The 121,650-nt window shown below is 36.9% G+C and overlaps 3 protein-coding genes across 4 annotated transcripts; 2 read left to right on the plus strand and 1 right to left on the minus strand.

Annotated features, from left to right (window-relative positions):
- The first annotated feature begins 9,820 nt into the window (after positions 1-9,820).
- EDEM2 (ER degradation enhancing alpha-mannosidase like protein 2) lies at positions 9,821-20,540 on the plus strand. The gene is made up of 11 exons (XM_026683998.2): positions 9,821-9,990; positions 13,463-13,573; positions 14,533-14,572; positions 15,003-15,108; positions 15,734-15,859; positions 16,775-16,986; positions 17,217-17,358; positions 18,091-18,215; positions 18,626-18,770; positions 19,600-19,721; positions 19,991-20,540. The coding sequence occupies exons 1-11, from the start codon at positions 9,884-9,886 to the stop codon at positions 20,486-20,488; spliced, it is 1,734 nt and encodes a 577-aa protein (XP_026539783.1). The 5' UTR covers positions 9,821-9,883; the 3' UTR covers positions 20,489-20,540.
- A 3,022-nt stretch (positions 20,541-23,562) lies between these two features.
- On the plus strand, positions 23,563-58,541 carry TRPC4AP (transient receptor potential cation channel subfamily C member 4 associated protein). Its single transcript, XM_026684004.2, has 19 exons — positions 23,563-23,829; positions 33,397-33,525; positions 34,639-34,755; positions 37,067-37,124; positions 37,948-38,003; positions 39,026-39,154; positions 41,063-41,264; positions 42,039-42,227; positions 44,483-44,625; positions 46,047-46,178; positions 47,718-47,776; positions 48,926-49,027; positions 49,431-49,514; positions 50,875-50,965; positions 51,499-51,639; positions 51,742-51,850; positions 52,826-52,938; positions 53,063-53,269; positions 55,367-58,541. The coding sequence occupies exons 1-19, from the start codon at positions 23,659-23,661 to the stop codon at positions 55,502-55,504; spliced, it is 2,370 nt and encodes a 789-aa protein (XP_026539789.1). The 5' UTR covers positions 23,563-23,658; the 3' UTR covers positions 55,505-58,541.
- Positions 58,542-58,923: 382 nt separating this feature from the next.
- On the minus strand, positions 58,924-108,311 carry MYH7B (myosin heavy chain 7B). 2 transcript variants are annotated; one of them, XM_087959452.1, is made up of 42 exons: positions 108,079-108,311; positions 105,620-105,723; positions 101,201-101,344; positions 100,441-100,597; positions 98,084-98,111; positions 95,191-95,287; positions 94,423-94,446; positions 94,095-94,187; positions 93,070-93,133; positions 92,585-92,683; positions 91,821-91,924; positions 90,264-90,402; positions 88,894-89,012; positions 88,264-88,413; positions 85,693-85,863; positions 84,531-84,710; positions 84,307-84,439; positions 82,538-82,614; positions 79,856-79,943; positions 79,314-79,431; positions 76,939-77,062; positions 76,331-76,467; positions 75,726-75,981; positions 74,918-75,160; positions 74,323-74,499; positions 73,964-74,109; positions 72,603-72,693; positions 70,127-70,516; positions 68,940-69,066; positions 67,930-68,048; positions 66,442-66,638; positions 65,844-66,193; positions 64,551-64,675; positions 63,515-63,630; positions 62,868-63,060; positions 62,144-62,347; positions 61,911-62,036; positions 61,403-61,573; positions 60,979-61,083; positions 59,907-60,002; positions 59,527-59,661; positions 58,924-59,058 (listed from the first exon to the last, which is right to left on the minus strand). In XM_087959452.1, exons 1-42 carry the CDS (start codon positions 108,173-108,175, stop codon positions 59,047-59,049), a joined length of 5,826 nt encoding a protein of 1,941 aa, XP_087815578.1. In that variant the 5' UTR covers positions 108,176-108,311; the 3' UTR covers positions 58,924-59,046. The 2 variants fall into 2 exon arrangements, with proteins under 2 accessions (XP_087815578.1, XP_087815579.1); XM_087959453.1 differs by lacking the exon at positions 95,191-95,287 and having other exon boundaries at positions 108,079-108,151.
- Between the last annotated feature and the right edge of the window lie 13,339 nt (positions 108,312-121,650).

Raw genomic sequence — 121,650 nt, forward strand, 5'->3', positions numbered from 1 at the left:
GGCTTTGTGGTTGTTACTTCTTACAGGGAGGGATAATGAAATACCCACGCTGGGAGAAAGCGGAAAGGATGTCTATTTTCCTGCTCACTAACTTTCCAGAAAGCGTCGAGTTCCTACCCCGAGACTTGCCAAAAGTCCAGTTCATTCATTTGCTACCTTTCTCCAATGAGATCCAGATCTGTTTCCACAACGCGCTTAGGATCTTATCTTATTATCTTATTATTATCTTATTAGCCTTGCTCGGTCCGTCCAAGAGAGAAGAAGGCAGACGGTTTTGCGCTCAGGGAGAAAGGAAAAGAGCCTCTCGCTCACGCTGCACACTGCCCCCCCCTCCACCCCAGCAACGCTTAGGAAAAGAGTTACACAAGCATCCTTTCCAGAAGTGAATGGGGGGAGGATTCGAGCAAAGGCTGAAACCGGGAAGAGAAAAATTCCCAAAGAAAATCGCACGAGCAGCATCCCATTCCTGGGAGAAAAACAAAAAAACAAAAAACATGAACTCTTCCCGAAGCACAAAAGCAAGGATGGCGCTTTCTCAGCTTTGAGCTGCGTCGCTGCTCTCCCACCCCCTCCACTCGTCCCCACGTGCGGCGAAGTTTCTGCCACTGGGTGGGGGGGGGGTGGAGGGGGATGGAAGGAGGTGAGGGATGGGGGCAAAGCCTGGAGCCTGCCTGTCCGCTCGCACGAGCGGGAGTGGGTGGGTGGGGGGGAGGAGGAGGAAGAGAGACTCCGGCTGGGCTTGAAGGGGCTTCGCAAGTTGCGGAGCTCCGCCCCTGTCGCTCTTGCACCGAGTGACAACAACATATTTGCCGGCGTATAAGACGACCTTTGTTATATACTCGCCGTATAAGACGACCCCCCCACTTGGAGGCATGTTTTTCAGGGCAAAAAAGTCGTCTTATACGCCGGCAAATACGGTATATTTTACATTTTCATTCAAAATAATATATCATCAATCTGCTATACTGAGTACTATATTATAGTTCTTTTAACTTTGGTCTCTTAACTTTAAAAAGTAGCAAATATAATTTATGTCCATCCTTTATGATTAGACTATGCCTACTCTCCTAATCCATTCAGTGTCTGCCTTCTGGAACAGCACACACACACACACACATACACACACACAAACAAACCCACTAGCTCCCAGAGAATCAAATGGACTATACCAGACCTCATTCAATCAAGCCTTGAAGATATGGCTTCCCCTCCCATCACCATTTTCTCTCATCGGCCTGTCCTCAGAGAATGCTGTGGACCACTTTGGGGGATATGGAGAATTGACGATTATGCCTTCATTGCTCTCTCAGGACATCTGTATTTTTTATTGGTCATAATGTTTTTTAAAATTGTTTTAATAATGTATGCCACTGAACATCATTACAGAATTGAGTAGCATTCACCATTTGACAAATAAATAAAATAAATTATTTAATAAAGAAACACTCACATAATGTTGTTTCTTGCATGGCTGATTGGATTGCTCAGATCAGTTTGCTTTGCTCTTTTTAAACAACTGGACAGATTAAACTTTATGGAAAACTAAAGTAAAAATGAGGATGTTTTAACAGTTTGCTATCGCATAGGTCAGGATTATGCATCTACAAATACCCACACAATGTATATTTGCTCTTCATACAACCAGTTGTGACCATATCTATTCGAGACTGAATGTGGAGTCTAGAATGGGGTCACCAACCTTTTGGACTTCAGGGACCACTAAACTCATCATTTTAAATCCCGGGGACCACTAATGTGAATTTTGATTGATGGTAGCTTGCTGACATTGGGGGGGAGAGAGAGAGAGAGAGAGAGAGAGATCTGATCTAACCTCTCTCCCTCCCTCCCTCCCTCTCTCTCTCTCACACACACACACACACAAACACAGAGGCAGGGGTGGGATTCAAATTTCTTAACTGGTTCTGTGGGCATGGCCTAATTTATGGGTGTGGCTTGGTGGTCATGTGACTGGCTGGGCATGGCTTATATGTAAATATTATAAATATTTATATGTTGATTTTTTTTATAAAAAAGAGCAACTTTTACCCAAAATCAGGCAGAGCAGGCAGGCAGATTGAGTTGCTCACAGAATCACAAATTCACTTAGAGATCTGTGTTTCTGCCATCGGCTAGCTGAGTCTGCACTGATTCAGTCCTAAGGAACTTAAAAGCAGAGCCGAAGATCTAAAGATTAGCTAGAAATCAAGAAATCCAATGATTTCCTGCTTTCTAGCTAATCTAATCTCCCAGCATAACAGAACAGCTGATGGCTGGAAAAAGAAAAAATAGCAACTTAGCAGGCAAGTTTGCCAGGTAAGGAGTGAGTGGGCAGGGAGGGAGGGTCATGTGGGCGGCGCAGCCTTATGTTCCTGCGCAGCCTGGATTAATTGCTTTGGGAGGTGCTCTGGGGGTGACATTTCTCTGTGGACCACCAAAATGGACCGCTGGTCTAGAAAGCAACACCTCTAAAATAGCCTTTCCTAGGGTGATATGTTAGGTGTCTTAGAATTATCAGCAAAATTGGAATGAAATGAAATGAAAATTCTATCTGGAAAATGTGAGGAAACATTAATTGGGGAAGAAAATTCTGTAGTCATATACACCCAGAAATTGTGCAGATATATCTCTAATAAGTTACAGTTGGATAGAAGAGTGGTCTGTGCTTAAGTCCTGGCTAAATTTGTGATAAACTGTTCAATGCAGTTTGTAACTTGAATAATATTGAACCATATTGGGATTCATTTCTAATTTCTTAAACCAAATATATATATATATATCTTTTTTAAATTTTATATATATATTTTCTTAGATTTTCACGGGTACAGGTATGTAGGTCTAGGTGTGTTCAGGTCTTTTCCCATGTAAGATTAAGAGTATTTTGGTGACGTTTCAGCGAGGTCCCACTTGCCATCCTCAGGCTGGTGCTTTCGGCTTTGTGCTGCTTGCACTGGCACGAAGCCGAAAGCACCAGCCTGAGGATGACGAGTGGCACCTCGCCGAAACGTCACCAAAATATTCTTAATCTTACACAGGAAAAGACTCGAACACACCTAGACCTACATATATACATATATGTATGTATGGTATTCAGCTTTGTTCGGGTATTTTCCCACGTCATTATAATTGTGCTTTTAAAGTTGTAGCAGCGTTTGGCAGAATCTCATCTGCCATCATCAGGCTTCTGTATTGTGACTCACAGACGAACACAATACAAAAGCCTGATGATGGCAGATGAGATTCTGCCGAAACGTTGCTACAACGTTGCTACAACTTTAAAAGCACAACTATAATGACGTGGGAAAATACCCAAACAAAGCTGAATACCATATATAGATATAGAGATATAGAGATATAGAGATAGAGAGATAGAGAGATATAGAGATATATAGATATAGATATATAGATATAGATATAGATATAGATATCAACCTATGGAGTGTTACCTTGGGAAATCTAGTCAATAATGAACTGATCATATGTTATACAAAAATCTTTCTGAAACGTTTTTTCATGGTACCAAAAACTACAATCTATACAAACACCAGTCCTTTCTGGGAAGACTCATTTCAAATTCACCTCCAGTGTTAATCCAGTATAAAAAATCAGAGTATGCTGTGTTTCAAATCTTTCTTTCCTTGCTCTCTTTTAATTTTTGCATAAAAATATAAGGTTAGAAGGGGTGTACTTTTTGCTGGCTGAGGAATTCTGGAAATTGAAGTCTACACATTTTAATGTTGCCAAGTTTGAAAAACACTGACTTAATCTATGTTTTGCCAAGTGTCAGAGCAGTGACCAGGTATCTGGGCAATTGGTTATATTACATTCCGAGACAATTAGCACACCAGTGAATAAAGAAACATTACAGTTTATTTTTAAACTCAAGCAAACATAAATACATACCGGTATGTACCAAGCAAGCTGACTCCCAGATCTCTGACAAACTGTCAGGATATCTTTAATAATAAACAGCAGAGATAGTCCAAGGTCAGCCAATTGCTAGGTTCTTACAGAAGTTCAAACAACAAACAACAAGCACCCCACGATTTGTATCAGAACCTGGCACCATGACTTCATTCTCCTGCTTCTGTGATCCCGGGACTGCAAGACTTGGCCTTGATCCTGACCAGGTGGCATATCACTCTGGGATGAGAACCGAAAGTCTGAGACTTTCACAGATAAGAAAGGCTTTGCAGTTATGTGAAGATTACACACACACACGCGTACACACAAACACACCCCTTTCTCTTGTATTCAGCAAGCAAATTTAGTTCAGAATGAGCTCTAAATCTTTAGATTGTTCTTAATGTGAAGGAGAAATCAAAATATATCACTAAACTTCTCAAAATACAGTGGTCTTCTGCATTGCTACAACAGACAATATCCAGTCAAGATATCTAACCGGATCTATATGAGGCTCCAATGTTAAAGCCTTCTTTTTAGGCACAGAAAAATAAAATAACATATGGCCTTAACCCCCTGACAGGTGGCATGAAGTTTCTGGATTGGCAATGACATAAATACGTAGAGAATGGCCCTTCCTTAAAGTGACAAAGTAGTACTTTACGTCTGCTACACCACAAGATCCAGAAACTTTGACTGCAGGAACCAGTTTTATGTCATATATTCTAGCTCTGGATATGTCCACAATAGCCCCATATTAGTGTTAATGATCTCAAAACTATTTCTTCATATTGCAGGTAGTCCTCAACTTACAGCAGTTCATTTAGTAACCATTCAAAGTTACAACAGCATTGAAAAAAGTGACTTATGACCATTTTTCATGCTTATGACTTTTGTAGCAGCCCCACAATCATGTCATCAAAATTCAGATGGCTGGCAATTGGTTCTTACTTATGACCATTCCTGTGTCCCAAGGTCATGTAATTTACTTTCTGAAACCTGTTGACAAGCAAAATCACTTAACAACCAGGTTACTAACTTATCAACTGCAGTGGTTCACTTAATAACTGTAGCAAGAAAGATCATAGAATAGGGCAAAATATTTTAACAAATGTCTCACTTAACAGAAATGTTGGGCTCAATTTTGGGCGTAAGTCAAGGACTACTTGTATAACAGATTGTGATTTTTGCAGAAACTCAGAACTCTTTTAACAGTGGTCTGCAGCCAAAATGGTCCATACATTACATTAAGCTATACTGGGTGGGTTCACACATCTTGTTAAGCTAAATAAACAAATACATTATGGCTTAGTTTTTGCTTTGAATCAGACTATTTAAATAAGTAACGCTACCGCATACAATACCATATCTACTTCACATTTCTTTCCATACTGATTAAGAATTTCTGTGTATTAAAATTTAATCTTTTTTGTGGCTAGTATTAGAAGTTTAAAAAATGTTGAAAAACACCTTTTGCTTTGAAGATATTTGGTCTTTCCATTTTGTTTTCTGATCACATAATTTGTGTTTCAAAACTACTTAGGTCAACTTTTAAAATTCAATAACTTGACTGATAGAAAAATTACTGTTCCAGTGTATGGCAAATGATAATGGTCTAGAACACTGTTAAATTTAAGTCTTGAAAATGAACTTTAATAAAATGTGCTCCAATAATGCACTGAGACAGCTTTTAGAGAAATCAGCTTCAATTCTTTGATCCTCCCAGAAATGCAGTGAGATATAGTCAAGCAGCCTTGAACCACAGAATAAGCAAGCAGACAGCTTTATGATAAATGGTCCTAGAAACCTAAATTACAACTGCACCAAATGAACAATATGTCCAAATTATTTTGGTGGCTTTTTGTTGTTGTTGTTGTAACGACAGCTGGCAGGAATGATGTGTTGCTAGTTTTCTCTATAAAGCGACAGTGACACCTAGTGGACATAGCACCCTAAAGAAGAAATTTGATTTTAGCTTCAAGGTTGCTGCAGGCAAAATGTCTCTCACCTAAACAACAGAATGGATACATCAAAGAACAATAAAATATCATGAGGTTTCCTCTAAGAAATAGATCAGCATGATTAAATCCATATATGAAGAGCAATAGTAACACTAAAGAGTCAGCGGAAAACAAAGGTTGATCCCTCCATTCCTTTTTCAATTCAAATTCTCCTGGAGCTAAAAAATGCTATTATTACTATTATCATTTAAATTATGAGTGTCATAAATTCACACAATGTTTTAAATGTTGGACAACTTAAGTTCATGCTGCATTTGATGCCATGCTCAATTTAAACATAAACTAAATAAACCACAGTTTAGATCTCACAAAATTTGGCTTTTATAATGTTATGCAGGGTTGCTGTTGTTTTTTTGCAGGTATTGTAATCTATGAGGGAGATCTCTTAGAGAAACCAAGGCAATCAAATGTTAAATAAGTAATCAGTAAATACATTCATTTGAAAATAATTTGTATTTTTCACTTTAAATGCCTTGCTATTAAATAATTAAAAGACATGTGTATGTTTTGTGGCTATTTAAGACCCTGTTTTTTAAACACCTTAGTCCATTCTTTTTTCAGCCTTGGAGACTTTAAAATATGTGGACTTCAACTTTAAGAATGCTGGATGGAGAATGATCAAGGGAGGCCAACTAGATTGACTATCTCTAATCACTTTTGTCTCCACCTGCCAAGACCCCAGCAGATTATTCATCATGAACTGCTGCCCTCAAAATTAAAACAGAGTAATAGTAATTATTATTTATTACAGCTACCCCATCTTAAAAGATTCTGGGCAACTGATAGTATTCTACAAAGTAATTTAAACAATTAAAAATCCATAAGAGGCAACTCAAACAAAAACAACCATACCGATGAAAATAATAAAGGCTCCAGTTCCAATAAACACTCCAGCCCTACAATAGAGGCTCCTTGGGCACAGTAATCCCAGGCTTGTGAACAGAGCCTTCTGGAACTCCAGCGAGTGGGTACCATACATATCTCTGGGAGGATGCTGTTCCATTTTCCATCTCCCCCTGCTTACTCCACTCCATTTGTGCCCTCTTGAGAAAACTGCCTACCCTCCACCCAATTGCAATTCAGGAAAAGAGGCCACTTCTCTGCAATTTATTTCCTTGTTTGCACCTGATCTCAGTCTGAATAAAAGGGATGGGGGGGGGTCAACAATGACTAACTTTTTCCAGTGTAAAAATACACCTTGTACATTTTGAACATCCTTACAATAAGTTGCAGCAATTAAACAACAATCAAAAGTATGAAAGACTTTGGCTTGGTGGACAATATATGTTTTCCATGTAGTGCTATCTCTATGCTAGGAACATTTTACCCAGTTTCAAAGCTCTTTCCTATGCAGCCTGCAAAGGAATTGGAGTGTGTGTAATTCATCTAAATCACTGTTTTTCAAAATTGGCACCTTTAAGATATGGGTATTTTTGGCTGGTGAATTCTGGGAGTTGAAGTCCATATATCTTAAAGTTGATGATACAACAAATTTTGAACAATTAGTAATTTCATCACTGTTTGTGGTGCTTTCTTTGGTCAGTATGGAACAGAATGTGAGCTAAATCCTCCTGCAATAGGAAAGTGGTTTGAAGAAAACAAGGACAATATAGAAAATAATAAGAAATAGTTAAGTAGCATAGTAAAAAAATTATTAGTATCAGCTTTTCATCCTACTGAAAATATCAGAAAGAGCAAAAAGAGACAGACAGTGCAATTACTTTACACTTCCTTCCTTCTTAGTGTTCATAGTAAATACCATTTGGATTCAGTTTCACGGCATATAAATAAGATGGAAAATGGTCATAAAAACATCCATGGTATTAATACAAGATCTATGCCTTTGAGATGACCTTTGAAATGGACTTGTCAAGGGCCATGGGTAATGGGAATTGTAACTAAACAATATCTGGATTGTCAAGGCTTTGCAATTCTAAATATTCATCACTTTTTTATGTCTTGATACCTTTGATATAAGAGAAGAGACATCTGAAACATCACCAGCAGTTGTATGCATATAAATCCCACAAAGAAAAATGAGGACAATATACATTACTCCTAATATACCCAATTGTTTAAAATATGGAATGCAGCCCATCTACATAGCCAAATATGAAACAGTACTGTCAAAAGCACCAATCATTTATCCAAAGATTTTATATATATGGTAGCTTTCTCAAACTTGATATATTCCAGATAATTTGGAGTTCAAGAAACCATGCTAAATAGGATTTGTGCTATGAATAGATCCAATACATCTAAACAGCAGTAGTTGTAAAAACTGAAGGACGGTTGTGATCTGCAGCTTATCAGCAGATACAAATTTAAATAATGGTGGAATTTCAGATTCATTATCACCCCAGGACTGATATTCAACTAATATAATCAGTTTGCTTACTTACTTATAGACCCTCAGCTGATTATGGTGATGCTTGTGATCTTTAGTAAGCAAAACTTTAATAGTCAAAATGCAGTCCTTCATACCTACTTGTTACATAAATATTCTTCCCTATGTTGCATAGGGAAGCAGGGACCTATCCTCTTTTGATTTAAAACACTGGAATACAAGCAGTTATTTGCTGCAGTAAAAGCATGGCAGTATTATTTAAGCAACTCATTTTTCCTGATTCACACAACAGAGAACTGTAATTTAACTCCACTGTCTGGGTTTGTCCATTCGAGGTTAAAAATGGGGCAGGCTAGTTTGGGTACAAAACAATCAAAAGTGGATCTTATGCCACTTGTATTGCTTTTTTTTTTTCCCACAGCAAGCTTTAGAAAAGCTCTTACCTGTGCAACCCAACCCTGTTTCTGCTTCTCTTAATACAACATGCATGTCTGGAGGCTTGCCCCATCTGGGAATATCACCTGGTGGATAGCTCTTCAACTTTTTTAGGCCATACCCTTTTTAGATAATTTCCCAGTAGATAAAAAGTCAGGAGTTTGGTAGCAGCTTTTCCAACTGACTAATGGCGTTTAAAAAATACATTTTTCTGAGCTGCAGCTTACTTCATTTGACAACCAGCTCCTGTTTTGTTTTGAACGGTCAGAGTGATACTGCTCCCTTCCAAGAGTAGCCTATAACTTTTAGATGTGCCTCTTTGGAAAACAAATGTTTGGTAAACAAATTTAAATACATCCCAATATTGCCACATTTTATATCTATTTATTCATCCAATTTATATAGCCATTCTCAGAAATGCAGCTCCAGGTGGTATAGAATACAATCATGCTAAACTAACAGATCTAGACCGGTGTCTTTCAAATTTGGTTGGTAACTTCAAAATTGTATGGACTTCAATCCCCAGAATTTGCCAGCCAGTTGGCAAGTTTGAAGAAAACTGGTCCAGGGAGAGCAAGATTATTCTGGTTCCAATCAAATTCCAAACGCCGGCACAGTTACCCCAGCCTCAGTACAGGAACGAACTATGGTACAACTGAAACTAGATGTCTACGCCTCTTGAAAAAGCACCCTTCGGGACAAATGAAACTAAATACCAATAAAGGAGAATATCTGTAGCTCAGAGTTGAAATGAGGGCTCCTTGGTGCTCTCTGAGCTTGCTTGTTTTCTTGCAGATCTTTCATTACTCAAACTAGGTAACAAAATCAGTGATGTTATCAGTTATCAGCACTTGATGATGTTGCCTAGTTTGGGTAATGAAAGATCTGCAAGAAAAGAAGCAAGCTCAGAGAGCGCCAAAGACGTCCGAAACTAAGCAGCGGCACCACACAACGTTTCTCGCGCAGCCGCATTGCCACAGTAACAGAACAACCAATCTTTACATCCTACGTCGTCACTAACGCCAGCACTGACTACGCCAATGCTCCTGATTGGAGCGCGCGAAAAAAAGCTGGGGGTGTGGTCAGGGAGAGAGGCGGAACCCGGAAGTGAGTGCTCGGTCCCTCTCTAGATGGCTGCGGAGCGGTGTATCGGGAAGCCTCGGTAGCGAACGCTTCGTCGATGCTGCGCTCACTCCACTCGCTGGGCTGGTTCTTGTTGTGGGTGCTGCACTTGCTTGGGCAACCCTCCCTTGCCCCCGGAAAAGAGGTCGACGTCAACTATTATAGGTGAGCCGGACGGGGGTCCTGGATTCAGGAGCTCTGCTTCCCCCACCGTCCCGAGGAAGGCGAAGCGCGTAGCGGGTCTCCACGAGTTACCCTTTCCGTCGGCTTTAAGGCAGGCAGGATTTGACTTCGTAAAGCTCTTTGGCCCCTCTGTGGAAGGGCAAAATGGCCCTGCTGAACTTTCACTTGTGCAAATTCCCCGGTTGTTTCTCTTGTTAGTTGGTTAGTTTAGTTAGTTAGTTTACTTTATTGTCATTGCACTTCGTACAACGAAATCAAACACCACCTTCAGTGCACATCATGATCATGAAAATAAACAAACACGCATCCTTCACACTCCACGCATTGAATTGAAAAACTCCAACACCGCATCAACGTTGCACTATACAACAGAATTCAACAGAGCTACTGGGATAGAAGCTATTTGTCCTTGTTTTTATTATCCTGTACCATCTGCCGGATGTTAATAGTTCAAAAAAAGTTGCAAAGAAACATGAGTGGGCACCCTTTCAGAGGGAATGAAATCTGATGCAAAGATGACAACACAAAAGCCTTTTAAAAAAAAACTGGAAGGAAAGCTCTTTTCAGATATTCAACCAGATGGAGATTACCAGAAAAGTATCCCAGTCTGTCATATGGTAGTTTGCAGGAGGCTTACAAGTGCAATGAAAGCAAGCTGGTCATACTGCTGCTATTGAGTTAAAACTGTTTGTTGTTGTTGTTGCCTGAAATCTAATTTTGTCTTGTAAAACTTACTATCTAATCTAGAATACATTGCCTTCTGGCAGGACACTGACCGAGACTTTAAGGCAGGGATCTTCAAACTTGACAGCTTTAAGACTTGTGGACTTCAACTCCCAGAATTCCTCCTCCAGTCATGTTAGCTCAGGAATTCTGGGAGTTGAAGTCCACAAGTCTTAAAGCTGTCAAGTTTGAAGACCTTTGCTTTAAGGTTTACAAATTAAAAATCGGAGTAAAAATTAAGAAAGGAAGAAAAAAATAGAAGAGACAAGATATAATACAGGTAGTCCTCGACTTACAACAGCTCATTTAGTGACTTATGACCGTTTTTCATACTTATGACTGTTGTAGCATCCCCATGGTCGTGATTATTTAGATGCTTGGCAACTGGTTCACGTTTATGACGGTTGCAGTATCTTGGGGTCATGCAATCACTTTTGTGACCTTCTGCAAAGTCAATGAGGAATCCAGATTCACTTAACTAATTTATCAAATGCAATGATTCACTTAACAACTGTGGCAAGAAAAATTGTAAAATGGGGCACAACTCACTCAACAAATATTTCACTTAGCAATATTTTGGGCTCAATTTTGATCAGAACTCAAGGACTACCCGTAATGCTAAGATTCTATTATATTGTAAAGTGTTTTCCTATCTGATGGGCAACGCTAATTTTTCCTTGCTGGTTAAAGCATGTTTTGCTTTAAAATGGGCAAGGAAGTTGCCCCCCAACATGAGTAATTAATGACAGGGTTATTAGATAGGAACTTTAAAAATTCACACAACTAACACATGGCAACTAAGAGATACAAATAATTGTAACTGTTGTTTCTATCCAGCAGTCCATATCTGATATTTCATGATACAGGAAGTAGATCAGATATCTGTGATGAGGGAATCTTAACTGTGGGACTCATTCCCAAGAGAAGCATAGTTATTCCCCTTGTGGAATTTTAAATGACAAAAACATGTTTGTTCCTGCAGGCCTTTGAGAGATAATTTGCCCACAGTATTTTTTTTTTCTGCTTAAAAATGTCCTTAGTATTTTTTTCCAATTCTGTGATTTGATATTGAAATTATGCTAGTAAGTCATACTTTCTTTTTTTTAAAGGTTTTTCTGTAATAAAATTGGGATTTGGGGGAGAAAGACTGATACATAAAATAATTATGTTTACTATATCTTCTTCTATATATATAAAAGCAAAATACCAGTCACGCATCATCACAAAATCACCAGAACCATAAAGCCTACAAACTTGAAATTTGGCACGTATGTTCCTCTTGACTTCTAGGTGCTCACTAAGAAAGGGTTTTTCGAAATGACCATCAGAGCATTAGTATTTCGTATATTATTATTAACATGCTCTGATGCTAAGGAGTTCTACTCCCCCCCCCCCACCTGAAAAGAAATCTGTTCCAAATGCAAAACACAAGCAGAAGAGAGGAGTTTCAGTTTTAGTTTCACAGCAGCAAGCAGCTTTAGTACAGAACAGTTGAGCTAAGCCACGCCCAGGCTCCTTGCTGTCTCCTTCTTGCTCACACAGCAAATACTGATTCAGTTTCCAAACAGCCCTCAATTTTCTCTCACACACACACTGACAGGACGGTAGCCAGACGCTAGTAGGCAGAGGCAGATTTCCCCCCCCCCCCTTATTTTCCTCCCCCAAATCTAATTCTGACCACATAGTTTTGTAGTGAAGCATGGGTATCGAGCTAGTAAACCTATATAACTATCCATCTACTAATAGGTATTCTTATATTAAGGTAATGTTTAGTTCAAGGACAAATGCATTCCTTTTTGCCACCCTATAATCCCAGCTCTTCCTACTGAAACAGAGTTATTTTTGGTTAGGAAGTAGATGTTGGTAACTGCTTGTTTTCTGGCTTCTAAATTGAGTTACGTTATTTTAATTTTTGCTATGAATGGACTTGCCACATCCAAGTGACCACTGTTTTATACATACACCTTGCAACAAATACTATTTTAAAAGTTGAATTCATTCTAGGAGAAACTTAATCAGGGGTACTTACTACACCAACCATGTTGTTTTAAATCAAATTATTCCTACTGAGTCTCTGTTATAATTTGTTGAATAAGCAATGCTGTAAACTCAGCTAAAAGCAATGAAGGTGCATTAAATATAACAATGCTAAAAAGATAATGAAATCGTTAATTTAAAAGATATGTCATATAGCAGAAATACTTCATCCTGATTCCTGTCCAATCCCTTCTATGCATTCCAATACATATATCAATTTGCACGGTGATTGTATTTTTATTGTAATCTATCAAATAAAGCAATATCTTGAGTTTCAAATAAAGCAATATCTATAGTTTCTTATAAAACTATAAAAAGAGTTTGTAATTCCTCTTTAGGCTTCTTTCTCTTACACTTCCAGTAGCAATCCTGTCAATAACCCAATTTGTGTTTCAATTGTGTCTGAATCTCTGATTTTAATGTAGTCCTGAAAAATTCTTCATTACCCTTAGTTTTGTGATATGAAAGCAAGATGATGAAGAATAGCAAAGTTTGAAACACTGTTCATTACATACAATGTAGCTTTTATGCTGTGCATTTAAGGTGGTAGAGTTTTATATTTGAATTGTTCTTTAAGTGTGCAGTTCTTGGAAACGCTGAAAACATGCTAGCATTTTGAGGGAAAATAATGTAATTTTTTTTGTATTAGTCATGTTCAGTAAAGTTATAATTATATCTTTCTTTTCATCCTTAGAGACCGAGTCAAGTCCATGTTTTATCATGCTTATGATAACTATCTGCTAAATGCCTTTCCCTACGATGAGCTGCGTCCTTTGACATGTGATGGGCAGGACACTTGGGGAAGGTACTGGGAAATTAATATCATTGATCACTTATGAAATTTTGAAGTAGCAGCTTGCTACAGAACATCTCAACTTGTTAGGAAAGGGGTCTATAATTTTGTCAAGCCAAAGGGCATATTTACTTTTAAGTTGCATGCATGTTAAATTAAGTAATTTCATTCGTCTGTCTAATCATTTTCCCTTTGTGGGTACCATAGGTAGTTCTCAGGCTATATTCCTATACAAAAGAAATTGGAGGTTGTGGCAGAGAAAACAACATATTCACATCTTCTCAGAGAAAATTTAGACTAGCCTTTCTCAACCTGGACAGATGTATAGATTTCAATTCCAAAGCTTTTTAGCAACAACCATGTTGCCTGCAGAATCATGAAAGTCGAAGTTCCCACACCTAGAAAACATCTAGGTTAGGGGAAGCAGATATTAAGCCAAGAACCACTAGAACTGCAAGGAAAACAAGAGAACATCTCATTAATAGTAGTTGTATAGCTTCAGCTATGAAAAGCTGCTCTGGTGGAATGGATTAGAAAGACCCAGGTTTAAATCCACTCTCAGCCATGGAAGCTTATTGGTTAACCTTGCCATTCACTCTCTCAGGCTAACCTCCCTCACAGGATATTTGGGGGAAAATTGGAGAGGCTATTACATATGCCCTTTCTATAGGATTATACAGGGTTCTAAAAGAAAGATGGTATATAAATCCAATAAAGCAGAAGCAGCCTGGGTGGCTGAGATCATCTGAATATGACACAGAACAACATTCATTTTGTAAAGGCCTTTACATAATGATTTCTTACTTGGAAAGTTGAGCTTATCAAAACAGTTTAAAATTTATTCATGCAACAACATGTGGATTTTTTTCTGGCATAACTAAGTTTAAAATATGTGTTTATCATGTTACTTATGGTTGACATGTCACCTTACCTCATGCCATTGGTTGTTTTTTTCATGGTTTCTTTTTCAGTTTTTCTCTCACATTGATTGATGCCCTGGATACACTGCTAGTAAGTATTAATAATAACTTCATTTTTTATTCATTCATTTTCATTCATTTTCTACACATATCCTTAGATATCTAAAAAAAAAGCTTTTGTCCTCCATGCTTGTTGTTTCTGTTTCTCCATTTGGGAGATTAAGAATGATGCATTTTCCATACATCTTGAAGCCCTGATGAAAGGGCTTTGTTTGATAAGGACAATAACTACTGATAAACCTCTGAATAAAAGGCTGTGCTTTGATTTTGGCTTCTGTCCTGAAGGCTAGAACGTTTTCACAAACAGGGTTTCCATACATCTTGAAAGCATGAAAGAGTTAGATGTCACATTCAATTCCTGAGTATGAAAAGATGGATTATGGCTATGCAGTGTATTGTATCTTGTAATGTTTTCTTATCATCCTTTAATAAGATTATGTCTTACGCATCTTTTTTTTCAGATTTTGGGGAATGTCTCTGAATTCCAGAGAGTTGTTAGTGTGTTGCAGGAGGGCATAAATTTTGATATTGATGTAAATGCTTCTGTCTTTGAAACCAATATCAGAGGTGAGTTGGCAAAGAATCTTGCAAAATAATATGGATTATCTCTGATTTGCAATATAGATTCTAAATGAAGATTCTAAAACTTCCCTAACTAACAAGAGCAAGGAAAGACTAGTTTTCATCACCTACTTTAAACATCCAGCAGCCTTCTCAAACTTGGAGGCTATCAGATATTTTAGATTCAATTTCCATAATAATTAGCCAGCACAGCTATTGGATTACGGGAGAAAAATTCCAGCACATATCAAGTTAGGGAAGGAGGCTTGTTAGAAATCTTTGGTCTAAACTTGTAAATTGCTTTTACCTTTGTCTGACTTTTCAAAATACTTGTTCTTCAATTATGGCTTTGAATAAGCATAATGAAATCTCAATTTTTTCCGTAAAAAAATTCTTGCAATGATCAAAGGAAAAATTGTTTTTGAGTTAAAAGTTTTAGCGTCACCTCAGAAAAGGATAATTGAATGCCTTGCTCTTCTACCTTTATTGAAATGCAAAGGGTATTTGCAGGCCTTACTACCTCTTTGGTTCATTTGAACATGCCATGACAAAACTGAAAATTAGCTGTTTGTATATCCTTTGTCCTTGGCACAATCTACTGCTTGTAAGTAACCTTGATCTGTATTTGTAGTGGTTGGTGGCCTCTTATCTGCTCATTTGCTGTCAAAGAAGGCAGGTGTTAAAGTAGAAGCAGGATGGCCATGTTCTGGCCCCCTCTTAAAGATGGCAGAGGATGCTGCTCGAAAACTTTTGCCAGGTGAGCATTCTTGCTGAAGCTTATCATTTCTTGTCTCCCTGCTCTCCCATAGTAGGCTACATGCTACGTGAATAGAATAGAGTTGTGAGTAACACATATCAGAAACTCCTAAAGTTTCCCAATAGTTCACTGGAAGCCAAATAGAAAGAGATGGTCATCTCATTGTTTGAAAATCAAAAGTTGTGGCCCTCAGGTGGAAAAAGTTGCTAAAAGTTGGCACGGACTGACATATCTGCTACGTTTATAAATGGGTTAAATAGTTGTACAATAGATGTTGCATATCAAGTCTGTTCTTTCAGTCCTGCTCTAGAGTAGCTCTATAATAATGATTAAAGTATCAATCATCTAAAGCAGGATGAGCAACTCATCAGCATCCAACCCCAGACAAAACTAAGATAGTTTTGTTGAATCTTGGTGAAAAGTGGGTCAAGATAATAATATTGTTACTTTGTAGTTAAATAACTTTCCAATAAGGGGATAAAAAATAATCTGCAAATATGTACCTTGCCTCTCTAGTGATCTTTGGCTGCACCATAATAGCACTTAAAGTGATGGATAAGTGTTAATTTTGGAGGAAAATAGTTATCCCCATATACATATCACCACCACATTGTGTGAATATTTTACATTTAATTCATCTGATTTGTTGCAGAAACTAAAACCCGCCTTGGCTTTCTTTTGGTGAAAGCAAGGAAGTAAGTTTTATACCAGAAACAGATTAATTGGCTTCTATATCTGTGAAAACATAGAGTGCATGTTGCCTTGATTAATAGCAGCCTGTATATTTTGTGCCAATGTGTCAGCTTTATAAAACATAATGTGGTGCATTTAATTCTGTCATAGCGTAGGAAGTTGGCCTTGATAATACCTTTTCAGGCCCTGTAAATACTTAATAATCAAATCTTTGTTTTGAAGCCTTTCAGACTCCAACTGGAATGCCATATGGAACAGTGAATTTACTACATGGAGTAAATCCAGGAGAGACACCAGTTACTTGTACGGCTGGGATTGGTACCTTTATAGTGGAATTTGCTACCTTAAGTTATCTTACAGGGGACACAGTATTTGAAGATGTTGCCCGAAGGGCTCTTAAGACTCTCTGGAAAAATCGTTCTGATATTGGCTTGGTGAGTAACTCAAACTGAAGATTCTAAGCCAAGATGTAATTTTTAAGAATTACAATGGTACAATGAAAATGCTGTTTAAAGGGCTACAAATGAATCATTAGTATTGCATATTAGATATCATTTTTTTAAGCTTGTATTGATTAGCAAAACACAACATTTGCTGAATGGAAAGGAAATGCAAGGCCATGTTAATCTTACTCAAATCTTTAGTAATTGAGTTTTTCCTTCAGGTAGGTAATCACATTGATGTGATTACTGCCAAATGGGTAGCCCAAGATGCTGGGATTGGAGCAGGAGTAGATTCCTACTTTGAATACCTTGTTAAAGGGGCCATTCTGCTGCAGGATGAGGAGCTGATGTCCATGTTTCTAGGTGAGTTTGTATGGTTATGTGATACGTACTTCAAGTTATTTTTAGTGCAATACGCTTAATATGGAATAAGAAACCAAAGACAACTTCCAGGAAAAGAATACATCCCTTATATGTTTTTCATTATACTTACTCAGTCATTATTATTTTCCTTCAGTCACTCAAAATCAGATGGCATTTTTTTCATTTTCCGATAAAATGTCTCCAATTATTGGCCATCTAAGCCTTTTAAACATTCAGTGCTAAATGTGTAGTTGCAGCAATTGTGAACCTGTACCTGCCTTAGCCTCCTGCAAGATATCTTAACTAAGATTTATATACATAAACCTCAGTGAGACAAATAGTTAAATTCAATATTCAATTGTACTTAACCCAATTTTGCTTATATATATCAGCTTTAAAAATATTTTACTTTTTGTCCTCTCCTGGAATAACATCTGTCTTGAAAAGTGCTGGTTAGTGAGCAGATTTTATACTAATTTTGGACCCTCTTTATGCTACTGTTCTTTTGTTTAAGCATAAAAGGAAGATTGCACATAAAATATTTAATGTATATTCCATTTTATCAAAAGATACATTGAAAAGATGTACAATAATATCTTTACTTATTAAATGTTTCTAGAAATTCAAATAGAAATTAGAAATTAGAATAGAGAATACGAAAGAGTTTTCACTTCTGAAACTTAATTTCTTACCTAACAGTTGTCATTGGTTTTACCTTTCTTTTCACTCTAGATTATAACAAAGCTATTAAAAACTACACAAAATTTGATGATTGGTACTTGTGGGTTCAGATGTACAAAGGAACTGTCTCGATGCCAGTTTTTCAATCTTTGGAGGCTTACTGGCCTGGCTTACAGGTAACAATTGCTCTAAACTTCATTAGCATAGTTAAAATATATATGTATATTTTTTATCAAAGTGTCTAATGCTGTAGATTGTGTTCTAAATATAAATTGAATAATCTCATCTTAAACATAAATATTAAGTATAATTTTAATTTTACAATTATAATGGCAGATGTCTGCTGGCTCTTTTACCAAAGTGTGCCCTGGTTTTTTCATGAAGAATTCAGTGGAAGTATTCTTGGATAGAAATAAATTATTTTTAAAAAGCTATTAAACCCAAATATCTAAATATGTCTTTTGATAGATTTTAAAAATTCTAATTTGTTTCTAATGCCATTATTCATCATCTCTGGAGATCGTAATGTGTAGTTGTTTTATTTGCTAAAGGAAAAAAAAATATATTACATAATTGTTTTCCCCAGAGCCTTATTGGAGACATAGATAGTGCAATGCGAACATTTCTCAATTATTACACTGTTTGGAAGCAGTTTGGTGGACTGCCTGAGTTCTACAATATCCCTCAGGGCTACACAGTGGAAAAGCGTGAGGGATACCCACTTCGACCTGGTAAATATGAACATATTAAAAACACTTTTCCTATGTGCCTTGCTTATAGGTCCTCTTACAGTAAAAAGGCAAGTCTTCCTCAACCTCTTGGTAACAGCGTGGACATTTTTGGCAGCAGTGTAGAAATCGTGCGTTACTACTTTCTTCCAGAATGTTTTGTTTTTTCAATCTAGTCAATAGCTCTGGGAATTCCTGGGTAAATCCTATAGAGTACCAACCTGACTTGGCCTAGCCCATAACATTGATACTATACTTTACTTTTAAGTGGCTTAAATAATTTTTTCTATCAAATTTATAGAATGCCAAGTGAGCAAAACCCAAATGGCTCTAGATTCATTCTCCAGTTTGGCTTAAGGTAGCTAAACAGCAGCTTTTCACCACCTAATAACAGATGAAATGTGCATAAGTGAAAATGTGCTCCTTTGTATCAAGCTTTAGCTAGTAAGAAAGTACTATATTGAATAGTTTTGTGTTGGACTGTGTTTATAAGATTGAGCAATTAGCATTTGGGGCTTTATATACTATTATTGTTATTTATGAGGTTTTTTTTAATTCTGCTTTTACTATTCTATAAGTAACTCAAAGCAGCAAACATATATAATACTGGTCCTCATCCCATTTTCTCCACAAAAACAATTATGTAAGGTGAGTTGGGCTGCCCCCAAATCATCCAACCAGCTTTCATGCCCCTAAGACAGTACTAGAACTCACAATCTCCTGGTTTCTAGGCCGGCACTTTAACCACTGTACCAAACTGGCTATTATAGTCATTATATTCTGTACATATTCAGGAAAGTAACTGTCATTTCTTTTGTCTGTGGCTTTGCAGAACTAATAGAGAGTGCAATGTATCTGTATCGAGCTACACAAGATCCAACACTTTTAGAGCTGGGCAGAGATGTGGTGGAGTCAATAGAAAAAATCAGCAAAGTTGAATGTGGCTTTGCAACAGTTAAGTATTTCTCCCAAACTTTTTTTGTAGGGTGGGAATATTGAGGGTCAGTTTATTCCTTGCAAGTCTTCCTTGTTAACTGCAAAAGCATCTTCTTGCTTCTTGTATAGTACATAAGCAGTTTGAAATCTCATTCTACTGTAGAAATACCAGAATTGCCCCAGAAATTTGCCATTAATCCACCAATTCGATCAATTGGTAAGATGCTAGTGCTATATGGCAAGTTTTCACATCTCAACATGACCACTTCTTTGCTTTTATTTTTAAGATCAAAGACCTAAGAGATCACAGATTAGATAACCGTATGGAGTCCTTCTTTTTGGCTGAAACAGTGAAATATCTGTATCTGCTGTTTGACCGTGACAACTTCATTCACAACAATGGATCATCCTTTGATGTCTTACTGACACCGTATGGAGAATGTATTCTTGATGCTGGGGGATATATTTTCAACACAGAAGCCCATCCTATAGATCCTGCTGCCCTGCACTGTTGCCGGAACCAAAAAGAAGAACAATGGGAGGTTGAAAACTTAATGAGGGAATTCTACTCTTTGAATAAGAGTAAGAAGGTTACTTTAACAAGAACTTCAGGTAAAATGGGAAGAAGACAAAAAGATTCTACTGATATTTCCTCTGAAGATTACAAGAGACAAGTAAGCTCAGACCAGAAAGAAAAAAGGACGGTCCCATTACTGAGCTGCCCTAGTCAATCATTCAACTCAAAACTAGCTATTATGGGACAGGTGTTCTTTGACAATGCATGATTTCTTTTCTGAAATTCAGATGTGTTGAAATCAGTAAACTTGAATTTTATTTGCATTTTGGTCACTGTTTCTCTGGGAATACACATCATGCCGCAGGAATCTGTAGTTTCTCATAAGCAGAATACATTTTGTTGACATGGATCCACTTTGGAAAACAAAAGTATTTGAAAATGAAAAATTAGTTAGTGTTTTCTGATTTTACTAGGCCCTGGTTCCTCCTGCATTCCTTGTTTTTAATACCGCTATTTTTCTAAACCAAGGGCAATAAAAGGAAGATGTCTGGGTTATTGGTAATGCTGCAACATGTGCAATGTAATGGTGGTGTTTTAAACATTTATCCTAGGCTCTTCGATAACATTTGATGAATGATAGCAAGGGTGTTCTTTCAGTGATGCTCAGTCAATTATGGATCTGTAGAGTTTCTCAGTCATCCAGATCATGGTTGTCCCAAAGGTGCTTTTTCAGGAGGCAACTGGACTTCCTTGCTTTTTTCTTTTGAAGAAATTTTGCTTCTCATCCAAGAAGCTTCTTCAGCTCTGACAGGATAGTGGGGAATGGAAGGATTTATATTCCTTGCAGACAGCTGGTCATTTGCATCCTTTTAGAGGGATGTTGAAGCATTTGGAGGTTTATCCGTGCCCTCGGGGTCACCCGAGTAGTTCAATTTTTTTCTCTGGAAGTAGGAATGGATTTCCAGAGGAAAAAAATGCAGATTACAGGAACCAGGAGCACTACTCTGGTGACCCTGAGGACATAGATAAACCTCCAAGTGCTTCAATGATCTTGCAAACACTGAAATATTCAAAATGTGATGCTTCATATTGGCAGTTCACCTACAATGGTTTTTCTTTGAGAAAAATCATAAGAGCTCCTATGCTATAGGTGTTCTAATTATATAGAATGAATTTGTACTAATATATTTATATTAATATAAAGGACCAATTAAGATATAGCTACAAATCTACCTCTTGCAATTTTTGAACGAATGTTTTGGCACAAATTGAGTTAGATTTAGGATCTCTTCCTTCATGAAATGTCATTAAAGGACCTCATCCATTTGTATAAATTTCAGAAGATTTCAAACTATGCTCAGTAGGGTTGCATAGAGATTCAGATCTGGAAGACAAAACAAGATGTTGAGTGCATGAATAAGCACATATTATCAGTTGTTAAATGCTGCCAGTGAAATGTGCCCTTTCTGAAATCATGTCAGTTGTAAAGGCTACTGTGTGAGCTCAGGAAAAGATACAGGTATTCTGACAATCTACTCATCAAACGTAAATCTGCAGATACAGAGATGCTAAATTCCACCTTTCAAATTAAATGTTAAAATACTATAGTTTCCCAAGCATTGATTTCATTGTTTTTCATTCTTAACTATAGTAAAACTATTAACATAACCTTGGTGAGTTTAAGAAGCTTATAAGTAATTTATACGATCATTGAGCAAAGAAGCTCTAAGACTGGGGCAAAAAAGATGGAAGTGAAATGGGAGGTAATTCAGAAGTAATTGATTTAAAAGCTGGGCGGTGGTTTCTTTTTATGTTACATATAAAATCAGAGTTGGAAGGGACCCTACACCATTTCTGACAAATGGCAGTCCAACCTCTTCTTGAAAGTCTCAAGCGATGGCACTCCCACAACTTCCGAGGGCAAGCTGTTCCATTGGTTGATTGTTCTCACTGTCAGAAAGTTTTTCCTTATTTCCAGGTTAAATCTCTCCTTGTTCAGTTTCCATCCATTATTCCTTGTCTGGCCTACAGGTGCTTTAGAAAATAGCTTGACCCCTTCCTCTCTGTGGCAGCCCCTCAAATATTGGAAGACCTCTATCATGTCTCCCCTGGTCCTTCTCTTTACTAGACTAGCCAAGCCCAGTTCCTGTAACCGTTCTTCATATGTTTTAGTCTCCAGTCTCCCAATCATCCTGGTTGCTCTTCTCTGTACTTTTTCTAAAGTCTCAACATCTTTTTCATAATGTGGTGAACAAAACTGGATGCAGTACTCTAGGTGTTGTCTTACTAAGGCTTTATAGAGTGATATTAGTACTTCCCTTGATCTTGATTGTATCCCTCTGTTAATACAATTAAGGATTGCATTAGCTTTTTTGGCTGCTGCTGCACACTGCTGGCTCATATTTAGCTGGTTGTCCACTAAGACTCACAGTTACTGCTATTGAGCCTAGTTTCACCCAGTCTATATGTGTACTTTTGGTTTTTCCTGCCTAAGTGTAGGACTTTATTTTTCTCTATATTGAATTTCATTTTGTTAGATTCGGCCCAGTATTCTAGTCTGTCAAGATCCATCTGGATCTTGAGCCTATCTTCTTGGATGTTAGCTATTCCTGCCAGCTTAGTATCCATCTGCAAATTTGGTAAATTCCCCTTCTATTCACTCATCTAAGTCATTAACGAAGATATTGAAGAGTACTGGGCCTAAGACAGAACCTTTTTTATTTATTTTATTTGTCAAGCAAGTATTAGGTAACAGGTATAAATATAAACATGGTTATGAATACATGAAATGGATACGAATTTTTTTAAAAAGAAAAACAATAGGACAGGGACAGTAGGCACGTTGGTGCACTTATGCATGCCCCCTACAGACCTCTTAGGAAAGAGGTGAGGTCAATAGTAGACAGTCTAAGGTTCAAGTTTTTGGGGTTTTGGGAAGAAACCACAGAGTTAAGTAGAGTATTCCAGACATTGACCACTCTGTTGCTGAAGTCGTATTTCCTGCAATCAAGTTTGGTGCGGTTTACCTTGGGTTTGTATCTATTGTGTGCTCTTGTATTATTGTGGTTGAAGCCGAAGTATTCATTGACAGGTAGGTAATTTTATGTACAATACTTAGATCAGAAAATAAAACCTTGTGGCATCCCACTTTTTACTTCCCTCCATGTAGACTTAGACCCATGCTGTCTTTCATTGCGGAAGACGATATAATAGCAGCGTTTTTCTCTGCTGACGTTGCTCACAGCGATTGCCTTCTCTTAGTATACAGTACAGTACAATACTGTGACCTAGTTATGCCCGAAGACTTCATTTCCCATCATCCCTTATATGAATAAGAATACTTCCTGTGCCGTCTCATCTCGACCGGAAGGCGTCCCCGAACAAAGCTCCGAGAGGAGAGAAGCTTCCTGTTTGCGTCTGGCCGGGGCAAGACCGATTATGGCATCCACTATAGGGGGTGCGGGAGCTGCATTGCCGGCGCTATCACCAGCAACGGACCCCGTTGCCTGCACGCTCGGCCGGCGTGAACCAAACCGAGGGCCGATCAACATCTTGGCCCAGCTTCGGCATGCACAGCTCAGCGGCCGGGGCCTGACGCGGGGGTCACAGGTATTACAGGCTCGGCTGGACACTGCGGGGTGGCTGGGCCAAGCCGGGGTGTGGGTTTCGGGACGACCGGTCCCAGGCCTTCTGCTTCGGGGGAATTTGCGCTGTCCCTGGCTACGCCCTCCTTATTCGGAGGGAAACAATGAGCAGAAAAAGAAGATGCGCCAGCTAGACTCCGTCTGTTTTCAGATGATGGGTAGGGCGACAGCTTTTGTGTGGAGGTGGGAACCTGGTCGATTTTAGCAATAATAATAATGATAATCATAATCATAATATAAGGATAGATGGAGTTGGGGTTCTGAGAATTGTTAGCATTTCTACTCTGTATGCAAGGTACACAATAGGTGCCTGAATGCTAACTCCCATTCCGGTTGATGATGATATGTTCATCCCACTTTTCATATACATAAAAAACTCAAGCTGGTGAACATACCCAATACTGGGAAATTAAAATAGGATATGTCTCCTATTTTCCCCACAACAATAACCCTGTGAAGTGGGTTGGGCTGAGAGAGTGACTAGCCCAAAGTCACCCATCCAGCTTCCTGAGCTTCCAGGAATTGCTGCTGTGACCTGCTCCTGGTTTGTGTTTGACGTTTATGTACCAGAGCAGAAGGTTAGCAGTGACTGATGTTCAGCATCCTATTACAGGTGTTCAGGTTAATTGGATTTGATGGGTTTAGGCTTGCTCTCCCACATTCAGACATCCCACCAGACTATCTGTATAATTCAAAACTGAGAATGATCTATAGATCAATGGACAGTTCCTATGAAAAGATACATAATTCTGTCACTCAAATAATACATTCAAAATTCAATCTTTTTTTTTTTTAAAAAAAAGCCAAAATAATAGTGATGCTCAGATAATGAAACTGAATTTGCTTTAATTGTATATTACATTGCAGTGGCAATGAACAGTAAGCTCTTTAATATTTCTTTCACTTGTACATTCTTGTTATTTCTTCCTTTTATCTTTCTTGTTTTTGATTACACCCAAAAGGAAATACTGAAATTTAGCAAATGGTAGTATTAATAATAAGGCTACATTTCCTTCCTTTTTTTTAATGATATGCAACCACTTCTGAGGCATGATTTAAGTTATAACTGCCAAAAGTTGTCATTTTAAAACAGTATGGAAAAGCTGACATTATACTTCATACTTAGTTTCTCCTAAGGTCTTAGATTTTTTAATGGTTTTTATACCTATGGGATATGTTTCCCCACACGCATTCAGATTGTATTGTAGTTTGCCTTTTGTTAGTTCACATTGTATTGTAGTTTGCCTTTTGTTAGTTCAGATTGTATTGTAGTTTGCCTTTTGTTAGTTCAGATTGTATTGTAGTTTGCCTTTTGTTAGTTCAGATTGTATTGTAGTTTGCCTTTTGTTAGAGTTATTGACTGTTTCTTTCATATTTACTTTGCAGCCATAGTCTTTTATACTGCATATTTAAATTATTCTTTGCAGGTGGTGATAGAGCTGTAAACTCTATCACTTAATTTTTTAGATTTTATAAGTGGCTGTAAATTACATTACTCCTATTTTAGATTAAGGAGCTGCTCTTGCTAGCTTTGTTTAAAAGATTGGAAAAGAAAAATGGGGAAATGGGAGAAAATAAGTCATTATTTTATTCCACCAGAACAAAATCTTTAGTTTAAATATGCTTTCATATAGAAATTAGAATGGTTAATATTAAAGATTGAGCTATAGAAAATCTGAAATAGCTGATAAATTAGAAAGGTTAATATTAAAGATTGAGCTATAGCAAATCTGAAATAGCTGATATAACTGAAATCCATATATATTATGTACTGTGTATCAATCAATCACACAACTATTTTCTATTTTTATTTCTCAGTGGATACAGTACTGTGTTTTTAGAAAGAAGACATGTAAAGCCCGCTTAAATCTTAAATACATCTTCAGATTACAAATTGAAACTTTTTAGCTGAATAGGTCATTTTAACCTTACTGCACCCATATATCTGTTGGACATATAACAGTCTTTTACCAATATATTTGATTTAGTTTCCATACTTTTGGCTATGTTACTACTAATGAGATTCTTAAATTTCTATAAGGAGGATGAAAATACTAGTATAACAAAACATTCTCATCTTTTTAGCCCCGCCTGTCAGGATTCCGGCAGTTATTGCAATTAAATCATGAGTCTCGAGCCAAACTTCCAAAACTTCAAAAGGATGTATTGGGAGTTAACATGTCCAGCACTGCCCGGGGGTAGCTTTTTAGAGTTGCCACCTGCCTCTGTATCTTTCAGAGCACATTCTGCATTAGAATTTTAGAGAATCCCTTACCAACATCTGGGTGGCATTAAAATAGCCACATTCCAAAGCTAATTATCAGTGTTTAATCAGTGCTATAAATGTACAGTATCTCAGGCCTCATTGACCTGAAATGGTGGGAAGGGACAACTTGCAACATTTTTTATTCTGTCCTCAGTTTAAAAACCATCAGTGGAATGAATCAAAAACTCTTTCCACTTTTTAATTTCCTTTAGAGGTATTATTACTGGTAGCTTTTCTAGCTTAGGCTTACAGACAGGCAGGAAAAAATTATTCTAATTCCCTGTAACCATCAGTGTTGTGTTGGGTGTGTTAAGTTATACTATGAATAAATAAAAATTAAGAATTTTCTTTTTGGCTCCTTTCCTTATTGTCTTTCCATTTCCTTTTTGCTTCATGATAGGTTAGTTTAATGTTAATAATATTTAATATGTCTTCCTTTTGAATAAGGCATTATAGTTTAGGAGCTTTTTATTTGTTGTGTTAGATATCTATCTTTTTAATTTGTTAGTATTTCTCATTGCCTAGAAATCATCTTTATATGTCTTTATGTTTCCAACAATTCTCATCTAAAATACTAGGACACAAGGTCTCTTCTGTCTATTCTAAAATGGAGATCATTTATAAAATATTTTATCAGAAAGGAAGTAAGAAATGATGTGGCTTAATTTTTAGTATATTTACAAAAATACATGAAGGAAAAATGAATGGTAGAAAGGAAGAAAAGTTAGAGAAAGTTATAGTTGGATGAGATTGAAACATTGATTTTGTAATTTAAGTATATGTTGCTTTAGATCACAAGTGTCAAACCCATGGTGTTACATTGCTGTCATGTGATGTTTTGTGACATTTCCACCTTCATGGAACTGGGGTGCCAGTTTGACACCCCTGCTTTAAATGGGTGCTATTGTTTCGAAAAACATAGGATTCTGTTTCTGTATATTATCCTTGAACATAAATATTTTATTCATGTTCACATCTACTGCTGTCTAAATTGACTTTCAGTAATTTATGTCATTAACATTCATGTATTAGTGATTTAGTGCAGTTCTATTAATGCCATATTTTAATATGTACAATTAAACTCCTTTTAATAGTTCTAATATATACTATTTTCTTCAGCCAGGTACTTCAACCTGTCACAGTTTTACAGAACAAAAGTATTCCAATCCTCTTGTACAATATCTCTTCTAGTAAAGTGTAGATTGTGAATTTTATAATGATACTTTTAACCAGTATGAAATGTACAATGGATAACAAATATTTTATTATATAAGCAACAGAAAAGGCAATGCTTATATCACTGCTTAAAACATGATATTTTGTAGCTGTAATCATGTTTAAACTGTATCTCACACTTCCACTGCAGTTGCTTTTTATAGCAAACTTATGTTTGCAGTGAGATCTATTTGTATTTAATTATAATATTTGTTGGGGTTTAGCATAGATGAAACATCAGAATGTCTTAAAATCTGTCTGATACCATTTATATCAACACATAACATATAAATCATTTGTTGCATTACATGTACATGGTGGCTGGCATTAAACATTTGTTTTTGCAAAAATGAGAACAATGGTATTTATTTATTTTACAAATTTCTTAAATTATGCTGTCAACAAAACTCTGGGCCATGTAGAATTTAGGAAAAAAGCTTATATTTCCAACACCCTTCCCAACATCAAAGCATAAGAATGGTTGCTCAACATTATTGGATTCAAATAGCAAATGGCTTCTTTTAAAAAAAGAGTTCAGTGCCTTCCTGAATGCTAAAAATAAAAGGGACAAAATGCCTTTAGGGCAGTTAATTTCATGACAACAGGGCAATCATCAAGAAAGCCTATCTTCTAATCTATCTCTACTTCTCCTTGGGATGGTATCACAAACAGAGACTCCCTAGAGCAGGGGTCTCCAACCTTGGCAACTTTAAGACCTGTGGACTTCAACTCCCAGAGTTCCTCAGCCAGCAAAGCTGAAGTTGAAGTCCACAAGTCTTAAAGTTGCCAAGGTTGGAGTTCCCTGCCCTAGAGCCATGATGGCGAACTTATGGCACGCATGCCCAAAGTGGCATGCAAAGCTTATGTTGCCCAGCACACGCAGCTTTGCTGTTTGTCTTCTGGGTTTCTGGCGTGCATGTGCGCATGATGATCAGCTGTCCTTTGCATGCGCAGCAGTGCCAAAAACCGGCCTGCGCATGTGTGCCAGCTGCCTAATTTTCGGATGCGCATGCGCACCAGAACGCTTTCCGGAGCATGATCCCTTTGCATGTGCAACAGTGCCGAAAACTGGCCTGTACATGCGTGCTGGCCAGCTGATTGTCAGGCATGCATGCACGCTAGAACCTGGAACTTCAGCTTTTCCAGAGCGCAGCCTTGACAAGCGCGCGCACGCACGACGTTTCTGCACAACCTTTCGGCACTTGGTGCCAAAAAGGTTCGCCATCACTGCCCTAGAGGCTATCACAGAATGGGCAGAAATATTTTGGAGGATGAACCCCCAAAGTAGCTGAATCAGCATAAAATAAAGTGGGAAGTAGTCTAATATCAGCAGTGAACTTAATACAGTACCTTAAATCTATTTAATTCATTACTGATGCTAGATTGTTAGATTTATAATTTTCAGCATTTCAGTCAAAATATTTGTCATTATAAACTTCCCTGAATAAATATCAATGGCTCTCTTCTGTAAATGATTCCCATCTGCTTGGTACTGAAGGCAGTTGTAATTAAGGTCACACAATATAGCCTATCTCAGTATACAGAACCTCTTTGTCTTGAATAGCAACTGTATTTTCAAGTCCTGCGTGTTATAGAAAACTTTACATATAGAAGCACTGTTGGCATAAGAGGATAAGTATGTATAGTGATATTACTTTGAAGGGAATAAACTTAAAATATTATCTAGAATACTTTTTATTCCACTAGTGAATTCAGAATATTTGGCAATAGGATTACTTGCTGCATCTATGTGCCACGGGTTCTCTGATGGCTCTCACTTTGCAAATGGCAGTATTAAAAAGATGCATAATTGTGTATGTCTACATTTAGTCAACCTATACTAGCAATCATAATTATTTTCTTGAGCCATCTTCTAGAGCTGGGAATTGCAGTTTTTCTCCTCCTCCATGATGGGGCAGTTTCTTCCAATAGAAAAGGAAAAAAAATCAGTCTTAAGCCCCTTGTGTACGAAGTGCTATACTGTAGATACTTAGCATTTTCTCCAGCCTTCTTTAGTTTCTGTATGAAAGCACAAGGGGAGATTATTTGTTATCACAGATTTAGTTTCATCTATACTAGCGGTCTCCAACCAGTGGGCCAATACATCCTTTTGAATTTTGGTGGGCTGCAGAGAAATCTCACCTCCAGAGCATCCCCCCCCCAAAGCAATTAATCCAGGCTGCGCAGAAACACATAGCTGCCCAGCCCACATGGCCCACGGGAACCCTCCCCGCCCATTCACTCCTTACTCATCAAATTTGCCTGCTAAATTGCTATTTTTCCCTTTTCCGACCATCATCTGTTCTTCTGTGCCGGGAGATTTAGATAAACTAGGAAGCAGGAAATGGTTGGATTTCTTGCTTTCTAGCTAGTCTTTAGATCTTCAGCTCTGCTTTTAAGCAGAGCCGAACCTCCCTTAGGACTGAAGGTTCTATTATTCAGTGCAGACTCACAACAAGCAAATTTGAGAGACTGAACTAGCCGATGGCAGATAGATAGATCACTGAATGATTCTGTGAGCAACTCAATCTGCCTGCCTGCTTTGCCTGAGTTTGGGTAAAAATTGCTCTTTTTTAAATAAAAAATTCAACATTTACATACATGGTATGTTGTGAGTTAATTTTGTGAGTTTGCTTGCAAGCAAATTTTATGTGACAGACTGAGCTAGCCAATGGCAGATGGATAGATTTCTGAATGAATCTGTGATTCTGTGAGCAATTCAATCTGCCTGCCTGCTTTGCCTGATTTTGGGTAAAAGTTGCTCTTTTTTATATAAAAAAATTAATATTTATATAAATATTTATAATATTTACATACAAGCCATGCCCAGCCAGCCACATGACCACCAAACCACACCCACAAATTAGGCCATGCCCACAGAACCAGTAAGTGGTCCCTGGGATTTAAAATTATGAGTTTGGTGGTCCCTGAGGTCCAAAAGGTTTGCGACCCCTGATCTATACATCTTTACACCTAAACCTCTGGACCAACAGACGAGGTAACTGAAATTCTGTCCTGGTGCCAGCAGTCTCTTGGAGCCTGATGCTTCAAGACTGCCTTCTCCCAAAAAAATCAAATCAAAGGGGCTCTCTCTCAGAGACTGTCATAATTGAAAGGCCCTAAAGGCTGTCTTTTCAATCCCTGCCCTCCTTATTTGGAACAATATGCTCTTTGGATTTATATAGAGCCAGTCCAATAAAACCAAAAAAAGGCCAATAAAACTTGGCTTTTTCAGTGGGCCCTGGGGGGAAGAACTAATGTGAAGTATACCCACTGATCACCTGGGGGGCTGATAGAAGTTGAGCTATTTTATTTGTTAATTTACTTTTAGTGGTTTGTTTTGTTGATCTCTGGTGTTAAATTTTGATCTATATTATAATTAGTCCTTGACTTCCAATCGGTCACTTCCGATCATTTGAAAGTACAACAGACCACCCCAGGGCTACTTTCAACCTGGATTTCCAACAGTTGGTTCCCCTTCCCAAAATCATGTGATCACATTTTGCCACTTGGTAACCGGTTTACATTTATGGATGTTTTCAGCATCCCAGAATTACGTAACCGCAAGTTTATGACTTTTTTTGCCAAAAATTTACTTCCAGAAAATGCCCAGTGAAGACCATTTGTTTATTATATTTATATGTTACCTATCTTACCATCCAAACTGACTCTGGGGATTTGTTTAAGGCCTGCAGCATTAGCTTAACAATCATGGTGATTCCCTTAACCATTGCCACAAAAAAGGAGGTAAACTTGGCCTTGGTCACATGGTGACCCTCTTAATGACTGGCATAATATACAACCATAATTCTCAATTATGGTTGTAAGTCAAAGGCTACCTGTATTGCATTATAACTGTATAATTATTATTTTATATTTATAGCCCCTGCCAATCTCATATTACCTTTTTCATATATGCTCTTGGCAATTCCTTTCTGTTCACCAGATGGATGAATAAAATGAAGTAAAACTTTTGTGTGCACTGAATATTGTGGAATTTTCTTTGCCCCAAGAAAATCAAGTACAGTATGCAAAACAAACCCACAGTCGGTGGACTTTATGTTGCCAGCCCAAGGATAAAGCTCCATTGTTGGGAGTCACAATAGTTTTTAAAGTGAAGGATATTTTGTATCAGCAAGAACCATGGTTTTCAGAGGCTGTAATCAAAGTTCTTACTGCTTTTCTGGGGAGGGAAGGAAGGCTTGTAAAGAAACATTTATTTACTATATTTTTAATTCGGTCTTGTAGATAAGTATTGTGTCCAAGATGTTTTGCAAATGCAAGAAAGATTCTACCATTAGGTCAGCAAATTATAAAGAAAGAACATGCAAAGAAAGGGAATTCAAAGACAGATGAAAATATGAGTTCTTCCAGAATATCCCCCCAAAAGTTGATAATGTTAAATGGGCATTTATGTTCTGTTTGTGCAAGACTGACTTTTACATTTACTTATTTTTATAAAACTTTAATAATAAAACTTTAGAAAAGGAATCCTTGCATTAAATAGCAGTCAACGGCTCATGCCCTTTAGAGGGGGAAGAAAATGTTGTTCTTGTTTCACAGATGAATGCCCTTTGTGAAGAAAAATCCCTGCAGTTATTCCTTCTCTGCATAGTTAGAAAATAAATTTAAGAAGTATACTGTGCTTGTGATCAGAAACTGCTGAGACACATAGATATGAACAATATCATTAAGAATAGCAAATACAGGCTTTCAAATATGAGACTGATATGATTGAAACAATTCTGAAGTTCAAAAAGGCTTCTGAAATAATAGTTGACTTTAAAGTCTAAATATTAAATATCTTAAGAGGGTACATACATATTTAAGGTATAAGTAGCAGGTGGATGGAAGAGTTCTGTTTGAAGTGGAGTCTGTGAGAATGTTAAATGCATTATACACTGCTCAAAAAAATAAAGGGAACACTTAACACAATGTAACTCCAAGTCAGTCACACTTCTGTGAAATCAAACTGCCCACTTAGGTAGCAACGTTGATTGACAATCAATTTCACATGCTGTTGTGCAAATGGAATAGACAACAGGTGGAAAGCATAGGCAGTTAGCAAGACATCCCCAATAAAGGAGTGGTTCTGCAGCTGGTGACCACAGACCACTTCGCAATTCTTATGCTTTCTGGCTGATGGTTTGGTCACTTTTGAATGCTGGTGGTGCTTTCACTCTAGTGGTAGCATGAGACGGAGTCTACAATCCATACAAGTGGCTCAGGTAGTATAGCTCATCCAGGATGGCACATCAATGCGAGCTGTGGCAAGAGGGTTTGCTGTGTCTGTCAGCGTAGTGTCCAGAGCATGGAGGCGCTACCAGGAGACATGCCAGTACATCAGGAGACATGGAGGAGGCCATAGGAGGGCAACAATCCAGCATCAGGACCGCTACCTCCATAAGCTACAGTTACTTTAATGAAAAAAAGGGTGGCGAGAGGGAAAATACTGATGATTGACAGATACATAAATAGAACCCAATAAGTATAAGAATCCTCTGCTACTTATTTACTACTTATTTACTATTTTCTCTGGCAAATGGCAAACATCTTTATTATTTAAAATGTTTTCAGTAGTTGTCTACATTTCATTTTAAATTGTGAAAAAGAAAAATAATTATTCAAATTATCATTAATGAAAATTCTAATGCTATAGCTAATATTCCCATCATCTGTTCAGTGTAGAGTGATTATAAGACAAAATGTTTTTATAACCATACATTTGAATGTATTTTTAAGAAAAAGAAATCAATAATATTTGGATCCATATGCCAAAGAATTGAAAGAAGGCTGTATGTGGCAATCATCTTCAATGTGATATTTTGTCTTTCAAAGTTAGAATTAATTTGTAAATTCCTGTGTTTTTGATAACACAAATAGAAACTTAAATATATGTATGGCACCCCAAATTCTAATGAGGTGAGAAATTGTCATTAATTTCTGGTGTAGTGAAAAACTGGAGAAGTGATCAATTTAAATAGTTTGGAAGCATTGTAATAAGTATTCTTTAATGATAAAATAATTGGAATCTGAAACTCTGTCTTACAGATCACAGGAGCTTTGTTAAAAGAAAGAGACAAACAAGCAAAGTGGAATGGAATTCCTTTGCTCTTACAAAAGCTCTATGAGACTAGTCATGCTAATAGTGATTTTTCTCAGTGCCAGAACATCTTAAAGGTAAGTTTATTGCTCATTTTCAATCAAACATCACTGTGTTAAATCTGTTCTTAATCACAAGCCAATCATCAACAGCATTAGTAACTTATTGTGTAATTCATTGTACTACAAAATTGCAATTTTGTATAATATTCATATATTTAGAATATGTGAATTAAACATCAACAGTTACTGTGTAAATTTTTAGCATATTTGTAGCATATTCTGTATGCATGATGTCAACATAATGTCCCAACTCATACTGCTCTGTTCATACTACATATTATTTTTAAGTTGTTTTTCATAAACTAAACATTCCCCATTGTTATTTAGCCTTTCTTCATGGTTAAAATGTTTCAAACTATTGATAATAGAGATAGTGCTGACTAGTGCAGGCTATCACTGCTAAACAAGCAATTTAAAATTTCTGTTTATTAGCATATATAGAATGATTTTGTTATCAAACCCCTTTTTATGTACATAAGGTATATCTATATATGAAACTTGATTTAATAAATCTCATTCTACATTATTAAAACTAAATTATGTCCGTTTTCCTCAAACCATAATTATGTACAGTTGTAGCATTTCAATTCCAGCAATTTCCAACCATCAGCCCTTGTTTAACAAGATACTAGTACAAAAGTCTCCAACCTTGGCAACTTTAAGACTTGTGGATTTCAACTCCCAGAATTCCTCAGCAAAGCTGGCTGAGGAATTCTGGGAGTTGAAGTCCACAAGTCTTAAAGTTGCCAAGGTTGGAGACTCTTGTACTAGAACATTTCGTCTGTCACTTTCTGTGCCTTTTTCAGCTCTGTTGTAGCCTTTTAATTTTTATTTTTTCTAACAATCTTGATAAAATTCTGTATTGGACTGTTTAACATAACCCAAGGTCTATTTCTTGGCCAGTCATAACTAGCTTAGATCCTGGAGGAGAGGAGTCTTTGCTTAAGGGGAAACCATTACATTTGCTTTTATTGAACTGCACTTTTCATATGAATACCCATTATTTTGGGACATGCCATCCAAATTTGTAGTGCAGTTAAACATAACCTGTTTAAAGTATTGGCCTTTTGAAATTTAATATACTAACATACCATAACTACAATAAAATTTTGTTTTTGTTTCTGCCAGGAAATTTCTCCCCTCCTTTCTATGGAAGCCATGGCTTTTGTCACAGAAGAAAGAAAATCTGCACAAGAATCTACTTTTCCAAATACATATACATTTGACCTATTTGGAGGTGTTGATGTAAGTGATACTCTGAGTCAGTTTTGCCTTCAGTACAGAAACAGTTCCTAATCCATGGTAATGAAAGGAAATATGAATGTTTGTTCATGGCAGGAAGTGAAGACTCATCACCTGAGAAATAGTAATTTGGAGAACACTGTCTTCTTTTAGCTTAGAAGAGGAAAGGTTAAAAAGAGACATAGTTGCGTATAACGTATCAAATAAGAGTAGGAGGCATGGGATAACAAAGATGAACGTTTTGTAATTTCACTATACTCTGTCATCTTTTGAACTATAAGGAAGGATTTTGGTCTTCTGAAATCTTTTTTGGAGAGAAGAACATATGTTTAAAAGCCAGTGAGATTATATACCGTAAAATCTGAGAAGAGTGAGAACATTAATAGAAATATACAAGGATATTCAAAGTTGCGCAAGATACTTGTAATTTATGCTATCTAATGTAGTTTGAAGATTATCCTCCAGGTACTTTCTCCTATCCTAACAAATATAATAAAAAGTGGCATAGTACTTTTAGGATCTCTGATGTAATCCTTCAAGTAACTGGAGTTCTTGAACATGCCTTAAAATGTCTTTTTACATCTTATCCATGTGGCCAACCATCTGGTATCACCCAATCTCATTGCGTTTAATTCAAGCCAATAACATGTGTTCAAATAGGAGTTCATTAATTTCTAGTGTGGTTTGCCAACCAGCCATTTGGGCTTGGTTGGCTTCTGGGCAACCTTTTTTCAATGCTAGCAAAGTTAACAGGCGACGCAACTCAGAAACTGGAATTGTGGAAAAGTTACAGCGTAAACATAGAGTATCTGGAAGTATATGCAATTTGTCTCTAGTCCATAGGATGCAACCTATAGGCTGTGAGATGTATCATTTTTATTATACCTATTATAATCATATGTCCAGTCTTAAATATAACTTCAAGTTAATAGAAGATGACAAAGTGTTTTATGATTATAATAGCCTTAGACAGACTCAATTAGAAATCATCCATAAATTTAGAACAAGGTCAAGGCTAGGGAAACAGCATATTCCTCTCATTAAATATAAATTTACAATGATGTTTTTTAATTGGTTTGAACAAAAGTAAAGCTGAATTTAAAGTTGATAGGGAAGAGAGGTAATACAAAAAAGGCAGGAATATGTTTTATAAAGGCAATATAAAGGCAATATAAAACCCATATTTCTCTCAATACCTTTGATATAACAAGCAAAAAAATCTGCTTCTCACTAGTCCAGGCTCTTGTGTAGCCTTGTCTTACCTTGTAAACTGATAATATAATAAAAGCTGATTCCATTTAATGCTTAATTTGGGAGCAGTGAGATTTTTTTTCCAGCTAACTAGCACAACATATTTAGGATGTATATATTCAACAATTATTTTATATTACATGTAGTTTAAAAATATTTAAAATAGGGCAGTACTTCTTGTTAAATGTACACATGATCCTAATGGATCACACTAAAGTGTCGCATGATTTAAAATTAGCTTCTCTGCACTAGCTGGTTTGGAAGCCAATAATTATAATTCCAAATTGGAATATGAAAAGAAGGTTAATAGTTTATTTACCTGTTCTGGCAGAGGAAAGGGTAGAGCAGGGTAAACTATCTACATTTCTCTGATTATAATGTCACGTGGTTGTCAAAATATTCTTTTTTACCTCACAAAATTACAATACAATTTGCTGAAATGGGTAAAGATTATTGACTAGACCGTGAAGTTGGTTTCTTTTTCTAGTTTAATGAACCTTAAACCTAGCTGGACCTCACCCAGATATAATAGGAAAATTAATTATTTCACAACAGCTTTTATTGTATTCTTATAACTTCTGTATTAGAAGAGAAAGCAGAAAGCCAAAAGCTTGTGTATTTAAATCTGAGCCCAAACATTAAACAAATATCCTATTGAAACATGATAAATTTTATGAAGAGACTATTGTAAAGTTTGGGCATTGGATGTTTTCTAAAGTAAGATAAAGTCTTGTTCAAATCAAGACTGATGACTTTACTGACATATAACTAAATTTCTAGTAATTGGCAAAAATACAGAAGTAGTTTGACATTGACTTGGGGATGTTTTCAGTTCCCACACTAGTTATAATCCCAGGATCTGCTCATGGCCTCCTATCCAAATATTAACCAAGTTTAACCTTGTCTTTCTTATTTTGGGGGGATAAACCAGGTGCTACTACATAGTTGAAGTTTTGTGTGTGCAACAGAAAAGAAGAGTTTGCCTAAAATCAGTTGAATTTGCTATTCAAATAATTGTTATGCTATTTTATTAAAGTAAACAAAGTAATTTTCTAATTCACAGCTTCTGGTAGAAATACTTATGAGGCCAACATTTATTATACAGAAGAAGAAACAAAAGAGTAAGTAAAAGTCATTCTCTGTCATAAATTCTTTTTTATTCAATGTCAGTCACAAGTGCAGGTTTGGTAGCAGTAGTTTGCCAGTACTGTACATTTTCTGAATTCCTAAAATGTACAGCTTTTAAGCTAATAGTTCTTAAATATTTTGAACCATATATTAAAATGTTAAATGAAGTTAGTGTTTTAATACCAGAATTTACAATTATTCCAATTGCCTGTCTCTCATTTTTATATACATTTGTCATTATTTCCAAAGATTGCAAGATAAATTATAGTTTAGTCACTGTGGAAACATTTACACAAATAATTTAAAACATGCCTTATAGTTGCTATGTGAATTTAAATTAGTACCTCCAATTGTTGTGTGTCTACACTGAGCTTTCATTAAATTTGTTCTTACTTTTAGATAAGTTATTTCTATTCTACCCATTAAGAATTAATAAAGTATTTTTTAAAATTACAAATATATGTGTAGAACATCATTATGAAGAGATAAGCAGGGATAAAGCAAAATAGTTACTGTTTTTTTTTAAAGGGGGGTTGGTGGTATCTAAAATGCATAAAAGTAGGCACCATAATAATAATCCTGGAATTACCATTGAGATGGGTGACTGAGGGTAGTTTGTTACCCATTTACTTATAATCCTCCCCAAGTATACCATTAACCCTCAGTTTATTGGATTTTAACAGCTGAAAAACCTGTTTTCATTAGTATTTTTTGTATTTATGATATTATATAACATATATTGAAATATAGACAGAATGAGTGATCTTAAGATACTGTATTTCAAAAAAACATTAATTAGAATATTATGTTTTACAGTAAGTGATGACCTTATCAAGGACTGTTTAAGCATATTGTACAATTCCTGCATATGTGTAAGTCATATTCTGTACACTATTTTTTTTTGTTTTATTATACTTAAAAACTTTACTTATTTTTTTAAAAAATAAAGTATAGAATTTTACATAATACTGTAGACATAAGCACATTGGCAACTGCATTTTATCTCAATATCATCTTTTAAAGAGGGTTTGTTGATATATCACTAATGGTAGGACTATTTAAGAGTTTAGTAATATGGAATTGATTGGTATTTTGTATATTATTCCAGTTTGAAAGTTATTTTCCATCAAATAAGTTTAGAAAATACATTACCGTGAATATTTTGGGATTGCTTTTGATAGTTTCCTACTGTGTTCCCAAGCTATAGACTCTACTCCATCAATAGCAATAGCACTTAGACTTATATACCACTTCACAGTGCTTTACAGCCCTCTCTAAGCAGTCTACTTTTAGGAAAGGAATCAAGATCATCTTCAATCAGACATTTGCAGTTGAAGCTAGTCTTTTAGGTTTTATGTTTATGTTGCTGTCTTAAATGCCCCATATACAGAAATATGGGATAGCAGATAAAATAATAAGAATAACAATATCAATTAATTAACTGTTCCTAATATCAACATGATCAGCATGATCAGCAAAAATATTGGGCTATATACAATATTGTCATTCTGCTAAATATATATATACACAAAATAATAAAGGCTTCAGAGATTTAGGGAATCCTCCCAAACAAATATGAGACAGATATTTGGGGAATTAGTTTTATAACATCAATACTTCTGAAAAACTCTTTATCCATTTTAACCTAGTGCTGAAGAGTTTAAACAATTAAATGTAGAGTGTAAATCTACCAATGATTCCCTTCTTCCATTCAGTCATCCAGAACAGTTTAATGAGAATCCAGAAACATACATTCCTTATTTGTTTTTATTATAGCTTTATTTTCCTCCTTAATATACTTGTAAGAATTATCAATTGAGGAATAACATTGTGGATATTTTATTCAGAGATATTGCCAATAAATAATTGGGATAAATGCTTTCTTATTTTGTAGACCGAAGGAGTCACTAAACGATTGGCAGAAAGAAATGATTTTGTGCTTTTCTTGTTTACGCTGATGACAAATAAAAAGACATTCCTACAAACAGCCACCCTTATTGAAGACATTCTTGGAGTTAAAAAGGTTTGTCAATAATCCTTGGAAACTATCAATGATTTATATAGGCACGGGATCATTAATTCCAGAAAGTTTTTGGCTCTTTCACCCACGTACTAATGAATTAATTGCCTGAGAAAATCATCCTTCTTGGCAACCACATTCAAAAGTTAAGCAGTTTTCTGATGGCCTTCAAAGGCAGCATCATATAGAATACTTGGCAATAGTCCAAGCAAATTATGCTACGGATACAGGTGGTCCTTGAGTTGTAACCATTCATTCAGCATCTCTTCAAAGTTACAATAGCACTGAACAAAGGGACTTATGACCAACCCTCAAAGTTCCATCCATTTAAGCACCATACAGTCATGTGAACAAAACTTGGATGCTTGGCAACAACTTGCACTTAAAACTGTTGGCAACATCCCCCAGTCATGTGATTACTGACTTTCTCTGCCAGCTTTGCGTAAACAAAATCAATGGGTAAACCAGCAGGGAAGATCGCAAGTCACTTGGGTAAGTGTTATCTCCCCCAGCATTTGTTTGTTGCCTTGCAGCACACCCTCCTTCACCCATCGCTAACTTGCACCTACCAGTGCCCTCTTTTCCTGGGCCTTCCTGCTCTTGCACATGAACATAAACCTGTGCCCTCTTTTCTCAGCTTCCCTGAGCTCATGCCACATTGAAGTAGCACCCCAACTCACTGGAAACCTGTGTGAGGTTTCCCAGGCCTCTTGCATTTCCCTGCGGTACCCTCATGTGCCTTACCTGGGACTCCCTCCGCTTTCCACCTAAGAATCTGCATGTCTTGGGTTTACAGTGACAATCAGGTCTGCCTGGATCACCATGGTTAAATGATACAGTCATGTGACATTGCACTTTACAAGCCCATTGCTTGATGATGGCAGCCCTGGTCCCAATTGCTTTCATAACTCAAGGACTACCTGTATGAGTCCTCAGTGGAGTTGCAGTTGGCATACTAGGTGAAGCTGGTCAAAGGACCTCCTGGATTTAGTTTCTTTTCCACTAGTAGCTGTCATTTCAGGAGGATCTCCAAATAAACAGATTTGTTTCCTCAGGAGCAATGCTACCTCCCTGAGAAACACCATAGCGATGGTGGATGGTGATCTGTGATGGGCAAAAATAACTGTTTCAGGGTACAGCTACCCTGTTTTCTCTCATCCAGACTTTGAGAGCCTCTGGGTACTAAGACAAGATTTCTGTAGCACCTCCAGCTGGGCCTGGGCGACAACTGAATAACAATAGGAGTCACATTTAGGCTTATATACCGCCCCATAGCGTTTTACAGCACTCTCTGGGTAGTTTACAATGTACAGCGTTATTTTGCATATTGCCCCCAACCATCTGGGTCCTTATTTTACCAACCTTGGAAGATGGACGGATGAGTCCACCTTGAGCCCCGTCAGGATCGAACTCCAGGCTGTGAGCAGAGTTTGTCTGCAACCCTGCACTTTAACCACTGCACCACCAGGGTATGTATCATCGGTATATTGTGGATGCCTCATCCTAAATTACTATATAACTCTCCCAGCAGACATTCATGCAGACATTAAATAGGAGAGGAGATAAGACTATGAACTATACCACAACCACACAGGATGAGAGTCTTCCCTGCAATCACTGAGTTGCCATGGGCATCTCTTTTGCTCGGTAACACGTAGAGACTACTCATGCTGTGACAGATGTGGTAAAAGGACAGTGCCAAATTTTCAAGGATTATAATAGTATGATTTGAACTATGCCCACCTGATACCTTTTTAAGGAATTTTGTCATTTCTAATATACTTCACGTAAAATTGAAATAGATTTCATGTATTGAGAGCAATTTGTTTAGATGTTGTTAAATTATTCAGAATGGTTAAATAACAGAATGTAAGAAATGTTAGCAATTAACATGTGAATTTTTCCTTTTAGGAAATGATCCAGTTAGAGGATATCCCAAATCTCGCCAGTCTGGTCTCCAGTTTTGACCAACAGCAGCTAGCGAACTTCTGCAGGATCCTTGCTGTTACAATTTCAGAGCTGGACACTGGCAGTGATGATAAACACACACTCCTTGCTAAAAATGCTCAACAGAAAAAAAATTTGGGTCCTTCTCGAGCAGAAATAAATCAAGGTGAAATGTTTCCTTTCATTGTTAAATATTCCAAACAAGAACTGTTAGGAAAATAAAAAAGCCGGAAAGAATGAAGTGCTTTTTTTTTTTCCTTTCTAATTTGCAAGTGTGCATATTGTAGAGAGAAGTAATCTATAATAAGGAGTTAACAGGCACAATTCCCACATCTGAACTTTTGGAGGTCATGTGATGACTCAGTTAAAGGGTGGGGACTGCTTTTTCTCTTTAGGAGTGGGAGGGAAAAGCTGGAAAGCAAATATTTCCATTTCTGTCTTAATTCTATACTTCCTTTCCCCAGCTCAAAATAGTGTTGTAGAAATTCAGTGGCAGAATCATCAAATTTTGCTGGTGCTATTTTGAGGAGGGCCACAAGTGGATATCGAATATTTTGCCAATTAGGTGTCTCCTGCTATCGATCTCAACATTATTTCTAAGTGGAAAAATTGAGGAAAAAAATCTATTTTTCTACCAAATTTCATTAGTATGATATCAGAGTGCCAGGGGTCCACATATGTGGTCTGGGGTGGGAGGGGAGAACATTTGGAGAAAAGAGGGATGAAAATGATTTCCCCAGGGAAATTTAAGAGCATAATTTCTCATTTAAATTCTACCTAAAGTTTTCACTTTTTTGCTTGCCTGCTAAAATAAATGTCCTTGATGACTCAAATTCTATAACGTTCTTTTATTTAAGATGGGAATAGTCATATAAGTTAGCTAAAATAATTCATAGGTTTTTCAGCAATTTAATATGTCTCTCTTTGCCTCTTGCCCTAGCTACCCTTCTCAATATACCAGGTTTCATTGAACGACTGTGTAAGCTAGCAACCCGAAAAGTATCAGAAACAACGGGAACTTCCAGTTTTCTTCAAGAGCTGGAGGAGTGGTACACCTGGCTAGACAATGCACTAGTTCTTGATGCACTTATGCGCGTGGCAGATGAAGAAACAGAGCAAAGCAGCACAGGTATTCAGCACACACTAAAACAGCCATTTCTTAACTCTGCACTTCTTTAAAGGTTCTACACTGAAATTAGTAGCTCTAGGCCTCCATATTATCTTATTATCTTAGCTGACAGTGTTCTAATCATATAGTGAGATGGAATAGTCTTAGCTATTAGTTTAGTAGCTTTTTCCTATTTAGTCATTTCAATTAAGTCTGGGCAAGGTTTCTGTTTCTTCCATTGCCATTATGTTCTCTTTCCTCCTTTACACCCAAAGTACGTAAGTAAGTACAGCTAGTCCTCGACTTATGACCATAATTGAGCCCAACATTTATATTGCTAAGTGAGAAATTTGTTAAGTAAGTTTTGCCCCATTTTTACAACTTCTCTTGCCACATTTGTTAAGTGAATCATTGCAGTTGTTAGTAACATAGTTGTTAAGTGAATCTGGGTTCCCCACTGGCTTGGCTTGTCAGAAGGGGGAATCACATGACCCTGAGACACTGCAACCATCATAAATATGAACCAGTCTCCAAGCATCCAAATGTAAATCCCATGACCATGGGGATGCTGCAGTGGTCGTAAGTGTGAAAAATGGTAATAAGTCACTCTTTTCAGTGCTGTTGTAACTTTGAACGGGCACTAAATGAACTGTTGTAAGTCAAGGACTACCTATACATAGCCCATCACTGCTGCTGCCGTTGTTTGTATTTAGTTATTAATTAATTGCATTTATATTTTATCTTTTCTCTAAGTAGCCAAGTTGACTTCTGTAGAGATTTTCTTTCATTTTATTCCTGTAACAGCAGACTTGTGAGATTGGTCTGGCTGAGAGGGAAAAATTGCTCAAACTCAGTCAGAGGGTTTCCATATCCCATAAGAGGGCTGTGAAAATATTTACAGATCCCTCACATCCCGGACATAAACTGTTTCAACTCCCTCAAAATGACACTATAGAGCACTGCACACCAGAACAACTAGACACAAGAACAGTTTTTTTCCCAAAAGCCATCACTCTGCTAAACAAATAATTCCCTCAACACTGTTCAACTATTTACAAAGTCGGCATATTAATCTTCTCATCACTCCTTATCACCCATCCCCTCCCACTTGTGACTGTATGACTGTAACTTTGTCATTTGTATCCTTATGATTTATATTGACTGTTTCCTAGTATGGTTTGATTGCCTATTGTACCCTATGACTATCATTAAGGGTTGTACCTTATAATTCTTGACGAATGTATCTTTTCTTTTATGTACACTGAGAGCATTTGCACCAAGACAAATTCCTTGTGTGTCTACTCACTCGTGGCCAATAAAGAATAAATAATTCTTTCTAGTCCAAAAAAAGAAAAAGAATTCTGTATCCAAGGGTGGCCTTGAACCTGGATATCCCCAGTCTTAGTCTAGAGTTCTTCCATTTTCTGCACTCTGGACAAAAGCGAGCAAAATAATACAGCTGGAAGGGATCTTGGAGGTCTTCTAGTCCAGGGGTCCCCAACCACCGGGCCCCGGACCGGTACCGGTCCACGGAACATTTTCTACTGGGCCGCCAGTTTGCTGGGCGCCGCCATCTTGTTTCGATGAGAAAGTGCTTCCAGGTGAGCTTTTCCGGTTGGAAAGCGGCGTTTGGGTCCTGAAGGAATCCTTGCGCCTTAGTTTCATCGAAGGGGGGGGGGCGGCTTCGAACAAAACTAAGGCGCAAGGATTCTTTCAGCACCCAAGGCAAGGCGAGCCGAGCGACTGTCCCAAAGCCGTCCCGAAGCCCATCGACAAAGGTACAAAGGAGGAGTTGAAGGTGGCGGGGAGAAGCGGGGGACGGCTGGCTGGCCGGTCGCTCGGCTCGCCTTGCCTTGTCATGCGTGCTGATGCCGGTACCGGGCCGCGGATCATTTTGTGATGCCGGTACTGGGCCGTGGCACAAAAAAGGTTGGGGGCCACTTCTAGTCCAACCCTCTGTTCAAGCAGGAAACCCTATACCATTTCAGACAAATGTTTGTCCAATCTCTTCTTAAAAACTTCATAACTAGTCAAGCATATAGCTATTCCTTAGAATAAGAATCTTTCTCAAGCACTGAGGCTGGGGAAGAGCAGAGCTGTCACTAGTAAGGAAGAATTTAAATCACACTCCAGAGAAAGAGTCCCAAACATGTGTACATGACTGCAGTTGGACAGTTAATGAGGATGGGATCCAGGAGATTTCATAAAAGGAAGTTCACACAGGGTGAAGCAATGTCTTATGAAGGTTTCTACATTGAAGAATTTTCTGCTTTTAGAATCTTCAGATGAGAGTGGATTTGCCAACACCTCAACAAGGAATCAGCTTCCTCAGTCCATGAAAATTATGCATGAAATTATGTATAAATTGGAAGTTTTATATGTGCTTTGTGTGCTTTTAATGGGGAGACAAAGAAATCAGGTAATGCTATTACTATTTTATATATATATATATATATTCTCTCCTTGAAATTCTGTTCCTTGAAATTTTACAACCTTTTAAAAACAAAACTTAGTTTCATTCTCAAGACACTGCTGATCTTTTTTTAAGTACTTATTTTTAAACCTGCACATTTTATTCTCTGGGATAAAATAGAAATGCTCTGAGTCACTTGTCAGTTCATGTGTCTTACATGATCACTAGGCAAAGAAGCTTTTGGGTAAAGTAACAAAACATGAATTAGAATATGCCTTTACTATTAAGAATTTACTCATTGAAAAAAAAAGTTTAGATAATAGATTATACCTCCTAAATCAGGTACCAGTATCTTATTTTAATAGGAAAATACCAAATATATACCTTACCGGTAGTATTACACCTTCCTTTTACTAAGATGATACCAGATGCACTTAAGGACTTATAACTAATTTGTTTCTAATCAGTAATGTCTGAAAGGTATTTATTTATTATTCATTCATTCAATTTCTATAGCTGCCCATTTTAAATAATGTTTTTGGTGACTTCTAATTCAAAAAGATAGATACTACAATTTTTTAAAAAATAATATTTTAAAACAATAAAAAATATCCAAAATATACATAGCAGCCAAGATACTTGACCAATTAACAATAAAGCCAGGAAACAGGGCCCTTAGCACATTCAGGACCCCAGGTTTGGGAAGATGACCAGGTTTTTAGAGCTCTACAAAAGGCTAACTGTTGGGGCCCACCGGCGTCTGACAGAGCCAACAGAAGAGTCGGACAGTAGTGAGGAGGTTGGGGAGGAACCTGGGCCAGTCTTGGAGGCTGAGGAAGGCTCGGACGAGGCTCTGCATCAGAGGCAGAGATGGGGCCAGGGCAGGCTGGCAGTCAGCAGCTGCCTTCAAACTCAGACAGCAGTGAGGCGAGGGAGTTTCTGGAACCAGTTCCTAGCCTGTGCATGTGCAGGGCTACCAGAAGACAAGAACAATTGAGAAAGCAGGGTCGACTCAGGAGTAAGGCCACACCTCAGAGATGATTGGCCCCTTACATAGGACATAAAAGAGGAGCGAACGGGAGAAGCAATTAGTTCGTCTGGTCGATTCAAGCTTTGAAAAGTTCTGTTTGACTCTGTGTCAAGTTTGGCCTTGCCCTGCATTGGGCAGTTAGTTCTCTGGCAGCATTCCAAGTGTGATAAGGTTTATAAACATTCTCCTGAAATACTGTTTGTGAAGTTTTGCAGGCTGTGAATGAACATAATTCACGGCCATGGAAATAAAAGAGGTTTTGCCAGAACTAAGATTGTGTTTTATGCTCTCTAAGGAAGCCTGGGTCAGAACACTAACAGGGTTGGGGAATAAATACTGTTTCCTTCCAATATTTGAAGTGATAGATAAGGTGAATTAACTGAATGCTCTTCTTTAGGTTCACAAAATGATTGCTGAATTTAGACTGATCCCTGGCCTTAATAATTTATTTGATAAATTAATATGGCGGAAACATTCAGCATCAGCCCTTGTTCTGCCTGGGCACAATCAGAACTGTGACTGTAGCCCGGTGAGTATTAGTTTTATCCTGGTGAGAAACGTGCCATAAATAACATTACCATATGACTGTCCTAGATGTAAGGCAGGTCACAAAATATCAAGAAAGCTGTAACTATAAAAATACCTTTTTTATGTTGAGTTCTGTCATGGTGACAAGTAGCTACATCAATATATTTTCTTGGTCACACTAAAATTGTTTGCTATTGCTTTCTAGAATTTTTTATTTGTTTCTTTTGTTTTATTTATCAATCTAGCTCACATTCCTAACATTCCCTGAGGCTTTTTGTCTTAAGTATTAATCAGTCTCAGTCTTCTTTGATTTCTAGGCCATGGAAAAGTTTAGAGGTGGAAAATAGAAGTGTTTTCATGATTTAGATAGGAGCATAGGTAATTGGTAATTTTCCTTATTACCACCCCAAGATTTAATCTAGCTAGCAACATTTATTTCAGAGTGTTAACCTGTTTTAAATCCACTATAGGTAGTAATTCTGAAATCTCTAGAATCCATTTTTAGGTTTGGAAGAATCCTGACATATTGGAGATAAAAAGGCAGATTCCTTTGAAACCTGAGATGTTAATGCCAAATGCAGCCTTGGGATATTTTTATTAGTAAATTGTATATTCTTTTTATTACTAATAGTAATATAATAATGAATGCAGTCTCAGCTCCTCTCCAAGTTGGTGTCTTACTAGGCAGGTATGGCATGCGTGGCCAAGATGCCCAAATCTCAGTCTTGTAGTATGATCTAGTGATTCTTAAGGAAGTAGACAGGATTTTCTGAACCATAGCTTCCACTACCTGTTTGTTGGACCAGGTCCATCCTGAGTTATAAAAGCAACTAGAAAGGTAACACCATATTGTGGTGTAGTAGGTGTCAATCCTGCTCTACAAGTTGCATTGGCTGCCAGTTTTTTTTCCAGGTGCAACCAAAAGTGCTGGTTATTTCTTAGCAATACATAATTATCTGCAAACCTGCCTTCTTCCATAATGTCTGCCCAGATATAGAAGCCAATAGAGTTGAAACATTTTTATTGATTAAACTATCTTTTAGCACTTAGGAAGTACATCTTTTCTGTCCTCTGCTCTCTGGAATGAGGTTTCCCTCTGAGAGCCAGGTGGCTTCCCCATAATGATAAAAGGTTTTAAAGACTTGGCTTTTCTTCTAGGCTATGCCTGTCAAACTGGCGGCCTGCAATCCTGATGCGTCACGCGCAGGCCACGCCCATTCTGGCTCTGCAGTGGCAAAAAATGTCACAATTACCTCATAAGTCACATGATGCAATCAAGTTTGACACCTGTTTTCTTGGCCCTGGGCTAGGGCAGCTGGAGCCCCTTGTTGAATTCATTTGTAGAATTCATGTGTGTATTTTTCTGTATTTTTAGCTAGTTTCTCTTGATTTCAATTTTACTTGTTCTTTCATTTGGCTTTCCCTACTTTATTCATATTGTATTTAATTCTGTCAGTGATGGGAAGTGCCTAAATTGCTGATGCTGATGAATGCAGTTCATTAATTTTATTTATAAAAGTAATTAACCTTCCTTCTGCAGGATATTACCTTGAAAATTCAGTTTTTGAGACTACTTCAGAGTTTTAGTGATCATCATGAGTGAGTATATGTTTGCCATCCTTGTTGCAATTTCTCTGCACATGTAGCTTTACAGTGAACATTTTCACTTTTAATACAGTCAGAAGCTCCTCAAAAATAGCAACATAGCCAATCATGCATACAGTAATTATCTTTGATCAATATTTATACATGTCACATATTTAAAACTTATATTGAGTAAGAAAACAGGAACAGCAAATAAGAATTTGGGAAAGGAGTTTGGTGGGAGAAGTCAAGAAGAAAGTACTTTGGCTGGAATTTTTACATAAGAACCCAGCTTAAGGGAGCCAAATGAATGAGCTCCAAGCAGTAAGGACAATAAAGCAAGCATTGTTTTTCTGCCTAGGAAGACAAAGCTATACCTACTTCATTTGCAGTCTTGTGCCCTTATCAGAAGAGACTTGAGAAGCTGCAGCATTGCAGTATTCAGTGCTGAGATTCTGGGAAACTCTTAAGAGTCCAGTAGGTGGTGTTATTCAAAACGTAAGATGTTTCTTCGGCAGTGCATAAAGTATAAGAACAAAATAGGAAGAACTAGAGATGGTAAATCAGGAAGACAAGTGATTGAAACTTGGTGAGATAGTAGAAGATAGCAGTCATTTAAAGGAGAGAGAGGGAGGGAGGGAGAGGAGGGAGAGAGAGAGAGAGAGAGAGAGAGAGAGAGAGAGAGAGAGATCCTACAGACAAGGAGGGATGCACAGAAAACCTCGCACAGAAATTCAGAGCTGAAGCATGGAAATCCTATTGGAAGTGTTTCGGCAGCAATAAAAGAAGACAAAAACAAAAGTGATGATAGGTAGAATTAATTAGAGGATGCTTAGGCAGAAAGGAGATATGAGTAAGATGTGTGTATGTGTGTGTATGGAAATACGACGTGTCAACAGGTTCTGTGGGTTCTTGTGAGTCTTTTTCATACGTAGATGCATAGAATGAGATTACTAAATCCATTCCCTGAACCTTCAATGTCCCGAACTGTGAATGAGCTAAGAGGTTACTCAATATATTTTCCCGTGTTTACCGCCTAATATTGTTTTTATAAATTGACTATGTCTTGGCATTATTGCAGACGATGTCAGTTTTGGAAATAGGAAATAGATAATGCATTACATAATGAAGGTGTTCATTCATCTGTTCTAATGTTCACATTAGGAACAAGTATCTACTTTTAAACAGCCAAGAACTTAATGAATTGAGCGCAATCTCTCAAAAAGCCAACATCCCTGAGGTCGAGGCTGTTGTCAACACAGACAGGTATAAAACTGTAAATTTTTCTGCATAATTTGTTTCCTGGAGTAATCTTTTGACAATAGGTCCATTTTACCTTGTCTTTCTCGTATGATCAGTCTTGTATTCATTGCAGCTTAAATTTAAATCTATGCCACTCTGATTGCAGAGAGGACTTGGTTTTTAAATGCATCAATTTTTAAAATCCAGACAGAAAAGGTGTTGTAGATTGTATTATATTGGTGGAAATTTCTGTACAGTCCAAATGTGAAAGCCATACAAGTGAAATCTGACATGCAGACCTTGACTTTCTGCATAAAACTGGGCAGTGTACTGAACACTATTAAAGACAAGTATGTTGAATAGTAACTTTATGACTTCACATGGCAGCCCACTGGTTTACTCACTGTCACACCTTTCTCCACTTTAGAAGTTTAATTTGTGATGGGAAAAGAGGCTTGCTAACCAGACTTCTCCAAGTAATGAAGAAAGAACCAGCAGAATCATCATTCAGGTGAGTTCTGCTCTTGTTACATAAAACAGTGCTTTGTCATAAGAGAATCTGATATTTGGGGCCTGCAGAGAATGTCTTTCATTATCCTCTATTAAAAAGTTAAATTGAGAACATGGCAGTAAACAATAAATTCATTGTTTTACCCTGCAATGCTTCAGCCCTGCCATGGTATTAAAAATTGCTTAATCTCCAGAGATGTTGGCTATCGAAGCCTTAGATCCAAAATAAAGTGTTCTTGTGTGCGAGATCCATGCATGTAGTCAGAGATAGCTATGAGATATTTTTTTCCTAATGATTTCCATTAGTAAGAAGATGCACAAATATGACTTTGATTCTGAAGTGATAAAATTGCATGCTTTTTTGCTATGGCAAAGTTCCAGTTACATGATGAGCAAATTTATTCTCCACATAATGTTTCCCTCCAAAGAAAAAGAATACATTCTGTATAAGCGTGAATAAAAAAGTTATTTTTGTTTTGTGTTGGTTATGTGTTTAATGGAGAAAGAAGGAACATGTGCTTAATTTTCTTCTTTCTATATATATATAAAGTTTTTATTTTTTACAACAAACATACAAACAAGACATAAAAACATAAAACCATCTTTCAATTATATACGTACAGTGTGTCAGTTGGTTACAATCTTTTGTGCTATCCTTTTTTTGTCATTACTCAAAGTTGTATAAATTCTCACCTTATCAATCTAACATGTGCTTATGTATTATCAATCATCAATCATTCATTTGACTAAACTATTTCTCCATCATTCTATGCGAGATATTCTAAATTTCATTATAATTTAATCTTATACATTCTTCCAATGGTTATATATTTTATAATGTATTCTATATCAATCTATTAACTTTTTATTGTAAAGCTTCCTAATCTATATCTTTACCATGTCTTTTTATCTAACCATTGATAAAATAAATCTCATATCATATAAAATTGTTTGTCTTCTTGTTCTCTAATTTCAAATGTCAATTTACTCATTTCAGCAGAGTCCATGATTTTCTTAATAATTTCCTCTTGCATAGGTATTTTTTCATTTTTCCAATTCTTAGTAAATACAATTCTAGCTGCTGTTAAAACATTTACAATCAAATATTCCAATTATTTACTATATATTTCCGGTATAATTCCCAATAAAAATATCTCAGGTTTAAAGTCTTATGTGTTGTTTTATCATCTTTTTCAACCATGTGTGGATTATAGTCCAATATCTTTTTGCATCTGAGCATGTCCACCACATATGGTAATATGAACCAGGTATCTGATGACATTTCCAACATTTATGTGACTTATTCTTGAACATTCTCGCAATTCTCGTCGGGGGTGCTTAATTTTCTTCTGTTTTACCAGATTTTGGCAAGCAAGAGCAGTTGAAAGTTTCTTACGAGGCGCTACTTCCTTTGCAGATCAGATGTTCTTGCTAAAAAGGGGACTTTTAGAGGTAATTTAAATGTTAGCTTTAGCACCAGTATTCAAGAAATTAACTTTTAAACTTTACCAGAAAACTATTGTTACATGTATGAATGTTTGTAATTTATTGTGGTTTTGTATCTTTGACAGTACAGGTATACATTATTAATTTTAATAATTTCTCAGATAATAAAATATATTTTTGTAATATGTAACAAAAAATTCTTGTTGCTAAGCAAATGTTTGATTTTAATATCATGTTACTATATAATTAATTGTATTCTAAGAACCGTGGGGGTGCAGTGGTTAGAACACAGTATTGCAGGCTAATTCTGCTGACTGCCAATTGCCAGCAGTTCAGCGGTTCAATTCTCACTGGCTCAAGGTTGATTCATCCTTCCATCCTTCCAAGGTCGGTAAAATGAAGACCCAGATTGTTGGGGGCAGTACGCTGACTCTGTAAACCATTTAGAAGCGGTATATAAGTCTAAGTACTATTGCTATTATTATTGTAATACAAAATATATCTTGAACTTATAGTAACAGTCCATTTAATCTTGCCAGCATATTCTGTACTGCATTGTTGACAGTGAATGCAAATCACGAGATGTGCTTCAAAGTTATTTTGATCTTCTGGGGGAACTGATGAAATTCAACATAGATGCTTTCAAGAGATTTAATAAGTACATCAATTCAGATGAAAAGGTAAAACTAAAATCCTAGAATCCTTTCTATATAATTTTAGTATTTTATTTGTTTGTTTATATGTAATATTCTTGATAGAGCCTAATGATTCCAATATTTTAGTTTCAGATATTTTTGAATCAGATCAACAGTTCACTGGTTGATTCTAACATGTTGGTCCGTTGTATTACTTTGTCCCTGGATCGATTTGAGAGCCAGTCAGATATTAAAGGTAAAATAATCTTTTTGAGGCCAAGGAATAACATTAAAAATCTGCACAAATATGTCTTTTTGCACCTTACCTGTACAACTCTTAGCCATAGCTAGAAATGCTCTGACATCATTAACATAGTTTATTCATAAATGTAGTTTAATCTGTTGAAATGCTGATGAACAGCGGTATCTTCCTTGATGTAAATATTCCAGTATAACCAACAATTTTACTAGCCATTGTGCAATCAATGTTTGTGTAGTTGGGCCATAGGAAACAAATACCCCTTGTCTTAAATACCATCTCTTCCCATCATTGATACCGCATTGGCTAATGCCAGGTTTTCTTTGAAGAGACCAAAATTATCATTCTGAAAAGCACTTCAATTACAACTGCTGAAGTAATTCCCCGTTAGGAGAATGAGCGCATACAGGGAGACGTATTGAGAGTAGTGTTTGAATAATACACACAGAGCACACAGATACGCTGTACAGCAAATGTAAGTTTTTACTTCCAGAAACTTTTAAGCAAAGTTCAAAATACAATCCAAAGTCATTCACAAGTAAGATCAGTCAGTTTTTAGTCCAGGGATAATCCAATAACAAAGTCAGTGTCATCCAGGAATAGCAGTCAATTAGACGGAAAAATGAAGGAACGGCAATACTGTCCAGCAGAAGGAAAACAGAGACTCACTGAGATACACTCTCTTCTGAGACTAAGACTAAACAACTCAGATTTCTGGCTCCATCTTATGGCCGTTTGAGAAACCACACCCAACTACAGTTTTTGCATTTTCTTAAAGAGACGGTATTAAAATGTCTATCCTGGTTTATATATTTCCAACCCAAATAGCTCTTAGGTGACTTACATTCCTAACAACAACCAATCTTTCCAACAAGCTATGAATGGAAGTCATATTAACATACCCCCTCTTTTGGGAATTATAACTCATTCAGGACTCATCACTTTAAACCTAACACACTTCCTTTTTTGTAGTTGCAGAAGTCTTGTCTGAGTGCCGCCTATTATCATACATGTCACAGATGTCCATGAGGATGTCCTTTCTTTTCCGACTCATTAATATTATTCATGTACAAACACTGACCCAGGTAATATATGGCAATTGGATTTCAGAAATCATATGTCTATATTGGTTTATAAAATGATAGTTTACACCTTGTCGATAGTATTCTGTAGAATAACTAACAGTGTGATTCTTTTTTTCAACTTTAGGAAAATGTAAGTTGTCTGAACACAAGTCTAGTTATCTTAATGTTAGCTCGAAGAAAAGACAAGCTTCCATTTTATCTGCGTACCCTTCAAGAGATGGAATATACGAAGAAATATCCTGGTTTCATACTGAACAATTTTCATAATCTTCTTCGTTTCTGGCAGCAGCATTACCTCAATAAGGACAAGGACAGCACCTGTTTAGAAAACGTAAGCCTGCAACCTCAGCAGTGGTGGGATTCAAAAATTTTTACTACCGGTTCTGTGGGAGTGGCTTGGTGGGTGTGGCTTGGCTTGGCTTGGTGGGCTTAGCTTGATGGGCATGCAGGGGAAGGATACTGCAAAATCCCATTCCCTCCCCACCCCACTGACTTGCTTTCCAGCTCCGTTCTCCTGTGCAGGGCAACAAAAGAAGACGCAGCCGATCAACTGGGACTCAGGAGGCAGAGAATAGATGGGGGTGGGGCCAGTCAGAGGTGGTATTTGCCAGTTCTCCGAACTACTCAGAATTTCCGCTACCGGTTCTCCAGAACTGGTCAGAACCTGCTGAGTACCACCTCTGAACCTAAGTTCCTTGCAAATGTTTTTGTTTCAAAATTGTGATGCGGAGGAGAGAAGAAAGCTTTTGATAGAATAAAACAGATAACCAGTTAAATATGAGCCAGCAATGTGCAGCAGCAGCCAAAAAAGCTAATGCAATCCTAAATTGTATTAACAGAGGGATACAATCAAGATCAAGGGAAGTACTAATACCACTCTATAAAGCCTTAGTAAGACCACACCTAGAGTACTGCATCCAGTTTTGATCACCACATTATAAAAAAGATGTTGAGACTCTAGAAAAAGTACAGAGAAGAGCAACCAGGATGATTAGGGGACTGGAGGCTAAAACATACAACAAACGGTTGCAGGAACTGGACTTGGCTAGTCTAGTAAAGAGAAGGACCAGGGGAGACATGATAGTGGTCTTCCAATATTTGAGGGGCTGCCACAGAGGGTAAGGGATCAAGCTATTTTCTAAAGCACCTGTAGGCCAGACAAGGAATAATGGATGGAAACTGAACAAGGAGAGATTTAACCTGGAACAAGGAGAAACTTTCTGACAGTGAGAACAATCAACCAGCTTGCCCTCGGAAGTTGTGGGAGCGCCATCACTTGAGACTTTCAAGAAGAGATTGGACTGCCATTTGTCAGAAATGGTGTAAGGTCTCCCGCTTGGGCGGGGGGTTGGACTAGATGACCTACAAGGTCCCTTCCAACTCTGATTATCTGTTAGATAGATTTCTCTATAGCATCTAGTTTTCTTGGAGATCAGGTTAAGAGTAGGATGATGAATTGTTGATGAATTCTGTAACACCCCAGCCTAGCAAGATTGAGTCTCCAAAATTTGGTGGCAAACTGCTAATTTTTGGTACAATTTTAATGGACTTTTGGAGGGCAGGGATCAATTTGGTGGGTTATGTTTTAACAGTTCCTACATCTGTTGTACCTCAAAATAACCTTTCCACACTTCCTGCAAAAGGGGGCTAAACTTTTCTACAGAGCATTTTTCATTACTGTTGTGGCAGGGGTGCATATGTGCTACAATATCAACTCAAAATATTTAATGGCATATTCAAATACTAGCAATGAGATGTTGATGGCATGTTAAAGTATATGTATATATTTATTTAGGAAATTTAGATGAGTGCCCAGTTCACTCACAATGACTCCAAACAGCTTACCAAAAAAAAGCACCATATACAATGTCTGAGATATCCCCACTCCCCTGGCAACAACATTCAAATAAATCATTTGGTGGGTTCCCAGACTTGTTGGCAAACTAATGTTTTCAGGCCCTTTCAGAAGAATATCAAGGTGGAGGCAAGTCTTACCCCTGCAGGGATGATGTTCCACAGGGAGGGAGCCACCACAGAAAAGGCCCTTTTATTGGCCCCACTAGGTAGACCTCCTTTACTGAGGGTGACTTGTAAAATATCCTGCTTCCCCACTATACCCTGATGTAATTGGAAAAATATAGTCCTTCAAATAACTTCGACCCCAAGCCGAGTAGGGCTTTAAAACCAGCACCTTGAATTGGATCCAGAAGCAAATCAACAATCCATGCAGTTCCTGCAAGAGAGATGGCACGTGTGCAAATCTAGACTTGCATAAAACTAGGTGGGCTGCCATATTTTGAACTAGCTGAAGCTTCCAGATCCTTTTCAAGAGCAATCCCATATAGAACCCCATTTCTACTACTAGCAAGCCATATTCAAGAGACATTTGTTTGGTTTATGCTTACTTTTCTTTCTTTTCCCTTTACAGAGTTCATGTATTAGTTTTTCCTATTGGAAAGAGACTGTGTCTGTTCTGCTTAGTACGGATCGGACATCACCTTGTGCCATAGTTAGCTACATTGATGAGGCGTACATGGAGATTGACAGAGACTTCAGCGAAGAATAACTGGACCGGTTCTCACTTCCAGTGGACAATACCTCAGAGGGAATCTTGCAGATGTTGGATTTTCAGGGATATGCTGTGTGCACAAACTTGGAACTATGGATTATTACTATCTTAAATGTATTTTCTCCCCTTGTCCCACAGCCCTCTTTAAAGAGCAGGATTTCACAAACTTGAAACGTATCACATATTCAGGGAAATCTGCATACTGTTTGGAATTGTCTGCAAAAAGGTCCACTTATCCATGCTTGTTATGACTAGATGCCTTTGAGCTTGGTAGGTGGGATCTTTTCAATATGCAAGGGTTAGCTCTGATTTTCCTTCTGGTAACCCAAATTAGAAGTTAAAAGGAGAGGTAATTTCCCAAGTCATTGAAACAAGCTGGTTTTATGAGCACACCTAAGGTACACCAGCCACTCTTAAGTCATCATAAAAAGTTGACTCCTAATTTTTCACATCGTTTTCTTTTGTTTGCATTTCAAGAGGATCGTGTGTACAATTCACTTTTAAATACGTAAAAATAATGGTGTGTCCTTTTTCTCTGCAAATGATTTTAGAAATGTTTCCTACTAAATTGTCCCATTCTCCTCTTTGGTTCACTGTATTATTGCATTCAGAAGTATCTCTCTCTGGCCTGTGGATTTGTCTTCAATGGACTTTTACAGTGCTGTCTAGAACAGGTATATATTGCAGTGATGGAATAGTTGGCTTTTTTTCCTGGCTTTATTTGTTTGATTGCTTGTTTATTAGGTTTACAGATACAGTCAGTGGAAAAACAAGGAAGAATAAAAAGAACACAAAGGAAATGGAAAGATTTTACTTACAAACCTTGTAAAATTAGCCAAATAAATTTCCAAATGATAGTGATATAAATCTATGTATATTTTTCAGAATATTAAAATTAGCTTTTTATGAAATAATTAAGAACGCTAACCAGTATGAATCACATTGTAAATAAAAAATACACTAATTTTTGCCTGATCTAAGAAATGTGAAATTAACCGATCATAAAAACATTAAATATTAGTCTAATATATAGATTTATATCAAAATATGTTTGAAACATTTTAATCAATTTTACAATGCTTTCCTTTTCATCTCCTTTTTCTTTTCTTTTTATTGTTCCATTTGATTGTATTTGTAAATCTAATAGACAAAAAAGAGAAGAACAAATAAATTAAAAATTTATAGAAAAAAATTATTTTTTTTCTCTAAATTCTGCAGTTCGGCCATTTTGTTAATAATGCAAATGGAGCGTCCTTCCACAGTACTGTATTGCTTTTGCTGAATATAAAACCTACTGTTGAACAGAAAGGTGTACTAATTTGCACTCTGGAAACAGAGGCACCAGCTAAAATTAAAGAATTAGCACCATCCATTCTGATGTGTATGTGCCCAAACACCAGAACAATATATATATATAATATATTGTTCCTAATGTGTAATAGTAACTGGAAGTTGTCTAGTCTACTACTGATACTTGTATTTTATATGGGGTGAATTATTCAGTAAATATGGAATTTGCTCTTGTAACTGCCAGTGTTTAAGCAAGTTAGTTGGAAGACATCTGGTGCTTGATTCCAGAAACTTTTTTTTAATAAAATCTTCATTACAGCATCGTGCTCAGGCACTTTATGGAATGTTTGAAGGATTAGAACAGCCTTTTTTGTCCTTAACTTTCAACTATTCTTGTGTATGCCTTTACAATTTTATAGCATTTTACCTTAAACAGAATAGATCCCTGAAAAGCCTCAAGTTAAAAATATTGAGAAGATATCTTGGTTGTATTCTGTTAAAATTTATCCTTCAAAAGATAAAGAATTGGCCATTAGAAATGTAATTAGAAATGTAATAGCAAGACATCTCCATGAAACCTACTATACTTGAAATGAAGATATAGTTGATCAGCTATTCCCCCATTCACATTTGCTCTGCACGCGCTATTGCACCTTATTTTTAGGCAAAAGTAATAGAAACAACAGATCTCTTGTGGTTGTTTTGCATACAAAATTATTAAGGTATTTACTGGGGACAAAAACAGCGTCCACTTTTTTTAATGCTAAGAGCCCTGTCAAGAAAGGCTGACTGCTCAATAATTGTCTAATTGTGAATCTATTACCTGAACAAAACAGCACTTTATTAAGGTTATCCCTATTGTTTTATCCTTTATGGCTTGTCAGAAATAAAATGGAAACTTTGGAGTAAATCATGTATCTTGCTTTTAAGAAATCTCTTAAAGGATATGTTTAAACTGACTTCCCCAAGTGGCCCTGTACTCCGTTATACATCTGATGCCTTTGGAGAATGTCATTCAAGACTTCAGTTTGGGACAAGTTTTGAGAGAGTCAGTTGCTTCTACAAAATCCTCACCCTAGGTCATTGTAGTGACTCTGTAATTGCAGTAAAAATATAGAATAAAGACTCAAATTCCTGTGGGTTCCTTTTGATTAGAATTGAAACATCAGCACAGTATGGCCATAGTCTACAAAAATGAATTCTAAGTACCTAATTCATACATATGCCTTGCCTTTGGAAGACCATCCTTTTTACTAATCAATTTGGCTTTCAGTGAGACTGCTCTCACTTAAAATAAATACTTAGCTACTTTGAGGATGATTTACTATCATGCTGTGCATTTATTTCTGGCTTTTCATGTAGTCAATTCCAAAGAGTTGGGTTGGAGGTTTTGGCTCAGGGTGTATTATTGGCCTTTTGGTTCCTTACAGGGAAACCCGAGTGCCCATGTTCCTCTTCCACAGCTCCTGCTTTAGATCTTCTTTGTGTATGATGAGCAACTAAATTGCTATGAATTGCGTCAAGGAGTAATAGCTGACAAATCAAATTTAAATGTGGCTGTAAAAAAAATGGGAAACCGCTGAAAGAATGGAACTGTTTTGTGGCAAAAAGGCGGCTCCCCTAGCCAGCAAATGTTTCTGGCCCTTTTAATTACTTCACACAAATTAATGTTCATGCTGCCCAGTTTAATACTTACTAACACAACATAAATGTATTAAATGGAATAAAGAATTCTATTTTAAAATGTCTCGAGAAATATCATTCAAAGAACTGCAGTTTGAGCTTGTTTGTAAAAAGGTAAATCAATCAGGAATTTATTTTGCAGCAGGTCTCCGAGACTGTTGAATGTTCATCATTGATTGTAGCAAGGGAGTTGTGTTGGGCTGTGATAGCCAAATTCTGAAAGTCTGGTTACACTGGAGATTAATTTTTTTATGGACGTCATAAAATGCTTCATTTTAGGGTTAGGGTTATACTTATTTCTTAAATAATGTTAGTCTCAAAAGATGCTGCAGGACTCTTTCCACATTTGAGGTTTGTCTGTAAATAAGATGTAACACAAAATTTCCATTTACAAAAACAGGAAGACATTCTACAGTTGAATATTCTCAAAAGAAGTTACACACTTTCTGTCATGAGCATTAGACTTTATTTATTCAATACAGAAACAGAAATGACTGTTGCAGCCATTACATAGACATACTCATTCCATAGACATATTCATCGAAGAGATGTTATACTGGAGTTTCTTATTCTTCATACTGTTAACAATAATAAAAAAAAGGTTACTATCAAATTTGATTGCTACAGATAGCTTCTCAGAGCCCCATCTCCCTCTTTCATGAAAAGTGTTTTCTGTTGTTTTGTGCCTTGGATTTTCCACATCAGAATACAATGGTGTTTATAATTATTGTATTCTGATTACACATTACATTGTTGAAAGCTCAAACCCAGTCTGTGATACATTATGTTTTCATGCGTCAAGACAAAGAATTATTTTTGTCTAAGCAAGCAAAAACAGAGAACACATTAATCTTTCTCATGCCCTATGTCTCAGCCATCTTTCCTATCTATTCCCTGAGTTATACATCGATTACAGCTGAGTAGCCTTTAGTGAAGCCAATGAAATAACGTCACATGGAGAGCTAATGTGTATTCCCCAACAGTTTATCCATTAAGGAATTAGACTGATAATTACCACGCTTTACCTCAGGCAATATTGTTCTCGCCTTCAGAGTAACTTCCCTAGTGCGAGAACGCAGCTTGTTCACTTGTGTCTCTGCAGTATCTGCTCGTTCCTCAGCATCATCAAGCTCATGTTGCACTTTGCGGTACTTGACCAGGTTGGAGTTGGCTTGTTGCTCCTATGAATAGAAGATGGAATTTGAAGTAGCGGAACGAGATATGAGAAAGATTCTTGGCTGCACTGAATGCCGGGAATTATGGCAAACAATGTTCTAGACACACAAAATGTTTGGCACATTTTCAATGGTAGTAGGGAAACTAATGCCTCTATAATTCAGAGAGAGAAGGTGTAAATCCAAGCGAGTTGGTCTAGCATTCTGATGCCTTTTAAAATGCTGGAATCCCTATGCAGATTCATACTTACTGCCTCCTCAAACTGACGCTTGTAGCTCTTGACTTTGCTCTGCAACTTGTCAATCAATTCCTGCATTCGTGCCAGGTTCTTCCGGTCCTCTTCAGTCTGAAATGATATTTAAATGAAATGATAAGATATTTGGTTTATCCCATATATGTTACTACTACCACATGACTATAAAAGTGTGAGTTTTCTGATAAACTTGATTTAGTGGACCCCGGTTTTTTTAAGCAGATTTCCAAAATAATACATTTTTTTTCAATTTCAACTCCACCCCCTCTCATCCATCAAATTGAGGTTTTGTTTTATTGCAAATGATGTAATTTACATCGGTTATGTATTTACATAAATAAATTTATTCGAATGATGTACATTTGGATTTAACATAACAAATTTAACAAGTAGTTGGATTTAATAGATATACCCTCCCTCTAATTGAGCAGCTAAACTGAGATTCTACTCATATTCCTTAGAAGAAACTTCTGAAGTGTTCTTTCACTTGTTGGAAATATGTCATCCCCCTTCCTGATTTATTATAGATACATAGGTGCCATTTTGAGCAAAGTGTTCAAATTTGATTTCTATCATTTGATTCCTATTTCCTGAGCTTTTCTTTAATTGATAGAAATGTACTAGAGAAGGTGACATGGGAAAATTTCAGTTTGATTTGGGGATACAATAAGAGAATTTTGTGAAAGATCTCTAGCCGAAATCTTGGTTTCTTGTACTATTTATTCAAACTTAGGTGTTTTGGTCAATAGCCTTAAAGGAGAATTTGTCTTGTTTGCTGTGTAAACCAATTGATAATCATGTAGCCAAAGTGATGATATGATGCCCATCACTTTTGTCTATGGAATAAAATCACAAATCCAAATTAGAAGACAATAGTTCTTGCTCTCACTCCAAATGAAACAATCTTGGTGTTTGCTATCTTCTGAAGAATTACTGCTAAAATGGTGAGACAATCTGCAGGCAAAAAGGGAAATTTCACTTTTGTATAATGAATGTTTTTGTTGGTTTCACCCTATGTGTTAATGAAAATGGATCTGAGGATTCACCATGAAGATTGTGAAACTTGTACCTGATAAGTCAGTTCTTTGACTCTTCGCTCGTACTTGCGAATGCCCTTCTGACTCTCTGCATTCTTCTTCTGCTCTAAGTCCAAGTCACCTTCTAGTTCTCGTACCTGAATAAGACCAAACAGTACAATGAAGTTCTTTTGTCTTCTTACTTGGCTCAGAAAACAAAGAACTATATTGTTTGTAATGCCTCACAAAGCACCGGAAAGCTCCATAGGATATTAATGGAATACAACATGATGGATTATTGCCTCTGCAGCAGCAGAGCCTAAGATTTTATTTAACTTTAAATGGTTTCAGATCTCACCGAATCCAAACTTTTAATAACCCATCATGTCTAGCTTTATTGGGAACGCTGGCCACATAATCCTCAAGAAATTAGATTCTTGCCAGAAAAAAAAAATAGATATTCTCTAAAATACTAACTCTGGCTTCCAGTTTCTGAATCTGCTTCTTGCCCCCTTTAAGGGCAATCTGCTCGGCTTCATCCAGCCTCATTTGTAGGTCTTTGATGGTCTGTTCCATATTTTTTTTCATCCGTTCCAGATGGGCACTTGTATCTTGCTCTTTCTTCAGTTCCTCTGCCATCATGGCTGCCTGATAGGGACAACAGCCAAAACATGTATGTAGCATTCAAACTAGCTACTGCGACTGATTATGAAAATTACAGTTAACTTATCTGGAGGGCACTAGCTTGAGACAAGCTGGCTTACAAGGTCAGTAGTATCTGATCCTGCTGCCAGGTATTCCCCCATCAACAAAAGTTGCTAGATGCTACTCAAATACCCATTTTCATGGAGTATTTGCTATTAAGCTCCATAGAAGAGAATTGTGGGAAACACTGGGGAAGGAAACTGCCACATCATTAAAGACCTATGTGAAAAATCAGTTTAGCCCTTACAATATCCCCACCCCTGCTCTTTAGGCCCCTTACATCAGTGATGGCTTTTTTAGCCTTTTCTTCAGCATTTCGACATTCTTGCACTGCCTCTTCCACTTCAGTGCTCAGCTGTGAGATGTCTGTCTCCATCTTCTTTTTCTGATTAATTAGGCTTGTGTTCTGGTTGGGAAGAGAACAGTAAACCATGAAAATGCTCCCACTTTTGCTTCCTATCTCAAACTGATTTCAATAGTTCTTCCTGCTTGAAATTACATTCTCCAGCTCACCTGGGTGTGCAACAGATTGACTCTTTCTGTTGCCTCTATAAGCTCCTGTTCAGCCAATTTCCTTCCACGTTCGGCCTGTTCCAAGGATGCCCGCAGCTCTTCCACTTCAGCCAGCAATAGGTTGTTTCGCCTCTCCAAGGCACCTGCCTGCTCCTTCAGATCATCGTTATAGCGTAGAGTGTCATCCAGTTCAATCTGCAAATCCTGGGGATCGTATCAAGGGAAGTCAGTTTTAACACAAGAAAAAAATAAACGTTCTGCACTAAACCACTAAAGATGTCAAACAATGATTCCCAATAGTGAACACAAAGAAAGATGGTGAGCAGCGTATGGGCCATATGAAGATTTCCAGACACCAGAGTGTCCCAAAATCACACTACCTCATGACAAACTCCTGACCTTCTATTGCACTTAGCTTCTTGGGACTAAAATAACATTCTTAACAGTGCATTAAGTTCCTAGCTAATAAATCCAGTCTGAGGGGAGCAACTAATTCCCCATAGGGGGGGAAATGCTAACAGTTTTAGCTCTATCCCACAGTGGTTATCACTGCACAATGCTTTGCATTTTCTGCAGCCCCTAAAGACAGAAAAATAATAACACATGATACTTCCAAATAAAACTGCCACCTTTTAATATAAGGTGATAATCATTGAGAAGATTGGGAAAGAGAGCCCCAGCTGGCTGATAGACTACATTTACTTGAGAAATTATTAAGACAGACCTTCAATTGGGATTGGAGCTGCCGCACCAGTTTCTGAGACTCAGCAGCCTGGCGATTGGCATGACTCAGCTGGATCTCCATCTCATTGAGATCGCCTTCCATTTTCTTTCGTAACCTGACAGCCTCATTTCTGGCTTTGGCTTCAGCATCCAATGAGGCCTGCATAGAATCCATGGCTCTCTGATGATTACGCCTGGAAGAAAAAAGGAAAGGGTTTTAGTATGCGGCACTTAATTCATTAGCCCAAGTGGAACAGTGGCCTAGAGGTGGAGCTCTCGCCTCACAATCAGGTGGCTGTGAGTTCGATCCTAGGTAGAGGCAGATATCTCTCTCTCTGGGCACAATGAAAATATATCTGCTGAACAAAACTCCACATTGGTGACAGGAAGGGCATCTGGCCAGTAAACACTCAGCTCCATTCAGTTGCCCAGGCTCCACCTAGCAAGGGATTATGGAGTCGTTAAAAGAAGATGATGACTTAATTCATTAGACCAGTCACACTGAACCATCAATGTGGCCTTGCTTTTTCAACAGTGCCTCTGAGAGTAGATTTCCTCACTTGTCATGAAAATCTCAGAAGAGGATAATACCACTACAATTCATCCCATAATGTATATAACAGATTCTCCAATGTGTCATATTTCTACCTTAAATTTTCAAACTCTTCATCTTTCTCCGCCAGTTTCCTATCAACATCAGCTTTGATCTGGGACAGCTCCAGCTGGATACGCAGGGTCTTGCTCTCCTCATGTTCCAGGGCTCCCTTAAATCACAGAAATATAAATAGTGATAAAGTTCACTTCCCTTCAATGTGCTAAATCCTGATTGTGGATTACTATCAACATTTCTGATCATTGTCCTCCTTTTTAATTTTTTTTCCTATTGTTTAAAGAGATCAATTCTCATAATGACTTCCATTGACAAAGCTGTGGTTGTGATTGATGAAAATTAAATTAAAATTAAAGTTCAAACAACTGTACACCATATTACTTATTTGTGGATTAGACAAACATCTTTATAATATCCAATAGTTCTTAGGCATTAGGAGATCTTTGTGGAAAATCTGGAAATACATTTTTCAGAGCTCTAGATGCCATGTCAGATCCAGATAAATGGCCTGCTCCTACTGTAATTTTATTTATTGGGTTTTAAATACTGCATCAAAGACACATGGAGCAAGTAGCAAAAGGCAACAGCCAGATTGGGACAAACAAGAAGAGGGTTTGTTACAGGTCCTATTGGATAATTGCTCTACTTAAACCATTATCTTTTTTTAAAAATCATGATTTGCTGAACAAACTGGTTCATGTAAAAGCAAGCCACTTATTCTTCATTATGTTTATACCAAGCAAATATACTCTTTCATAGTTCCGCCAATTCTACTCCATCTTTACCTCATGTTACACTATTCCCTTCACATCCAATTCTTTGCCACCTCCATTGTACTTGGGAAGTGATTTGGATACTACTCATATTGCTCGGTATACAGATCACATTTAAATATTTATTGACTATGGCACAACAAGCTGGTTCACATACTGTGTTAAATCATAATCCACAGTTTACAGATAGCTGCACTGAATACATTCAATATGTTAAATCCAAACCAAGTAAAGCATAATGCCTGCTGACATGTCAAGTTTAAATAATAACAAGGCTTACCACAATAATTCAAGAGCTTACCTCAGCTTCCTCTAAGGCTGCTTGGATGTCGTTCTTTTCAGTCTCCAAACCTTTCTTCAGTTTCTCAAGTTCATGGATGGTTTTTCCACTCATACTAATTTGATCAGTTAGGTCCATTATCTCCTCTGAAAAGACCAAGGCAGATATTATACATTTATTTTTAGACTGGAAACCTGGGTAACTCCCACCTATTGTTTGCATTCTCTACTATATTCAAAATCAAATTTAACTTCTAGCCTATAAGGTTCAGAGCGATCAGAGCAATCTCATGTCATTAGGGGTAATAGAAGGTTTTGATCACATTATACTCCATTCACTGGTTTATAGAATGTTATCATTCATTCCTACCTGTATTTGTACATTTTGTATTAATAGAGTCACTTAAACAATCACCAAACTAGTATATCTAAGTGTTTTTTCTTTCCTTAATAATTATTAATGTCTAGGAAAAGGCAGTCAAAAGTCACATCAAAGAATAAGCAAAATACTTATTCTAAAACTCTGAATATTAGGTTTATTTGCTGGATTGGTCTTATATGGTTGGTTGAATGTAAGATTTTCATGCACACACAACTTGCTCAAAGGGCTGCAAAGCATTTCTCCTTTTATTTAAAGTCCTATGAATTATACCCATCTAGAGATGGCAACTGTTCCAAGGTGACATGGTTATCTGGGAACAGAACATCAGTCTCACATTATCCAATGTGTTATGGAGCTACAATATTGATCTCAGACTTACACATTTTTAAAAATACTGGCCAATCAATTCTCTACTCATTTTCTGATTAACTGGTTGGGATAGATTATTTATCTACTTATTTATTTAATGGGCCACCCACCTGCAACCTCTCCCAATCCCATCTTTGCAGCCTTCCCCCTGAAATTTTACCACAGAAATATGACTAGAACCTTTCGAATTGCAAAAGGACAATTTCCCACTATTTTTCAGATAACAAATATCCTCAAAATCACCTCAAAAAAGAGCTATCTTTGTTTTAAACCTTTTTCTGCCTGCTTGTATAAAAGCCAATTCATACAGTCAAGCAATAAACAACTTCGAACTGAATGTATAACAATCAACAATCTGAGCCACCCTGAATTAGGTATGGATTGTCTTATTTTATTGTCTTATTTTACAAAAAGGCACAGAAGAAGCATATTAGAAAACTGATTTATTTCTTTTACTGTTTCCATTTTCTGGCCTTGTCCTATATTTCTGCTTCTGCCTTAAGGATAATTTTTAAAAAGTTTTACTGTGCCATTTAAAAGTGATACAGCCTTGTTGATTGATACCTTGCAGATTCTTGTTCTCACGCTTGAGCGTCTCTAGATTATCCAGGGACTCTTCGTAGGCATTCTTGAGCTTGAAAAGTTCTGTGCTCAGGCTACGGGACTCTTTCTGAGAAGATTCCAGCTCTGCTTGCGTTTCCTCATATTTCTGTTTCCACTCAGCAATGATCCTGTCAAAACCACGTTGTTTCTTGTCCAAAGCAGCAGCAGCTGAGTTAGCTCTCTCCAGGTCAATGGACAGATCCTCTATTTCAGTCTGAAGACGATGCTTGGTTTTCTCCAGAGAGGAACACTTGGCATGGGCTGATTCCACGGCCTCCTCTGCCTCTTGTAGACGGGTGGCCAGCTTCTTCCTGAAATTTGCCAATCATCCTGATTAGACAGGGAAGGTATAGGTGCATGCACTGGAGGCAAAGTTTCAGAAGCCCTACTGCTTCCATTGCATGGTGTCCTGGAACAACAAGTCCTAATATGGGATTTCCCCCTGCTTTCACTACAAAAATGTTAATGGGCATCGCTGTGATACCAAAGTGCTTCCCTCCATCATAGAATTTTGAGTCTGAGAATATATTTAGTGTGAATGACTGTTACAGGAACTCACTTGGCTTCCTCTAATTCCTCTGTCCTCTGGATGGCATCTGTTTCATATTTGGTCCTCCACTGGGCCACTTCAGCATTGGCCTTGGACAAAGAGCGCTGGAGCTCCCCTTTGGCTTCCACCTCCTCTTCATACTGCTCCCTCAGAAGGTCACAGTCATGGCGGGATGCTTGCAAAGCATGAGCCAAAGCATTCTTGGACTGGAAAGTTGAAAATTGTTGGGATCAAAATAAAATCAATCCTTTATCAAGCAGTTAATACTTCCAACTCTCTCCATGCTAAATAAAATGGGATTTGATATGTTCCCATAGATGCATATACTGACAAGGTGACTGTATATATATAATGTATATATGTTTTCTGAGGTTCTCGCGGGTATTTGTATGTGGATCTTTGGTTATTCGGGTTTTCTCCTGCATAAGATTGGAAGTATCTAGGCAACGTTTCCCACCTGAACAGAACACACCTCCAGCCAATCAGAACACGGCCAACCCCCCAACCAATCAGAACACAGCCAAACCCCCAACCAATGAGAACACACCCCCACCCAATCAGAACACAGCCAAGCCCCCACCCAATCAAGTCACACCCCCACTAGCAGTTAAAAGGAAGAAGCAGCTGCAAGCTCACATCACTCTGAGAAGCACAGAGCCGAAGACACAAGCCTGAAGATGATGAATGAGACTTCATCGAAACGTTGCCTAGATACTTCCAATCTTACGTGGGAGAAAACCCGAATAACCAAAGATCCATAATATATATATATATATATATATATATATATATATATATATATATATATATATATATGTATGTATGTATGTATGTATGTATGTATTATGTATGTATGTATGTATATGTATATGTATATGTATATGTATATGTATATGTATATGTATATGTATATGTATATGTATATGTATATGATGTATATATATACATTCCAGAAAATCTCCACTCCACACCCATCTCCCAAAACATGACTCTGGGAAGCATACAATTTAAAAAACACTATAAGTTTTAAACTCTTGAGGTTTTTTCCTTCCACATTTTCAGATCAATGAAAATTTGACTATTCTTATCTTGGCTTTGAGATGAGAAGGCATTTGTCCAATGTTTATAGAGTCATTTTGTCTCATCAAGAATTGCTTATTCTTGCTTACTCACTAACATCATTTGAATGATATCAGCAAAGGAGAAAAATAAGTGCATATGTGGTAAGCAATCGGAACCTATAGTGTCTTAATTTTGGCTATGCAAAACAATTTTTAAAATGACAAGGCAAGATTGCAAATCTTCCTAAAATTGTGCAATAGAATAGAATAGAATAACAGAGTTGGAAGGGACCTTGGAGGTCTTCTAGTCCAACCCCCTGCTTAGGCAGGAAACCCTACACCACTTCAGACAAATGGTTAACCAACATCAGTCTGAATCCAGGAAAATCAGCTGCTCATTACCACAGACCTAACCTCTATATCTTTAAATAATCACCTTGGTCTCTTCTTCTAGCTGCCTTTTGATTTCCTCAATGGTTTGGGTAAAGGAAGTTTTGCCCCGACTCAGCTGGTTTATAAGAGATTCTTTCTCTTCAAGGAGCCGACTAAGTTCACCTGGTTTTGTAAAAAAGAACATATACATATCACGGTCAAATTTGTTCATTATCAAATCATAACGCATAGTTTTCAGTTGCTTTGGTATCAAAAATAGACACAGTAAATTTCAGGACTGGTCCTGACTTCCAATAGATATTCTGTGAGTTCAATAAAAAAACTTAAAGTTGTATCATTTCAAGAAAGTGAAACTAGTTAATATGGAACCAAAGCTATTCTTAGATTGTACGTGGTTCTTGGTTACTCTGCCGTGTTTGCTGTTATCATCCTGGACTTTATGAGTATGCCATCAGATCAGTTAATAACTCATCTTTTCTTAGCTAATCATTAAGAAATGTTAATAAAACAATTATAGCAAATGTGGATAATTTATATGCCCACCCGGAGGTTCAATGAAATACAGTAGTTTTCATATTAACCATGCTGGCTAAGACGGCCGTCTTCTTTTATACAACTTTCTCCCCTAAGCACCTCCACCATACACGCTGTTCAAATTCAATACACAGAAATTTCTCTGCAACGACTGCTAATCATAGATTCACGAAACATCAACATTCCTATATCTTTGATAATTTCAAAAGGTAGCAGGTAGATTTGATAATTTCAAAAGGTTGACATTTCCTCTTCTACCCATTTCTAGAATTGCACAAATCCCCTGTTTTGTTTGTCTGTTTGTTTTTTGTACCAAATCACATTTCCTCAATGTTCTACAGCAGCTTTCGTTCTTCATATGTCATAATACTGTATATCAATGATCAATGCTATGTTTCTAGATTGATTTCACCTTGGGGAAACCCATTACAGGAGCTATTCAAAGGTAAAAACTGCTCTGATAGATTTGACAGCTTAGTCTTTTCTCAGGATCTATACAGTGTTTGTGTAACAACATACCACTTTCAGTCTGCAGTCTCCCACGCTGGGTGCTCACTTCAGCCAGCTGACGCTGGAGCTCATCCACTTTTGATTTGGCTTCACTTAGCTGATCTTCATATGTCCGGCAGAGTTTCTCAGCATTTGCCTGTAACAGAAAGAAAAGATTTGGATATATCCTGGAATTCTCTAAGAATTAAATAAGCAAGGTCTGCTGGGGTTTTATTTTTTATATCCATTAAGTCTAGATTAAGAATTCTACTCCATGGTTCAGACTTTAGTGTTATATTCATATGGCAAGTTTGTTAGCTTCCTGACTGAATGCACAACTGGAATACATGAGGCATCCTAAGAAGAGTTAGCTACTGCTTTTCTTCTATCAGTCATTCAGAGTCCTGATCAGTGAAGAAACTACTGGAATGAAGTGAAGATAAGTCATTCAGAAAGTGGGAAGAACAGTTATTGAAATATAGTATCTGATTTCTGCATTAGACAAATCTGATCTCTATTTCCAAACTGAGGGAAGACTGTCATCTTTTTTATAATAACAATTCTTTATTAGGAAAAAATAAGTTTTGTTATTTGTATAATTAATGACAATTGGTGTTTTTAAAAAACAAAAAGGTTTATTTCTAGTTTTGTAACATTTAGTCTGCTTATGTTAGCCCTAAGATTGCCTAAAAATATGTTGAGCCAAAATCTGTTTTCAGTCTGTATTCTGAGATTTTTTAACTATTATGACACTTTTTTACCAGGTCTACTGAGGTTTTTTTATAGCTTTTAAGTCTAGAAACTTGATAAGATGAGAAGACATATTTTCTCAATACTTTGTCTTTTGCATCAAATATATGCTTTTTAACATTTCAAAAGTACCTATACAGTATATTAGAATTATATATGTCTTCAGTTCCAAAGAGACTGTGTCAACTGTCATGGTTGGCTGGGGAATTTGGAGTGTTGAAATCCACATAGGTTTGTTTGAAAAAGTTTGCCAACTTTGAAAATGACTGGTCTAAGCAGAAAAGCAAGATCTAGCATAATGCAAAGGGTTGACACGAAGGCCAAAATAGCAACTGTGGGAGGAATAAACCCTTCATCATACTGATAATTCTAATATGAGACATTTGCCACACAATAACTCTCCCCTGCTCCCCATTAATACACAAACAATAAGTTTTAATAGAATTCCACATGATTCAACCATTCACCTTGTTCCTTGTGAGGTATTCAAGGTTGGAAGCTAGATCATCCACTTCCATCTTTAATTCACTTTTCTCCTTTTCTAGCTTTTGCTTGACCCGCTGCAAGTTGTCAATCTGCTCCCCCAGTTCAGCCGCTGAGTCTGCATGCTTCTTGCGCAGGGTGGCAGCAGTTGACTCATGCTGCAAGGTGGCTTCTTCCAGGTCCCTGCGTAACTTCAAGAACTCTGCTTCACGTTTCTTGTTCAGCTCTATTTGGCAGGCTGTGGCACCACCTGCCTCTTCAAGCCGCTCACTCAGCTCTTCCAGCTCATGAGCTACTTCAGCTCTTTGCTTCTCCACTTTGGCTCTGGCAGCTCGTTCTGCCTCAAGTTCCTCTTCCAGCTCCTCAATTCGAGCCTGTAAGGAGATAACAAAGTTATTTATTTATTTACTTATTTGTTTATTTATTGAATTTATATTGCCGCCTATTTGCCCATGGCGACTCGGGGCAACTTACAGATTGTAAAGCCATATTTAAAATAAAAAAACAATAAAAACTAACAAAAAGGATCAAATAAATTAATAAAATACAATGGAACAAAATCTGGAGAAAAAATAAATAAAAAATAATCAACTGCCATCCCCCACCCCGACAACAGCAGATCACACGAGCCATTTGATGGGCTCCATCCTGCTCTGGGTTCCCTAGGCCCACTGGAAGAACCAGGTCTTCAGTGCTTTCCAGAAGAGTATTAGAGAGGGGGTCATTCTAATCTCTGGGGGAATGATGTTCCCGAGAGAAGGAGCCACCACGGAGAAGGCCCTTCTTCTGGGTCCCACCAGGTGTATCTCTTTCAGGGATGGGACCCACAGCATTCCCTGCCTCCTCGCTCTAATGGGTCAGGAAGATGTGACCAGCAAGAGACATTCCCTCAGATAACCTGGTCCCAAGCCATGAAGGGCTTTAAAGGTGACAACCAGCACCTTGAATTGCACCTGGAAGTGAATTGGCAACCAATGCAAGCTCCCGCAGAAGAGGTGAAACATGTGCACACCGGGGTCTGCACAAAACCATGTGGGCCGCTGCATTTTGCACCAACTGGAGCTTCTGGACATTCTTCAAGGGCAGCCCCATATGTAAAACATGTTGCAATAATCAAGACGGGAAGTGACAGGAACTACCAGAAAAATCTGTCCTGTTTCTGCCAGCATTGCTTATGCCTTTCCTACCTGGACTTTCACCAACAATATTTAGAGTATACTGCAGCAGGCTACTTAAAAATCCTCCTTAGCTACATGGAATGTTTACCCATTTTAACTTTCGCCATAAATAATACGCTGGGGGAATACTTCAACTTTTCTTTCAATTGTATTATTTTGTTCCAATGAAAGCCACGTTACCCTGTTACTATTGCTACTGTAATCCCATTTTCATTGCTCTCTTAATGTCTCTTTTTATTCATGACAATATTACAAAGGAAGGGAATCCTCCAGGTGTTGTCGAACTGCAACTTTCTGAACCTCTCACCATTTGCTACAATGGCTGTGGCTCTTGCAAACTAAAACGAAACCAGATAGGAAGAGTCATTTGTTCAATGAATTTTTGATGTCATTCGTACAATGAAGGATTGCTCAAGGTAACTAAGATATAGAGTCTCATTACGATCTGTATGTCCCAAATCTAGAGGAAAATTATATTTTGTTTCCCTTCTTCATGATCCCAGATTCTGAAGTTCATTGGTGCTAGTAGGTACTGATAGAAAAGAGTACAGTAGAATCTCTGGTCACGACCAAATTCATTCCATAACTTTGGTTGCAATCTGATTTGGTTGTGACCCAAACCTAATTTTGGAAATTTGGGCTTACAAAAAAAATGGTGCAGAAGAGGAAATCGGCTGTGGAAAAAAAAATGTGAATTTTTTTGATCGGAACCCAATGTGGTCATGGTCAGAAGCATTCGTGGCCGGAGGTTCTACTGTATTTGTAGTTCAAGGTTGAAAGAGAGTCAGAGAGTCCTTGGTGCTCTCTGAGCTTGTTGTTTTCTTGCAGATATTTATTACCAAATAGGTAAAATCATCAGTGCACAAGCACCAAGGACTCTTCTGCCCTAGGAAGTCTTTCACATGGAAAAGTGGCTTCAGGATTTTGCAGCTCCTCTTATAACAATTGATCAGATTATTGGAATATAATCAGACAAATGGATTTAACATAAAAGCATTAAATTAGGAACAGAGGAAGGTTCTCATAATTTATTTTATTTCTCTTTTGTATGGAGTAAGGTTGAGGGATTGTTTCCTTCTTTAGGACCAACAGCTGACTGGGGAAGATAAACAGTCCTTTTCTCATTGTTTTCAGTGTTGCAAGATCAGCAAAAGAATAAAAACTATCTTCAGACTGCTTTTGAGGGACTGGGAATAGAAATTATGGTACTATGGACAACCCTTGAAGTAGCCCAACTACGATGGTCTGTCTGCGGCCTCCATTTAAACCTATATACATTTACCTGGAGTTCTTTAATTTTTTTCTGCAACTGAATTCCAAGAAGCTGTTCATCTTCAATTCGTGAATTTAACTGGTTCGTTTCAAAGTCTTTTCTATGGAAAAATAAATAAATGTAACTCGTGCATCTTATACTCATGATGTTTGATTCTTTAACTAATTGGATTATCTGTGAAGTTCTTATTGCTCTTTTGCAAACAACCACGCTCAGAGAGCAACAAGGGTTGGGTTAGGGTTTATTTACTCACTCCACAGTTTAACCCTGAGCTACACGTAGCCTCAAATAAATAAATAAATAAATAAATAAATAAATAAATAAAGTAATCATTCACTTTAAGATCTGGGGCAAAGAGGAAGATTGTTTGCCTCTTGCTTCTGTTTTTCTTGAAGGCAAAATTAGCATGCTAAATAGCTGCACTACAAAACCTTTCAGCTTATGTTTTCTCTATTCTTCTAACCTGTCTGAATGAAACTTTTAATTGAAAATGGGAAAATCACAACAAGCAAGAGAGGTAAGTCTTAATTAACGATAAGTATTTAAGTTTCTCTGAAATCAGTAGTGCATATAACATTATCTTTTGGCTATTGTCCCAAACTGAATATTTCTCATGCAAGCAACATTTTCATAGTTTCTTTTGTTAACAACTGAATTATTACTTATACCAAACTGAAATATCTTAGGGTGGAGATGTACTCCAGCTCTTGTTAATGTTCTTCCTAAGAAATAGTGATGAAACAGACATCTTTGCAGCTGCTTGTTTTCTAAATCATATGAATCTTTATGAGCTTGTCAATCAATTTAAAATATACATTCTTTTTCTTTTCATGTGCATTTGAACAATGTCTCATATTCAAGAACTATCTTCTCAAGATGGCTTTAGGCAATGCAGTAGAAGAATAATTCTTTCTAGTATGTTAGTATTGCTCCAAAGTTCTAAGATGGAATAAGAGTGTTTAAAATATTAACAATAGATAGTAGTACTTGATTCATAATATCTTTTGCCATTAGATTAATGTAAAGAAAGCATTAAAGTAAATGGTAAAGTAAAAGTAAAGCGAATATTATATAGAGAACATTATTTAGAGAGCCAGTTTGGTCTAGGGACTAGGCTAGAAAGCAGGAGGCTGTCAGCTCAAGTCTTAGCTTAGCCATGAAAGCCAACTGTTGGCTTTGAGCCAGTCAGTCTCTTTTAATCAAACCCCTCTCACAGGATTGTTGTGGGGAAAATAGAAGGAGGAAAGTGTGTTGTATATATTTGTCGCTATGAGATATAAATAAATAAATCAAAATAAAACAGCACAGTACGCATAATGTATTTGGTTGTCTAAATATCTATTTAGCATTCTGAGAAACTGCATGCTTACTTTTTGAGTTTCTCCTCAAGTTGCTGTTTATCATTCTCCAGATCCATCACAGATTCTTGTGTTAGTTTTAAATCACCTTCTAGCTTACGCTTTGCTCTTTCCAGGTCCATCCGTATCTTCTTTTCTTGCTCTAAAGCACTCTCCAGCTAGAAAGCACAAAAACCATAAAATAGTAGGAAAAATTGGCACATTATTGAAAAATTGACATAGGTATCAAAAATGCTCCAGGGGTTCCTAAAAAAGGACATGGGGTTGAGTCTAGTTATAATACTACAGGTTGTCCACCCATGATATATTACATAATAAGATTAGACATGAGTTCTTCCATTATGATGGTCCATTGTCATGTATTAACTCACATCATCCACTTGCTGTTCTAGCTTGACTTTAGCCTTAGTTAGAGTGTTGACTTTGTCCTCCTCAGCTTGAAGGTCATCCAAAGCTTGTTGGTGGGCCTCCTGTAGTGCCTTTTTCTCCTTGGTTAACTTAGCAATGACCTCATCCAAAGCAGCCATTTCTTCAACCAGGTTTTTCACCTAGGATATGATTGGATAGCTTAGAGGGATATATTCATAACATGGCAGAATGAAAATCTAAACGAAAGCTAACCATATTAGTTCCAGATTTTGTTCAGTGGCGGGTTTTATAATCAACAGAGAATGTGTGTAATTATGTCTCAACCTTCCCAATAATCTACACCAAAAATGCATTATTTCTGCTATTTGAGATTAAAGAAAAATGTACTTTCTCTTGCTGGTTATATGCTTCTGAATCCTATGAAGAACTGAAATAGCTTGGTGCTCGTCAGAGATTTATCTGAGCTGTAAATCAATCTCTATAGTTAGATGCAGTAAAGAGTTTCAACTGCTACAGCTAAATATACATTTCTTTGCAGTATGTAAGCAATCAAGACTGTGTATGCCTTTATTGTTATTTTTTTCCTGTTTTGCTCACCTTGTTTTCTGTGGCATGCTTCTCCTTCTCCACTTTGGCCAGGGTGATCTCCAGGTCATCAATGTCTTTCTTCAGTTCAGCACACTCATCCTCCAGTTTTCGTTTTTTAGCAGTCAGCTCAGCATTCATTTCCTCTTCATCCTCCAGACGCTCCACCAGTTCTTTCACTTTGGCTTCTAGCTGAATTTTGGTCTTAATCAAGAGATCACACCTGTCCTCTGCATCAGCCAAATTATCTTGCTCCTATGAAGAACATCCAGAGCAGCACTTTACCACTCTAACAGTTGTCCATAAAACCTCAAAATTGTACATAGATGTATGAAAATGAATGTTAAAAACTACAATAGGTTGCTGTCATTTATGGACATTTAAAAAGTGACTCTCATTTCATTTGAGTGTCTTCATTTTTCCCTCTGGAACAAAACTCTGGCCCATTCATTTGTGAAAGTTTAATCTTAGGTACAGAGTTAGAAATGTTTGTAGACATATATTCTTAGTTCTACCACTGAATATGAAGTGATCTTATAGCTTTAGAACAGGGGTGTCATATTGGTGGCCCGCAGGCCAGATGCATCACATGAAGGCCACGCCCACCCCAGCTTCACAAAGGGAAAAAACGTCACGATATGTTTACGTGACAGCAACGTGACAACATGAGTTTGACACCTGTGCTTTAGAACATCTATTAAGTATGTAAAGGAATATCTGTCTATAAATGTTCACAGTCATATTCAATCTGAGCTTCCACGTAGAACATGCATTCAATGCCTAAGCTCATCTGGAATGCTTAACTACATAAGTTACTCACTGCTTGGAGCTGTAGAGACAAATCATTCTTTTCCTGGATTATGCCGACTTGTTTCTCTTCCAGTTCCTTCCGTTTAGCTTCTGACTTTTCCAGAGCGTCCTTCAGTTTCTGAAGTTCCTCTTTGAGGTTAGCTAGGTCCTTCTCAGTCTGAGCTGACTTGAGGAGAGGTTTGATCTTAAAGAAGAGTTTCATCCAAGACCAGTTTTTCACAGCATTAAAAGCACGGATGTTCCACTGGATGGTGTAGAGTGCCTCTCTGTGAGGAATTAGCAAAACATATTGAAAATGGAAAGCTATGGGATCAGAGGAAGTTCATCTATGCCTCTATCTAAACTTATGAAGAAACTGAAGATTCTGAGAGGAAAATAGAGAGAGAGAGAAATTTAAAATTCTGGGCTGTAACTTATATGTTGATTTTTAAAAGATTTTTAAAGTTTCTTCTTCTTAAAAGCAAAATATTGATAGGAGTGTTTTTGAAATTAACAAGTATAGTAAAGAGAAAGGTACCTCCTTCAAAAAGGTGTCTTGCTAATCAATAAAATGTATAATATACCAATGGATAACATGAAGCAAAAGTGTCTGCAAAGGTAATTTTGTTGTTATACCTTCTGGTGATGATTAACTTATATTCAATTCGCATGAGGCGCCCACGCATCCATGCCTGAAGGAGGGTGATAATCTTAGCCAGCCGTTCATCTCTCATCTCTTCCAGTAGACCCAGCAAACCAGCTTTGAAAAATACCTGAAATTAAGGAAGATTTCTAATATATTAAAGATGTTGATTTTGAATAATATATTTCAACAATTCTGAAGAATAATTCTCTTGTGCTAATTGTTTGCATTTAATTTCTGAGCAATTAATGAATCATAGTTAGAAGATATACTAGGCTTCATTCACCATAAGCTACTTTGAGATTCTAAAATAATCCTATTCAGAAACAAAATATTTTTGTCTAAATTTTATATTATTATATTATATTTTCTTGTGCTCTAATTTATTTTTTGCTTATATATTTGCAGTTCAGCTTTCTTCTTTACAGTAGATACTGAATACAAGGTGTAGGAAGCTAACACTCAAGAAAGAAAACTGTATTATATACAAGGAAGAATATGAATCTTAGCTTAGACATAGATATTGTGTTCATCCTTAGCATTTTTCTCTTATGGTCAAATCAAGTCATTCATTCATAAATGTTACTTGCACAGCAAATACCTTGGTATGTCCAAACTTATACTGGGTGTGGTCAATGTCCAAGGAAAGCAGCAGTTTTTCTGTGGCCTTCCTGCTATCTACAAATTTATCATCAGGTATTGCAGCTGGGTTCAAGATACGATAACTAGAAGGAGGTAAGATTAACAGTTGAAGAAATAGATGTTTAGAATCATTAGTACTTCTTCATGCAAGCTGCTTAGATTCTAAAACAATTTACTTGTTAAAGAAAGGTCTGGGAAACCATGATTTTATTGGAGTGAAGAATTAAATAATACATTAAATAATGGGGATTATTATACCTTATATGTAGTTGATAGCTCACTATGATTTTTATAGATTACTAATCTTAAATATTTGTTTAGGTTGTTGTTCATGAAGCTGAATTTGCTTGTTTAATACAATATAAACTTCTCCACATTTTTAAAAAGTACCAAGGGATGTCTGCATGACTGTCGTCAAAAAAGTTAAGATGGCAGTAAAGATGATACAATCAAAGCTCCACATATTTTTTTTATACTTTGCACATAAAACACATTTAAAAAGAGGCAGAGTTTCATTTGTACCATACCAGTTGCCATTTTGATGTTTTTTAACATTCCTCATGGACATCTCTGAAAATATAATACTCTCTGTACAATTATTGTATAGAGTATATGACTCCATATGAAGGCTGCAGGTTGTCCACAAGTAACACAATGGGCTAAATAAGCTGCCATTCACTGGGCACCTTCCAGAAATGGCTAGAAATCATCTATTTGGAATGTTGTAATCCAGGAAGTTGAACTGGATAGGCTCCAATGACTCTACTGCTTCTATTAAATCAGAGCGCGCCAAAGTTTCTGGCTTTGCAGACCAGCAAGTGAGGGGGGGAGAGAGGATGGTTTTGTGTGAGTGGCTGGCAAGCGTGTGCATGCACAGTTCCATTAGCACAAGCGTTGTGCAGGTGCACCCACCACTCATGCAAATCGCACTTGTGTACACGTGCTTGTCCACAGCTCACACAAGTGGGGATGCACATGCACGAGCGTGCTTGTCTGACGTTTCCGTAGGCTGGTTGCAAACATCTCATGCCCTACAGAATAAAATTCTTAATCTGAATATATATGTGTACGTGTGTGTGTGTGTGTATATATAATTATAGTCTTAATGGTATGAAATTTTAAATGTCCATATTCAGTATTTCCTTCATAAAAATATTTGTATACAAAGGAAAAATATCTAAGAATTTACTTTGATCTTATAATTACAATGGAGATCCTACGTTAAGTAAAACTCCTTAACTATATGAAAAACCAAAACTCATGAATTTCAAGCATTAATTTCTCAGCCAATGCTATTTTTGATACATGAGATTGTTCGGTTTCATCACTAGCAATTTTTAGGCTAACAATAAACAATAAATGAATTGTTAATTTACATCATTATATATACCTTCAGAAAATGAATAAAGTTGCACTAGAAATAAACACCAAATTATTTTTTCTAACTCTCAGAAACTATAAAACCAGCTGGAGTAACTAAATGGGCATTACTGCCAGAAATAGCATTATATATAAAGTTTACTCTACTCTATCTAGCATTAAAGGATTGCCATTTAAGGAGTTTTGATGATTTCCCGTAATATGTATGATAGTTCTAATCTGACATTAATTCATTTAACTTTAATTAGCCAAACCAAACCATAGTGCTCAGACAATTGGACTATTTACTCTTCCTTCTTTTCAGAGAATTCTGGGAAATGCAGTTTTGTTGTTAACAGTTAGACCCTATTTATTCTGGGGTCCTGGCAATAAAACAAGAATAAAAGAAAAATGAATGCGTACTATTTGTTTATTTTGTGTAGTCTTACCCAATGGAATTGACCCGTACCACTCATGCCAGCAGAGGAGGCATGCTATGGATCCTGGCAGACCTATCATTCTGGCTGGTGGGGTTCAGGAGGACGGACTTCTTTGCTATTGCTCCTGCCCTCCCGGAATATCTTGGGCCCCAATGTGAGGTTTGTCCCAACCCTCCTAACTTTTTGTAAGGGCCTAAAGACATGGCCCAGTGGAAGAACAGCACAATGGAGGTGGTTGGTTGAGTAATAACAGTTCCCACCTTCCCCCAACTCCATCCCCTTCTTCCCTTGGTTTTAATGTTTGATTTTAACTTTTTATGTTTTAGCTATATCTAATTGCAAACCACCCAGAGTTATCCTATGGTAAGATGGGCAGCCAATAAATTTCATAAATAAATAAATAAATAGTATGATACTTTCAGAAATTCCGGCTTTATTCCAATGGCTAGTTTCCACAGCTTTACTGCCTACTTAATGTTCCTAGCAGGAGAGAAATGCTAGTATCTTTACATAAGAAAGAAGAGGGACTGCTTACCGCTGCTTGAAGTCAGCATAGAGGATCCTATTTGGAAACCCTTTCCTACAGATGCGAATGCCCTCAAGGACACCATTACACCGCAGCTGATGCATCACCAGGAAAGGGTCCATGGCTCCTGCACAGTTTAAAAAGAAAAGGTGTCTTCAGCAATAACAATTTTTCCCCCAAACAAAAGAACTTAAACCTAAATAAGGTCATAAAATGGAGGGGAAATACATGAAATACTGTCCAATTAAACAGTCATGGTTATCAAAAACAAAGAAATGGAAGAACAAAAAGGTGAGAAAAGAAATTAATACCTTATTAATTTTACCTTAATATTAATAATTTCACTGACTGAAAGTACAGTTATCTAGATATAAGTTTCAAAATGGTTAAGATGCCAGCCTCACTCAATATTTTTAAACAACTTAATGTCACTTTTTGTGTTGTGTATAACATAGAAGTCAGTGCTAGAAAAATTACAGGGTCTTATACGTGGACCTTCCCCCAGGCATTTCATCACATCTGTTTTATGTAATCTTTTTGACATTCTGTACCTGGAGTCTTTGTTTCATTAGGGATAATGCAACGGACAAAATGAGGCTGGGTAGCACGCAAATTGGTCATCAGTTTGTTCAGGTTTTCCTGTAAGGCAGACATATAAAGTTAAATAGCTTCATTTGCTCTCATTCCATTTCTAAGTCAAATTTTAACATGTATTACTCCTGCCATGAATCTGTCATGAACCAACTATCTTTTAGCACTTAGAAGGTACAAGTAAAGTCAGCATTTGCATGATGACATCATCCTGCCTATATTGTCATTTTGGCTTCATTGCAGTTTTCTGTGGACATTGATGGACACAAAAATAATTGGTAATTATGGGAAGAATCTGGCTTCTTTTTTGTTTGTATTGTCCCTAAAATGGACATATGCACAAAAAGGCACATAGATATAGCATGATTATTATGATCATGTCTGGATTATTACTGACGCTATCTACAGATGTCTTGGAAAATAACTTACTTATCCCACTCACTTTATATGTGACAAAGGTGCCACTGCAGATTCAATCAGATGAAAATTTTATTATGCAATGCTCTTGCCAAGTTGACAGAGATACATAAATGTTCAGATAATTATGTCTCCCACAGCAAACTTATTCATATTTGGCTATCTAAAGTAGAAACTTTTACTTTCCTGTAATTTGTTCAAGATAACATATGCAGCTGTACTTTCTAAATATCTCTCTTTTACAGGATGAGTAACAAGACATATATACATATAGAATACATATCATGCTACTCATTTTGTAAAAGAGAAAGTACACACACGTACACATATGCATACCCATATACATACATACATATATACACAGATGTATATATGTATGTATGTATATGGGTATGCATATGTATATGTATATAGTACATATACATACATACATGCTATTATTCAGTTCAAACAAGATAGCTAATAATGATTAAAATAGAAACAAAATTTATTCAGAAAATGTAACATAAACTTAAAATCAATCATCTGGAGGATAACTGATTAAAAAAACTAGAGAAAGAAATATATCTTTATAACTTGTCTACATAAAAAATTAGGGGCCAAATACAGATTCCAAGAATGGGCACCCAATAGCTGGAAGCTATGCAGGAAAAAGCCCTTTTCCACATCATAAATTTGTGAGCTTTTGACAGTGGGGGCATCTGCGCAGGCTCAAAATGGAATATGAGGTCTTTCAGATAGTTAGGTCTTCAGGTGTTTGAGATCTTCAAATTAAAATTAATTTCTTAAAGTAATAAAGAACTTCTACAGATTTTTCAGTATAGTACAAGGCATCATGTGATCCATGTACTTTGCACAGTGTTATATTCTGCACCAACTGGTGTTTCCAGATACTTAGTTGCATATAGATCATATTGGATTAGTTAACATAATAGGTACAAAAAATATGGGTAACTATTACCGAATCTTAGTGCTCAGAAAAAGTTGCTGTTCATGCATTAGATGTAATTGTGTCAACTTTTTAAAATTTCGGTACCACCTACAAATCCAGAGACAGTTGAAGATGACAAAGCCATCTCTTTAATGTGGAGCTGAGAGTAAGGTTTGCTGTAGGCACAAGGCTAGAAACCAGGAGAGTGTGAGTTCTACTCCTGCCTTAGGCACAAAGCAAGCTGGGTGACCTTAGCTTAGTTACTTTCTATCAGTCCCAGGCAAGAGGCAAGCCACTTTTGTAAAACCTTGTTTAAAAAAAAAAGCTGCAAAGACTTGTCCAGGCAGTTTCTGAGAATTGGACATGATTGATTGGAAGAAAAATGTGGACCTGCTCATTTCACCCCAAACCAAACCAGCTGAATCTCAATCTCTGAGTCCAGTTTCCCACTTAAATTTATCTCATTATCTCTTATCCAGCTCTTTATTGAATATAGACAACATTCAAGAATATCGATTGTTTCCTTGGAGTGGAATAGTAAAGAACAGTAATGTGTTATCGGCATGATTCTATTGTATTAGTATTTATGCTTTAAACCCCATGATCTCAATAACTTTCTCTTCTAAGTTCTGAAACCTTGGCTCTCAGTCAAATGGACTTCACAGAGATGAATGCAATTCATTGGTTCAATTAGAATTAGATCTAGCTAATTCTCTCCCAAGGCAGAAAAGTCAGGGGAGGGGGTGTAGTTGCTCCAAGCACTGAAAAATCCACATTTGTTTCCTTCTTCCCAAAGGTTTTCCTTCCTGCGGTCAATAGTGAGGAGAGAAATAGCACAGACTTAAAGTGATGTTTATGTAATAAATTATCTAAACATCACTGCAAGTCTTAACTGCCTCTCCCTCAGCAACGGAGAAGCAGCCAGGAACCATGTAGAACAAAGACACCACTGGAGCAGAAATAAGCATTTCCCTATCATAGAGGGAATTGGTTTTCTTTCAAGCATTCTTCCAATTCAATTTGAATGTGAAATGAAGATGTTCACCAAGAATTGATAACACGGGGACAATCACTGATGTGAATTCCCTCGTATCCTTTTTGCCAAGAAAGGTGAAGACTGGACCATTTGGGGAGAAGAACCAAGCTTTAAGGTGTCTGCCTGGGGTTCAAATTTAGAGCTGGTGACTTTTAGAATGTTATCTGGAAGAACTGTCCAACATACATATTAACTGAATCAAGTACAATTCTGTAGAGTTTAACCAGTGATTTTTGTTCCAAAGTATCAAGTGCTTACCTTGTGCATTGAAGACACAGTTTGGAATGAAGCTGCCTTCTTACGTTTTTCTTTGACACCTGCCTTGTGGGGCTCATCTATCAAATAAAATTTCAGTATATTACTTTAGTGGAATTAATTTAGTTTGGATACTCATTTAGTTTTTAACAACTGGGAGACTAACTCTAGTGCCTGAGTTTCTAAACAATTAATATTTTAAGTCTACTTAGTAATTCAGCCTAGCTGGTTTCTTTATGAGAGACTGCCAAGAATAAATACTGTTTTCAAATCTGCTAGGTACATTAGAATGCAAATAAAAATGAAGACCTAAAGGAATGAATCAATTTATATAATTATATAATGAAATATTTAAAATGATATATTAGAATAGTCTATAGCTTTAGCATGAGCACCCCTAAATATACCCTCATGCCTATATGCTTCTTGGCAATCATGTTGAGTAAAGGAACAGCTTTCCTCAAATCTTTGCTTCTATAACTTACTCTCAAACTCTTCATTTACTTGAACTCAAAATACAATACCCACTAATGATATTTTCTCAGAACATACTTAAGATGTACATTGACTAAAATGAGATATGAAATGCTTATTCCTCTTACGATAATAAGGCAGATGGACTACATGTTTTAGGACTAGACAAAAATTCAGCAGGCTTGATTGAACCCATACGTCTGAACAGGGGTGGGATTCCAAACTTTTAACAACCGGTTTTGTGGGCATGGCTTAGGTGGTGGGTGTGGCTGGGTGGTCATGTGACTGGGTGGAGGTGGCTTGGTAGTCATGTTATTGGCTGGGTGTGGCCAACTCAACATCACTTACATCAAGGCATGCATCTCTTCGCCTGGCCTCTCATGACTGTGGGGATGCTGCAACAGTCGTAAGTGTGAAAAATGGTCATAAGTCACTTTTTTCAGTGCCATTGTAACTTTGAATGGTTCCTCCACACAAGCAAAGTACCAGCAAAGGAGGGGGAAAAAACTCCAGAGAAGTTCCTGAGACATGAAGTCTAGTCCTGCCAAGAATGTAATAAGGGCTAAAGGAGATGAAGTTTCTGTAAGCAACTCCAGTATGTTTCTTTCCTGCCTTCCTTACAGGATTAGGCCAGTCATTTCTTCTAACAACCTGTTCTCCAAACTGCTTAGAATGTTAACAACCAGTTCTAGTGAATAGGTGCAAGCTGGTAGAATCCTACACCTGCGTCTGAACCATTTAAGTTGTGCACAATTATCTTTCTGCTTACGTTCTCAGTGTAGTTACATTCTTTTCAAGAGAGAGTACCAACTATATCTTATTGGTTTAAATTATTTATGTTATTGCCTTTGAAATATTTGAAGATAAAAGTTATTTCATCATGTCTTTTCCACCCTAATTTGAGCAATGAGATGGTATATACCTTAACTTTCTTGATCACTTCAGTTTGTCAAATTCCATAACATGGATCTGTTTGTATATTTTATTTATTAAATTCTACATACCATGCCAAACGAAGATTTTGAATACTATATAAGGAATCTCTACTGCTTATCTGAAACAGTGTTTTCAGTGATATGTGTGATTTTTTTAGGAGCCTATCAAATCAAATTTTAGATATAATAGAGAAAAATGTGAGGGAAATATAAAGAGATTGTTTCAGGGAAAGTCTTGATTCTTGGAAAGTGAAAGTTTGATCAAATAGAACTTTCATTAATGTAGCATAACTGTTCCTATGTTCTCACATATACTATATTTCAGTGCCATATAAAATAAGCAGGTGTGACAATACAACTCACCTGAAGAAGAGCTGACATAGTTTTCGTATAAACTATTCAACAGCTTGTTTTGGGATTTCTGGAAGACACCTACCACTGTCTCATTCAAGGGATCCTTATTCTTGTCTAGCCAGCCAATTATACTATAAGGCACCTGTTGATAAATGACCAAAAACAACAGAATCAGAGCAAATTAAACATTAATTTAAAGTTTATAAGGTAGGAAGTTGGGAACTATTACATACCACTCCTGCATAATGCACCACCTCAAAATGGGCCTCATATTTACGCCTCTTATCTGGCCGAGGCTTCTGGAAGTTGGGTGATTTCCCAATGTGATTGTCATACAGCTTGGCCTTGAATGTCATATCACTTGCCTTGGGAAACATACATTCTTCCTCCAGAATAGAGAGAATACCAAGTGGCTATAAGAAAAGGATATTCATCAACATTTTAGTAGCAATCTTAATTGGTCTTATATTTATTTAATTCAATAAAATGGTGGACCACTCACAGTATAAATAATTCGTAATTTGCACATTAATAATTAATAATTAATTTTGCCTATTCTGAATTAGGGATCGTATGAAGTTAGAGTTTTCAGAACAATGGACAGATTTGTGTATATTTTGACAAGTAGAACTATTCTGCTCATGTGAAAACAGCTTCATGTGGCAGGATCACAATAGTTCTGATCTATTTTTAAGGTGATTTGGATCACTAAAAATAACTTTCATAAGACTATTTTATCATATGGCAGGAAATTGATTTTGAAACTATTCTTTTCATCTCAAAGAATCTGTATTTGCTTTCTTTTGTTCATTTGTTAGTTCTTTGCCTCAATTCTACTTTTAAAAGTGTTTCAATTTTCCTGTCTGAATATGTAGTACTCTGAAGCAAAACATCTTGGTTTTATTGGACATTTCTTTATTTTCTCATTCAAAAGGTATTGTAAAATTGTATTCTATATTCTCCTTTGCAGATATATGTTGAAATAAAGGAGAACCCTGAGAATTTTTTAAAAAGGTAAATAAGGATTTCACCAATGGGAATTAAATTCCTAAAAATAGCTCTATAGGTGCACAGTACAGAAAATTATTTTTCAGCAAAACAACAAAGAAGAGATCCTCAACAGAGTGTTTGGAATAAGTTAAGTTAGAATACAATTAAGAACTGTTTTAAAAAAAAAAAAAGACAGTGAGCAAGAGGGATGGCAATAAAAGTGAATTATTTTGCCCTATTTTAAAAAAAGCTTAGCCAGATAAATTCACTGATCTTCATATAGAAATTTTTTGGGAAGTATGAGAACCGCAGAACAAGTTGTAGTCATATACTTCTTTACATAGTTGATTTATTTTATAATGCAACATTCATAGTACCCTTATCTATTGTATGTCTCAACTTTACCTTTTCAATCAGATCAATGCAAGCCTGCAAGTCCAAGCCAAAGTCAATAAAGACCCAATCAATTCCTTCTTTCTTGTATTCTTCTTGTTCCAAAACAAACATGTGATGGTTGAAAAATTGTTGCAATTTCTCATTGGTGAAGTTGATACATAACTGTTCAAAGCTGTTAAACTGCAGACAAGAAATGAAACGAAAGGAACTTGAGATATTTTTTGTAACCTATCTAAGACGCAATCATTATTAGCACCCTCAGAAAAGCATCAAAGCATTTTGTCCTTTTTGTATATAGTAACTTTCTAATTTGTAACCATACAACTCCAGGTATGATTCTAGTCACACACATATTTATGGATGATAAAACAGATATCAATGTGTTCATTACTATATGAATAAATTAATGGAAGTGGCTATCATAGTAAGACTACTGATTACTCTCTGCTGATTTTCTTGGACATTTGTTTCATCTGCCTATATCAGAAAGTCATATATACATATAAAACAGAATGGCAACAACTAAAGTATGTGATTATAAACTTTGTCAAAGAAATATTTAATATTTTTGTAAGCAGCACCGAGTTTTATCAGTTGTGTTGTCAAATTTTATGGCACAACTTTTGAAATGTGATGTTTTAAGACAATAAACTATAGTATATGTCACAAATTCAAAAACAAAAGAAAAACCAATCAATACTATCCTACATGCTTTTTTAAAACAAATTAAAATTTGCTTATACTTCACATAGCTCCTTGCATTGTTGCAGCCCTGACTTCTTTCCAGTAAAAACACAGTACTTCCTGGCTATTGAAAGATTGACCATCTTTATATGCCATCTTGTTATATGCCATTTTGTGTCTTTGCTGAGGTCTCCCAAGATTTTGGCATCTTGAATGAAATCTCCTGAAATCTATCAAAATTTCAGTGATTCTTGAAAAATATTTTCAAGATATAAGGTTTTATCTACACCACATTCTGATGTTATAGTACTATTGATCTTTATACATAGCTTTGAGAGCTCTATGTGAAAGTAATTAATTAAATGAACTATTGAACAGTAGTTTGCAAGCCTATGGTCTGGACAGGAGTGGGATTCAAATTTTTAACAACTGGTTCTGTGGGCGTAGCTTGGTGGTCATGTGACTGGGTGGACATGGCTTGGTGGTCATGTTATTGGCTGGGCGTGGCCAACTCAATATCACTCACATCGAGGCACGCATCTCCTCGCCTGGCCTCTCATGACTGTGGGGATGCTGCAACAGTCGTAAGTGTGAAAAATGGTCATAAGTCACTTTTTTCAGTGCCATTGTACCTTTGAATGGTCACTCCACACAAACAAAGTACCAGCAAAGGAGGGGAAAAAAACTCCAGAGATGTTCCTGAGACAGGAAGTCTAGTCCTGCCAAGAATGTAATAAGGGTTAATGGAAAGGTAGTTTCTGAAAGCAACACCAGAATGTTTCCTTTCTGCCTTCTTTACAGGATTAGGCCAGTAATTTATTCTAACAACCGGTTCTCCGAACTGCTTAGAATGTTAACAACCAGTTCTAGCGAATAGGTGCGAACTGGTAGAATCCCACCCTTGGGTCTGGACCTGTGTTGCATTTCTTCATTGAAAGTTAATACAACTACATTTAAAGATTAAAATCAGTACTACAGTATTTTACCATGTTAAAAAGATAGTCATATGCTGGATCCAATTCTAATATCACTTCCATATGGTTCCCATTTCCATTCCCTAATTTCCCAAAAGAAATCTGAAGATCACCTTTTATTATCTTCACTGTAATTCAGCAGAATCCACAAGACAGGATCAAAATCAGGCAAGGTGGTGAATATAGTGCCTTGGCCCTTTTGTATATACACATATACAAAGGGACAATGCTTAAATTGTTCGCCATATTGCCTGTTTTGGAATGCACACATCCCACTGACATTGCTGCTGCCATGAGTCTGCAATACCTCAAGTCAATTAAAAAATAAATAAACAAAATGTTTAATCAGTCATTTGTTACCTGTTAACATTTTTATTTCATTCTGCCACATCTGTGCATTGATTTTTGAAACACCTGCAGTAGTAGCTGTAGGAGGACTTTAAAAAAAAGACAACATGCACTACCACATGTTGTCTTTTAATGAGCTCTAAAAGTAGGCTCTTGACAAGAAGCTACATTTTCTCATCCTCCATTCTAGGAGTCAGAGTGAAAGGAGAGTCTCAGCCAAAAGAAAACCAGGTCAGCCAAAGTCTCTCTAGAGTTTTTGTACAACAAAGGAGAAACTGTTTAAAGTACTACAGCTCAACCAGAAATTAACAGTTGCATTTGATGAACAAAAACAACAGCATGAAATCTTACAGTGCTATACAACACAAACCATCTGTGGAAGTGCTCTAGAATTCAAGTGCAAGTGGATTTTCACCAGTCATAGGCTTCACAGGGGAAAAAAATAAACCAAGTAAACAATGCTGTTCTGTATATTTCATTATTAACAATATTTAGTTGTTGCTTTTTCCAATACAGGATTGTGTAAAATTGCTTTCATATCAAGGTATTTGCCTTGGCCAGTTTCCAAACCTACCTCAAAAATCTCAAAGCCAGCAATATCCAGAACTCCAATGAAAAATTGCCTGGCTAGTTTGGTGTCCAAGGTTCTGTTGATACGTGTAACCAGCCACTTGAACATACGATCATAAGTGGCTTTGGCCAAAGCTCCTACTGCATATACCACCTGTGATTGCAACATAATAAAATTTCATCAAAAGCAATGTTTTACCTCTAAAGTTCATATCTAATACATAGTTTTGTGTATAATATAGCTATGAAAAGTATTCAAGAGAAACTTCACAAAGCATTTTAACATGAGTGAAGCATCTCTTCTCATAGGGTTGAGATAGCTGTAATATTTGGAAGACGGCATCAAAGATTTTTCAGGTTGCCTACAGAAGTTGCCTTCACAAACAAGGCTTCTCCTGGGACTCCAAAGCATGCACTGTGCCTTATAGAGTTGCCACAGACTTTGAAGAGGGCCTTTCATTCATACTAATATACTTTGCTGTTTGACTGCTTTGCAAATAAATCTCTACTCAACAAATCTTAAAAACATATGCTTTGAGGTAGCTAGCAAGATAATTATTTCCTTCATTCTTACAATTGCAGAAAAGTTTTGTTTATGACCTGCAACTAAAAGATCACATTCCCAAATGCGTACCTGATCTACGGTCTGTCCTTTGGTGACATATTCATTTCCAACTTTCACTCTTGGATGAAGCAATCCCTTGATGAGGTCAGCTGAGCTGATCCCCATGAGGTAAGAGGCTTTATCAGCACCTGCAGCACAAGAGCAAATACCAAAATTTTAACATAACGATTTTTTTAAAAAAAAACAAGAATTCCCAAAATTTAGACTTTACGAATGAGAATTATCATCTAGCTATTTAAAAGTAAGTGACAATAAGTCTTTAAGGTCTGGAATTATTAGTAAAGTGCTTCTCACTGAATTTCCTATACCTTGGTGCTCATCTGTTTATTTTGCTAACAATGTTAAACATCACAGCAAGGTTGAGGGGAGGAGAAGGAATGGCACCTTGGAAAACTACAAAAGTGGCTGCCATCTATTTTTCAGATGATAATCATTTTATATTTATTTATAAATTGTTAAAAGTCTTACAAAAATATGAAAAGTAACACAAACCACTATAATAAAGAATAAAAGCAATAAAGAAGGGGAGGAAGAAGGAGAAAAACAAAAGTGCAAAAAAAGAATAAAAAAATAGAAAGAAGCCTGCAATTTTCTTTGCAACAAATGTAAGTTGAATTACAAAATTCTCTCTTAGTCTACGATTACAAAAAAAAGTTCATTCTTTTTTATTATCTAGTTTTTTCCCCAATCATCAAAATCACAAATCATAAATGCAGTTTTTTCCATTTCATGCAAAAAGTAATATGTCCAAACATGTTAAAATATCCCTTCATGTTGTTCACATTTCTAGCAAAGATTCAAAATGCCTTTATGCATTTTGACAAATCTGTAGTAACAAATACCAACAATATACCATGCTGTAAAAATCCTCTCTAAGGCTGGGACACAAAGTAAATTTTAGCCCTTTCAATCATATATTTTCCCATTGGTTCATTTGTACATTACAACCAATTTTTAGTCCATTTTATCATATATTATTTTACTTGTTTTTCTTCTGCCTCAGATGGCAATTATTTTGATCTCCAAATGATTGAGATAGAGAGATCTTCACCATTTGGAATTGTGGAACAACCTTATAGGCATTCTCACAAAATGAGAATGTGGACAGATGGGGACTGTCTTTTGATAAAATGTGCGTGAGGAACATACCTAGTACAAAACACATATTTACTAGAATGCTATTTTCTATCCTTTCTAGACCCCATCCTGCTGAAAGATGTTAAATGAAATAGATAATATAAACATTCATCAATGTTTGTCTATAAGCCTCTATAAGCCTGCACTTTAAACATTATATATATGGTTGCTTGTAATGCAGCAGACTAACATGGCTACTGCTCTGGAATTAGCCACTAGTAAGCAGCAGCACAAAAGCTTACTTTCAGTGCCTTCAGCCTCTGCCTGTTCCTCCCGTTGCTTCTGCTTGAATTTCATGTTGCCAAAGTGCATGATGGAACCTACTATTTTATAGCAGCCATACTTCTCATCATTGCCGAACCCCAGGATGTCCATAGCATGCTATAAAATGGAACCAGATAAGATAGTGATATTTTAAAAAGTCATTCTGTTAAAGAGCAAAAAATGTAGCATGAATTCACTCGGTATTTACTAGCAACAGAGTGGTTAATGTCTGGAATACTCTACCTGACTCTGTGGTTTCTTCCCCACACCCCAAAAACTTTAACCTTAGACTGTCTACAATTGACCTCATCCCTTTCCTAAGAGGTCTGTAGGGGGCGTGAATAAGCGCACCAGTGTGCCTACCATCCCTGTCTTATTGTTTCTTTTTATTTTTCTTATATGTATCCATTTCATGTATTCATAACCATGTTTATTCTTATACCTGTTATCTTATAATTGCTTGACAAAATAAATAAATAAATAAAAATAAAAAATGTGTGAAGTGCTTAAGCCCACTTTAAGGTTACTACAATTAAATGCACATTGTTTATAATTTAAAACACATCCATTTAAAATGTATTATATTGGCTATATTAGATTCTTTTTTCAATAATGTTTGGATTCCTTGGGAGTTTGATGAATGATGCCAGATTGCTTTAACAAAGGCTTCTCTGGAATAATCCTATTTCAATGTATATTTCTTATTGTGTAATCAGTCTGTCTCATTCAAGACACTGGCATTTCTAAACCTCCTCTTCCAGCAATCCATATTCCTCTCCCTCTATCACTACACAGACTGAAGGAGCACTATCAGTTACATAATCTGCATATAAGCTGCAGACCTTATTTTTTCCAGGGTCATTTTGCAATATTTATTTATTTGATTTATATTGCCACCTATTCACCCATGGCGATTCAATATTAATATATGTAATATAAATCTCTTTTGATAGAGATATGATTCAGATGATCTAACTTTAGTATTAAATTTATTCCATTAAGGATGACTAACTACCTAGAATAGAATAGAATAGAATAGAATAGAATAGAATAGAATAGAATAGAATAGAATAGAATAGAATAGAATACAATACAATACAATACAATACAATACAATACAATACAATACAATACAATACAATACAATACAATAGAACAGAACAGAATAGAATTCTTTATTGGCCAAGTCTGATTGGACACACAAGGAATTTGTCTTGGTACAAATGCTCTCAGTATACATACAAGAAAAGATACATTCATCAAGAATCATAAGGTACAACACTTAATAATAGTCATAGGGTACAATAAATGATCAAATCATACTAGGATATAGTCAATATAAAGCATTGATACATAAAAATATACAAGAGAATTTAGACAAAATTATTTTTTTATTGATATGAAGCAACCACAATATTCACTTTTTACTAAAATAAAAGGTATTTATATTGTTTTACATGGCTAAGGTAAATAGCACTGAAGCACTTTAGAAGGAGATCTCCACAGTCTTGCTTTATTGCTGAAAAAATACTTACATCTGTACCCATGAGCTCTTCTCCATCATCCAGGTTGTCCACAGTTGTTACTCCTTGTGAACAGAAGTGATAGTCATAAGGGTTGGAAGACACCAAAAGCATATCTGGAATGGAATAATTTAGAGAATAAGAATTCATGCAATCTTACCTGTAAAACCAAGGAAAAAAGAAGTAGAAACTGTGTTAAACTTAAATTTAGTCTCCCTGCAAAAATAAGATCAGCAACTTTTTAAACTTGTCTATTTAACATCAACTGTCATCATAAATGTCTAATCTTGTGATATTAGACAGTACTGTCTTTGCTAAATTGATAAACCTGACCAGTGCTCTGAAAATTGTTTAATTATTATATAAGTGAGAAGAATAATTGAACATATTCATTTTATTGATTAAATATTTGTTAGCCTAGCTTTCTATGGATTTATTTTAGGCAGAATTTCAGTAAATTTCTGAAATATTATAAGCATGCATCGTCATTTGAAAAGTTCTGAGTTGAAAATTGCTATGAAGCCTATTAGAAGTCTTTGAGCCAACAATGATCCAAAAGATGAATATAGATGTGGATGAACCATGTGTTCTCACAAGAATAAAAGTATGAAGTTATAGCTTTGTTGTTGATGAAGATTCATTGATACTGATAACAACTATTGATATACAGCAGCCTATCAGAATGCTGAATATAGCTCTGTGGCTGTTCTGTTATATGTGTTTTCCATGCTGGCTAACAAATTCATTTTGTTGCATGCCATTTTAATGCTGATTACCTTGTAATTCTGGTTTCTTTCCAGAAAGGATTTGGTAATAAATGTGGTAACTCCTCTCTCCTGGCTGCTGGAAAATCACTCTTGATTTTTCCAACAAGTCTAAAAACAAAATATACAAAATGTTCAATTGCAAGGCTACTTTACTTTATTAACCTGTAGTCAAAAGAAAGTCAACCTTGGATTTTATAGGCAATCACTCTTGAAGAACAATAGTAGAGTTTTGTGAAAGAAAATACATATTCAATCCAGCACTTTCTTTCCACAGTAGAAATAGAGGGCAGAATATTCTGTAAAGCCCATAAATAGAATATAAGTTCAACAACTGATATTCAGAGGCATCTGGAAATTATCATTCTTTTTTACATTTATTTGCTATTATATACACTATTATAATTAAAAAATCAACTCTATTTATTATTCAGTAATTCATTTATAACTTCATCCTACATAAATTTATTCAATTTTCTTCTAGATTTGCTACTCACATATGTCAATGTCAGCAGATGCCAATTTCCCTGATGGCCCAAAATGGATACGGATGAACTTGCCCTAAAATACATAGAAAGAAAAGGGGCTCACATATTGTGCAATTGACTAAAGGCCCTTAGAATTTTAGCAGTAGTTATTCACCAAATTTTATTGCATATTCTAAATGGCAAAAGCCCTTCATGGTCATAAATAGTTATATTTAACATGCCTGATCATCATCATCATCATCACATCATCAGAGATATCAAGGATTCTAACATGCAAAGTTCATGTTATCTTATAGTTTTAAGTATAATGCTTATTTGTTTTTTATTATTTATTTCTGAAATATTAATGTTGTAACTTTGACTTGTTACTAGAGTTGATTCATGCATCTAATTGGGTCCTAAATCACTTGAGAACACCAAAAAGTGAACTTGATATATAATCAATAGACATTTTTGTCTATTGAAGTTGACTCTTTCAATTATCAGAAATGAAAGGCATTCCAAAAACAGCTATTTGCATTTCAGGAAGAATCCTCAGTAGAGGATTCCCTTATATCCATGATTTAGCTGTTTTGTGGATATGACATGTGCTGAAACTCTGATATAACTTCTGTCTATAGAACATCTATAGACTGTGATTGAACTTCCCTTTTTCATAGCTTTTTGTGTCCTGAGGTGTACAATTACATTAAAATATATATTAACACCTTAATCTTATTTCTGAATAAATTGCTTTCTTTTCCAATGTATCACAATAACGCTTCTATGTCTATACTACAAAGGTTAGTATTTTCAAAATCTCCATGCTGCCAATTTTTGCAGCCTAGATATTGTTGTTGTTTGCTGCTATTATTACTATTCCTGCCTTTCAGTGTAAAAGGTATATAATCAGACTATGCTTAATAATAATAAAAAACCAGGTATGGAAACAGTTTGTTACACATCTTAATGGTACCACATGGCAAATTAACAAAGCATACACATAACAACCATAAAGCATTATATATTGCTGCTTTGATTTAAAGTATACTTACAAACCGTGAAGAGTTGTCATTTCTCAGAGTTTTGGCATTGCCAAAAGCTTCCATAGCAGGGTTAGCCTCAATGATTTGATCTTCAAGGGTACCCTATGAAACAAAAAGGGATAATATTTTTTCACACTCAGAGATCAAAATTTTGCCTCATGGAAAACAAATTTATGCATACTGGCTGCCATATATAACTACCTGGCCAAAGATAGCCTTCAAAAGTTTCTAGAAGCTGTCCTAAATTTGATAATCACATTGCCTGCTCCTCACTCAAGTTTTTGATACTTTTTTTTTATTTTTTAAGTTTGCAATAGTTCCTTATTTAAAAACTTACCCCGGTTTTAGTGGCAGGTGCTTGCTATAAAAAAGATTTTAAAAGACAGATTTAGAATTTCAAAAATACAAAATTAGAGTCATAGAAAATGCCAATCAAAGAAGAAAACAATCCAATTTTGTTGATAAGAAAATCCAAAATGATTAAATTTCCATAAAAACTAACATATTCAATACATCAAAAATGTTAAATATAAAAAAACAGCACCAAGAAGCAAGAAGGTTAAAAAGAACAAACCCAAAGAAGGAAAACGCTGTTGGTGATTTTTTTAAAATGTAATCAAAGTCCCCAAAAAAATTACTGATAAGAAAATTAGCAGTTACAGAGATATTTCAAAAAGGAAAAAAGAAAAAAGGAAAAGAAAAAAGAAATGCAAGATGAAGAAACAGAATAAGGAAAGATACAAAATGGAAAAAAAAGAATAAAAAGGAACAAGAGAGATAATTGGGAGAGGGAAATCACAAAAAGCAAGGCTTAAAAGAAAGAGTTGCAAGACTGCTTTGGGGAACTTCTCCCTTTTTTGAAAATAAAAGTACTGGAGGAAAGGGAAACACATTGGTCATTAAAAAAAAAAAAGCCTTGAAGCAATCACTGCCTCATCATCCTTTTCATGAAATTTTCCCCAAAAGCAATTTTTTCAAGCCTTGCTTGTTTCAAAACAAAAGAAAAGGCCATGTCCAACACACTGCCAAACAAGTCCAAAAGGAAACAAAAGGAAAACAAACAAAAGAAAAGAGAAAAAGCATTTTTTGCAAATGAAGGCCTTACTCCTTTCTTGCCCGGAGTGTCACCCAGGGCTGCGACAATGGCAAAGTATTGAATGACTCGCTTGGTGTTTACAGTCTTACCAGCACCAGATTCTCCGCTTAGAGTAATAGAAATACATAGATGAAGAGCATGAAGCAATTAGCAAAAATTTCTCATACTCACACAATCTGCCAGTCAACTCCCAACCACCCAGAAATATACTATAGAGGTCAGAGTGGAGAAAGACATGCTAGTATATTAGCCATCCCACTAAATCTTAAATGCTATTTATTAATGAATGGGTTTTGTGGTACCCAGGACATAGGGTGAGTTTATGAGATATTTTTAGAAGTGCCTGGATGAACAACAACAATGTTGCACAGGGGACATCTGTCTTTTTCTTGCTCCTGAAAATAATGGGACTGGACAGTATGATGCCTTTGTTGCCTTGACTTTTGCCTTGTGTGCAATATGGGTGGACAAAGGCCTGTGCTGCTTTGAAAAATATGGTTTGAAGTCCAGCGGTTGCATCTGAGCTTTGCGTGAGTTGAGACACAGGGAAATCTGTTAAAATACAATTTCCTCTCTCCAGATTCCTAAGCAGCACGGTCATCAACTGATTGGATTATTTTTTTCTATCTATTACAATTTAGCGTATCAATATGATAAGCATAATACTATTTGACTTTTTTCATACAAATTGAACAAACATTAGAAACAAAAAAAAACCCTGCTACTGATTACATCAAAATATCTGTTGTACAACAAAGATTTTGACCTTGAGTTGATTGGAAATTCTGAGAGATGCCATTTCAATATATCTGGCAGTACAAGTTGGGAAAGATCAAGTTACATGCATGTAAAAGCTTCTGCATGTATATATGCATGTATTCTAGATGCATCTGGAACATCTGTACAGGTTACAGTCTTGAAGATTAAAGGATGTTAACATTCTGCACTAAGAGATTCTGGAAAAACTGCCACTTCAGAGCTTCTGCCGTACATAGTTCTAGATCAGGGGTGTCAAACTTGCGGCCCGTGGGCCAGATGCATTATACACTGGCTACTCACATCCTGTTTAGCAAATGGGGGGGAAGTCACGATATGTCATGTGATGAAAATGTGATGCCGTGAGTTTGACACCTCTGTTCTAGATAAACTCTGCACTGGAACCTATTTACTAGCAAGAAGAAACAAGGCAGCATCATTGATATGAGTTCCCTTTCCTACCCCCATCCCTTCCCAGGAACTGTTGACTAAATGGGCTAGATTGGCTCAGCCTGTAGATTTTAGCATTCCTCCAGAAAGTAAAAGCTAGGATACAAGCTGTTTAATCATTAATTTGTGTTAAATAGAAACAGTTTTCTGTTGTAGGAAGTGCAGAAATTCACAAGATTCCACTTCCTTTGCTGTTCTATACGAAGCAGTTTCACACTTTTCACACATAGAAAATTATTTTAATTGCTTTCAGGAATGAAAAGTAAAATCATAGAGTTTCTTTATATTTCAAGAGACGAGTATGAAAAGTTGATTCAACCACATGTAAAATTAAATTCTCCAAAAAGAGGAACTCAAGCTCAGCAAGATATTGAACCTTTTTTCACTTAGACTGGGATCGTCTTCTGTGCTATCAATAAAGTTCAATGGCACTGGCCTGGCATTGATTTCATGCCTAAAGTTAGCTGCCCTTCCATTGTAATCCCACCACACAAAGAGCTATCCTGAGGTGGGGGTAGGAATGAGGTCTCTGCAGGCCTAGAGCCAAACATCTCATGCTTTCAGCCCCTGCTTTACCTAATTAGGCCATGGCCAAGACTAGAAGCTTGGGGAGGGGGGGGAAAGCAGATTAAGCTTTTTATAGCATCACCATGGCTGCTTCAGTTAATACTTCTTCCCTTTCTTTCTTTTTACAAATGGGGCTTAGCCTAATTTCTCCCAAGATCCCCTTTTCTCATAATTCCTGCCCACTGTTCAGTCTCCAACTTTGATTTCTTATTCTTTCCCTTTTATGCTACAATCTCATAGACTTTTTGTACCCATACTCAGGTCTCTTAAAAAGGCATTCTCCTACTGGCATCTACAAATTGTGGTCATTCATAGTCTACTTGTAGCCTATTGTACAATTCTTTTCCATTAATCCCTTTCATAAATGTCCACTGATACTTAATCGCTTCAGTTGTTTCCTCTGTAAGTTTGATCTGGTTTCTAACATTAGAGTTTTGATTTTTAAGTTCTTGTTCGTGTATGGAAGACAAATGTGCAAACATCCAAGGCATATCCATTAGTGCAAGGGATTTTATCATGGTTGATGAAAGCGATTGGTAAAATATGGCCATTGAACTGGGCCTGTTTAATGAAACAAAAGTGGTGTGGGCTTGCTCTAATTTAGGTTCCCAACAGTGTATCTTCCAATTGAACTAATCATAGACCACCACAATGCTTGCAGGAGTATATCCAAATGAAGTATGAAAAATGGAATAATATAAATGAAATGTTTTGCCTTAATTGGGCTTTTTCACAGAAAGTGCTTCCCCAGAATACCTAAATGACATGGTGCCCTCAAAAAAATTATGCACACAGGAAGGATGATCAACCATACAAACTGATTTATTTGTTGTCCCATTTTTGGTTGGCCCCCTGAGACAATAGTAGCAGCTGTTCACTGACATATAATAGCCAGAAAATCTGAGATAACAAACTGAAAGAGGATAGGGAGCTGCAGGAAGAGATCATTATGTTCCTCAAAGATTGTGCAGCCTGCCCAAACAATTCAGCTTTCCTTTCTCAACAGGATGATATGGTAAACTTGATCTACCTAGAATTGATTTCATATAGAAACCACAGACAAAAAGAACTTAACTCAAAAGCACATACAAATGAGATATCGATTGCACAGATAAGAGACAGCACTTACGTGATAAGCATAGACTGATTCTCTCGATCTGTAAGGTAAAGAAAAAAAATAAGGTTAAGTCATTCTTTTTAGAGTTTGTATCATTAACACCAGCCCATTCATAGTCAAACTGATGTCCTTCTTTTTTAACTTTCTGTTTCCAGCTATAAATCTGAGATTAGACTCATTGTCCTGTCTAATACACTCATTGGTATGGTCATATTTTAATAGCTATTCAAATGGACTCATAAAAAACTGTCCTTATGCAGACTTTAGAAATTAAGATGAAGATTTCAACATACAGGAGAGAGAGGGAGAGAGGGAGGGGGAGGGAGGGAGAGAGATGTACTGAACATTTGCATCAGGTGCTGTACCTAACTTTTTGGAAGAAGGAAATGGAAAAATGTATACTTTTTAAGTAAAACTAAATAGATATATGCTCATGCGTTGAGCTTGTTTCAAATCAATCTTTTTGATATAGTGGCAGCATATTAGATACAGAAAGCTGAATCTATATGGGAGTGCTTATGTTAAGTTTAATTAACCATAGATAATCAAACCCAAAGTATGTCTGTAGCACATTCAAGAGAAGGATTCTACTTTCATGTTTCTGTTACAATTGTATGCCACTATCCACCAACCCCTCAATGGATTCTGAAGTGATATATAGTCTCTTCAGAACAGTTGGGTAGAAATGAAATGAAGCTGGAATGATACATAACTTATTCCACTCCTATATAGATAGTCCTCAACTTATGATTACAATTCAGCCCAAAATGTATGTTGTTAAGCGAGTTATTTGTTACATGAATTTTGCCACATTTTATGAACTTTCTTGGCACACTTGTTACGTGAATCACTGCAATTCTTAAGTTAGCAACACGGTTGTTAAGTGAATCTGGTTTCCCCATTAACTTTGCTTGTCAGAAGGTGACAAAAGGTGATCACATGACCCTGGAATACTGCAACCATCATAAATATTAGTCAGTTGCCAAGCATCTGAACATTGATCACATGACCGTGGGGATGCTGCAATGGTCATAAGTGTGAAAAATGGCCATAAGTCATTTTTTTCAGTGTCATAACTTTGAATGGTCACTAAGCAAACGGTTGTAAGTCGAGGACTACCTGTACTAAACATGTCAGTAGTATAAGTTGTGATACAGGGAACTCCAATATTCAACAGCTAGTTTCGCATTGGCAAATAATGCAGGTTTTCTTAAATCACAGAAGTAATTGCTGAACTCTACTGCAAGTTTTTGCTTTAGACCAGTGAGTGGTTCCCAAACTTTTTCAGTCCACCGCTCCCTTGGTGCTACAAACTCATCCTCAGTGCCCCCCACCCAGGGATGGGAGTCAAACTTCTATGGGCGTGGCCTAATTTGAGGGCATGGCTTGCTGGTCACATGACTGGGTAGGTGTGGTTTGGTGGTCATGTGACTGGGTGGGCGTGGCCAGGTGACTGGCAAACCAAAGACAAGTGGTCCTCACTTAATGGCTGGTTGTTTAGCAAGTGTTCTAATTTATGGCTGGCCTCCCCAGAGCTACTTGACCTGTTTTTGGAGTCTTGACAACCATGCACACACACACACACACACTCCCTTCTAACCCTGCTGGACCAGGTCATTGGACTAGAATTGGCAAAGCATCTCTGATTAGATTCTAGTAGTGAATAAAATCTAATCAGAGATGCTTTGCTGATTCTTGTTGATTTGTTTTATTTGTATTTCTTTATTTTATGTTGCTGAATTGCATTGACATGTGTGACCCTTCTTGTGCCCAGCCCAGAAGCTTTTGTGATTCTTTGCAGCAAAAATTACCGACCTCTGGCTTTGCTCTACTTTTCAAACATGCCGCCACTGCCGCGTTTTAGGTACAACAGGGGGGGTGTTCGAGGCACTGGCTCCGGAGCAGTGTAACAGTCAATGGGGTAACCCTGCGGGGCTGGCGCCTCGAACACCCCCCCTTGCCTCTTAGCAATTCCCTGCCGGCCCCCTTGCCTCTTAGCGCCCCCCCCCCTAAGGCATCCCACCCACCCAGGGGGCGGCACCACCCACTTTGGGAGCCACTGCTTTAGATAAATTATTATGCAAGTCTGTGCTACCTCTAAAAACCATTTTCTCTTCTTTCTGAATTTTTATTTCCAGATAACCTGATCTGCTAGGTACATATGAAGAGATGAACAACTCCGGCAATATTAAAAAGCATTTGAAGTTGAAAAACAATTGCGTAAAATTCATAGCTCTCTCTATATTGTTGGTGCGCAACCCCCCTTCATATTGACTCCAACCGGGAAGTGTGAAGAATAGGTCTATATCAGGTTTTCAAGTTCCTTTCCCACAATTTTTTTTCCCCAAAAAATTGGATTCGACACTTACTGCGCAGCATGTCATTGTAGGCATTGTCTGCAATGGCGTAGATGTGGGGAGGGACCTCAGACCTCCGCTTGCCTTTATAAGCTGCTACAACAGGAGCTGTATAGACCGGAAGCCATTTATATGGGTTGATCGTGACACAGAACAAGCCTGAATAGGTCTGAGAAGAAAGAAACAGCATAGCTATGAGAAAAGGAAACCAGGTTGACACCAATAGTACAGTTCATTAACCAAAAGCAAGGCTTACACTCCAGTAGAGGGCACACTGCCAACTCTTAAGAGATTTTTATTCTCTCTGTTCCATCTCCTAGTTCAGTTCATCTGTTTCATCAAATAAACAATAGTAAGTGAGAAAATACTACATATTCTTTTTATTACCTCCTTTGCTTAAATAGGGTGCAAAAATGAAGGGGTAGCAGTGAAAGCAAATAGGAAAAGGTTGGCCCTTTCTGGGAAAATGTCCAAAAATACAAAAGTTGCTCACGAGCCCCCTAAAACTCAGAACCAGCATTAAGTCATTTTCTGGCCCTATTGATAAGGATATAATTTAAAGAAGAACATAAAATGTAAAATGTTTCAATTCTAGTACCATGTTTCAAATTCATTTAGGATATAATATTTAATATTTTTAAAAATAGCTATTTCTAATGAAATTAAAATTAGCAGGTGGGAGTTTTATAACACACAATCTACTATTTGATAGCTTGTTTCACACACAGGATGTAATACAGTATAATCAACAGTGTTTATCCTTCTAACTTACATAGATCATCCACTTGGTGTAACGCCGTTTCAGGTTATGCAGGACTGAAGCCTCATTGAGATGAGTTAACATAGCCATATCTTCAATCATGTCAAATTTTGGAGGATTCATAGGTTGAACATCATCCTCTTTAACCACAAGAGTCTAGAGGAATCAAACAAATTGTTTGATGAAAATACAAGAACCTATCCATAAGCTCAAAGAAAATCCTTAAGGATCTAGCATGCAACTGTTCAATCACATAATTTACATGACAATGAAGCTAATAATGGATGAAGTAGGCTCTAACCCATAAAGCTATTCATTAAGATATGATAACATTTTTACTTATTTATCTCTTATTATGCTAAATGTCAGCATTGGCTTTACTATTTCTATTGCGGTTTTTATTAGGTACCGTAGACCAGGGATCCCCAACCTTTTCGACGCCGCGGCCCGGTTCCGGCGTCAGCTGGGCGCCGCGGCCCGGTTCCGGCGTCAGCTGGGCGCCGCCATCTTTTTGACGAAAAATCACTTCCGGTGGCGTCACGGAAGTGATTTTTCGTCAAATAATGGCTCAGCGCTGGTGAGCTTTTCGGGTAGAAATGGCTTTCTACCCGGAAAAGCTCACCAGCGCTGGCGCCGCCATCTTTTGACAAAAATTGCTTTTTTACCAAAAAGATGGCGGCGCCAGCAACCAGCGGCCCGGTAAGGCTTGTTCCGTGCCCGGTACCGGTCCGCGGACCGGCGGTTGGGGACCCCTGCCGAGACTACCTTGGAAATTTATTTGTTTTCTTTTTTCTAATATTTGTTAAAATGCATATAGAGAAAAGTGCAGAATCTTTTTTTCACGAATGCCAAAAAACAGGAAGAATCAGCGGGGGGAGGGGGGGCAGGAATACTGTCCAGTATTCAAAAAGCACTACACACAAAAAGAAATCAAATACATGGGCATAACTTTTCAAAATATATTTGCCTGGCAGGATAGTTTTTCCACTTGTTTGGAACTTCCAACCACACTATATTTTTTCTAGGCCAGATTATAGAGTAGAATTGAGAGCAATGCATTGTTTTGTTGTATAGTGGTGGCTTAAATCTCTCCCCGTGTTAAGGCTTGCTTTGGAAATGGGTATGCTTTTGATCCAATGGATTAAGTAAAGTCTCAATCTGCCCATGCAACATTTGAGATCCCCTCGTTTTTCTGTTTCCACTAAAATGCTGGGTTTGGGTATCAGGGAAAGAAAGGTTCTGCATATTTCTGCAGACTCTAACAAGGGGGATGTCAGGCTGGGTTTCTTCATCTGAAAATGGAATTCAGTCCCCATATTGTTATCTTGAAATGCTCATTGCCTGGAGAGTCCTCAGGGGCATTGCACTTTACATATACATAATTTTGTTTGAAGCTTAGTTCTTAAGATTTCTTTTTCAGTATCATGGGCTTTAATAAAGTTAGGTCCTAAATATTCCTGTGCTACATTTAATAAATGCTTGACAAAAAGTTAACAAAAGTACAATAACTATATGTTAATTCAAGCATTTGGTCACAAATTATTATCTTGGGAAAATTGGGGTTTCCTTCTTCAATTTTTTCAAGAAAATATTTCTTATTTATCATCATTAATCCAATATGAATAACTACTGAAAGCTGTATTTCAGAAAGAGAAGAAGCTTTAGCCATTGAATCTTTTCCAAGTTAATATTTCACCCCTCTTATTATAGGAAGCTTACCTCCTTATGAAGTTTAGTTTAGTTTAGTTTAGTTTAGTTTAGTTTATTGTCATTGCACCTCATACAATGAAATCAAACACCACCTTCAGTGCACATCATGACCATGAAAATAAACACAAACACACATCCTTCACACTCTACACATTGAACCGAAAACCCACAACACTGCACCAACACTATACAGTAGAATTCAAAAGAGCTACTCCCTGGGATAGAAGCTGTTTTTCAGCCTATTTGTGCTTGTTTTTAATATTCTGTACCATCTGCCAGATGGTAATAGTTCAAAAAAAGGGTGCCCAGGATGAGATGGATCTTTGAGAATATTTTGAGCTTTCTTAAAGCAGCGGGAGCTATTAAGCTCTTCCAAAGAGGGGAGAGAGCAACCAATGATCTTCTGGGCAATGACATTAACCCTCTGGAGTGCTGTCCCATCTGCCACTGTGCAATTGGCAAACTATACAGAGGTGCAGTAAGTTAAGATACTCTCTATGGTGCAGCGGTAGAAAGTCACCAGCAGTTTTTCATTCAGTTGTTGTTTTCTAAGAAGTCTCAGGTAATATAATCTCTGCAAGCCCTTTTGACCAGTGCTACAATGTGAGCACCCCAGGTCAGGTCCTCTTTTATGGTAACACCCAGAAACTTAAAACTGGCCACTTGCTCTACTCGGTCTCCATTGATTAGTTCTATTCAAAGAATTGTTTTATATTAATTTTACATTCCTCAATGCTAGCCTGGAAATATTTGAAGGCAGGCTAGCAATTGATGAGGCATCCACTAGCAACCCAATCCTATATCAGTTTACATGGGAGTAACTCCCACTGACTTTTAGGATCAGAGTCTTAAGAACTGAGTAGAGAAATCTTGCCATGGCTTCTGAATTACAATGCAGTTGCTCCCATGGTATAATGTGGCTGCTGTCATTGTGGGTTTGTGTGGATAAATATAACCTAAACAAAATAATATTCTGCAGAGTTTCAAACAGGAAGGTTTGGTGATATTTAGATAAACAGCTGAAGTATATAATTCCATAAATCCAAGAACTAGAATAACTATCATATTACATGTCTGTGCCTGATTAGAATGAATTGTATTTAAGAAATGTTGCTGCTCTTATGAAAAGAAAACAGTCTTGTCAGTAGTAGTTTACAAAGCCAGCAACAGGGAGAGAGGTTTATACATCTTATATTTATTTACTTGCTTTTAAATAAATGGATAATCTAGTGTTCTTTGATCTGGATGACTTATTAAGATACTAGAAACTAACACATCAGAAGAACATTTTATTGTTCCTTGGCAGCTTATCAGCTTTGCGTGTAGGTCTCCAGTTAAATCCCTGGTATCTCCAGAAAGGGCTGTGAAAAAACTCTCTGGAATCCTAGAAAGCTTCCACCACCAAACAGTGTTGTAAGTTTATATTAAAATTAAAAGAGGATCCAGCTTTTACTTTTGACATCTAAACCCCAAAGATCCCTGCTAGATAGATTATAGACCTCTTATAGACCCGGGCAACCATTAAGTTCAGCAAAGACACTGCTGCATGTGCCTCCTATTTCAGAGTAGAAAATACATGAGACAGGTAGTTATTTCAGAGTATCATTTCGTGTTCATATAAAATACATGGCAGGTAAATATTGGAACTAAAATATCAAATGTTCTAAAAGAGCATTTTCCCCCATTTAGTTTCATACATGAAGAACATCTGTATGTGGTCCACATCACCTCTCATCTGAAAGACACATTTTACTTCAGAACACTTTTTTCTCTTATATCCATTTAATACAGGGGTCCTCAAACTTGGCGACTTTAAGACTTGTGGACTTCAACTCCCAGAATTATCCAGCCAGCCAGCCCCTCAAATATTGGAAGACTGCTATCATGTCTCCCCTGGTCCTTCTCTTCACTAGACTAGCCATGCCCAGTGCCTGTAACCGTTCTTCATATGTTTTAATCTCCAGTCTCCTAATCATCCTGGTTGCTCTTCTCTGTACTTTTGTACTGCCTCTATAATCTTGCTATAGTTGTTAAAATGAGAGCATTTCAATTTCATTATTTTTCTTAGAGGATTTATTTTCAAATTTATACATATATAGAGGGGATGTGATTGCTCAGTAGTTAAAGACACTGAGTTTGTCAGCTGTTGAAAGTTGACAGCCTGGGCTCGAGACCCAAGCACCACACAACAGGGTAAGCTCCTGTTCCTTCTCCCAGCTCCTGCCCACCTAGTAGCTTGACAGCATGTAAATCTGAGTAGATTAATAGGTACCACTTTGGTGTGAAGGTAACAGTGTTCCCTGTGCCTTTGGCATATAGCCATGCTGGCCACATGACCATGGAAAATGTCTTCAGATATAGTTGGCTCCCTTGGCCAAGAAACAGAAATGAGCACCACGCCTTAGAGTTGAACATGACTAATCAGGGAAAGCATTACCTTACTTTTAATATTTTGAAGAATAGTGCTATACAGAGGTGAAATTTTTTCAAATGCACCTTGATCTATTCAATTGTAACTCTACATCAAATAGCAAATGATACTTTTCCTGCTGCATCCTTTTTACACACATTCATAATCAGCACAATCATAATTTTAGACTGTATGCCACGTTTAGATGCATTCTCCTTTTTTCCTCTCCTCTGCACAATGTTGAGCAAATGTAACTTTCCTTTTCAGTTTCCTATTTGGCTATTATTTGGTATGTTTGATATTTTTTTTACCTTTTTATCTTTGGTTTCCACTGTGACTTTGCCACCAGAGGATTCTTTAATTTCAATTTCAATATAAGCCTCCTTCTCATCTGGAATCCAGGCCCTTTTCTTTCCTTTATTTCCAAAAGAGACAAAAAGAACATAAATGATTTTTAAAAAGTTGTACAAATAGATATTAGATTCAGATAATGCAGATGCCATAAATAATTATTTTACAAGATCTAGAAATATTTTCTATAACATTATTCTTGTTCCTTTAATTCTTCAGTTACTGAATGGGGAAATGCTGTGATTTGAATATTTATTGATGTTTAATTCATTCCTATTAATTGTGGAATTGATTTTTCTGTAATTAATATTATAATTCTAGGTCTAGAATTAAAATAAATAGTTTGTAAAACTTTGGAAATAAAAATTTGTTGCAAAGTTTTGAATTACAATATTTTGAATAATCATTATCTACTCAAATATATATTAGATTAGATTTTTAAAAGATAATTGCAAAAAAAAGGAAGATTTGGCTAAATAATAAAGATTGGGTAAAATATTCAACAATCTTAAGTTCTAATTTTGTAGTAACTCAATTTTTAGCATTCTTTCATCTCTAACAGTAGGAATTGTGTGGCCTTCTATATATTGTTGAATTAAAATTCTGTCTAATGCCAGCAAATGAAGTCAGTGGTGAGCAATATTAGAATCTAGCCAGGAGGAAAATGTATTTTAAGGCAACTAAAAGCATGCTCTTTCTGCATTTCTCATCCATCAGCAACATCTGAAATGTCATTTTCCATATTTGACAAAAAGCGAACATTCATTTGCTTGGATAAGATGACTAAAAATGGATGGGCACTGATTGCGATCCTGAACACATTTAGGCTATTTACTTCAATCCTATTTACTTCAATGGAACTTAAATAGAATGTATGTATGATTGCAGAGAATTTTGCAAAACAGAAATTTCTAAAATAGACCATTCAGACAATTTCTAATCACAGCTTCAAGCGATGCCCAAAGATAGCAGGCTTTTCTAGAATTTATTCAGGAATATTTATCCACTTCTTTTTTTAATTTGTATATGATAAGTTTCCTTTTAAGAACCAGTCAAATGGAAAATTTGGGGATGAACAATTGCACGATTTTCCTCTTTTTGTTATGTATAACTCTTGCTATTTATTGTAATGTGTACTGCATGACTCAGAAAGAAGGCTGTGAAAATATCTACAGACCCCTCGCATCCTGAATGTAAACTGTTTTTACTTCTACCCTCAAAATGACGCTATAGAGCATTGCACATCAGAACATAACTCTGCTAAACAACTAATTCCCATAACACTGCCAAACTATCTAGAAAGGCAGTATTACCACCATTATTCTCATCTTCCCTATTATCTATCTCCTTATCTTCTTATGACTATAACTTTTTTGCTTGTATCTTACAATTTATATTGTTTACTTAGTATTCTAGTATGATTTATGTTGATTGCTTTTTTAGTATCCATGACTATCAATCACTAAGTGTTGTATCTAATGTTTTAGATGAATGTATTTTTACAATGACTATGATAATGATCTATCATTATTGTTGTATGTACACTGAGAACTTATGCATCGGAGACAAATTCCTTGTGTGTCTAATCACATTTGGCCAATAAAGAATTCTAATTCTAATGTAAGCCAGATCACTCCTGTAAGCAGTGGCAATGGCAATGAGATAATTGCTGTTTCATATGATAATGTCAGGGTAGAAAGGTATATATAAAGAATCTAGTATCCATCTCTACTATAAATTGTTATCTGTTGGATGTCTAACAACTTCCTTAGCAAAATATATTGAGGTTAAACAGCTATCGTCTGGGATGCTTTATTTGGATCCCTGTATTGTGCATACAAATTAAACTTGAAGGCTCCAGTTATTTGATTATATGATTCTCAATTTCATGGAATATTTTCAATACTTTAGGAAGCAAGAAATTCCATTTCATACTTTGTGTCCTTGCTTAATATATACATTTCTGTTGTTTGTAGTTGCTGTGATAAATGCAAATCACAGGTACATATTTCTGAACGGTTGATTATAAATTTGAACTCATTCATGGCAATTATAAACCTGTTTATAAACCATCCTAAATGAATGTTTTCCTAAATATAATTAAAAGCAAGTAAATGCTAAACCAGACACTTGACAATTCACATAATTATAGCATAGCAACAAACAGATCATCAACATAACATAAAGATGGAGCTACAATCATCTTACTGCACTCTCCATTACAACCAAAATGACTAAAGAAGAAGCTGTTTAAGCAAAATTGTTTAACTGTTAATCTAGTTGTCTTAGTCTCTATGGCCATAATCAGTTTCAACATTTTAAATGGATTTAAAAAGGTGCAGAATTCCCGTACCGAGGAAGCCATGTTAGAAATGGATGATGGGTTGAAGTCCTTTCCATGCAAAAAAGGTTGTCTTACCATCAAATGCCATAGTCTGATACTTCATCATCTCCTCATAACTTTTCCGGAGGTACTCGGCAGCCTCCCCAAATTCTTCCTTGTCCATCCTACTCATGTTGACTATTGGAAGGATAAAGCCTAGTCAGCAGCAAAAAGATCAGCCAAACACCCTAGAGTATAAAAAGACAAAAGAAAAAACAAAAGTAAGGTACATTTTAGTCAATAATACAGCCAAACCACATTAATATGTCCTGTAATGATTCACCAACCTTTTAATTGCTGGATGATGAGAAAGTATACGTGCAAATTTATGTATTCTATAAATTAAAAATAGTGCTCTAATATGCGTCAGATTTTATTCCAAATTATAAATCTAGCTACATATATGTGCTAATTTTAATTGTATAATACAAAGATTTTCTTTATTTCTATCATTACTTTTTAACTATATAAAAATGGAAAATATAGCTAGGTTATATTAAAGCATCAAGAATGTGTGCCCCTTGTATATTGTCAAAAATCAGACCAAATTGCAACTACTTTAGGTTTATTTGAAAGACAATCAGCATCTCAGGAAAAAATACTGGATGGTCAATTTGTATTTAATGAGCACCCCACCAATAGGCTGTAAATTGTCTTTGTTTCATGTTTCTGCCAGCTTACATCTCAAAGGAATTTGATTGAGTTAGCATCCTGTGTGATAGGTTATCACAGTGGCAAGTAACATTACAAGATATTGTGAAAGCCTATGCATCTGTTCTATCACACACACCCCAGAGCTATTAAGATAAATTGATGGTAACTGCAACAAGATTATTACCACCACTCGTTTTATAAGCCCCAACTACTGCTATTGTTACTAAGCCTTGCTATAGCACCAAATAATATCTTCACATCCACACATTCATACTGAAACAATCACAATTTCAGTTACACCTGCTGCCACCCATGACTTTTCACCACATCATAAGTGTACATTTTTTTCATTGTCCCTTTAGCCATATTACGACTCCCAAGTTTGTCTCCCAGACAATAGTTCATGTTCCTCTAATCCCCTTTTTGTAAAAAAAAAAAAAAAAAAGAAGAAGAATGCACTAAGGAAAGCAGGACTTCAGGCCAGACAGACGTGCAACACAGACATGCTTTTTATTACCAACCTGGGCTATAGGGCTGAGTGATTCTGTGTGTGTGTGTGCCGTGAGGCCCCTTTTTATTGTGCCTGTCAAGGTCAGGATAGGAAGAGATATGTCAGAAATTCCCATGTGTCATATCTACACAGCTCCATTGGTGCTGCTATCCTACTGCCCATAGAGACACAAAAGGCAAACTTTTATCTCTCTGCCGATGCAGGCTGGTTATTTTTACCCCATATTGTCAGACAATCACAAAGGCAGGGAGAGAGAAGCTCTTGAGGCAGCACAAGACTTTGAGTTCCAAGCCATTCTAAAAAAAATAAATGGGTTAAATGAGAAGCTTCTGTTGCCATTCTTTCAACTTCCGGTAGGCCTAGGTACTTACCAAGAAGGTAGTTTTTGAAAAGTGATATTTTTCTTCAGCCAATGCCTCTGGCAATCTCAGGGTCCAGATACAAACCCAGCCATACTGTAGCCATGGTTCTGATTTTGCTTGGTATTATTTCAGAGATTGTGATTAAAATATGTAAGAAGTCTGATTTGAAGTGAAATTGCCATTTCCATTTTAACCTCCTCTTAAAAAGAGAGAGGGGAGGGAAGCAATGGTTCACTACAATGTAAAATATGTGTCTCTTTTCTATTCCAGCAAAGCATATATTATGAGTTTCAGGTTATCTAAATGCCAAAAGAAAGGCAAAGAGGTAAGCGGATCTAGAGCATAGGATAAAATGATGGCAATGCCACGGAGCAGAAATTTTAACAGAAATTTTAACAGAAATTGTATTTTGCTGAAGGATCGATTTGCCAGCTCCTGCGGAGAAAGTTCTGTGTCAAAGGAAAAGGGATATGCAGATAGGAAAAAGAAGTGCTTTTTGGCATTCAACCAGTGGGATTAATTCTGCCTTCTAATTTGTAGGTAAATTAACAAATGTATAAATGAAGGGTACACACTCTGGATAATTCCTTAATATGTTTGGATAGTATTAGTGAGTATGTATAAACTAATACACATATGGGGCTACTGAAACTCTTTTCCCTTGAAAGCTTTTTGAGACTCTAAACTTAAACATCTTCTAGAGAACCATTTTGATGCAGTGGTGAAGGCATCAGAGTAGAAACCAGGAAACAACCACGGGCATGAAGCCAGATGGGTGACCTTGGGTTAGTCACTTTGTCTTGGAGCAAGGAAGGAAGCAATGGTAAACCACTTCTGAAAAACCTTGCCAAGAAAACTGTAAGGACTTGAACAGGCTGTTTTCAAGCATCAGACACAGTTGAATGAAAGGGGGAAAAACATACTCCAGAAACATTCTCAGTTGGGTGAATATGAAGATGAATTATTATTTAGAGTAGACCTTTGTGTAGCAGAGATCCCAGTAAAATTTGATTTCTGATAGGTGACCTGCAAACAATCTTGAGATTGCACTTTTTGCAACATTGTTTTCTCTTTTAGGAGTTGAACAAAAGAAAGTATTTCCCAATAGGTAGATTTGACACTACTCTGCTACATTTTAAATGACAACATGAATTAGTGGCAGACAACAACATTCAGATAAGCACAGTGGTTTAATACTCATCACGGCTACTTGTTTGACATTGGGCAATGTTGACAAGGCTTGAAACAGTAAATGGCCTTTTGCTTCTATTATGTATCCAGGGACATAGGGATTGGCTGGCTCTACATTTAATAAAATAAAATATATCGCCTTTGTTAAATTGTTAAAATATTGTGATAACAGATAGTGTTGTTTGAAAATCAAATAAAGCCTTAATTAATGTTCGAGTTGGGCTGAACTTAAATAGGAATAGATATATAGTCTTTTAATTTCATTGAGTTAAATCAAGGGTCTTCAAACTTGGCAAATTTAAGACTTGTGGACTTCAACTTCCAGAATTTCTGAGCTAACATGACTGGAGGACGAATTCTGGGATTCCACAAATCTTAAAGCTGTCAAGTTTGAAGACTCCTGAGTTAAATGATTGTGGAGATGGGCCCTCAAACTCTCTTACAGATTTTATTTTTATAAACTTGTGAATAAGCCAGGAATTTTAGGTGCCAAAATGTACCTAACAAATCAGGTTCATCTTATCTGCAGAAGGGCTTATATACTGTATGAGTATATATGTAAATTAATGATGATGGGTTTAAAGTAATATAAGGATAGCCAAGCAAATAAATAAATAAATGCATTTAGCATATATAGAATCTATGATTAACTTTGAATAAATTCATCTCAGATAATGCCAATTTTATATCCTTTCTGAGGATAATCTGTTGGGAATAAATCCTTTGATATATTTACTCTATATTTTACAGTGGTCTCTATATTAACAGCAGCATAAACATCGGCAGATAGTTAGTTAATCTGATAAATCCAGAAACCTTACATAAGGCAATATATATATATATATATATTGGCATTTCTGGACCACCCATTTTCTTCAAAGAGGGACTCTGGGTTATACAGTACAGTATCAAAATATAAAACAGTATATGAGAATTAAAATAATTTAAAATTATACATTGCTAGTTAACGTATTCCATTTAAAACTTGAAGACTCTGGTTCTAGTCCCCACTTTATTATGGACCTCACTCAGTGATTTTGAGTCAGTCATTATTTCCCAACATACCTCACCAGGTTATTTTAATGAGGATCAAATTAGAGGAAAAAAAGTGACCTTGAGCTCTCAACAGGAAGACTGGATGTAAATGCAATGTATATAATAAATAATACACAAATTAAATATGGCACCTTAAAACCACAGCAGATAAATCTCATTTAAAGAAGGCAGCATACCAGGTGGGAAACAAAGGTTTGCCAGGCTTTTATGGATGCAGAATTCCATCTCAGGTTACATGGGTTTACATGAAATCCCAAGGAGGACTGTTATGCTATTGTTAATTACCAGACACCCTTCTGAAGAAATATTTCTCTGTTAAGAAGTTCTGATTAGAGGGAGGAAGTGAGACAACTGCAAGCTGTTGGGTCATTTGCTGAAAGGTTCTGCACTCAACAGATCTTGCCTATCAGCTGCTGTGAGAAGTGACTGGCGCAAGGAGGCTAACTTGGAGATTAGATAGAGGCAATCTATGGAGAAGCTATTTCAGGCATGTTTCCATTTTGTAAGACTGGACACTTATCCAGCAGTGTTCAGAGATCTCACATCCTTTCATCCTTTCCTCGCCCCCAACCCTGGGGCCATATTAATGGCACCAAGGACAACTATGACTCCTTTTACTTTGTAGTATTTTATGCTCAGGCAGCAGATTGTGGGGGATGGGATATATATATATTGGCATTTCTGGACCACCCATTTTCTTCAAAGAGGGACTCTGGGTTATACAGTACAGTATCAAAATATAAAACAGTATATGAGAATTAAAATAATTTAAAATTTAAAAATAATTTTTAAAGATTATACAATTATAAGAAATTTTGAAGAGGCAAGAAAATATTTGAGGAGGCAATTTTAATCCAAAAATTGGTTTATGAAGGCCAAGGGAGGCTCTTATGGCACCAACCAGCCCTATGACTGCATACTCCTTTGGGCTTCTCCACACAAGGCTGCAGAGCCATGTTTTGACCTCTTTTCAGAAGGCCGGGAATCCTACCCACCATTCCTCCTGAACCCCCTCAACAATTCTTCTCCATTGGAGGACAAGCCCCTAGAGACTACATGAATTTCTTTTGCACTTCCTAAACTACTCTTTGATTGTATGAAGGATGCTGTCCTGATACAATCAAGATTCAACTTTCATGGTTGTGGAGACATGCCAATTTGTCTGTGGCTTCAGATAGCAAAATGCCTTGGCCTGACCTGGTAATTTGCTAAATGTTATGCTGATGAAGATAATGATGAAGAAAAATGGAAAGAAACAGAAGATTACTTAACCATAGTTATAAGAAAAAGATAAATGGAAAAATATTGACAATTATAAAATTATCCTGATTTGGATTGAAAGGAGACTATTTTGGAATATATGAAACAACTATAAATGAAAGAAATCTGTAGTTATTGGTGTTGATAATTCCATTTTTTAAATGATATAGTTGTGCTTATTAATGAAAAATATTATAAATCCTAATTCAAATGACTGAAGCATTATTTAAATAGTGGCATTTATGTAGATGATGTATTATAATGTTCAACTATGACAGGGAACTTTAGTTGCATATATCTTGAGCTTCAAATTATGAAGTGGATCCAAAGACTACTCAGAAAAGCCAAGGAGTGATATAAAAAGAACAACACTCAGCAAGACAATTCTTGTCATGTAGGACAGTCAACTATTGGATTTATGTGGGGGCATGAACAAAGATAATACCATGCTATCATTAAAAATGATATTCTTTTAATAATGTTCCAGTTAATAATTTGGGGGATTACATTATATTTTCTTGTTTTTTGATCCAAATTGTCCATTTCAACCAGTGTCCAGTTAATAATTCCAGCAGTGTATCATAGCACATGTATGGCATTAATAGTGTTTCCACAGTTCAATTTTGCCTTTCCAATTTTCTCACTCTTTTCTCACTCTTCTTTTTAACTTGTCCATGCTTAAATTTATCCATTTGTAAAATGCTCAGACACTTGTAGGCTTCATCTGATGGCAGCTCATAATATTACTTGGTACTATACATTGTACCAGACCCAGCTTCGCTTCCTTTTACAGCAAGGTTTCACATATTGGAAGCTGTTTCTGGTGATAACCTTAAGTGTTTTAAAATTCCTCAGGCTCAGCCCAGGAAAATAACCACATTGAGGTCTCGTTGATTTAAACTTTAACATTCTCCAGGCAAGATAAGTGAAATTAGAATAAGTTAACTTGCTATATCAACAGAGATTATTTTGACAGATAATTAGCATATATACTGTACTTTTATGTTTTCTAGACCAGGGGTCGCCAAAACCCTTTGGACCTCAGGGACCACCAAACTCATAATTTTAAATCCCGCAGACCAGAGACCCTAGGAAAATTCCAAAAACAGTCTGCAGGAAAATTTCCCACCCAGTTTTCCTACCGATTGATCATTCTTTTTTGGGGATCACAGGATACCATCTCCAGCACCGTTTTCAGGGGGGGAGAGAGAAACTTTTGGCTTCATGCAAGGAAAGCAGCAGAAGCAGCAGAAGTCTTTCTTTCTCTCCCCCAAACTCCACCAGAAATGAGTCTTTGTGAGACTCGTTGCACAGCCTCTTGGAGCAGGATGCCTTGCAGGGTCCCAAAGACTCATTTCTGGTGGAGTTTGGGGGAGAGAAAGAAAGACTTTTGCTGCTTTCCTTGTGTGCAGCCAAAAGCAGAATAAGAAAGAAGCAGAAAGAAGCAACCCGGTGGCCAGGCCAGGCGATGGGGCGAGTGGGGCAAGTTCCCCCCTACCCCCTTCCCCCCCCCGACTACCTCATGTTGTTCACAATGCAAGCGATGCAAGCCTTGTGTTCCCATGGGCCATGTGGGCGACACAGCCTTGTGTTCCCGCACAGCCTGGATTAATTGCTTTGGGGGATGCTTTGGGGGTGACATTTCTCTACGGACCACCAAAAATTTTTCATGGACCACTAATGATCCCTGGCCCATTGATTGGCGACCACTGTTCTAGACTGTGCAGCTCTACATATTTGATTCCAAAATATTTTTCTGAGAGTGAATGAATGAAGCACTTGTCTGAAACTCTTCCAAGTGGCTACCCTCCACTGTTAGCACAAGTTCTGGGAAAAGTCACAGCTAGTTGAAAAGTTGTCTATACATGCACCACTGTATTCCAAAGCATCTTTATGAAATTAAACGCAATACAATATACAGCTCTAGTAATTTTCCAACCCTGAGAAATTAGGTTCCCTTGAAATCTGAAGAGAAGAACTGTGAAGACCTGGTTCTTCATTGAGGCTTTGGTCATTTTATTTCTTTAGGTTTTATTTATTTTACAGTATTGTAATTTCTTAGTTTGATTGTTATGAACCATACAAAGTCATTAAGAGTCAAGCAGCATGCAAATTAAATGCATTATTATTATTATTATTATTATTATTATTATTATTATTATTATTATTGAAATTAAATGAAAAAGATCATGTAGTCATAGATTCCATTATCTTATCTACTCTATGCCTTAATTTGGCTACATTCTACGTCCATTTTGAAAAGGATGCCAAAGAAAATCTTACTCTTGTTTAAATGTGCAGGTTTTGCCAAGAGAAAGGGACTAAGATGATTTAGATCAGGGGTCCCCAACCGCCGGTCCGCGGACCGGTACCGGGCCGCGGAACAAGCCTTACCGGGCCGCTGGTTGCTGGGCGCCGCCATCTTTTTGGTAAAAAAGCAATTTTTCGTCAAAAAGATGGCGGCGCTAGCGCTGGTGAGCTTTTCCGGTAGAAAGCCATTTCTACCTGAAAAAGCTCACCAGAAGCGCTGGCGCCGCATTTTTGACGAAAATCACTTCCGTGACGTCACCGGAAGTGATTTTTCGTCAAAAAGATGGCGGCGCCCAGCTGACGCCGGAACCGGGCCGCGGCGCCCAGCTGACGCCGGAACCGGGCCGCGGCGTCGAAAAGGTTGGGGATCCCTGATTTAGATGACTAATACTGGTAGTTTATTTGTTATGGCCAGCTTTTTCTTTAACATATTCCAAAGGTGAGAAAATTCAAATGAACTTTCTGACATCCTGCCAATATTATTGGTCCAAAAAAACTATTGCATACAAAAATAAAATAAAATAAATTATTATTTTATTGAAAGCAGATGAATGTTAGCTATAACTAGCATCTCTCCAGCATATACAGGTGAAACTCGGAAAATTAGAATATCGTGCAAAAGTTCATTTATTTCAGTAATGCAACTTAAAAGGTGAAACTAATATATGAGATAGACTCATTACATGCAAAGCAAGATAGTTCAAGCCGTGATGTGTCATAATTGAGTTGGCTTACTGCTCATGAAAACCCCAAATCCATAATCTCAGAAAATTAGAATATTGTGAAAAGGGTCAATATTCTAGGCTCAAAGCATCCCACTCTAATCAGCTAATTAAGCCATAACACCTGTAAAGGGTTCCTGAGACTTTAAATGGTCTCTCAGTCTGGTTCAGTAGGAATCACAATCATGGGAAAGACTGCTGACCTGACAGTTGTGCAGAAAACCATCATTGACACCCTCCATAAGGAGGGAAAGCCTCAAAAGGTAATTGCAAAAGAAGTTGGATGTTCCCAAAGTGCTGTATCAAAGGTCATTAATAGAAAGTTATGTGGAAGGGAAAAGTGTGGAAGAAAAAGGTGCACAAGCAGCAGGGATGACCGCAGCCTGGAGAGGATTGTCAGGAAAAGGCCATTCAAAGGTGTTGGGGACTTTCACAAGAAGTGGACTGAGGCTGGAGTCAGTGCATCAAGAGCCACCACACACAGACGGATCCTGGACATGGGCTTCAAATGTCGTATTCCTCTTGTCAAGCCACTCCTGAACAACAAACAACGTCAGAAGCATCTTACCTGGGCTAAAGAAAAACAGAACTGGTCTGTTGCTCAGTGGTTCAAAGTCCTCTTTTCTGATGAGAGCAACTTTTGCATCTCATTTGGAAACCAAGGACTCAGAGTCTGGAGGAACAATGGAGAGGCACACACTGCAAGATGCTTGAAGTTTCCACAGTCTGTGTTGATTTGGGGAGCCATGTCATCTGCTGGTGTTGGTCCACTGTGCTTCATTAAGTCCAGGGTCAACGCAGCCATCTACCAGGAGATTTTGGAGCACTTCATGCTTCCTTTCGCAGACGAGCTTTATGGGAATGCTGACTTCATTTTCCAGCAGGACTTGGCACCTGTCCACACTGCCAAAAGCACCAAAACCTGGTTCAATGACCATGGGAATACTGTGCTTCATTGGCCAGCAAACCCGCCTGACCTGAACCCCATAAAGAATCTATGGGGCATTGCCAAGAGAAAGATGAGAGACATGAGACCCAACAATGCAGAAGAGCTGAAGGCCACTATTGAAGCATCCTAGTCTTCCATAACACCTCAGCAGTGCCACAGGCTCATAGCTTCCATGCCAGGCCGCATTGAGGCAGTAATTGCTGCAAAAGGGGCCCAAGCCAAGTACTGAGTACATATGCATGCTTATACTTTCCAGAGGTCCAATATAGGACCTCTGGAAAGGTATTTTCTATGTACAATCCTTGTTTTATTGATTGCATGTAATATTCTAATTTTCTGAGATTGTGGGATTTGGGGTTTTCATGAGCTGTAAGCCATAATCATCACAATTATGACAAATCACGGCTTGAACTATCTTGCTTTGCATGTAATGAGTCTATCTCATATATTAGTTTCACCTTTTAAGTTGCATTACTGAAATAAATGAACTTTTGCACGATATTCTAATTTTTCGAGTTTCACCTGTATTTTGAGAGATGAGCTGCATTTACTGAATGTATTATATTTTTCCAAAGGAATGTACAGTAAATCAGAAAGAGATATGGAAGAAAGCCTTGTCTTAGCAACATTGTAGGGGATCATTGGGATTCTGTTTAGTGGGGACAAGGGGACAATTGACTTTAAACAGAGATTCTCTGTAAAAGGTAGCTGCTAAAGTTCTTCATTCATTCGCAAAGAAGATGGCAGCTAAGAATCTTTAAAATCCTTTCTGGACAGTGTGATTAAGGCCTTTTGTTGTATACCAGACACTTGTAGCTAGCACTACTGGTTGTTCTAAAGAACCGCAGTTATTCTAAGGTCTTTTTTCTTAAGTGCTATTTTGAATAGCAGCACGTGTCAAATTCCAGGCATGCAGCTGGGTGTCACCCGTATAAAACATACAGTTGTTATAGATTATCGTGCATGCAATGCCACAACATGACTTATTGGACTGAGCAGTTTAACCTCTGGGCAAACAGGAGGCACAATGAAGCATGATTCTTCTTGATTCTGAACTTACACCTCCCCTTCCCCAAACAATTCTATCAGACTGGCTTTTTTCTAAGCTTACTTGCTTTAGAAAGACATACAGGATGAAACTATTATCCTGACATGCGAACTCAATGAAAGATTCCTAAACTTCCAGACCTTTTAACAATTTGTTGTTAAGTCCAATAATCAATATGGTACAATGTTAAATCAAGGAAAAACCATATTTCTACACATATTCAACCGGGGATAGGGATTTCTTTTCTTTTCTTTCTTAGGTCTCTTAATAGCTTTCCAGCAACAAGCCCAGCATACTAACTGTTGAGCCACTGTGCCACCGCGAAAGTAATGTGTACTGTACAGGAATAATCCACAATCTCATTTTAACTATTCAGATGATTTGAACTATTGAATTTTTGTGCTTGAAATTATTTATCTGATTTTTCAGTCTTCCTGAAGTAATTTATTTGGGAGTCTCTGGGGATGTGACAATATAGGTAGTCCTTGACTTGCGACAACAATTGAGCCCCAAATATATGTTGTTAAGTGAATTTTGCCTCATTTTACGACCTTCCTTTCCATAATTATTAAGTGAATCCCTGCAGTTATTACATTAGTAATATGATTGTGAAATGAATCTGACTTCCCCAATGACTTTGCTTGTTAGGAGGTTGCAAAAGGTGATCACTTGACTCCGGGACACTGCAACAGTCATAAATACAAGTCAGATGCCAAGCATCGGAATTTTGATCATGTGATCATGGGGATGCCACAACGATTGTAAGTGTGAAAAATGGTCATAAGTCACATTTTTCAGTACCATTGTAACTTTGAATGGTCACTATATGAACTATTGTAAGTTGAGGAGTACCTGTATTTTTAAGCTAAGTCAGAAAGCAGAAAGGGACTGGCTTTAAAAAAGATTAGGGAGAATCAGATCTGTTTAATATTTGCTTTGATTAGAGAGACTACCAGGAAAGCCCAGAATGGTAGGCTAGTCTAGAAATTGAACAAACTTTTTGGAAGAAGGCAAAGGCTTTGTACTGTTCTTGTAAACTACTTGAACATGTTCATGACTTCCCCACAAGACAAATACGATTTGAGAGTTCTTTAAATCTACTAGTTTATTCCTAATTTGAAATGGTTGCCTTTTTAATCTCACCTCATTCATTATATAGTTTGCCATCAGTGGCTATCACAACCACCACCAAATCTTTTGGAAAATAATTTATTTTTTAAAAAAAACTTCATGCAGAATTCTGAGGAAGTAGAATGACTTTGGGGGAAAAAATGACATCCATTTATAAATAACTTACTGATCCATCCCCTTGGGTCGTTTGGAAATAATTCCAATGTCACTACTCCAGTAATGCAGACAATACTTGAGCATTGTTTTATTCTCAGTTACTCAGAAACCGACAGCAGCAGCTGTCTTTCTATTTTTAGCCTGCCAGAACACCCTCCAATTGTTGTTCTGTACTTTGAACAATAGATGGATGCATTTGGGGTGGGCGGGGGTTAGCTTTGCTGGCTTTAACTGCAGCATTTCTTACTGAAAATAAGCTAGAGATAATGGAGTTTATTTGTCTTTTATGTTTTCCTTGAAGTTGGTAACCACGGGGAAATTTTGAATTCAAGGGCTGCCAGATGTTATTTTCTTCTGTATTTCAGTCCAAATAGTTCCAGGATGCTCAAGTGTAAGGATGATATGAAATCTCTTTCTTAAAAATAGAACAATTGCTTTGTCTTTTTTAGCTATGTTTAAGCAATGATATCATCATCTCATATTACATGCTATTTCAATGCATTTGAAACAAATCTCCACTGGTTACAGTCAACATTAATGGGTTGCAAAGCCCTAGGATGAATTCATCTCAGCCTATAGTTAACATGTAACATATGTCATTGAACACAATCGGAAAACAATACATTGTTTGAAATGTTGTCCCAACTTTGGTTGGTCAGTTCTCAATTATACATCTTAGAATAGTAAAAGGCTATCTCATTAAAACATCAAAGGTTATAATAGTAAAAGGCTATCTCATATAAACATCAAAGGTTATGTGACACCTGGCACATCAATGCAATTTCATATATTCATGATGTATCTTACTTAACCATTCCAAATTTGTCAGCTTGCAACCGAATGCATAAATGAACCCATTTGAGAACAATGACCATGTCCAATTCTCCCATATACATTTCGTTTTAATTCTGCTCTATGTCAAATTTTCTATATGTTGCTCTCCCTTACCAGGAATTGTATATTTTGTTCTAGAGACAAACAATAGCAGCTCTAAAGGGTTAAACAGATTTGGAAAATAATATGCGAGAACTAGCTAAATCAGATGCTATGATCCCAATAGTCCATTTGTGGATTGCCCTATATGTTATTTTGTTCCTTTCATTTATACTAATTTTATCAATGCCTTGTTAACTATTGTATATCAGGGGAACCTGGATGTCCACATCACTGAAGTGTCTAAAGTTGTTTTTTTTAAGTTATTCACTTTAAAGAAGTGCCAAGGCAAGATCAGAGGTGGTATTCAGCTGGTTCTGACCATTTCTGACCAGGAAATTTTGAGTAGTTCGGAGAACCGGTAGCAGAAATTTTGAGTAGTTCAGAATACCATCTTTGACTGGTCCCGGCCCCATCTATTCTTTGCCTCATGAGTCCCAACTGATCGGCTGAGTCTTCTTTTGTTGCCCTGCACAAGAGAACAGAGTTGTAAAGCAGGTTAGTGGGGTGGGGAGGGAATGGGAATTTTGCAGTATCCTTCCCCTGGAGCAGGGTGGGAATGGAGATTTTACAGTATCCTTCCCCTGCCACACCCACCAAGCCATGCCCACAGAACCGCTAGTGAAAAAAATTGAATCTCACCACTGGGCAAGATGATCTATAACAATAATACGCAAACCTGCAAGCCAGCTTTATTTACTATGTTGGTTGCTTCTCTGCTACTGCAGGTGCATTATTATGGATTGGAAATAAGGAACATTTCTAAAGAAAAATGTATAGTTTTAAAATCATGTTGACACCAGAAAGCTGTATGGCTTGAAATATTGTTTTTCTTGAATGCATTCTGATTCTTCCACTAAACAGCAAAGAAAATAAGAATGGGATACTAGAATCCTTCAGTAGCATAGCGGGCTATACTAGTTCAGAATATGGGAGAATAACATGCACACAGTTTTAAAAAAAGATGCTCCACATTTTTTTTAAAAGGAAACTATTGCTTTCTTGCTTGCAAGTAGCTTTTAAATATGAGTGAGCATTAAAAGCAAAGTCTGGATATTAGTGATCTTATTAAAATATATTTCATTTTTTTAAAAAGTAACGCTCCTGATGGTTTACTAAATAAAATACAATAAAATGTCCACAATAAAAACAATTACAAAAACAGATACGGTGTAAAAAAATAAAATGAACTTGCAACCCTAATAATATCAAAAGTTTACAATCAAACCCAAAAACAGCAAAATATTGAAGATACAATAAATTATTCCATGGCACTTCAGCCACCTTCATTCACCATAATGGGCATGACCACTAGGAAGACCACC

The sequence above is a fragment of the Notechis scutatus genome, chromosome 3 (assembly GCF_049901735.1).
Source record: "Notechis scutatus isolate UNSWTSFEM ecotype Mainland chromosome 3, rNotScu1.2, whole genome shotgun sequence".
NCBI classification, from domain to species: Eukaryota; Metazoa; Chordata; class Lepidosauria; order Squamata; family Elapidae; genus Notechis; species Notechis scutatus.

Coding starts and splice junctions, on each gene's coding strand:
- EDEM2 (XM_026683998.2), top strand. CDS start 9,884: ATGCTGCGCTCACTCCACTCGCTGGGCTGGTTCTTGTTGTGGGTGCTG. Junction 14,573..15,002: donor ATGCCCTGGATACACTGCTA/GTAAGTATTAAT, acceptor CTTTTTTTTCAG/ATTTTGGGGAATGTCTCTGA. Junction 16,987..17,216: donor ATCGTTCTGATATTGGCTTG/GTGAGTAACTCA, acceptor TTTTTCCTTCAG/GTAGGTAATCACATTGATGT.
- MYH7B (XM_087959452.1), bottom strand. CDS start 108,175: ATGAGTAGGATGGACAAGGAAGAATTTGGGGAGGCTGCCGAGTACCTC. Junction 79,432..79,855: donor TAATGAAACAAAGACTCCAG/GTACAGAATGTC, acceptor TAAACTGTGCAG/GAGCCATGGACCCTTTCCTG. Junction 72,694..73,963: donor CTTGAGGAGAAACTCAAAAA/GTAAGCATGCAG, acceptor ATTTTTCCATAG/AAAAGACTTTGAAACGAACC.
- TRPC4AP (XM_026684004.2), top strand. CDS start 23,659: ATGGCATCCACTATAGGGGGTGCGGGAGCTGCATTGCCGGCGCTATCA. Junction 38,004..39,025: donor TGTACAATTCCTGCATATGT/GTAAGTCATATT, acceptor CTTATTTTGTAG/ACCGAAGGAGTCACTAAACG. Junction 52,939..53,062: donor ATGTACAAACACTGACCCAG/GTAATATATGGC, acceptor TTTCAACTTTAG/GAAAATGTAAGTTGTCTGAA.